Source organism: Callospermophilus lateralis, chromosome 16 (genome assembly GCF_048772815.1).
Source record: "Callospermophilus lateralis isolate mCalLat2 chromosome 16, mCalLat2.hap1, whole genome shotgun sequence".
Lineage (NCBI taxonomy): Eukaryota > Metazoa > Chordata > Mammalia > Rodentia > Sciuridae > Callospermophilus > Callospermophilus lateralis.
The window spans coordinates 10,607,633-10,751,811 of record NC_135320.1 but is presented as its reverse complement, the minus strand read 5'-3'; the positions used below and the strand labels follow the sequence as shown (position 1 = coordinate 10,751,811).

General features: G+C 45.8%; 1 protein-coding gene and 1 long non-coding RNA gene across 2 annotated transcripts; both read right to left on the bottom strand.

The window, feature by feature from the left end:
• Positions 1-41,795: 41,795 nt before the first annotated feature.
• On the bottom strand, positions 41,796-42,140 carry LOC143382217 (large ribosomal subunit protein P1-like). Its single transcript, XM_076836217.1, has 2 exons — positions 42,054-42,140; positions 41,796-41,993 (listed from the first exon to the last, which is right to left on the bottom strand). The coding sequence occupies exons 1-2, from the start codon at positions 42,138-42,140 to the stop codon at positions 41,796-41,798; spliced, it is 285 nt and encodes a 94-aa protein (XP_076692332.1).
• Positions 42,141-76,074: 33,934 nt separating this feature from the next.
• On the bottom strand, positions 76,075-138,242 carry LOC143638088 (uncharacterized). The gene is made up of 4 exons (XR_013154540.1): positions 138,040-138,242; positions 129,926-130,128; positions 84,520-84,728; positions 76,075-76,274 (listed from the first exon to the last, which is right to left on the bottom strand). It is a non-coding gene; the product is annotated as an uncharacterized LOC143638088 (long non-coding RNA).
• Positions 138,243-144,179: the final 5,937 nt, after the last annotated feature.

The window sequence follows — 144,179 nt, the reverse complement described above, 5'->3', positions numbered from 1 at the left end:
ACTTGTGATCATCCTGTCTAGGCTTCCTGAGTATCTGAGTTTGCGGGCATGTGCCACTGCCCAGCTGCAAATTACAGTTTCTTGAACTCATTCTCCTTCCTCTCTCTCTCTCCTTTCTCCTTTTCTTTCCCAACTTCTTTTAATTTCAGAAATAATTTTTATATTGATCACATATTAAAGGAATATGACTTTGGATATTTCATGTAATCATGTATTATTACAGTTAATATCACCTTCTTTATTACATGTTTAGCGTGGCTATTAGACAGTATAAAACCACATATGTAGCTTGTGTGTGTGTGTGGGTGTGGGTGTGGGTGTGTGTTTCTTTTTATGGGCTAGCACTGTTCCAGGGCCTCATGCTCTCTCCACAGCAATGTCTCTGTCTAGTTTTAAAGATCTCCAATCAATGAGCTAAGATAATCCTTTAGAAAAAGGCTCTAATTAAAATATCCCCTTAATAAAAGGGGTATTCTAACCAATATCAGATCTTCACAAGACCCATGGACAAATGGGAGTAGATGTTGGGCTTCAAGCTGAGTTGGTGATGTAGTGTGTTTCCAAAGAGACCTGCTGAGACTAATTCTAACCAATAAGTCAGTGGATTTCACTTCTTGGAAGTGTTTCTAAGCATAGGTGAACCTTGGGTTCCTGTCCCTCTGTCCCTCCTTTGAAAAATTTCATTCAGAAAATATAGTGGAAAAGGCTCACCCCATTCCAATCAACAGCATCATTATTACTTAATGGATAGAATTCCGAAGAAGTAGTTCATCTATATAGCATTTGATCTTTGCTAGGATAGCTCACTGAATTATTTTTAAGAATCTCATAAAATAAAGCCATATCCCAACTTTGTGTTGCTATAAAATTATCTTTAAATAATCTATCTTAAAGATTTTTTGTCTTGATATTAAAAACTACCATTTTAATACAACTCCTTGAATTTCAGTAAATTGCCATATCTAATTGAGCAATAACTCTAAAGTCTTTTTTTCCCCTTCTTCTTCAGTGCTAGGGATAGAATGCAGGGCTTTGTACATGCTAGGCAAGCACCCTATCACTGAGCTACAGCCCTAGCTCAGGAGAATGGTTTTTCATCAGTAAAGCAATCTGATCATTCTGTGCAAACTTTCCATAGCACAGTTACTGCCTTGCTAACCTAGTGTCTCATCTGTTTTTAAAGACCTTTTATACAAGTTTTTGTTTGCGCTTGTTTTTAATATTATTATTATTTTTAGTGGGGGTGGTGGGAACACCAGAGATTGAACCCAGGGGCACTTAACCACTGAGTTGCATCTCTGCCCCTTTTTATGTTTTTACTTTGAGACAGGGTCTTGCTAAGTTGCTTAGAGCCTCACCAAGTTGCTGAGGCTGGCTTTGAACTGGCAATCCTCCTGCCTCAGCCTCCCAAGTCATTGGGATTACAGGTGTGTGCAATGGCACACACCTGTTTTTGATTTTGAAGATATATATGTAATTGCTGGGTTGTGTGGTGATTTTATGTATAACTTACTAATGAATTACCAATAAATGGAGCATATTTAAAAACATCCTCTCTGAAGATGCTCTTGAACTATGCTTTCCTCTTCCATCCAAGTTTTCATTCCTTCTGTTACCACTGTTGCCAATTTAGACATCTCTCCTAGAACTTGAACTTGAGCTTGATAACTATATTACCTGAATCCTAGCAGTAGAATGTAAACTCTTAAAGAGCCAAACTCGGGCCTTATTTTTCTTTGTATAGTTTATCCTAACACCATAATAAATCTTTGTCGTTCAAAAATAAAATAAAATAAAAAATAGAAGACTGTTCTGGGTGCAGAAATGACTCAACTTCAAACAGAGAGACTTTTTATTTGGGGAACTAAGATCTTGAGATGCTATAAAGTGGTAATTGCTGTTTTTAGCTCTAATTGCTGAGGCTATGCTAGCATACCAAGGTTGCTATTGTATTTACTTAGACAAAGGAAGAGAAGGCATGTGTCTGTGTGTGGGGAAGGAGAGGCTGTATTTTGTATACTGCAGCTTTTTGACAGTAAGCTACATTTGCAGAATCTGTCTCAGCCAAACAACCTCTGCCAGGGTGGGGGAAAACTCAGAATTTCATCTTTGAGCAAGCCTGAGTTGCTGGGCTCCTTCCTGGCTGCTATGCTGAGATCTCAAAATGCTGCATTTGATAAACCATGGTTCTGCCTAGAGAGACTAGAATTTTTGGCAATCTTGCAAAATCACAAGAGTTTTAATTAAATTGCTTTCAACATAGCTTTACTTAATGAGTCGTAGGACAAAATGTTGAATTAACACAAAGAATTTCCTAATGGAGTGAAAACAAATGGGAGGTGGCTTCTCTTGTGAGCTTCCTGTAATTGGAACCACCAATCAGAGGTGTCGGCTGAGGGCTCCCTGTTGGAATTTTTTGTTATGGTTTCTGAGTCAGCATACAAGATCAAATACTGAAAAAGGGTTGACTTCCAAGTGCAAAATCGTTGAGGGTCAGGCAGAGATGTATAAGGTGCCACTTGCTTACTGAGAACTTGTAATCTAGCTGTGGAGGTGAGAAATGGACATGTAGAATCATGGTAAATATAGGTAAAATGTAAAAGAGGTAAAGGAAAAATATAGATAACTGGTGGCCCTAGGTGGAGTGGAGGGTGGGGTTGGGCTCACTGCAGGGCTTGGTGGGGAGGAAAGATGCTGCCAGAACGGATCCTTACAGTGGGGATAAGTATCCCAGCGGCTTGAAAGGCTGAGGCAGGAGGATCGTGAGTTCAAAGCCAGCCTCAGCAAAAGCAACGCACTAAGCCACTCAGTGAGACCCTGTTTCTAAATAAAATACAAAATAGGGCTGGGGATGTTGCTCAGTGGTCGAGTGCCCCTGAGTTCAATCCTTGGTACCCCCTCCCCCGCAAAAAAAGTACAGTAAGACAGACAGAACGGTCTTAAGAGTTCCAAGTGAAGAACGTGATGCCTGTCAAGGGCATGCAAAGGTTAAGGCCTGTCAAGTAAACTAGTCTGAATAGAGCAGGATATTTAAGGAAATATGTGGATGCGAGAATGGCATGGGTAAACTGGGAGTCGGATTTAAAAGCATGTAAAAAAATAAATATAAGCTTAGATTTTATCCAGTAGGGAGTGAGAAGCCATTTGGGTTTCTGAGCTGGAGAGTGACACATTGACAGTTATGTTTATGGAAAAGTAATCTAACAAGGCATTATAGGCAGGCTGAAAGGGAGAAGATAATGGGCAAGAGAAATAAGCAAAGAGACGGTTGAAATAGTTCAGCTGAGAACACAGAACCTGGACTTGCCCAGAGGCAATGGGGATATAAAGAAAGGTACCATCGGGAGGTGGATTCAATAAACAAATCTGAGCTTTGTTTAGTTTTAGATAAATATTTTTAGATGTTGATTTTTAAGTTTTTAATTAGTGTACTTCCACTTCATATCCTCCAGATACCATTCTGTCACCCATCAGAACCTTTTCAGCTGACCATTCCACAGCGATCTCAAGTAGCTGAGGGATATAATCACATGTCCACTCTCAGTCATGCCTGATGTCTGATCTCAAGTGGATCCTGAGTGTCGTTTGGCAACCTGAGCACATTTCTCTTCTCTAGTGAGGTCACTGGAGGGTGAGGTCTGAGGGTAAGGATGTCTGTTCTGCTCCCTGGCCTATCCCACGTGCCTAAATATTCCTTGGCACACAGTATGGTCAGTGGACAAATAATTCCCACTTACTTCCCTTTCCTCAGACACCTCAAATCTTCTCATCACATTTCACGTTTAATTGTTGACCTTGCTGCATTTTTTTTCCCTATGAAAATATAATTGATCTGAAGAGAGCACCCATTTACCACCCACAACTCAGTCAACCAGCCCAGTTGTGCCTTTACCCATATTGGCTCCTTCTCACTTATCACAAAGGACAGCTTGTCTTAGCTTCTATCAAAGTCGAACCCTCTGAATTGTCAAATCCAGTTCTTAGGTCTTTCGAACACCATTTGACTAGTGAATCATTCCTCTCTCCTTTCCCTGACCGGTGGCTCCATCTCAGCTGTATTTGTGGTTTCTTACTTAGCTGTGAGTTGTGATCTTCCAGTTTCTGCCCTCAGACATCTGTTTTCTGTAACTTTGACTTCAACACTTCATGCCCTATCTATATGCTGATGACTCTCAAATTATATCCAGGCCCTGAATTTAATACTCATGTACCCAACATCTCCTCTTGGATTTTTGAGTAGATATTTCTTTCTCTCTCTCTTTCTCCTGTTAAACTTCAGTGCCGCAGTCTCTGGCTGGGCACAAATCACGAGCCACCACACAGCTTGTAGATTCAAACAGCAATTTTTTATTCCCGAACTCACACCGGCCGTCTACAAACACGTTCTGGGGAAATCCACATTCTCTGCCCCAAATCCACACTCCACTGGGCTTCTGTCTCCCAAAATATACTGTATGACCCTAAGAACTCAAGAGGAACTCAGGCAGCAGGATACACCCTATTCTAAAGGGGGAACACCCTAATCTCCTATTATGCTAAACCGGGGACACCCTAAACACGGATCCGCCCTGGTCCTTGAGCAAGGTCACCTTTCAGGAGTCCTTCCACTAGACAGCATGGGAGTACGCTGGCAAGGAAATTGTCATACCTACTTGGCTGATGGCTCCCAGCACTTCAGGTGCAAGAATTGGGGGTGTAACTCAGTGATAAAACATTGCCCTACTATGTGTGAGGCCCTGGCTTTGATTTCCCGCACTAAAAAACCAAATTCAGGTGCATAGAATCGTAACATGGAGTTGATGACACAGTTGTTTTTTCGGTCAATGTTTGGCCCTCTTTTGATTAACTGATTTACTTATTTTTCAAATAATATAAAAATTACTAATGAACCCATTTTCCATTACAGAAAATAAAACCTTGACCCAACACCCTACATGATCTGACCTTCAGGGTCCTCATCTATTCCCATCCTCCTCCTTGTTTCTTTGATCTGAAATCTTTGAAGTTGCTCTTCCCATCTCTGGGTATCTCTCATTCTGTTGAAGTGGATGCTCATCAGGGACCCCTCCTTAGCCAATGGCACAAGCCATCGTGGAAACAGTGCCAGGTGGGTGGTTTGTCTGGGGTGGTCCACCTGCCAAACAGTAATGCAGGTGTCCTAAGCCAGCTCAGGAGGGCAGAAACCTCCTGTGGTGCAGAAGGGCAAAAGCTCACTAAGTCCTGATTTTTCAGGATGAATACAGGCGGTGAAAGCAGAGCCTCATGATCCTTCTGACCTTCTGGGCTTTCAGCAGGAGATGTTAGAGAAGTTCCACAGGGATAAGTGGCTATGGCAGCCAAGCCTTCATAGAGCTGTCACTGTTTGACCTAGCCGTCTGCTCTTCCTTTCGATGTGCAGCAGAATTTGCCAACCACTGGATTGTGTGTCTAGTGACAGGGAATGTGAACTGGGTTTAGACCATCGTGAGACAGGACTTTCTTTGGCTCTCTCTTCATTTGACAATAACATAATCCTTGCATACATTATGAGATTGGAGAGTTTTAGTGTTATTTCCCAAGATGATTATAAAATCAAAGGCAATTCACTTTTTCCAAGGTAGTGGTTACACAAACGGTACATCTGTCCTGATGCAGAGCTCTCAGCCCTATTGGACACATAAAGGAAAAAAGGAAAATAAAATGAACCCTCAGTACTTTCCCCTTCAAGTCCAGTGACTGGCTACTTAAACTCACATCTTGTATAAAATGAGAAACAAAAAAACATTTTCAAAAAGAAAAATAAAAGATATCATTCTTTTCCAATTCCAACCTCTCTTTTTCTCTCTGTAACCCCTCATATCTGACTATGTGTGCATCTGTGTACAGCCTGTCCCCTGTACTCAATCTCCGGGAGATTGAGTGCTCCATGGGGACAGAGACCTGTGCTTGTTCATCATTCTAACTCCATGACCTAGGACAGAACTTAGCACATAGTAGGTGCTTGTTGCAGTTTGGGTTCTCTGGGAAGCAGACTACATGATGGAGTTTGGCGTGCGTGACTTCTTCTGGTGAGCACCCTTGGGATTAGCAGCAATAAAAAGGAAGAGAAGGAGAGAGAGGAACAGGGAGAGGAGCTCTCTGGTTAGGTAATTGGGCAGTGGGCTGACCACCCAGGTCTTCCTTCCAGCAGCACTCCCAGGAGCTGAGGAGAACGTTGCTTCATTTCTGAGGGCAGGGATGTGCGTCGCTCCTCACAGGGCCAAACAAAGCATCCAATAAGGTGGTCAAACAAAGGAACTTACCATGATCCAAAAACAGGATAGATGGGGTAAATCCTCATGATATGTGAGAGAGAAAGCAAGGCGGAGTCAGTTGAGTGAACCCCCATGCCCAAAGTCCTCTGTTTGCTCATTCATCCATTGCTTACTATAAACCAAGCCCTGTGCTGGATGCCATGAGCCGGTGACACTACAGACAGGTGCCCTGACCTCATGAAAAACAAGGAAACATAGCACAGACATCCAGGGGAGAAAGCAGTGTGTTATGACTTACACATGTAGAAACTGAGCTTACAGGGAAGAGAGAGGAGGGACATCTCTCAGCTGGGGGAACACAGGGGAAGGGCTGAGGAAGACAGTATGAGGAGGCTTTTAAAGCTTTTAAAGAGGAATAAGACTTTGTTGGTCAAAGGAGGAGGCAGTTGGCAGGAAAAGTGTTGTAGATGAAAGGTTCATATGTAGGAAATCCCAAGCCAGGTGGCCAAGAGTCTTCTCCGTGCTCTGGTATTGAAGGTTGGAGACTTCACTGCACATGAATCCCTCAAAGGCCACCCGACCTGTGTCTTCAAGCCAATTTCTGAAAGAGCCTTTCCTCTTTGCTTGCTAACCCTACCGGCCTCGGGAGACAATTTTCGGCCGTTCTCTGTGACGTGTTCCACTTTGAAAACTGTAATGAGCCAGTAAATCCAACCATCCGAACTATAAAATAAGTCCATTGTGTTTGGGAAACAGAATGTAATAGATACAGAAAAGATCATACCTTTCTGATGAGAAACTGAAGGAGTGGTGGCTGAATCTGGCTAAAAGAAAGTTCAAAATCAAATAAATAGGCACAAAGCTCTTCATTGGCATAACCCTACAGATGGAGGAACCAGGCAGACAAAGGTGAAGAGATTTCTTCAAGGTCACACAGCAGATCCATGTCAGAGGCGGAACTCAGTGAGGAACACACAGCCTCTGCGTCCTGTCAGTGACCCCCGAGTCTTTTGCCAGAGCTCCCAAAAAGATGCTGCTGCCCTCTTTTTTGATCAATAGCAACAAGAGCCACTGGCCAACACATTTGCTGGGTCAAGTGGCAGCCCTTATCTAATCATGGCCACTGTAAAGAGGCATGACAGCACTGAGCTGGTTTAGAGTCCCTTTTCCTGTGGCTCATGAATGGCAAGCAGAGCAATAAACTATGGGCTTCATTGTTGGGGTAAGAGAATGATTTACAAGGCCCTGGCAGGGGTCACCGGCCTTGGCTCTGACCAAAAAAGAAAAGACTCTAAGGCTGTGATTTCAGAGAGTGACAAACAGTTGTCACGTGAAACCATGGTTTCAGCTTGAAGTTCCAACTGGGCTTCGTGTTTTCCCACCAGTTATTTTCTGTTTGCCTAACCAGATCAAACTGAATAACCGCTTCCTGATAGGCTTCTAATACAGTGTTTCCCCGATCACACACACTGCTAGAAATGAACCCATCATTTCTTAAAGACCTAGATTACTCTGATTGTTCAACTGCAACCTCAGACATCGGCTTGGAATGTGTGGGTCCTCTTGTGACCAAAAGACCAAGATGAGAACTGAGTGCCAACAACCAAGTGTTTGACCAGCCTACAATCAGAACCATGATGCGAAATGACACTGTTAAAATTAGGCCTGAAAGATACAAAAGACTCATAGATAAAATTATACCAAATATGATCTCAGGCCTCCAAAAATTTAGAAACAGGTAAGATGTTTATCATTTACTCCAGATTAATGACTCTTAAGTAGTGAACAAAGGTTCAACTTAGTGGTAGGTTACATGACCTACATCCCCCGGTATGAGCCATTCGAATCTTTTACTCAAATTATGAGATTTCACATGGTTTATGTTTGGCTTCAAACGCAGGCAGGAATCAAGTGACGCTTTTCTTTGATAATTATTATTCTGTTTGTCAAGATCTTCCATAATGTCCAGTTTCAAGATGAAATATGGGTGAACTGAGACTTTAGAGAATTACACCGAGTTTCAAATCTCATCACCAATAGATAAGCCCAGCTAGTATTAGACCAAGCGGAAGAGTGACACAACTATTGTGGCTGTGCAGTGGACCTGAAGAGTCCCTGCGGCCTACGACTAGGTCATCAGATAACTAGTAGATATGTTTTTGTTTTCCCTGAAATCTGTGACAGCTGATCCCTATGGGTCACACTTTGGAGTTTAATGTCATTCATCAGTGCCATCCTCCCTGTCATCCATTTCTCCAGGCCCAACTTTGTCAAATGGTCTTTTTCAAAGGAAGGTTAACAAGGCCAGTAACTTGTACCTTCTTCGTGTACCAGTCACCTGTTCTTGTCATTCTTCACCTGGCTACAAGCCTTATCAACTCATTCACTTCTTAGTATCAAGATTCAGCCAAGATGTGTCACGTTGGTGATGGTGGTGGATGGGGTGTGCCACCGTGGGTGACATATATGGTCTTGCTTCATCCTAAAAGCAACGGTATGCACTTGTATTTTACAGGTGAGGAAATGAGAAGAAGAAGCAGTGAATGACTTGGTGGGCAGGGACCAGATGAATATGGACGCCCATAAGCCATGAGGGATCCCATACGCCAGCTGCAGTCAGAAACCACTGGAGGGTTTTCAGCAGGGACACGATGTGATGTGCTTTACTGCTGTCAGTCACGGTGGCTGCTATGGTGTCAGGTGCAAGAGTGGCATCGGGGAGCCAGAGAGGTACTTCAGGAGAGAGTTCTTAGCCTGCTGTTGCCCACAGCTAATCAATGATCCCCTCTCTTCCTGCATCTGAGAGTAAACAGAGAAAGCGTTGGTGTTGTCTGATAGCAAGATGCCAGTTTTTCTCTGACATCCCCTCCACCCATTTCTGCTTGGGCACCCTCTGGGTACAGTACTTGAAAGCAGATTGACAGGGCCAGATGCTATCAATCTCCTGCCCTTCTAGAAGCCCCCAGGCCAGAATACCTCTAGAGGTCCAGATGCTAGATAGCCTGCCTTTTGGGAGGGGAGTGGGAGTGGGGAAAACAGGAATTATGAGATGTGGTGGTACGGGGGCAGGTGGCATATGGAAACCAAAACGGGGCGAGAGTTAGCTGTCCTGACCATTGGAAGAGAGGGGAGAAGACGAAAGAAAGGCCCAGAGAGTGCCTAATTTTACCAAAGATTTTTTATGAGGCCACCAATCTAGGAACTGTGGAAATAATGAAAGAGGCTTTGGGGTTTAGTCCTACTTTTGCAATCCTTCATAAATGCTTTAGGGGGGCAGATTCTGCTTCATGAAGAAGGCTACATTTCTCTCTGCTCTCTCTTTCCCTCAATCTCCCTAGCACCCCTCTCTTCTCTCTCTCTCTCTCTCTCTCTCTCTCTCTCCCTCCCTCTCTCCCTCTCTCTCTCTCCCTGCCTCTCTCCCTCCCTCCCTCTCTAGCTGAACAACTTTTGTTCTGCAGTGCAGCATATTTCAGGATGATTTTCTGTTTACATGTTTAAGTCACTTCCTCCACCAAAATGAAGCCTCTTGAGAGCAGAAGATTGGATTTTATTTATAGTTGTACCCCTTGGGGTGCTTGGTGCACCAGTCACAGACTGATGACCGAGTCACAGACCAACTGATGCCAAGGTCTCCCCTCTATTAGATGGAATGTTCATTCTGCCTTCAAGGTTTGTTGGGAGGATTAGATTAGATGGGTGTGATGCTTCCTTCAGTGAGTTTGTGAATTTGAATTCATAGGGTTTGTTCCACTGTCATTGGGTCATTTCTGCCACCAGTTATTTGGGTTGGGTAGAAGTGGCTTCAAGTCATCTGTGTCTAAAACTGTTCTTTGGGAGGGTGGGTACCTTGCTTGTTTGGGGAGGCCATAGCAAAATGGGGCAACCAGATTTTCTGGTGGGGCTGTCAGCTCTGGGATTGATTACATTGGGCCAGCAATTCTGAATCTAATTGCTAGCCTCTTACCTGGATGTTGGCCTCCCCATAGTAAGTCTTTCCTATTAGGTGTCCACAGTCCCCGAGGACAGCCATATTTTCAATCAGCCATCATTTGTTGAATGAGCACCAGGGCATAAAGCATTAAGTGAGGGACTGTGAGGGAGACCCAAAGAATCCCCCTGTCTTGAGTATTTTCTACATACCTAACTCTGAGCTAGACTTTTTACACACTTTATTCTTTCCAAACATGACCAGAGCAGTTTCTGACCATAAGGAAAAAAAAAAACACTATTATTTGTGGAAACAAGATACATCCACACAAAAGGACAATGAGTTATTCCAAGTGTATGGCAACTGAAAATCAGGACAGTAACAGCAGTGAGAACTTAGAAGAAGGGGTCACTAGTAAGACGTGTGGTCACAGAAGTCTTCAAAGGGAAGAATGTGTTCTAACATGGACCTTGAAGGATGGACGGAGGAAAGAAAAGGAGTTGGTCTCTTAGGAGTATTACTGAGCAAATCTAAAAATAAGAATGAATCCTAGTTGTGCCCAGTGGACAGTGCGGATCCTACATAGAAACAGATTCAAATGTCTAGTTGTGTACTTTTAAAATTTGCTTCATTTTGTAACACATTTTGAATAGTTTTTCTTATCAGTACATATCAGCTTCCCTGTTCTTTTTTGAAGCTTCATAGTATTCTATTATATAGATTACTATACTTATTCATTAGACTCTAGTGGTTGGACATTAAAGTTGTTGCCAGTCATTTGCTATTAAAAAAATACTACAGTAAATAACCATGTCCATGTGCCATTTTTTTGGGGGGGGGGCGGGGAATACATTCATTGGATAAATCTTCAAAAGTATAATTACTGGGTTAAATAATTTGTGCATTTGTAATTTCTTTAACTATTTCTAAATTGTCCTCTGTCAGGTTAGTCCCTCCAATGATATATGAAAGTGCCTGTTCCCCCATTGCTTTGCAAAATAAGAGTGTTCACAAACCTGATGCATTAAAATGGTGTCTCAATTTAGTTTTAATCTGAATTTATCTTATTATAAATGAGATTGAGCTTGTTTTCATATATTTTTAAAAGGCAATTGTACTTTCTTTATGGTGCTCATATCCTTTACCCATTTTTTTATTGGGCCATTGGTCTTTTTTATATTTCATAATAAGGAAATTTGTATAAAGAATTTTTTATTTTAGAAACCTAATCCTTTGTGGTCTGAACTACAAACACTCCATTTGCCATTTTTCTTCTGATTTTGCTCATTGCGTGAGTTATTTATTTATTTCTTCCGTATAACCCGCCATCCCAAAAGTTATTGACTTGGAACAATAACCATTTATTTGCTCATGATGTTATGGTCTGGCCTGGGCTCAGCTGAGACAGTTCATCTCTGTTCCACGAGGTGTCAGCTGGCCTGCCTTAAGCATTTAAAGTCAGCCAGTGTTGCTGACCTCACCCATCTGGTGGCTGACTGCCAGTAGAGTAAGGACAGTAACTAGTCATATGTCACTCATCATCCAGCAAGATAATCTAGAAACCTTCTCAGGGTGGTCACAGACAGGTTCAAAAAAAAATAGCAAGAGGGCCTGTCCAAGCGTCACCAAGGAACACGGTTAAGGCTGAGGTCAGGGAGTACATGAAGGGAAGAGATTTGTGGTCATTTTTGCAATCTACTGCACATATGGGGTTTGTTTTAGTGTAACTTTTGCTTTTTATTTTCTCTTATTTTTCAGTGCTGGGGATTGAACCCAGGGGTTGCATATGCTAGGCAAGTGCTCTACCCTACAATATCCCCAGTCCGAGTTCTTTTTCTTGTTCAGTTTTCTAGGCAGGTTTTTATTTTTATATAATTTGTTCATCTCTACTTCCATGCATTCTTCATTTGGAGTCATTTTTTTAACTTAGAGCATTATAGTTATACATAGTAGTTGGGTTCATTTTGACAAATCACGCTTGCAGGGAATTTGATTTCAATCCCCATTCCTATCTCCCTCTCCTTCTTCTCCTCTCCTGGCCTTCCCTTCATTCCTTTATTTATTTTTGATTGGTACTTTCTACACATACATCAAGGTGAAATTCCTTTTGGTACTTTGATATATGCATAGAACACGACTCTGTTAAATTTAGTCCGTATTCCCCCCGCCCCCCGCTTTCCCCTCCTCTCTCCCTTCTTCCCATCCTCGACTCCATTGATCTTCCCTATATATTTCCCATATCTCACCCCCACAACACTGCCTTCTGTCCCTTATTTTGCTCTAGCTTTCCCATAGGGGAGAAAGCATCTGACCCTTGAGTTTCAAGACTGGCTTATTTGATTCTTCTCCATTTCCACGCATTTACTGGCAAATGCCACTATTTCATTCTTCTTTATGGCTGAGCAAAACCCCACTGGGGGTATATATATATATATATATATACCACATTTCCTTGACCCATTCATTTATTGATGGGTATCTGAGCTGATTCCATAATTCGGTTGAGTCATATATTTAGGAAGCCCTTCCCCACTCTAAAGTTACAAAGCTAATTAGTATTTCACCAAGTGCCTTTACGGTTTCAATTTTTACATTTAAACATTGATGTACTTGGGATTTGTCTGGTATTCACTCACATTTTCATACTTATATTTCTAAAACCTTTTTTTAGTGTTGGAGATTGAATTCAGGTCTTGTGTATGCTAAGAAATGCTCTACTCAACTGTACTGAGTGACATTCCCAGCCCTAGATTCATATTCTATTTTATTTTTTTGGTGTTTCGTAAAGGGAAATCTTTTATTTTTTTATTTGTTCTTTTTAGTTATACATGACAAAAAAAGCATATTTCCACATACCTATTATACACACATGAAATATATCTTATTCTAATTGGGATCCCAGTCTTGTGGTTGGTGTGGAGATTCATTGTGGTGTATTCATATATAAGCATAAGAAAGTTATGTCAGATTTATTCCACCATCTTTCCTATTCCTATCCCCCTCTCTCCCTTTGTCTAATCCACTGAACTTCTATTCTTCCCTCCCCTGACCCCTAGTTGAGTGTTAGCATCCAGATATCAGAGAGAACATTTGATCTTTTGTTTTGGGGGATTGGCCTACTTCATTTAGCAAGATAGTCTCCAGATCCAACCACTTACCAGCAAATATCATAAAGTTGTTTTTTTTAAGGATGAATAATACTCCATTGTGTATATATACACCAAATTTTCTCTATTCATTCATCTGTTGAAGGGCACCGTGGTTGGTTCCATAGCTTAGCTGTTGTGAATTGAGCTCTATACATGTTGATGTGGCTGCATCAGGCAGTATGCTTATTTGAATTCCTTTGGATATATACCTAGGAGTGGTATAACCAGGTCAAATGGTTCCATTCCTAGGTTTCTGAGGAATCTCCATACTGCTTTCCAGAGTGGTGGCACCAATTTGCAATCCCACCAGCAACCTATATTTATGCTCTTAACTAAACCATTATTCCCTATTGGGCAAGTTTTTTTTGTATCAGTCAGGATAAGGAAAGTTGTGCCCACTAACAAACACCCCTACATCTCAGTAGCTTTTAACAAGAAAGGTTTTTCCAAGCTCATCCTATGGCCCATTGTGGTACTAAACTCCACTCCATGTCAACTTCCTCCAGGATCTAGGCTACTGAGCCTTCCTCAATCTAGAACTTGGAGTCTTCCACAGAAGGAGAGAGGTCATGACCAAATGCATATACATCTCACAACTTCCTCTCAGAAGGAACACGTGTCCCTCCTACACACATTTCCTTGGCTCAAGGGAGTCACATGACCAATCCTGTCTTTAGTGGGACATGGAAGCGTAATCCTCCCCTGAAAGGGGGCAGAAAATATCTGAGAACATTTCAGTCCTCCATCATTGTCCTCCGTGATGATGTGCAGCTGAGGAAGGTCACCATGGAGCCTGAAGCAGGCTGGGGATCCCATCTCCCCGGTGAAGCCAGCACCCCCCCAGCAAGGCCTGCAGCTGTGTGTGTCAGAGCCGTGCTACCCACACCAGCCTCCCTCCCTTGTCCTGCGGCCTGCTCAGACCAGAGGGCATGGAGTCGTGTGGGGCAGCGCAGTGAAAAACGGGAGAAAGACCTGGCCTCACCCAGGGGACTGTTAGGGCTTGACTTCTGTCCCACCGTCTTACTTCAGGTGGACACCACATAATACCACAGACATCAAGTGCTTATGTCTCATAGTTCTAGAGTCTGGGAGTCCAGCCCTGGGGTAGGAGCACTGTCAGGTCCTGCTGGGGGCCCACTTCTGAGAAGCAGACTGCTCACTCACTGTTTCCTCAGGTGGCAGAGAAAGGTCAGTGAGCCCATCGAAGCCCCCTTTACAGAGGCACCGATCCCAGTCTAATCGGCTCCCAAAGACCACACACTCCCGTGCCATCACATCAAAGGGTAAGATTTTAAGATACAGGGGCTGGGGCTATAGCTCCGTGATAGGACACTTGCCTCACACGCACACGGTTCTAGGTTCAATTCCCAGCATCACAGAGAAAGACATATGGATGGGGGACCACAAATGTTCAGTCCATTGTACCCACCAGAAAGAAATATGGAAGTCTTAACCACCCCTTCTGGGAACCTCAGAGTGAGGCCTTCTTTGGAGACGGTGTCTGGGCTAACTAGAGGTAATCAGGTTACAATGAGGTCATTTGGATGGATCCTCATTTTATATAAAAAGAGATCTTCTATAAAAAGGGAAAATTTGGAAACAGAGACAAATAGAGAGAGAAGATGATATAGGAGAAGGTGAACATCTAGAAACCAAAGAGAGAAGCCTTGAATGGATTCTTTCCCCACAGCCTTCAGAAGGAGCAAAACGTACCTTGATTTTGGACATCTAGTCTCAGGGACTGTGCCCTAATAAATGCCTGCTGGTGAAGCCAGCCATTTGGTAGTACTTTGTTAAGCAGCCCCAGGAAGTTAACACAGGGCCCGACTCCAGTTGCTTGGTAGGGGATGCCTGGCGGCTAACTTAGCAGGATTTCTGGAGCCACACTCAGACTAACCCAGGACCAGTCAGTAATGCTGTGCATGAATATGGGGTGGGGTAGTAAGGCTCTGGGAGTCAGTGGGCAAGGGATCACACCCAGGCTTCAGCACAGTGGTGACACTAAGGCTTACACAAACTTGTGAACTGGTGAAGGCCTGGGTGGGGCTGCCAGGAATCTATGCCTGAGGGCTTTGTGCTGAAGGATGAAGGACTGGGGGTGGGGGTGGATGGAGAGGAGGCAAGGCGTCCAGCTCCTATGCTGGTACCCCTCCTGGCCAATGATGAAGCAACAGCCCTTCCCTAAAGAGAAAGCACCCATAACCAACAGAAGAAAGTCAAAGCCTCAGATAAAATGATAGCTCTATATGTGGACTAGAGGTCAGCACCCCTTTCTATTAGCTTTTTTGAAGTTTGCTGAACTACAAGTTCTGTTCTTCTCAAATCTTCTAAGTATGATAAGATTTCTTCTTTAAATGTGTTTGTGTGGTTGACAACAATTAATTGAAGTTTTCAAGCTATCTAATAGAAAAAAAAATATCTAGTAGAGGACTGGGGATGTGGTTCAGTGATAGAAAATGTGCCCAGCATGCATGAGACCCTGGGTTCGATCCAGCACTACAGAAAAACAATAAAACACAACAAACAAGCGAACAACTCAAAATATCTAGTAGAGAAGATTTTGAATATTCCCAACACAGTGGAATGAAAAATGTCTAAGGTGATAGATTCAACAGTTACCCCAATATGATCATTACATACTGCATGTATGTGTTAAAATATTATACCACAACCTATAAATACAGGCAACTACTGTTAGAGTCTGTAAACAAGTCTGGATGGCGCCTGGCCAAATGCCAGAGGGAGTGGTTTGTGAAGTAACAAAAGCGAGCCATTAAGTGTGGAGATTCCTGATTGGTTGACTGCTGTATCTAGTTTATGCTAATTAAGATAAGCTGTGCAAAATGTATAAATACCTCTGTTATCCTACAATGAACAGCTCCTATTCCTGCTGCATCAACATACACAAGTTATTCGTCACCCCCCGGATATTTTGCTGCAGCCGACCTGCGGCAAACTACTATGTGTCAATTAAAAATAAAAATATATTTTTTAAAAACTTTTCTTCTTTAGTAGAGTATTGTAAGATTGCAAAACCTTGCTAACCACAGGTAATATTTAGAGAGGGTCTCATATTATACTCATGTATTAAAGAGAGCCTGGAATATTTATGAAAAGGTACAGAGCATGATATCTTTCTTCTAATAGGTGATTACCCCTTTTTATTACTTTTCTATAGGCAGATTTAGTAACAAACTTTTGTTTTAGTTCTGTGGCATTGATGAGTGGGCCTGCTTGTGTGCATAGGTGTGTGACATGCATTAGCATATTGGGTGCTATATGGAACACCATTATCAGTTTGGAAGCAAGATAGCTCTATGGTGTAGATATTAGATAGAATTCTAAGGCCAGGCAATAGATATTAAGATGACATCAGAAGTGACTCAGAAGAAATGACCATGAGAGAGAAACAGAACAGAATAAGGTGGAAGAAGAGTGTATCAGTCATCTATTGCTTATGTAACATGTCAACCCAAAATGTAGTGGCTTGAAACAACCACCATGATTATTTGAGTCAGTGATAATGTCCAGGCTTGAGTGGGTGATTCTCCTGACCTACAGTCATTCATGTGGTTGCAGTCAGCCGACAGGTCAGCTGGGGGCTGATATTTATAGGGATCTCAGTGGCAAGGGCTCATCTTTGTTCCATTCTTTTACATGGTAGCAGTAGAGTCCTCAGTGGCTGGAGAGGTCCAGCCTCTGCTTTCCCTGGCATCCCCTTTGATAAAGTTCCAGTGGCCAAGCCCCAGGTCCCTGTGGGCAGCGGCTATCCAAAGGCACTGGTACAAGAAGGAGGGATTCCTAGGGTGCCCTTAGTGGAAGAATCCTCCATAGTTTACTCTTCTGAAAACTTTTGTGTCATATCTTGAGAATGCTAGACATACAGCTTGTAGATGAGCCAGAGATTTTGCCTTAGAAAGTAGGTTCAAGAGCTAGGGAAATCTCTGTTGTTTTCATTACTATGACCCCATTTATACCCACAGGCAAGTAAGTCTTGAGAAAAATGGAATAAATTTGACCTTGAATAAATCCCTTAATCTGTGAGACTTAGATTACCACTTTTAAAACCCTCCACAGGGCGATGGTGAGGATCCCAAGAGCTCGGGGTCTTTTGCAAAATGCATAATAAGCCACACTTGTGGCTGCTGTTCCTATCACAGCCAGAATATTCTGTCATTCTGGGGAATTTTATTTTATTTTATTTTATTTTTTTTTTTAAAGAGAGAGTGGGAGAGAGAGAGAGTGGGAGAGGGAGAAAGAGAGAGAATTTTTTAATATTTATTTTTTAGTTCTCGGCAGACACAACATCTTTGTTTGTATGTGGTGCTGAGGATCAAACCCGGGCCGCACGCATGCCAGGCGAGCGCCCTACCGCTTGAGCCACATCCCCAGCCCTCTGGGGAATTTTAAACCTGGTTGGTACACAGGAAAATGTCCAGATTCACAAGGAGAAAATGAAGAGCTCCAAATGACTGGGCTATTGAAATATAAAAACAAAAAAAAAATTCATGAGAGGACATTTTGATTCTAGCTATATTAAATGTGTGTGTGTGTGTGTGTGTGCGCGCGTGCGCGCGCGTGTGTGTGTGTGTGTGTGTGGGAGAGAGAGAGAGAGAGAGAGAGAGAGAGAGAGAGAGAGAGAGACCCTCTTTTCCTGAGATCAAAAGGGATTTATATTTGTTTCAGACATCTTCTTTACCTTTCATCCTAATCCTAAATCGCTCCTCTATTTTAAATGCAGCTTGTTCTCTCCTGCCTCTAATAGTGTCACTCCAGCTCGCAGGATATCTCCTCCAGAAGTGTTTGATTGATCACACCCCAAGTTGATCTCTGCTCACACATCCATCAAGTGTTCCCGAGTCCTTTTTATGTCTGGATTGGTGCTAGGACTTGGTGACAAAAAAAGATGAATGAGACAGAGTTTTTATCCTCCAGGAACTCACAGACTAGCAATGAGATAGATGCATGAGCAGGAAATTGTACTATTATTATGTGCTCTGAAAGAAGATTTGCATTTATTCTACAAACGTTTAATGATGGCTTCCTCTGTACCTGCCTTATCATGGTGGAAGATACAAAGACGAAGAAGACACGTTTTCTAATTTAAGGTCTACCTTGGGAAGGAGACAGACCCACAGCCACAGGTCAGGAACACAGAGGCCATTACCAGGTTAACATGGGAACCCAGAGTGGGGGCACCTGCCAGATAGAACTGGTTGGGAAAGTTCCCCATAGATCTTACACAAAACAAGAAAAAGACCAGGATGGATTCCGGGTGGAGAGAGGAACCTGTATAAAAGGTAGAGTGGCCTGGAGAGCACGACATTTTGGAGACACCCAAAGTAGCTCAGCATTAGCTGATCACAGAATGAGAAAGGGGGACACTAGAGAAATCCAGAGAGGCAGGCAGAGGCCAGACCACGTACGGGAAAGCAGTCATCAAATTTGCATTTTAGGAAGACCACTTTAGCCGAAGTGGGTAGACTGGCACTAAACAGGGGCAGGCCAGGGGTGGGACAATGAGGTCGATAAATTAAATAATTTTAATAAATTAAATTGAATAACTGAATTCAATTTGGAAATGATAAGTGTTGAATTTAGGCATTGCTTTGGAGAGAGAAGGGATGGATTTAGAGGCATAAGAAAGTGTTATGGGCTGAAATATCTCTCAAAAACTCACATTCAAGTCCTAACCCTGAGGACCTCAGAATGTGAGTGTGTGTGTAGGGGGGCCTTCAGAGAGGTGACGACGTTGTTAAGGCCATTAGGTGGGTCCTCGCCCAACTCGGCTGGTCCAATATGTTTTTCTAGGAAGGGGACATTAGGACCTACACAAGCACAGAGAGAAGAGCCTGTGAGCAAAGACACCGGAAAAAGACAGCCCTCTACACACCAAGGAGAGGCCCCGGGAGAGGCCAAGCCTGCCAACGCCTTTCTGTCACCTAATCGTCATCCTTTGTCACGGTGGCAGAACAAAAAAGCCAAGGAGCAAGAACCAGGGGATGTGGTGATCCCAGAGATGTGGGAGCAAGGAGAGAGGGAATAAAGGGCAACTTTGAGGCTTCTGACTTGTACAATGAAGTGCTGGGGCCCAAAGAATGACACCCCAAAATATTACATTTGGCTGCGCTAAGGACTTGACCTAAGGGGGAGCTCGTCCTACTTCTGCCTATCCAGGCCTAAGAAGAGACTCTGGAATCCCTTATCTTCATTAGGAACAGCAACCCAACTGCCGTCCCACCCTGAAGCCCCATTATCTAACTCCCATTATCTAAAAGAAGAGGAGGAATGTGACCCACCAGGACAGGCTTCCCCTGGGAGATACAGTCTTTCCCTCAGGCACATTCAAATTCCTTAGAGACTGTCTTGGGGACCATTAATTTCTCTAATCATCACTCAACAGCATTCAAAACTGTCTACACTTCCCTCCATAGAGAAAGGGGTCAATGGAGTTTTTGAATGACGTTAAGTGGGTAGTCGATCACACTCCCGAGGTTTTCCCTGATGCTATAGTTTTCCCCTTTTGCACATTAATGAATGTGTATTCCTTTTCTCCTATTTAATTTTTTGTCAGTTTATTCCAGTGACCCTTCAGTGGAGAAGTGTCCCTTTACCTCTCTGTAACAGGGGTTCGCTTGATGCTTGGACTCTGTCCCTTGTGGCTTTGAAACTTAACATGTTTTTTCTTTTTCCCAATCTCCTCCTCCCTGAGCTTCTTTTCCTTGAGCTTCTCCTTCGTGACCTCTCCTACCTAATCTCATTTTCTGTGAGTCACCTCTTAAAAAGCCCCCTGCTCCTGCTGATGGGGAGAATAACAGCCTTTGGGACGGCAGTCCCCTGTGTCTCTCCTTTGCTAGCGAAGCAATAAACTGTCTTTTTTCCTTTTTCTTAAAACCGTGTCCTCGTTATTGGATTGGCATGGGGATAAGGACGGAGGTTTGGCAACATCTACACGAGCGAGCATGTGATGCTTCTGTGTTCCAAGGGGTGTGACCAGGAGGAACGGCAGGGTTGGAGATGGTGATGCTTTCCCAGAAGGACAGCCAAGTGGAGATGTCCACTGTACAGGCCCAGTCAGGAGGCATGAGCTGGGGATACGGACGTTGGCATCTCCAGATACAGGGGTGGCTTTAGCAGATCAGCTTTTGAGGTTACCCAAGGGATATATATGCTAAGACAAGAAAGGGCAGGAGATAGAACTGTGGAGAAGCCCATCACTTATGAGAGCAAAGGAAGGTAATCTGAGCACAAGAAAAAAGGGGAGGCTTTGATGGAGGTTCTCAGAGAGGAATAATGTCAAGAGTATCCATAGAATCTCACCAGTGCTGGAAAAATGATGCTTTTGAGTTCTCCACCCCCCCTTGCTCTCTCTCTACACACACACACACACACACACACACACACACACACACACAGGTTTGCTTTGCACCACTTTACCCATTATTTTATGTGCACTACTGTTCAAGTTTTGGAGTTGGGTCCAGAGTTACATCTATTTCTCCAGAGGAGGCAGAATGTTTTTCTCTGCCAAGTAATGCCCACCCTCATGACTGGTGGGCTCCTTCAGTCATCTTTCTAACAGAAGCTGCCCCTTGGCTCTGTCCTCTCCCACTTGGGGAACTCTGAGCTGGTTCATCTTGGCTTTTCCTCCAGGCTTTCCTTGGACCTTCCTCTAGTGATGACAGATGGCTGGAGAAGTTGTTTGTGGTGGGTCTGCAGAGGAGAGTTCCTATGCCTTTGGCCAGAATGAATAGTAACTACAGAAACCATTGCTCCCAAGACCCCCAGCTTGCCCAAACCTGGAAGGATCCAGTCTGCTTTACAGTTTTCAGGGTACGGTTCTTTACTTATTCTGTGGGAAATGAAAGGCAAATGGATCCCCCTCTCAAACCAACCAGCCTGGGAAGAAATGTGCCAAGAGAGGTACAGTGATTTTCCTGAAGCCACGTGAGATTCAGGCCTGACTCTGTTTGACTGTAAAGATCTTTCCACTATGCAACCACTCTCTTCTCTGAGGTCCTCCCACTGCTCAGTCCTCCTCTCCTCCCCAGCTTTACTCTATGGCTGCTCCGAGAGCCCAACGCTGGAATGATTATACGGAAGGCCTGGAGCACCTTCGCTTGACACAAATTCTTTTTCTTATTTTGGCGAGTGCTGGGGATTGAATGCAGGGTCTCCTACATACTAGGCAAGGGCTCTACTACTGAGCCATCTTCCCACCCCTGGAGGACCTTTACTCTAAACAGTCACAAAGAGTCATGAGCATTTCCCATCCAAATATGGAGGAAAAATATGAAGAGAGCAAGCTTTATGCCTACATCCTGTGCAGGTGGAAACCTGAATGCTGGGTGAAATGTCAGAGATCATTTTTGCAAACTCATCTTTAACAGCAACAGTCCCATGTATATTTGGTGTCCTTTGGAATTTTAAAAAGAAAAAGAAAGAAAGATTTTTTTTTTTTTTTTTTAAGAGGCCCTTCTACCTTCTCACTGAAATAAAACCGGAAGAGATTTGTCCACCCTGAGCAGTCTCTGGGACCCAAGGTGAGCTCAGTCTGGAGTGACAAATTTCGTACCCTTGTCACTTGAACTTGTGATATTTCTGAGGTCCTGCAGTATGAATCACTTCCATGAGAGACCCTTTCAGCAGTGACCCAATCTCTGTCTCAGTGCCAGCTACCTGGCAGGGATGGGGGACTTCCAGCTTCCTGGTACAGCCTGACAATGGGCTGTTTCAGGTCTTTCTAATTTTGAGGTTATGTCTCCTTCTCTAGAGCTCCCTTTTACAGTGAAGAGGAGAAGACCTGTGTAAAATACAAGCCCTGAAGCAGGGGCCTGGGAAACGTTTTCTTCTCACCCTCTCACCAGGTCAGGCCTTGGAAAGGCAGCTCTGGCCCTTGGCTTCCCTGGCTGGCTGCGAGCAGGCGGCCACAGGCAATTCTGTGCAGCAGAGCTGTTTCCTCATACCTGAGTGCAACCCTCCCGGCTTGCACTATTTAAGGCCAGCACACTGGAACTGGCTGAGTCACGGCACCCAGGAGGGCAGCTGCAGCTCCATTCATCCCCAGCCCCAATCGGGGGAGGAATCTTCCCTTGGCCATGGCTTCCCTGGGGCAGATCATCTTCTGGAGGTAGGGTACTCGTCTCTCTATCCTTACAGGTTAAGAATAGGAGTGAGGTCTTTGGGGGGTGCTGAGAACTGTGGGGTTGTTCCATAGGGTCCCATCTTATCTTTTTCTGATCCAGTATTAGGCTTGTGGGAGCCTTTCTGGACAAGAGCCTAACTGGACTAAAAAGCTACTGAGGGCATCTGTTCTAGGTCAGGGAGGTTTCTCTAGACTGAGGAGAGTGTGTACCTGGCTGGGGGCTCCACTGAGACATTAGGGTCTGAGCACTTTGGAGGCACTGAGCAGGGCTGCACGGAGCTGCTTGGTGGGCTGGAAGGGAATCCATGACCGGTGATGGGTGGGACACAGGAGACCCTCTAAACAGCCCTGAGGATGAAGGTGAGCGTGATTTGACTCTTCCCTGTGGATGTAATTTCTCTGAGCAATTCACACCAACGTCCCTACATCACCCCAGCTTAAGGATGAGGTTCCAGGTTTTCCTGGGAGAAAGTTTCCTTGGAGGGGAGACACAGGCAGCAATAGCAGCTGCTAACTCCTCAGAAGTGAAGAAAGAAGCAAGTTCCTCCCCTCCCCTTGATTCCAGAAGTTGTTTGAAGAAGCCTCCAATTTCTGTTTTATTTTTCTAATGAAAAAATATTTTTTTTCCTATTTTTTGTTAGAAAAAAATAAAGCAGACTGAAGTTGGGCCCCCTCCCCCTAAAATGGAGAGCGAATTCCTCATGCTGAGAGTCAGTGCAAGGAAGAAAAGAAGGAAGGGATGGAGGGAAGGAAGAATAAAAGGGAGTCCAGATCAACCGTGGAAAGTTTGTGAAGGGACTGAGAGGACAGCATGGCTTCCCAGAGGAGCCTAGAAAAATGTCTTTTCTTTGAAGCAGGATGCCTGCTCCATCACTCCTGTTCACCTGAAACCACCAGCCCTGCTGCAGGGGTGGCAGAGACTCGGTAGCATCCTCCGAACCTGGCAGCACTCTGCTCCAGCAGACCCTAGAGAAGCAGCAGGTAGTGATGGTGGGCTTCCATCCAGAATGTCCACAAGATGCACCTGCATCAGAAGAGCTAGTGTTGTGGGAGCTTATAGTAGGTGCCTCACAGAAGTGTCTACTTTGAGCCTCACTATCCCATTGTGAAAAGTTGAGTCCTTTGCTCAAGCCCTAGTGGCTATGTGTAAGGGCTTTAAACCCGATTGCACCCTAAAACCCTGTCCTAGGCTCGCCTCTGATCCCACTGCCCCTGCTGCTCTGGCTCTCCCCTCCTCCATTCCTCCAGTTTTGGTCCCATGGATGGGAAACATGCAAGTGGCTTTGTTGTTTCAGGGACCTTCGTGTGGGCTTTCTAATAATACACTGCAACCAGTCCGACTGGTTTTGCTGGAGGATTAGCAAGAGGTGGGTGTTCAAAATGCAGATCCCCCACCCTTTAGAGACCCATTGGAATCCACAGAGGCTCCTCTTGTTGGCCCCAGTTGTCTCCTTAGCTATTTGTGCTCTCGGTGGTTGCAAAAGCAGGGACAAGCCACAAGGGTGGCAAATTCTTTGTGCAAAGGAGTCACTGGGAAAGGAACAATGAACAACTTCAGTGGGACGCAGGATCTAGGAAGCCTGTCCTAGGGATGCAGATGGAGTGTGCGTGGGGGGAGAACCCAGTGTTCTCTCTCAGCCATAACAAGCCCTCTCTCATTGCCATAATTTCATGAATCAATAACATTATCTCTCATGGAGGGATCCTGGAACCTTCAAATGGAGACGTTCCGTGGGCAACAGAAGGCATGAGGCTGAAATTACTAGAAGAAGTCAGGACTGGGGATAGAGGTCTGAGCTCACAGGCAGGGAATGGTCATATGGAGTGTCTTCTAAGGAGAGCACAGAGAGGAAGAGAAGCTGCGGTGGGGAAGTGAAGAACACCAACATTTAAGGGTGAGTGGAGGAAACTGGGGCTAAATGGGGAGAGGGGTAGGAAGAGATCAGAATAGAGAAGTCAGAAGTCATGGGTGTCAGTAGAGCAGCGTTGCATGGAGCACCTGGGACTGATTCTTCATGAAACTTCCTGGTTTCATTGGAAATCATCTGTGACAAGGGGATTGATAAATCAAAAGAAGGAAGCTACTAGGTCGGAAAAAAGAAGGTTATCTTTGTGCCAGACCAAAAGTGGGTAAAATAGAGTGGGAGGGAGACTTGAACAAAGGAGGCTCACAGAGCTGTGCTCTGGGATCTTGTTCTCTCATTTTTTCCACATTTTTCAAGCTAGCACCTGGCTCAGACATCTCAGATCTTGAGGGCCAGAGAAAGTAGTGGCAACACCGTGCAAATTGTCTGGGCCTGGGGAGAGCTCAACACAAGTCATGTAAATGGGGCCCAACTTTCAACCTCTCTGAGCCTACAAAACCTGAGCCTTCGGGGCCTTCAGTCCATTTCTTAAACATGACGGCAACTTGGAAAATGGAATAAATTGTGCATTGGAATGAATTCCTAAATAGGTGGCACCTTGTTTCTGCCCCTTTGAGGGTATGTTATCTTCTGAGCGTGATGCTCTTCCCTGTCCCTACCTGTCGCAGGCCTCTCATCTCAACATTCAGCTCAAATGCCATTTCGGCTTTGCAGTCTACCTGGATATTTCTAGTTGACATTAATTGCCCCTTTTATGTTCACAGTCATGAATATCTGTTCCTGGTGCCCATCAGTTTCTCTCACTAGGGTTAGCTTCTTCAGGGTCTGTACTCTGTCTTGCTCACCCTTGTAGGGAGGTGGTGTTGCCTTAGGGCTACACATCTGAGGTCTGGGATTAGGCTATCTGGTTTCATATCTCTATGAGATTCAATTTCCTATCTGTAAAATGGGACCGATTATAGTGCCTAACTGCTAGGGTTGTGAGAATGACATGCGGAAATTAGGTGCCTGGTACATCCTGAAAGCTCTGTTAACTATTGCTCTCCTCATTATTTGAAAATCTCTCTACAGTTCTCAGTACTCTCCAGAAAAATTTAACAATTCCATGACCCCACTGGTTTCTCCGCCCTAGTGAGGGCACACCATAAATTAACTGCCACGGGAGTCTCTCAGAGCAATTAGTACCTGCAAAATGCTGGAGAACATTCACAGAATTCTCCAGATTCTAATTTTGAAAAAAAAAAATAAAATCCATGCTCCCTCTCAGTCTAAGACTCTGAGGCTCAATAATTCTCTAAATCCGAGGATGCCAGGGCTGAGACTCTATTAAATGTCTGGCTCTGCCCGCATCGAGCATTAAAAAGTGGTGGTGAAGACTGTCAAGATAGGTAAGGTAGCCTGGGAGGTCATTTTATGCATATCTTATCATCTAGATCCTCTGATGAAGTGCTGTCTGTCAAGACCTAGAGCAACAGCCTTTGGGGTGCAGTTGGAGCTATGGAACTATGACCAAGCACTCAATCGTGGTTCATTAGCTAAACTGCTTCACACTCTTAATTATCTCCATTTCGTAGATGCAAATGTTGAGGCAAGATCATTTTCTCAGTGTTTTCCCAGCAAGACAATGGTGGGAAAAACACGTTCCTACCTCTTCCTCTATACTGACTTTTATCAGAAAACTATCTTTCTGATCAGTTAGCTCTGCTTCATCTTCTGCCACTTAAAGCAGAACCCAATTCATCACGGGCAAATTCTCACTTCCTCCGAGTCGAGTGACTGCCACAGCAGAAAGGTTTTTCGCTGGCTGATGAGAGAGTCATCCCCAGAATAGGCCGGAGGCTGTGGACTGTTGGTCTGTGTTGTTTCTGTGGCTAATCTAGATCAGTGAATGCAGCAGCAAGAAAAGATTAAATGCAGTAAGAATTATACACTTTTAGAGTCTGAAAATTCAGAAAATCGGTACATGCCCTCATTTTGTCAATGAAACACTCAAACGAAAGTATGCAGTTTGCCCAAGGGTCATGCAGTTAAAGAATGATAGAAAAGGGATTTTTCAATGATCCTTTAAACTGTGTTGGACCCCTGCAGACCAAATTTTACCCAAGCATCAAGTAACCTCAAATCTGAGATATCAAAGATTTCATCCATATTTACCTTTGACCCATGAAGAAGTAGAAATATGTTGATTCTAGAGTTAGTTAGATATGTGCATATAGTCTATTTCTCCATTAACTGGCTGTGGGACCTCAAGTACGTTACTTTTCTGTCTTTCCTCATCAATAGATTGCATGTTATTAATAGTACCTAGTCCTTAGGGTTGTTATGAAGACTAACTGCATTAATACATGGAAAGAGCTCAGAGCAGCCTCTGACACATAGGTAGCCCTTTCTGTGTTGATCACTCTTATTGAATTATTCCCTTCAGATGTTTTTAGAGCATAACAAAGTAACTTGGAGGGAGGGAGAGGAATGACAAGTCCAACAAGAACCTTTGTGTCTGGAATGTTCTGGGGTTTCAGTAGATTTGAGATATCTTCTTTCCAGCCCTTGTCCTATGAGATATGGGCAAATCCTCTGCCCTCTGAGGTCGTGACCTAGATAAACCCAAAGGTCACCACCTGTCCCAACACTCACCTCAACATTCAATGTGGTCTTGGGACCATTGGGTCATCTGGGAACTGTTCGAAGTGCAAATACTCCGGGTGCAGATCTTCAGGCCTCTGGAGATAGGCCCAGTAATCTGTGGTTAGGACCCTCCAGGTGACTGATGCCCACTCAAGTTCAAGAAGCATTAAATTAGCAGTTTTTCTGGGCCCGCTTGATACCCAAGCAAAAAGTGCAAAGATTGCATCCAGAGAGAGATAAATTTCACTTAGGATCATTTATCACTCCACATTCTTCTTTAAGAAATGTTTAAAGAGGCAATGGGTGGGTCTTGAGGAAGACAAAGGGGGGTGTGGGGGACGAGAAGTTTCCACAGGTAAGAAACCCAGGTTATATTTCTCTTTCCATTAACTTTCCGCAATCCCAAACCATCTGCCTGGGATACTTCAGATTTACTATCACATCACTCACAAATGTATTCCCACTACTCCCCGCACGGCAGTAATGGGAGAAAGGGCAGACCATTTTCCTTCTTTCTTTTTCTGCAGATTTAAAATGAAAAATTTCATGGAATAAAAACCATGAAAGATTTGAGAGGCAGAGAGAGCATCCATAATATTTAGGGGTATTGAATTGTCTCTTTTAACCACCTATCTTGCTTCTTTATTGTGTTTTCTTCACACTCCCCACACCCAGAATAGCCGTTTCACATCTCTCTTCTCTCTTCCATCCTCTTACTAACCCCCATCCTTTCTCCCTCTCCCAGTCCCAGATGATGATCTTGCTTCATCCTTCACTGAGAAAAATAGAAGCCAGCAGACAGATACTCCTTCATCTTTTCATTTCGTACCTGCTACACTTATTGGTGCCCTTTTTCTCTGACTCCCATTCTGGGTCTAAAGGATTTACCCAGCTCCTATTAAAGGTCAGCGTCTCTGCACCTTGGGCCCGGGGAGAGCCCTGTTCATGAACACTTTCCCAATCTTGTATCATCAATCTCTCCTCCTCACTACTATTATCCCAGGCCACATGCAATCCATGTGTCTGAATTTTCTATTTTAAAAAGAAAAACCACCTCTCAGTCCTGCCATTGCTCCAGCTACCCTCCCTATCTCTTTTTACCCCTTTCTCAGAAAACTTGTTGCAAAGCTGGTCTGGAATGATGGATCTTACTGGTTTTCGGGCTTTGCAGAGCAAGTGTTGATTTGCTGATTTCTGACACAGTGTGGAGCCAGGCTCCCTGGATCCATTCTTTTCCAGCTCTGCCACTTTCTGGCTGTGTGACCTTTCTGTGCTAAGGTTCTTCATATGTGAAATAGGGAAACTATTAGAATCTATATCTTAGGATCTACATCTTACTTAGGATCTTAGTGTCTACATTTTACTCTAGTAAGATTTTGTATTGTGTCCCCACTATACCAAAATATTACGCCTGTCAATGCCTCTGCAATGTTTACTTCTCTGTTTGTGTCTTGTCTTTACAATAGCATTCAACACAGATGTCCCTAGTACCTCTTTCTTGAAACACCTTCTTCTCTTGATTTGCATTTCACTACATTCTCCTGATTGCCTCACTCAGGACAGAGGTCCCAGCTCTTGGAGTTGGCTGCTGCTTCTCTGCCCCTGGTCTGGTGGTAGCAACTTTCCTCCTGAGTCCCACACAATTCCAAAATATCACACTCTGCAGCCAGCGAACCTGCCTCTGGTACCAGGACATATCCTTTAATTTTTTTCCTGTATTTGATAGTGGGCGCTTTCCGTGGCCAAAAGGCCTCAGGGTTCAGGAACAGACTGTAACGGCACAGAGATAATCATCCTGCAAAGCGGCTGGCATAAGCTTCCTAAAGTCCTACCAGGCATGACACTCGTAAAAATAGCAAATGCTGGGTGGGAGGTGGCTTTTTCTAGACCCCAGGGAGCCCTAGACACATGCCCTTAAAGCGGGGGTGAGTTTTCAGACAGGCCCTGATTGAAAGCCCGATAGCAGGATGGAGCCAGAAAAGGATTACTCCAGCCCAGAAGGTGATCCTTGATTTCGTCTTCTACCCATCCAGGAAAACTGCTTCCTATCCTCCTCTCTCTTCTTTGAAGAGAGGTCAGATCTTGGTGATTCCCTTTGGAGTTGATAGAAAAGTCATGGTGTCCTTGTGGTGACTTTAGCTCAGGGGATCTTTCTCTAATAACTTGAATGTAGGGGACTGGCATTTTAGCAAAAGCCAGCCAAGTTTTCTAGCCTCCTGCTGCAGTCACCTTTGTCTTGGGGTCAGCTCTGTGGCACTTTGCTGTAGAGGAGCTCTGCCTTTTGGGTCCTTAATTCATGCCAGCTCCTGCAGAAGGACCTTAAACAAGGAACATTGGTCATGGATTGCAAATCGCTGCTGGTCCAGTGTCTGCCAACAAGGCTGCATTTGGGAGTGAGACAGGGGTGGGAGAGGCAGGAGATAGGACTCTAGCATATTCCTCACACAAGGGGATTCTCCACTGAGGCTTGGGAGGAACAGGTGCTCCCAGCTACCCCACCTTTGCAAGAAGGTTTGGCCAGAGGAATTCACTTGGGCGATGATAACCTCACCCTCTACCGACAGGCTGCTGAGGGGCTGCTGGGGTGGTAGCCTAAAGCAAAACCAGGAAAACATTTCCCAGGGAGACATCTTAATAAACGGGAGCTAGATCCCCCAAGGAGCTCACAAGTCTATGTACTCCATGTGGTTGTGCATTTCTGTTAGTAATGTTGGTCATGTTTCCCACTATTTCCCTTATAAGTGTGCAGTATTTCTGAAACATTGAGATTTAATAGCTTTTTGAGGCCCTGCTGAGGAAGCTGGCCATCATTAATACCGTTGTCATAGGATCCAGTACAAAAAACTTCAAATAACAAACCTACTGCAAGCTTCAGAAGGGAGCCATTGGGTGCTGGGGATCCCTGTAGGTTTTGGAATCTATGAAGATGGGCTTCTTCTGGTTGAGGAGAGACAGGGACTGTTCAAGATGTCACATTTTATCCTGAGAGGAGGCCAGTGGGACATAATTTATCAGTCTTGGCAGGAGGTCATCTTCTCCTTGATACTACTCTCCCATCTAGAAGGAACTGGAGCAGGGACATTGGTATTTTCTCAGAAGACATTCTGGTGTGGAGCTCAAACACTGAGTAACTGGTATGATTTTTATACAGCAGAATGGGATAATAACAACATTTAAGGAATTTCGAAGAAAAAACCTAAAGTCATCCATGGTTCTATCATTGTAAATTACCATTTTCTTTTTGGCTCTTTCTCTTTTTCAAACCCAAGTGCAAATATTTTTTATATAATTCTTCTTATTATAGAGAGTTCCTTGTCTTCTTTTCCCATTAGAACTTTGTATGCGAAAACTAAAATTTAAAGCACTTTATCAGTTAAAAATCCATGCATGGTGCTGCAACAGTTGTAATTTTACTCAGTAATGTGTATTTCTGTACTTCTATTGGATTGGGAAATGCCATATTGGGCCACCCTTCCTGGAAACGCAGTCCAAAGACCTGGTGGGATCGCCCCATCTGCCTTTTAGAAGTGCTCCCATTCTGCTCAACCCAGTATCCCGTTGAAGAGGAGCATCGTTGGGGTCCAAGCAACATGCAAGACTCAATCAATTAATAGCCTTTATGTAACTACCTAAGACAGTGTTTCCTCAAGAGAGTTCCGAAGACAATGATATCACACCAGATCTTTCCCAGAAGAGATCTATAGTGCAAGTTTGGAAGTTCTGAACAGTATTAGGTCTGACCATAGGAAATTATCAATGTTCGATTGTTTTTGACCTGTAAAAAAGGTCATTTTGAATGGTTCAATCTAATGTGCATGACTCTGAGACATTCACCATGCACACTTGCATATTAAAAGCTTTGAAAATTTCTAGGTAGTTGAAGAAATTTGATTGTAATTGACCCAATACAATTTGTTTATAAAATTAATATTTATTAATATATACCAGGACTCCTTCGTTAACTGGATTCTGGGATAATTAAAAATAATAGAAGCCTCGAGGGGAGGAAGCACATGAATGCAGTAGTGTCGAGAGCCTGTCCCCACTGTCCAAATGACACAGGTTCTGACTGAGGAGGTGCCCAGCTGGTAAAGGTCAGGCTGGTATTTAACTTCCCGGGAATGCCTGCTTATCTTTCATATTCAAAGTCATCATATTTTTTAGATCGTCCCCTTCTGCAGTAATTCTTTCTTGATTACCCTTGCCCTGAACTGACTTCTTGGTAACTAACCTATGTCTTTTCCTCTCTCATAAAACTGGAAGGAGAATTCATTAGGTGACATTAATGGTTCATCCATTTTTTCCTTAACTGACAGCTACTAAAGAAACACAGGTGTTATTGTGATTGCCCTCTCATTATTATAACTAGCAATTAGTTCCTCTTTTCAGGATATTGTTATTATCCCAGTTTATAATGGTTCATCTCATTTGCCTACAACCACAAAGTGAGTTAAGTTGTTCTGGATGCAAGGAGGAGACACAGCACTGGTTACCTGAGCCTCTGCAAAGGATGAAGACACACAGCCAGAATTCAAGTTGTTTTTCTGTAGCCAAGTGTCCAAGACATGGAATGGAAATGTTGGATGGGGGTAGATTCAGAATACAGTGACACAGTGGCTTGTTTAGGACTAAATCAGTGCTTCCATTCTCTCCCTCTTCCCCTGGCATTTCTTTATCCCACTGTCTGGAATTCTTTGCCTGTGCAGACATGGTCATCTGTCATTTACACAGTACCAAATGGTCACCAGTATGACCTACTCCTGCAGGATGACAATGGATTTGGATATCCTTTGGCACATCTGGTATCCTAGCAGTTGTTAGAGGTGGGTAGGAATTATCATGTATTCCAGGGAAGTGAGAGAAGAGAGTTTAAAGATAAGATGTTACTTCCTTAGGAGAGTGCCGCAGTCTCTGGCTGGGCACAAATCACGAGTCTCCACACAGCTTGTAGATTCAAACAGCAATTCTTTATTCCCGAACTCACACTGGTCGTCTACAAACACGTTCTGGGGGAATCCACGTTCTCTGCCCAAATCCACACTCTGCCCAAATCCACTACTCTGCCCAAATCCACTACTCTGCCCAAATCCACTACTCTGCCCAAATCCACTCCGCATGGGCTTCTGTCTCCCAAAATATACTGTCTGACCCTAAGAACTCAAGAGGAACTCAGCAGCAGGATATGCCCTATTCTAAAGGGGGAACACCCTAATCTCCTATTATGCTAAACTGCCCTATTCTAAAGGGGGAACACCCTAATCTCCTATTATGCTAAACCGCCCTGGTCCTTGAGCAAAGTCACCTTTCAGATGTCCTTCCACTAGACAGCATGGAAGTAAGCTGACAAGGAGATTGTCATACCTACTTGGCTGATGGCTCCCAGCATCAGAGCACAGATTTAATTTAATTAAAGTGGTTAATTACACCTGGGTGAGGTGTAAATGACGTTAAATGGGGCCCTGACAGTTTGGGGCCCTGTAGTGGAAGGCGCTGCCCAGAGTGATCCAGCCTGTGAAAGACATTCACTGACCCTCGGGGGCATTGCTAGGAACACTCAATTAGCAGGAAGAATAAGAATAAGCCATTACCATGCACTGCAATATGTATATAGGGTAAAAATGGGAGTTCATAATCCGCTTGAATCCAATGTATGAAATATGATATGTCCAAGAGCTTTGTAATGTTTTGAACAACTAAAAAAATAATAATAATAAGCCATTTGGATTTCTCATGAGGTAAGTGGAAATAAAGCCCTTGACTTAGGCTCACTGAGAGAGCAAACCCTGGTAAACCTTGAACAAGCCCTGTCATGTTCAGACCCTCGCACCTCATTTGTTCTCTAGGTGTAGAAGTCAAATAATAAAGTATAGGGAGTACTCTGGGAGTGATGGGAAGGGGAGGGGTACAGGCCTGCTGCATGGGAGAGGGAAAAACATGGGACTTGGAATCAGAGAGGCCTAATTTGGTGTCCCTTTCCAAGTTTATTGTGTGTGATCTGATGATAGTCCATTTCTCCAAGCTTCAGTTTTTCATTTGTTAGGTAAGTACAATAAATGGACCTCCCAAAACTGCCTGGAAGATCGCAGGTATCAGGTGCCAAAGATGATTATGGCAACGACATTGATGGTAGCACACAGCTCTCTCGCATTATCAGTACATCTACGTCTTTCAATAAGAAGCTGCTTTGCCCACTGGAAAAAGAGAATTACCATTATTATTTATGGTTACTGGGAATTGAAAGCAGGGCCTCTCATATGCCGGGCAAGCACTAGCCTATCATTGAGTTATATCCCTAGCCCTTTTTGAGACAGGGTCTTGCTAAGTTGTTAAGGCTGGCCTTGAACTTGTGATTCTCATGCCTCAGCCTCCCCAGTGGCTGGGATTACAGATGTGCACCACTGCCTCTGGCTAAAATAAGCAGAAGTCTTGAAAGCAATGATCACTCCTGCCCCACTTTCATTTCCTTTTGTGTTCCCCTTCCCGAGAGTCCATTTATGACAGGGATGTTGCCTGACCTTTCAGATCTCTCGGTCAATAGTTTATGTCACTTCTGGAGATGGCCTTCTTATGGGACTGCCTCACCGTCCCACCTCATGATCACAACCTCTAACATTAAGCTCCTCCTATGTACCAGAACTCTCCTAGGAGTGCTGCTGCATTGTCCATTTGTTTAACAGGTATTTATTGAATATCTTTCCGGAGTTGTGCATATATTATATATTTCTTTAACAAATATTCAGTGACCATGTATTTGTACTAGCACCACAGGTCGTAGGGCGACAATCATGAATGAGGTATGAGGCCCACCATCATTTAGAGGACATACTAGACAGGGAGACACATGGATACACAATTACAATGCAGTACGCTAAGTGTCACCACAGGCCAATTTTAGAATGTCTTGGAATCGTTTCTTACCCCATCTTGGTGGTGTTGATCATGTTGGGTGGACACAGAGAATTTTTGGAGGAGGTGGCTTCTAATCTGAAGGAATTAGCCAGGAAAGGAGAGGTATGAAGAACATCCAGAACTCGGGAAAGGAATGGGAGGAGGAAGAGGAAGGCAGTGCAGGGATCAGAGGTGGTAGTTGGAGAGATCAGCATGAGACAGATTCAGACTTCTCAACAAAAGTAAGGTGGGATACTATCTTCCCCGTCGCACAGCTGAATAAGGTAAGACTTGAAATGATATGAGAAAGTGTTGGGGGACTTGGGGAGAAGGATTAGAAGATGTGCAAAACCAGCCCATATCAAATCTTTTTTGAGTGATTTTCAAATGAGCCAAGAGTTGATGAGGTCACGAGGCCAATGGTCACGGCAGGACTCTGCTGGGCCCATGAGGCCCTTCATTGACCATCTTCTCCCAGGAATCAGCAATTTCATTGCTCTACATTATCAAAACTATTTAATGCACTATAAGCAGAGGGAACAGGAAATAGAGTCTACAGCTTTCTGTCTCCAAATTCTACGTTCTTTTGTTGTTTAGAAAAAAACATTTTATTTTATTTTTTAAATAATAAGATTGCTTGGAGCAGCTGGGAAGCCCATGCTTGGGCTGAAGCAAGATGGATCGCATGGGGAGAGCTGTCTTCCGCCCATGGGCATGGTAGCCACACTTTGTCACGAGCTCAGGAGCTTCCGTGGCAAAATCCAAAATGCCAGGTTCCACTGCCTTTCTCTAAAGTACTTGAAAAGCAAAAGTCTGAAGTGTTAACAAGAGTGATGTCAGTATGAGAAAGAAGATGTTTTGATATTCAGAGTTGTCAAGATCTTGGCTCTTTAGAGGAGCCAGAAGGCCATCTTCCTTAGAGTTCTCCTAAAATACCTGCTTAACTTATAGGATAAGACTGAGATTTTGAACAAAATATAAATCTGGCTATGTTTTCTCATGTTTCTAGGTTAATATTTCCTAATTGACTACTTAATAGACCAAGGTAACGGTTGCTTTTAAAAGACTTAGCAAACAGACTATACCCAACTCTAATATACTTTTTTTTCCCTTCCAGTTCTAGGGATCAAACCCACGACTTTGTACATGACAGGCAAACACTCTACCACCAAGTGACATCAAACACTCTACCACCAAGTGACATCCCCCAGCCCTCTACTTGTCTTAATCAATGTTATCTGAATAATGCTAATTTTCTGAGGCAGAAATATGGCACCTACATTTAATATGGGCAGCATATCCTGTTAGCTTCACAGTTTTCCACCCTTAAGGCAAATCCACCATTGTAAGATGGTGGCTTTCAATAGCAAGCCCAAAAGGTGTCAAACTGTGAAGGAAGTGTTCAGCTCATGAAAAATCCCAGGGCTTCTAATGCTGCCCACCTGGGCTCTGGGACTGAGGCTGTTCTTTCATCGTTGCCTGGGCTGCTTGTGAACAACATATGGAGTTACGAAGAGCATGTTTACTCGCTCAAATGAAGGAAGACATGTTATGTATAATTTCTAGCACACACTCACCTGGGTACTGGCTCTTATTCTGAGAGCTCTATTGAAGGTACAAACCATTGACCCAGAAAACTGTTTAACATCTTCAAGGGCGCATCCGATTGAGAGATTCCTATTTGTCTACCATCCAGGAAAAAGGAAAACCTAAATAAAAGACCCCCTGGGATGTAGCTCAGTGGTAGAGGGCCTTCCTAGCATGTGTGAGGCCCTGGGATCATCCCCAGCACTGCAAAAAGAAACAAACAAAAAACAACAAAGCAGTGTTTGCTCTTTAAATTTTATTTTTCTTTGTTTTACCAGAGGGATACTTGATTAGTTTGGACAATAAGAAAAGCAAAAAGGAAAAAAAAAAAAAAAACAGAAATTTTTTTTTATCAAACCTAGCTAGCCCAGAGGTAATTACCATCAGTAGGTCTTTCCAGTCTTTTTTTCTCTGTATGTAATAAATAGTATCATAAAGTAGATTAGAAACTACTTTCTACTTGCTGGTTTTATGAACATTTCTTATGTAAGTAAATATTCTGTGATATGATATTTTACAAGTGCTTGGTATTGTCACTAAGGATGAACCTTAATTGAATCACTCAATTTCCTATTATTAGAACTAAATATTGGCTACAATCCATTACATTAATTTAAACTAACACTACAGCTAACAACCTGGGAGATGCAACCTATTGGTTCTTTCGTGGATTCATAGAGGTGGAATTACAGAATCAAAGTTGGCTGTGTATTGTAAACCTTCTGACAGATGTGAACAAAAGTGTCCCCTCCCTCTACCCTGAATTTTATACCAAATCACACTCCTACCAGTATTTTAGACTCCCCAGAGTAATAATTTCTACTTAAGCCTTCTTCAAAGACCAACAGTTTCCCCTGCCAACAATTTGAAAAAAGAAAACAGCAAAATTTTTCATCTAATTTCCCCACCTTTTCCAATATTTAAGATTTTTCTTCTTTTTTCTTAGCCTTCTTCTACTTCCATCCCTGGCTTTATCGAGTATTGGGTTTCTAGATTCCTGTTGGCGTAGAAGAGGTTCCAGAGAAGCCAGTGTTGTTTAGGTGCTGGGTGCTCTGCCCAGCACCTCCTGAGTTCACTAATCACCATTTAATTACGGCAGCCCTCTTGGATAGCTATTAATTTGTTCTCTTGCTTTTTCATGTTGTTTGTGTGTTTACCCATCTAACAGTATAGATCTGAGGCAGTAGAGTTTCTACCCTGTGGACTTAGAGTGTCCCTGAAGGTTTCTACTACTTCACTGTTTAGGGGGAAACAAATAAGAAGAAGATAGAAATAAAAAATTAAAGGAAGAGTGAAAGAGAGAACAATAGCAATTGGTTGTGAGTGGAAGAAAAGAGAGAAAGAGAATCAAGGGAAACAGGCAAGTGAAAAATAAACATAAAGGGAAAATTTTTAAAATAAAAATAAAAATTCAAAACGAAATGAAAATATATTAATCAAACATCCTAGTCCTCAAAAAAAAAAAAAAAAAACCAACTGATCCATTAAAAATAACTGGCTTCAAAAATGCTATAAATGAGAAAAAAAATATGAGTATCTATAAATGTCCATGTACCATTAAGGTCACAAACAGAGAAAAGGGGTGGGGGAAGGAAAAAAGAAAAAAGTAAAAACAAACAAACAAACAAAAAACAAAACAAAAGCAAAAAAACAAGAGAGAGAGAGAAATCTCAATAAGCCAAAGAACTGTTTCCATTGGAGTTCAAAAGATTCTCAGTTTCTCATCTGGAGTGTGATACTCCACCCTCTGGATTGCTGGAGTGAGAGAGGTAATCCTGTAGGTGGAATTCCTGGAGGTGGGGTTTAGCCTTAGGTGGGCTCCAGGGTCTTTACTGAATGCCAGTTGGTCTGCAGATTTTAAATTAGCACACCTCCAGGGCCCAGTTATTATTGGTCCATGTTGGAAGACTGTTTTCCAGGGATCTCCCCTGGGTTCCATTTATGTGGTGGAGGAGCCAGTTCTTAGTCCCCTCTGGTACCTGTGCCTCCCCAACCCCACCCATGTTTCCTGGTCTTAGGTTTAGTCTCCAAACTCAATCTCTCTCACCCCAATCCTTCTGAATTAAATTCCCAGCAGATGTATCTCTCCCAGCCAGTCCTGCAACCAGCAGGTTGGAGGGGGAGGTGTAGAGACCCGTGGGTTTCCATGACAAGCTGTCCCTGTGTAAACCTCTCTCCATGTTTGATTTTCTCCTGGTCACTGAAGCACACTCCATGTCATGTAGTATGTGTTTACTGGGTCTGTGTTTTGGGGTAAACTCAGGTTTTCCAGGGATTGGCTTCCTCAGTTACCTGCCCTGTGGCTGCAAAATGGTTCCTTCTTTTGTCTTCTGGACTCCACCTGGAAAGATGGCGGCTTCTTTCTGGCACAAGGGTATTGTGCAATGTGCCTTCCCAGTTTGTTGGGCAATTTCCTTGATCTCTAAATTGTCTGGACCCAGACATGCCTCAGGCCAGCTAAAAATGTGGGTTCCTTTAATTTCTTTATCCTTCCACTTTGCTCCCAGAGGGACCACTTTGGCTGGTGCTCCTGGCCTGCTTCAGCAGCAGCTTCTGTGCTGGGGATTTCTCTCTTATTATATCCAACCTCCTGTGTCCTAATCTGCTTCAAATGTCCAGTTTTAAATTCCAGTAAAGTCCTCCCCCACTTTTTTTTTTCCTTTTGTTCACCCACCTTCTGAGAAACGGCATGTCTGCTTTCTTGGTTTTAGCCCATGAAACAGTCTGGAAAGCCTGCAGTTTTTGTTTCTACAGCTCTGCGGTATAATTTGAAATCAGGTATTGTGATATCTTCAGCATTGCTCCTTTAGCTTAGAATTGCTATTCTGTTTTGTTTTTGATTGTTAATTCTTCCAAATGCATTTTTAAGACTTTTTTTCCCTAGTTTCGTGAAGAATGTCTTTGGTATTTTAATGGGAATTGCATTGAATCTTTATATTGCTTTTGATAGTATGGCCATTTTAACAATAATGCCTATCCATGAACATGGGAGGTCTTTCCATCTCGCTTGTATTCTTCAATTTCTTTCTTCAAAGTTCTATAGATTTCATTTAGAGGTGTTTCACCTTGGTTAGATTTATTTCTAGGTTTTCTTCCCCCATGGGGGAGACTATTGTGAATGGGGTTGTTTTCCTGGTTTATTTCCCTGCAGATTCATTACTGGTGTGTAGGAAAGCTATTAATTTTTTATGTTGATTTTGTAGCCTGCTACTTTGTTGAATTTTTTTTTATTAGCTCTAGCAGGCACCTGGTGGAGTTTCTTGTGTCTTCAAAGTATAGGATCATATTATCTGCAAATAGTGATAATTTGACTTCTTCCCATCCTATTTTTATGGCTTTTATTTCCTTCTCTTGCCTAATTGCTCTGCTAGAAATTCGAGTATTATATTAAATAGGAGTGATGAGAGTGAACATTTCCATCTGTTTGTATCTGATTTTAAAGGAAAATCTTTCAGCTTTCCCCATTCACTATGATGCTGGCTTTGGGATTTGAGGTAGGTTTATTCTATTCCTGTTTTCTCCCGTGTTTTTTTTTTTTTTTAAATCATGAATGGGTGATTAATTTTGTCAAGGGCTAACTCTGCATCTATTCAAATGACTTTGTGATTTTTGTCCTTAAGTCTATTTATGTGGTAATTACATTTATTGATTTGCATATGTTTAACTGTCCTTGCATCCCTAGGATAAAGCCTACTTGGTCATGATGTAGAATCTTCTTAATATGTTGTTGAATACAATTTGCTAGCATTTTGTTAAAAATTTTTGCATCTACATTCATCAGGGATATTGGTCTTTCCTTGATATCTGGTTTTGGTATGATGGTGTTACTGACTTCATAGAATGCATTTGGGAGTGTTCAATCCCTTTTTATTTCATGGAATAATTCAAAGAGCATTGGCATTAGTTCCTCTTTAAATGCCTGATAGAAGTCAGGTGAGAATCCATCTGGTCCTGGGCTTTCCTTTGTTGAAAAGCTTTTTATTGCTACTTCTATTTTCATTGCTAGTTATTAGTCTATTTAGGTTTTCTATGTCTTCTTGATTCAATTTTGGCAGACATATGTGTCTAAAAACAAAGCCATTTATTCTAGATTTTCCAATTTACTAGAGTGTAAGTTTTCAAATTAGTCCCTAATTATCCTGTGGATTTCTTTGATGTCTGGTTATTCTCCATTTTTCACCTCTAATTTTATTAATTTGTATTTGGCTGAGAGTTTATCAATCTTGTTTATCTTTTCAAAGAAGCAACTCTTCATTCCATTGATCCTGTATATTTTTTTATTTTAAATTCCATTGATTTTGGCTTTGCATCTTAATTATTTCCTTTCTTCTACTGGTTTTGGAATTGGTTTGTTCTTGCTTTTCAGGTGCCTAGAGATATATTCTTGGTTGTTTTTTGGAGGTCTGGTTTTCTTATGCAGGCACTTGTAACTACAAACTTTCCTCTTAGATCTACCTTCTAGTGTCCCAGAGGTTCTGGTATGACATATCACTATTCTCATTTGATTCTAAGATTTTTAAAAATTTCTCCCTGTTTTTCTTCTATCATCCATTCATCATTCAAAATGTATTATTTAATCTCCATGGGTTTACATAGTTTCTTTAGGTTTATTGGTGTCAATATGTAAGTTTATTTCATTATGATTAGATAGGGTGGAAAGGATTACGTTAAATTTTTGTATTTTCTCAGATTCCCATTGTGACCCAAAATATGGTCTATTTTTGAGAAGGTTTCATGAGTAACTTGATCAGCTGTTGTTGGATCAAATTCTGTAGCTGTCTGTTAAGTCCATCTGATTTCTAATAATTTTTAGATCCAAAGAGTACTTCCTGAGTTTATGTCTGGGTGGCCTATCTATTGGTGAAGGGAATATGTTGAAATCACCCAATATTACTGTACTGGAGTTTATCTGAGATTTTAATTCAAGCATTGTCTCTTTTATGTAACTATGTTCGACAACATTTGGGGCATACATATTTACTTACATTATGTCTTCTTCTTGGATTGTTCCCTTTACCAGTATGAAGTGAACTTATTTGTCTCCTATTAATTTTGGCTTTCAGACTGCTTTGTTGAATATGAGAGCACTCCTGCTTGTTTTAGGACTCCACTTGCAGGGTATATCCATTTCCATTCTTTCACTGTCAGCCTGTGGCTCTTTCCCTGTAAGGTGAGTCTCTTTCAAACAACATATAGTGGGATCTTGTGTTTTAACCCATTCTGTCAGTCTGTGTCTTTTAATTGGAGAGTTGTGACCACTTATATTCAATGTTATTACAAAGAGATATTTATTAATTCCTGCCATTTAGATTTATTTCTAATGTTCAATATGGTCCTGTTCCTCATTTGTTTAGCTACTCCTTAAATAATATTTGTCCATTTGTGTGCTTTGGGGTTCGTTTTTGATGTCTTCTTTGCCAAGTACTTATTTTCTGTGGTGTCAGCTTAGTAGTCATGAATTAATTTGTTTTCTGCTTATCGCAGAAGACTTTTATTTCTTATTTGATTCTGAAGGACAGCTTTGCTGGATATAGCAATCTTGGTTGACAGTTATTTTCTTTCACAGCTTGGAACATATCATTCTAAGCCCTCCTGAATTTTAGATTTTGTGCTGAGAAATCAGAAGTAACTGACTGGTTTGCCTCTAAATGTGACCCAAGTTTTTTCCCTTGAGGCTTTCAATATTCTACCATTGTTCTGTATGTTGGGCATTTTAATTATAATGTGTTCTTTTTTGAGGTTCCTGTCTTTTTGGAGTTCTGAATGAACCCTGTATCTGGATGTCCATTTGATTTGCAAGGTTTGGAAAAATTGTGTATTATTATTGCACTGAAAAGAGCCATGCCATTACGACATATTACATAGTCTTCTTCAATCCCAGTGGTTCTTAACCATGGTCTCTTAATGTTGTCCCAGAGTTCTTATATTCTCTGGCCATGGTTACTTCTTTTCTTTTCTTCAGATTGTCTGAATGTTCAAGGCCAACCACTTTGTCTTCCAGTTCTGAGATGTTGTCTTCAGTATGCCTACTCTATTAAATAAAGATTCTCAACTTAACTATTTACTTATTTATATCTCTATCTTCTTATTGAATTTCTTATTCATATCCTGAACTGGACTCCTTAATTTATTTAGCTATTTTTCGGTGTTCTCTTGGAACTTACTGATCATTTTTATAATCATTCTTCTGAATTCTTTATCTGATATTCCATTCACTTTAATATCTTCAGACTTCAGTTGTTGCTGGTGAATTACAAATTTTAGGAGGTATCACGTTACCTTTTTTCCCCCATATTTTTTGTATTCCTGTGATTTCCTCCTCCCCAAAAAAACTATCAGCAAAATTCAGCTTTTTATTGAACATGTTATAAGAGTTTAGTCAAAAAGACCAAATCCCATGTAATCATTGGAATCCTCAGATTCTTCCTTCTTTGCTTCCACTTTCTTCTTCTCAGCTGAGGAAGCTGTGGTGGTGGGGACAGGACCTCCTGCTGTTGCCACACCAGCTGCTGGAGCAGGCCCACTGGCACCTGTGTTGCAAATGAGGCTCCCAGTATTAACATTGGCCAGGGCCTTTGCAAGCAAATCAAGCTAAAAAGGTTCATCATTTACACCAGGTTTTAAAATGAGGGCATTGATTTTATCCTCCATGATAGTCACCTTGTTGTCATGCTGTATGAGGACAGAGTATAAACAGGCCAGGCCAGATACAGAGGCCATGTCATGGACTGCTTTGCTGGATGAAGTGAGGGCCTCACCCCAACATGGCCTTAGCTTCCTCCGAAGGACCATGTACTTTGGTGGCAGCAGAGGAAGGAAGACTCTGTTGGGCTTTATGATCTGTTGGGATGGATTTCTCACCCACTCTTATATGTAGGACTTTTTAGGGGACTGACTTCTCTTGCCAAAGTGACCTGGAATGACCTAGATTGAGACTCCTCAGAGGTGTGATGTTCATAGACTTTGTGCTAATTCTCTGTTGAATTTTGCTGTTGAAGTGAATGTCCATGAATGGGATCTGAGAGACCCCCTAATCATTCCTACTTGGACCTGGTCATTTTTTTCTTTTTCTTTTTTTTTTTTTTTTGAGGTGGGGTATTTGGGATTTAACAGAGGGGTGCTTCACCACTGAGCTATATCCCCAGCCCTTTTTGAAATTTTTAATTTTGAGGCACGATGTCACTAAATTGCTTAGGACCTCATCAATTTGCTGAGGCTGGCCTCAAACTTGCAATCCTCCTGCCACAGCCTCCCAAGTCACTGGGATTACAGGCATGCACCACTGTACCTTGCTTAATTTGAGGGATTTCTTCTGTTCTTTGTATTAAAGAATCACTGAAGTTTGAGTGTGATTTATCTGTGTGAATCAGATAAGTATTCTCTTGGCTGGATTTAGGTCAGCAGCAGAGTCTCTACCCTGTGAACTTGTGTTCCTGTAGACTCTGAGCACTGCTCAGAAAAGGGGAAACACAATAATAACAATTGGAGCAAACAATACGCAGCATTAAAATAAATATCCAGTGCCTCCTATGATATCTACAACACTAGTTACCACAAAAACAGGAAAAGCGAGGCCAACAATTGCTAATAGAAATGAAAACCATGAGTTAAAGTAAACAGGTAGGTGTCAACTGTGCCATCCACAGTACTTATTAAAGTGCAACAACATGAATGATGGGGGCAGGAGCTATGAAAAGCAAATCTAAAAGATGGTGAAAATACAGTTCATTAAGAGAAAGGAAAATGTGATAAGAAAGTAAAAGAAAGTTTAGAATGTTTACAATGTGAACCAGAAAAAATGCAGAACAGATACAGCAAGTGATGATTATAAAGAAGGAGGAGGAGAAAAAATAGAAAAGACAAAGTAAATGAGGCGAGAGAGCGAGAGCAAGAAAGTTTGACTGTCAACAGGAGAAGACAGGATAAATAGAGAGAAACAAGAGAAAATAAACTAAAATCCCAACCCTCAAAATCAAGGAAAAATAATCATTGTAAAAATTGCCAAAAATGAAAAAATAGACAAATATGTATATGTGTGTGTGTGTGTGTATAAATCAACAACACAATATGAACAAAAAAAGTAAAAAAGATCCTTCATGAAATAATTTTATCTAGTGAGGTGGTCAAAACCAGGGTTAAGGATGAATGGTCACTGCCTTCTTTCCATTTCTTCTTGGGTTAGAGAGAGAGGAGAGAACGTAAGAGAGCATGCTGGAGCTTGTTAACCTCTTCCTCTTCTTGTGTTGCTTACCAAGGTACCAGCTGGAGTGGCCAAAACAAACTGGTTGAAATAGCTCAGATTTTCTTCTTACCTGTATAAGGTAAGATGAAATGGAAAATACTGTCAATTGGAGTTTTGTCCCCACAGACCAGACTGAGGTACTCCCAGGGTGGGGCTACTACAGAGTTCCAAAAGGGAAGTTCCCGCATAGCTGTGGCTTAGACCTTATCAGCCTCCAGGGACTTTGTTGGGTGGTATCTGTTCTGAATAGATTAGATCAACACACCCAGATAGATGTTGACCTGTGCTAGGGTCCAGATAGATGTTGACCTGTGCTAGGGTCCAGATAGATGTTGACCTGTGCTAGGAGTCTCTATCTCAGGAGGCTCCCAAGAATTCTGCTCATGGGGGAAGGGAACCACCCCTCCATAGGTCTCACACACTCTGCTGACCAAGAATGTGGCCTTCTCAAGAGTAGTCCCCAAGTGCATTCACACCTGCCTATTCAGTTTCCTGATCCTCTTCATCTGGTCAGGTGGACGGCCAGACTCAAAGAAGTTGCACACCCCTCCATATTTCTGACTTGAACCCCCACTGGGTACACTCTTCTCTGTGCCTGTTTCACTCACATTCTGCTAGGCAAATCCTAGGCCACACAACAGGCACTTTCGGGGACAGGATGGCTATGTTTGCTATAATCTTCCAGCTCCCACAGCAGCAAGTTCCTCAAGATGGCCTACGCACCCGCTCTCTGCCTGCCGATTCAGAAATAGCATTTTTCAAACACTAGTTTACTGTGCAGTTTCTGGATCAACTAAGTTTCAGGTTGCTTTTCTAATCTATAGGTTTTTCTGTGCTAGATTTATCCATTGTGTTTCTCTCTGTCGATATTATCCCTCCCCTCTGCCGTGAACCAGTGCCACTCCCACTGCCACAATCGACTTAGCTCCAATGTGTTCTTTCTTGTTCTTTGTTCAATGAACCCAACTTTCTGAATCTCTAAGAGATTCTGACTCTCTGATATTGAATATAAGTGAATTCCCTCTTTTACCAACCTCACTGAGAAGCAGTACTCTGGCAGCTTGGATCCAATTCATGGAACAACTAGAAACACAGGCTTCCTCTATTCTACCATCTTCCCAAATCATCCATTTCAAGTCAATTTTTGCACATGCTGCAAGAAAAGTATCCCGTTTCATTCTTTTACATAGCTTTCCCACTATGGTTTATTGAAGATATCCTTTTGCCATTGATATTCCCGGTGGGTGCACTTGTCAAAGTTTAGTCGGTTGTGTATGAATGGGTTTATTTCTGGGCTCCTAACTGATTCTGTCCCATGGGTCTGTATGTCTTCCAATTACTATAATTTGTAATTAAAAAAAAAAGTAAGAGTGCATAATGCTTTCAGTTTTGTTCTTGCTCAAGATGGGCTTGGCTATTCAGAGTCCCTTGTGATCCCGTATGTATTTTAGGGTTATTTTTTTACATTTCTGTGAAAGCATGACATTGGGATTTTGATATGGATTGCATTGAATCTGTAAACCACGGTGGGAACTATAGAAATGTTAGCAACATAATTCTCCCAATCCATGGACACAGAATATCTTTCTATTACTTGTGTCTTCTCCCATCTCATTAATCAAAACTTTGCAAAATATATAGTGTTTAGTGTGTAACTCTTTCACCTCCTTGGTTAATTCATTCTAAGACTTTTATTATTTTTTTGATGCTATTGTAAACTGGATTGTTTTCTTAATTTCTTTTTTTCAGAAATTAATTCATTAATAATTTATTTCATATTAATTCATTAATAATTATTGATCTGTTCAAATTTTCTATTTCTTTCTGATTTAATCTTGTTTATTACAACTTGTTTTTTATAATTTATCCATTTTGTCTAGGTTATTCAACTCGGTGTTTAATCATACACAGGAGTCTTTTATGATCCTTTGTATTTCTATGGTATCAGTTATAACAAATTCTTGTTCATTTATAATTTATTTAAGTCCCCCCCTCTTATTATTGTGTAGTCTAACTAAAGTGTTGTTAATTTCATTCAAAAACCAACTCAGTTTCATTGATGTTTTCTAGTTTCTCTGTAGACTTTATTATTCTTACTCTAATATTTATTATTTCCTTTCTTTTGCTAACTTCTGACTTACTTTGTGCTTATTTTCCAGTTCCTTAAGGTTTAAACTTAGATTTTGTTTGAGATTTTTTTATTCATGTAGATGTTTACTGCTATAAACTTTGTCTATAAAAACTGCTTTTGCAGAATCCTGAGAGTAAGTTCTGGTTTGCTATATTTTGTGAGAAACATGCTCACCTGTCCAAACCCAAAGAATGGACTTAGAATCATGAAGTATAGCAAAAGTGGAGCTTTTTATTGATGGTCTCGCAAGACTGGGTGTTTGGGTGAACGGACACCCAGAGCTGTTACAATCAGCATTTTATTCCCTAGTACACACAGTCCTTCCCTTGGTTTCTCATTGACTGAGTACCATGGGGTATATTGCCTAGGTTTTACTATGTCCTATTGGCTTATTTAAAGAAATGTACCTACAGTTCCTCCCACCTCCCTTATGCTGGGAAGGCCTTCTTGGGTTGAGTGCATTTGGGCATACACTGTATTTTATCCTTGTTGGTTAAGTTGGTTCCTTCCCTCTTCCCTTCTATTCTCAAGGGGCTGTGAATTTTTCACATTCTGGTGTTACCTGCTTGTAACTTTCCACTCTGTTCTCCCCTTCTGCTGCTTTTCTTGAGTGTCAAGGAATTTTACATTTAAGGCGACATACTATACATTGAAAATGGACCAACAGACTTTCTGTTTTTCACATGTTTCTATTTTGATTTATCTCAAAATACATTTTTTGGGGGGCAGAGTACTAGGGATTGAACTAAGCTGCAATCCCAGCCCTCAAGATACATTTTATTTTGCCTTTCTACGTCTTCTTCTTTGGCCCATTTGTTGTTCAGAATTGTGTTCCTTAACTTCCACATATTTGTGAATTTTCTAATTTTCCTCCTGTTTTCAAGATTCTCATTGTCTCACGTTTACAATTTGATTATAATATGTCTTCTGGTAATATTCTTTGTGTCAGCCTTACTTGGGGGCTTTTGGGTTTCACTAATCTAGATATCCCTCCCAAGGTTTGGAGAGTTTGAGGCTATCACTTCTAGCTTTCTTCCCCTTTCCTTCTCTATTCTTCTAAGACTCAACTAAGGCAGGTTTGTATACTTGATAGTATTCCATAGACACCATAGACTTTCTTCACTTTTCCTCATTCTTTTGTTCTTTTTGTCCTTCAAATTTCAAATAACCTATTTTCAAGTTCACTGCTTCTTTCTTCTACTTTTTTAAAAATTATTTATTTATTTATTTTTTATTGTTGGTTGTTCAAAACATTATATAGTTCTTGACATATCATATTTCACACTTTGATTCAAGTGGGTTATGAACTCCCATTTTTACCCCGTATACAGATTGCAGCATCACATCGTATACACATCCACTGATTTACATACTGCCATACTAGTGTCTGTTGTATTCTGCTGCCTTTCCTATCCTCTACTTGATCTTACTTGCTGTTGAAGGTCTCCATTAAATGTTCACTTCTGTCATTGTCTTCTTCAGTGAAAGGATGTGTTTGGTTCTTTTCTATTTCTTTATTAAACTTCTCATTTTTTTTGCGGGGGGGCAGGGTACTAGGGATTGAACTCAGGGGCACTTAACCACTGAGCCACATCCCCAACTCTATTTTGTATTTTATTTAGAGACAGGGCCTCACTGAATAGCTTAGTGCCTTGCCATTGCTGAGGCTGGCTTTGAACTCACAGTCCTCCTGTTTCAGCCTCCCGAGTTGCAGGGATTACAAGGCGTACACCACCACACCTGGCAAAACTCTCATTTTATTCCTGATTTTTCCATGATAGTTTTTTAGTCTATGTTTCTTGCATCTCATTGAGCTTCTTTAAGATTATTATTTTGAATATGTAGTCAAGCAATTAAGAGAATTTCACTCCTCTGGATTTGGTTGCTGAAGCTTTATCAGTTTCTTTCAGTGGAGTTATGTTTGCCTGATTGTCATCATGCATGCAGCCTTTGCATTGGTGTCTGTGCATTTGAAGAAAGACACACCCGCTTCAAATCTTTTCCTGTCAGGTCCTTGGGTTGATGGATTGCTTTTAGTATCACATTCCATCTGGGTTGGAGCCAGTTCACGTAGTTGCTTCTGGGTCTGCTGCAGGGTCCAGTGGTTGGGTATGTATGGATCCTGTCTGATCCCTGGCTGCACTTGACTTTTAGCAGACCTTGGTCAATAGGTGGGACTTGGACAAATGTCTGCATCAGTGTCTACAGTTGGGCCAAAAGGTGGTAGAACTATTGCCATGTATGCATATAGCTATGGCCCATGCCAGGTCCCTTGGAGGGTTCCTTCCAGGTCATTAAGCAGGCAAACCTGGGCTCCAGTCTTGGGATGAAAGGAGCTGGAACCAAGTCACAAGTCTTCTTCTGGATCCACAATAGAGATTAAAGTTTGTGGGCCTGCCTGCCTTACAGGGCACAGATGGATATGTCTCTCTTCAGGTTCCTTAATGGGCAGGAACCTGAAGGAATGGGCAGGTCACAGGCTGATTTAAGATACACAGCAGGGACCAAGGTCAGTGAGCCTGAGGCACCAGGGCATGACTCCTCCTAGACTTCTCAGATACATACTACCACTGACTTTCCTCAAAAATTCACCAAAGGGCATGTTGTACACTAAAAAATAAGAGGCTGTGAAGCTTACAAGTGAGCTGAAACATATGATATATTACTGGGGACATCACAGCACCAGATGATGCTGGTGGCAAGACCAAGTTCATGCAGGGTGAACCCACAAAGATGGAACTGTTTCTAGATCTGAAACTGGGACCATGGTTAGTGAGCCTGCCTCCTGGGAGTGAGCCTGTCATTTCAAAATGACCTTCTTCAGTCTTGTCCTTTACTATGGTTTTGCAGCATCCTACTTGGATCCCAAAACTTCCACAAAGTCACTTTTATCCATCAGTGGTCGCCAAATGGAGAATATGAGTGGGGGAGCTTCCTATTCCGCCATCTTGGTGATGTTATTCCCTTCAGTCTCCTCTTCCTAATTTATCATCCAACCCTACTCTCGTTGAGATAATTCTCATTCATTCAGGTATCCATGGTTAATGGGATTAAATATTATACTAAGTACTTTAAGAACAAGATCAAAGGAATAAATTTCTTCTGATAGAGTTTTGCTTTATTATCAATTTAAGGATGAAAGTTATTGCAAGATGGAGAAAGTGAAATAGAGGCCATCGGCTTCTCTTACTCCCAATGCTGCCCTTTGCCAAGTCTCCCTTTTGAGGAGTGACAGTGGAAAACAATTAAATATTCATAGCCTCTTCTGACTTCTCAGGAAACTCCTGGCATGTTCAGCTATCCAACACACAGTTATGACAAAACCCTGAAATTAAAATATAGACCTTCACTGAGTTGGGCTAGCTCATGAGCATAGTTTGGTACAGTGGTAGAAGAATATGTACCCAAATCAGGTCATCTCAATTCAGCATTATCAAATCCCTAGGATGAGTCAGGCCCCATGTCTGACACTTGGAGAAATAAATGTGACGGATACAATGATACAGCGTGACAAGTAGTCATAATCAAAGAAAAAAATTATTTTTTTCTCCTGACCTTTTAAAGTGCATTCAGTAGGGAAATACATGATGAAAATTCTGAAGCCTCTCATGAAAATTTGGTTCTCCTTCAGCAACCTTATGTCACCTCAGACTCTGGTTTACTGAAGAGTCCACTTCACACAAGATTCTCTGTTCAAATCCCCTCTCAGGTGTTCCCACTGGTAAGGACTCAACATGGGAAATACATACTCCTGGCCTCATGAAAGAGCAGTGACCACTCAAATGCATCTCTCTCTCTCTCTCTCTCTCTCTCTCTCTCTCTCATCTGTTCTGTTCTAGACCATGTTGAATTTCTCAAGTATGATGTAGATTCTAATTATCCGTATCCCCCCAGCTCATTTCAGGAGGGAGCATATAATAAGCTCTTCAAGTTAAGCTTTGTATTTGTGTGTTGGAGAGGGAAAGGAGGAGGTTCGCACAGCACAGAAAAGTTTTTGTCTCCAAAGAAATATCTTCACAAATCTCCCTTCCCTACTCTAAGCTCTTTTTATATCCTTCGTCTGAGTGAGGTGGCTAAGAATTATGGAAATGATTGTCAAGATTCCCTTTTTAAATTCTGCATAATGATGCAGTCCCTCACTTTGGCATCTATTGTATCTTGGAACCTCAGCTGAAACTTTAGATTTAACATCTTATTACACAAAAATAAAAGACAGTCCTTGCTCTTGAGAAACTCAGAGGCGACTAAAGGAGACGCAAATTTGTAAACAGATCATTTCAATATAATGTGACAAGTGTCATAACAACAAACTAGGCGCAGCGTACTGGGTATAATGAGGACACAGAGACAGTTTCTGACACACATTGCCGCTGGTTTCTCTCAAAAAATTAGCTGGGGGAAAGATCACATGCTAGAGAATGAGGAGTCTGTAGCTTACAAGTAAGCAGAAAGGAATGCAGTACGTTATTAAGAATCTCATGCTCCAGAATAAGCGCTACTGATGTGTCTCCTGGTTGTTTAAGTACCTTGAAAGAACAACTGAATTATAGGTTTTGGTAATACTGTTTAATTGGTTAAAATGAATAGGAAAAAAAAACTCCTTTCTTAAGAGTTTGAAAAGAGGCCCAGAAATCTTAGCAGCCAAATGTAAAAATAGTAATCCTCTCTGAATCTGCCTAAGGAATTCTAGAACAGGAACAGTTCTGAGACCTGGATAATTAAGATATGCCTTGCCAAAGTGCCCTTGGCTTCAAGGGTACCAGTTGAATGGACAGAGGACATCTGGACGTGAGGTAAAGAGACCCCATCCACTGCACTGACGAATTTATTTTGTGTCTTTTATCACCTATTTAATTCTCTCTCTCTCTCTCTCTCTCTCTCTCTCTCTCTCTCTCTGTCTTTGAATAAATAGTTAATTTACTTTCCCAAACCCCAATCCCAACATGAAGCAGAGCATTATAAAACTGCAAAGAAAAAGTTAAAAAAAGTTCAACAATGAGCTCACTTCTCTAATACTAGGGAAGAAAGAAGCTTTAGGGCCTTGATTGAAGTTCATGCTTCTGAAGATCCTCAGACTCCTAGAGATGTTTCATTCCGATATTCAAAGAGGTACAATCTACTTTATGTGCTCAGAGAAAAATGCCTCCTTGAGGTTCCAACCATATCGTGGCTATGTACCTCACATCTAATAAGCTTGTTCTAATTTTAGTTGTTTTACCCATTGTCTCCTTTGAGTCACTGAAATTCTTAGAAATTCAAATAGGTATGAACTCTAGCCATGCCCTGCAGACCTCTCACACCTGGAAGAAACACGACCACTGTTGAACCACAATTTTTGGAAAAAAAAAATGGTTCCTATACCCAGAGACCACATTTCAGAACCATGAAGCAGGATTTCATGCAAGAAATGCTACTTTATTCCCTTTCTAGCTAGATTGTGATTCTGATGGACGCCATGGACGCTTCTCTGGGAGGCTGTGATTGGCTTCCATGGGGTAGCAAGAAAACTGCCCCTTATGGAGAAGGACAAATATCCCCTCCTGCCACTTTCCTTCCAGGTCCTGGTCTTTCCTGCCTTTTTTCTCTTCCTTGGCTCCAGAGACTATCAGAACTGTGGTATTTTACAGAAATAAGAAAAAAAAATATTTCTGATCCTGAAGAATGGGAACTAACATTTTTAGGACATTTGCTTCATGCCAGGCACTATCTGACTGACACTACATACATCCCGAGGACAGGCACCAATGAAGAAGATGGTTCCCTTCTAGGGTCTTAAGTATTTCTCCCTCAAGTTCAGAAATAATGCCCTAGGCATTAAAAAGATGAATTGCCCAATGTGCAATTCATAACGGATTCTGAACTATAAAATAAATAATGTATACTAGCCTAAAATTTTAAAACTTCTGGTTTTCCTGACTTTAAATTCCTAAATAACACTGCTGTCATATATAAATTTTTTTAAAAAATCAATAATTTTTAAATTTCAAAAATTATTTCTACATAAGTTCATGGAACCTTTGTTTTTGTCTCTGGCCTTGATCTGTGAGTGTTTGCTCAAAGGTGAAGGGAAGGTGCTACCACCCCTGCTTGGCTGCTGGTGGTAGGACAAACTTTGGTGTCCTGGTGGCCGCTCAGAGCTGCCTAGGCATCAGGTACCCTGTGCTAGTCAAGAAATGCTTTCTTTGGTCGGTCTCTTGAAGTTTTTTGGTAACATGGATTTCTGGACAATAAAAGCTTTGAAACTTGTATCTCCCACTTATTCCATATGCCTGAAGAAGATTCTTGGGTGACCATTAAGGCTGTTTCTATCCTTTGGTGAAGGAATCAATCTTACCTCTAAGCTTTTATAGCAGCATCCTGGAGTCTTTCTAATGGACATAAAGCCTTAATGGTGGGTAGTATATTCTGTCTTTATCATATTAGTGTCCATAATACCTGCTAGATATTATAGATACACTCTCAGCACTTTAAAGATAGATACCATCGTGTTTCTTGGCTTCCTTTGTTCCCTTGTCATGTAAGCTTTCAGTCTAGTTCCTGTTTCTTTCTAGATTATTTGTCTACTTTCTTACTGTTTTCGATGTCCTTTTGGTCTTCATTTTTTTTTGATTTCACTGTCAAATATCTTCTTCTGTTCTCGTCCTCTCTCTCTCTCTTTCTCTTTCTTTTCTCCCCTACTTTAGATTCATTGAGCTTCTTGAAAATGAAGATTTGATTCTTTCATAGATACTAGAAACAATCTGGTATTTCTCTCTCTGAAAGTTGCTTCTCTTTCCTTGTCTAGTCTCTTTTTCTGGACCTCGGATTAGATACAAATTCAAACTCATTTGGTCTTCATGTATCTCCCTTTGTATTTTTAATCTCCTGTCTCTCTGTACTGCATCCTGTGTGATTTCTTCAATATTTACTTCCGCTTAACTAATCCTTTTTTTCCGGATGTATCCAATCTACTTAACCTGTCCAGTGAGTTTCAAATTTCAATTATTTATTTTAATGTCCTGCTTGACTCTTTTCCAAATTCAGCTGTTTTTTTTTTCCTTTTGTTCATTATTTGGGCTCTCCATTTCCTTATTTATTTTAACACATTAAAAACACTTATTTCATATTTTGTATCTGATGGCTTCAAGAGCTGACGTCTTCTCATTTCTATATCTGCCCTTGCTTACATCCATTCCCGCTGTTGGTAACTTCTTCCTTGTGTATTTTAAGTGATTTTTTAATTATGAACTCTTATTTGGGGGGATTTTATCTGACATTTGTTGAGATTTGGGCTAAAAAAAAAAGGTACATTTCTTCAGAGAATATTTGCTTTTACTTCTAGTAGGCATTGGAACTTCACCAGTGAGGGGTCTTTAAAACTAGTTCCTGACTCAAAGTCTTTTGGAACTGGAGGCATTGTAGATACAAACCTCAAACTTGCATGATGACTATCTTGTACAGACATAATTTCTGAGAATATTTTTTCCTTTCACCCAGAACGAAGACCAAATAGGGTTGTTGTCTTTTGTGGGAAGGAGTTGTAGCTTATGTGGGTCTCCAATTAGTCCTCCCTTGTGTGAACCCTTATTTTTGACTCTAGTATTTTGCCTGGCAGAAGATTTGGTTTGTGGAACATGTAGATAGCCACTGTGTTCAGCAACTCCCACCAGTCTAGATTCATGTTTTTGCTTCATTTTTAGCCACTGCAAGACTTTGTTATTTTTCTTGCCAGAAAAACCAAGTATTCAAAAATGTGTTTGTGTGGTTTGCTTTGGTTTTACTCAGCATTTAAAGTATTTATAGTAAGGTCTTTGTTTTTTTTAAAGGATATTTAGTATGCATTATTGCTAGAAACTTAACTCTTCATTCCCTACAAAGTCCCTATTTTGTTTAGAGAGAGAACTCTGTTTTGTTCCTTATGCATGGAGAGAAATGACCAACAGGACTCAAGTTTAACTGATCATCAAACAGAACTGTTATCAATTAATTTCTTTTCTTAGCCACAGCCATCCAGGTTTCCCCTAATTTCCAACCCTCCAAATTATTTTGTTATAATCCATAGCATCAGCAAGATTTCACATGCCATAATTTTTTAAAGTCTGTTTTCCTTTAGAGAGGAAGAGAAGTGGTAATTTTTCCCATAAGTGGCTTTTTAAACTTAAGAATGTGTTAGTTCCCCTTAGGAGCACAGTATGGATATTTATTAATTCCATGTACTTCAGATGCTACGTGCAGGCACTGAGAGGAACAGTCTTTAAGGTGGAGCATTTCTTTGACAAACATTATTAAGTCTCTGTCCTGTTCCAAGAGCCTGAAAAACTCAAGAACAAAGGCATAGAGGCAAGAAACAGCCTGGCATATTTAGGGACCCAAAGTAAAAGTCTAGAATGGATGGGGCATAGAGGTAGGGAGCCAGAAGTGGAGAAAGAGATGGAACAAAATATTCACAAATTTATGTAAACTCTTCCTGAGCTTCTATGGATTCAACTTTTATAAAAATTTAAGATTAATGTGTCTTTTTCACTTTCTATGTTCAAATCAATATTTATTTTTATACTTAAACCATCCTTTTTCTAAAAACATATCTGGATGTGCAGAGATCTTCATCAGAAAATAAAAGAGACATTTTGAATTTCATCATAGCTCTGTAGCCTACCCCTGGATCAGTGCCAGGTTCCAGGCTGGAAGGCCAAGGAAACTTTCTTTGTGTCTGTTACAGATAGACAGGTCCACAGAAGACTTCACTCAGGGATGACTGTTGATTTTTAGGACAGGGACTGTCTCCCCTGCTTTGGGTTTTAGTAGCATCCTAGGTATGGCCAGGCAAGGGTTGTCTTAGGTGCATGTAGCCCCAGGATGTGGTCTGCTTCCGGCGACTGTGGTCCCAGGAGGCCAGGCCTTGAAGGGATAGGTGTGACAGTCTGATTTCACATTGCAGTTCTCAGACCTTACACAGCCACACCTACAGCACTGTGCCTGAGTCCAACATGTGAGAACAGGGTCCCCACAGGTAAGGACGTGCAACGGACCCCCTGGCAGGACTGTTGAAAGACTGAACAATATGCTCCCTCTTGATTTCCAGTATGCAGTTGTCTATTTTCAATGGGAAGACTTTCTAGCATTACTGAAATAAAATGAGTGAATGATAGAAGCCTTAGAGCATACAAATATGACGCCCCATTTCATAACACAGAGGAATGACACCACCTAAGATAGGTGTCAGAGAAGAGCTCTGAGGGTGACGGATGAGCTTGTTTATAGCTTTATTAATGAATAAACAGCAAACTGATCCCAGGGCTAGGCTTTCTGAGATGCAGCCGGCCCAAGTACTTCTCTAAGTCTCCTCAGTGACAGGGTTGGGTTTCCTGAAGGCAAGAAAAAGAATGAAAAGTCAAAAGAGTCATTGTGGCTTTAGGGTGTTGCAAAGGTAATCTAGATTATAGATCACTGGCTCTGTTAGGCCATCCATCTTCCTGAGACCCAGATCACAGGGACTTACAGCCACAGGGACTGATGATGAGGATGGGCTAAATGGAGCCACATTCTTCCCAGAGGGAGCTTGTCCTGTCCACCTCCTCCCTCCCATTTCCAGCTCCAATCCCTAGTGTTGGCCCTTGCCCTCCTCCCTTCTCACAGGCTCAACCTTCTGAGGCCCACCTTCTGCCCTGCTCCCTTAAATACCTGAATGAAGCAAAGAGATGGGAGAGAAGCTCTGGGCTGGCCTTCAGGGGAAGGCATCTGATGCTAGTGATAAGCTAGGCCAGGGATTGAGTGGTCCCACTTTTGATAACCCAAGAGGAGGCAGAAGGGTGTTCTAGGCAGAGAGCAATAAAAGACAACGAACAAATCAGTTTGGTGAGAACACAGGTTTCCAGAAGAGGACAAAGATTAGGAGAACAGCTTGTGGCGCTTTAAGATGGTCTGAAACTCTAGTTCAGTTTGAACTTTTTAAAACTATCGGGAGTCATTTAAACTGGAAGGCAGGGAGAAGGGATAAAAATAAGAATTAACTTTATGATTTAAAAGTAACAACTAATATTTAAACTTTAGAAAGCATAGTCTGTTGCTTTGGAGGCTCACAGCAGCCCTGTGTTGAGTGTGGACTCAGGTTTAGAATATTTGCAGCACAGCCCAAATGCCCAAGTTCCCTGCCCCCATCAAACAGCCATTAGGAAAAGGGTGTCGGGCTCTCTGAGGAGCTAGCTGATCTGGGAGAGGAACAGCGGCATCTTCTCCTCGTTCCATCCATTCCAGAAATGGCCAGGCCGCCTCTGAGCAGTGGTCTTGCTCTCGTCTATGGCTGACCAGAGGAATGAGAGGTGAGGAGAGAAAGTGATGCCAGATGAGACAGAGGGGGGTTGTGAGCCAACAGAACAGCAACAGCACAACTACAGTCAACCATGAAAGGAAAATGTTTGTTAGCAGCCAAACCTCACCCAGTTGCAGTAGCCCCACTTGGACATCTTTCCTAAGCTCCAGTTTGGAAAACCTACAAGTAGGAGGCTGTTTCAGTTTGAACCACACAGACAGGAATACCTGCCTTTTCCAACGGTACAAGCACTTCATAGGAGGGTCATGAAAGGTCTGAAGTGTGCTTGTTATTAAACACAATGGGACCGGTTATACTGCTGAGGGAATCTTCTGGAGATGTTTTCTTTTCTTTTTTCTTTTTTCTTTCTCGGCAGTGAGAATAAGGAGGAACAGGAAATACAGGTCTGATTAGGAAAAGGACTAGTAATCAACCTTGTATTGACTTTTGTCTGGCTCTGCTAGTGCCGGTGGAAAACGGTGTGCACAGGATGATGAAATGCTAATGCCTGCATCATGGCAATCAGGGGACAGTTATAAATAGAGCAGGCTGACTAATAAAAAAGAATGACATTGCTCCCAACTCAAATATTGTTTTTGGGAAAGGTATCTGTTTATGAATATTCTGGAATCTTCCACCTGACACTCCCCTTCCAGTTTTCCTTTCAGAGTCTCAGATAAAAGACACCTCTTAGGGGAGATGAATTTTTTCAGTCTGTGTTAAACTGTGCATGCTGTCCTTCTATTGGTTACAACTGTTTAAAACACAAGCCTCACAACAGATTTTAACCCTGAGATTTATAAATGTGGGATATGTAAATACAGTAAAATAACTAAGACCGATGATGAGGGCAACTCAGATCTTAAATTAATCCTGCTCTGATTTCCCCAGGATGAGTCCTCAGGGAGTTACTAGCCATTAGGCCTCAGCTTCCTCATCTAGAAAACTAAGATAATAGAATCTATTTCATGGAATTATGGGGATTAAATAAGATCAATGAGGCAACACACTCGGTAAATATCAGCTATCATTGTTTTATTATTCACAAAATTTTCAGGAGGCATATTTAGAATATGCAATGATAGCAATGGCAAGGCCAGAGAAAATACCAGGAAATGTCAGACTACAGTCATCCAACTATTTGAAAGGAGGCTTCAAAATTGTCCCAATCTTTTATCTGGTGGCAGACACTCCTTGCTACCCTAAGCAAGAGAGGGTTAAGAGGTTCCCAGCTCTTGTTTGTACATGTGTATGCAATGATGGGGAACTCTGCAATCTCAGACCAGCACCAAGAGTTGTGTTGGGAAATTCCACTGTATATTGAATCTAAATCTAACCTCCTAGAACTTTCCACTCAGTGGCTTTGTTTCTTCCTGAGCTCTGGAGAACAGGCCCATATGGCACCTTTCAAATATTGAAATGAGCCTTGCTATATTTAGTCTCCTTTAAATTAAATCGCCCCAGTTCCTTCAACTGTTCTTCAAAAGACATGTCTTCTAATCACATCACCACCTTGTTCTTACTTCTTCTAGATCAGTGGTTTTCAACTAGGGCCACATGTCTAGAAAAACTTCTTGGCTGTCACAGCAGGGGCAGGGGTGAGACCAGCATCTAGAAGGTAGAGAGGCCAGGGAAGTTGTAACAACCCTACAATGCACAGGATAGCCCCCAACAACAAAGAATTATTCAGCCTGAATAGTCCACAGTGCCAAAGTTGGGAAGCCCTGTCCTAACTATGCATCAGTGTTCTTAATGTGTGGGATAAAAATGTGCACAGAGAAGCATCAGCTAGTACTGCCATTACACGGTCATTACATTTCTGCTAAATTAGCCTAAGATTCAGGCAGAGTTTTAGTTTAGAATCAGTTGAAACCCCCTTTCACGTGCTGTTGCTGACCCAGAGATGATATACATGGGGCCCATATGCCCATTTAGAAAACATTAATCAGTGCTGGCACTCTTCCCTGCTTGCCCAGAGGCCACGTTGCAATCTCTTCCAGAACAATATTCTAGGCCACCACTCCTAATCACTCAAATGGTAGTGAGCATGCCAGATGAAATCTATTCACTGACCATTTCTCCCGGGTTTTGTGATCCTGGGACCCAGGTCATGATGTGATCCTGGGACCTGTGCTTTGGGGACTCTACAAGACGGTGTCACAATTCTTGGAGCAGCTGGAAAGAATAGAGGATGCTTTGATTTGATATTCAACAACAGGCACTTCTTTTTAAATAAGCTATTCCCCCAAATCCTTTTCCCAAACCTAACTAAACAAGCTCTATACCCTGCATTATTCAGGAGAATTAAAAAAAAAATTAAAACTTGAGTAAACAGCAATCTAAGCGTCTCAGAAGCCTGAAACCAATATTAATCAATATCTAGAAAATGGTTAATTTTACTTTGAAGCCTGATGCTTTATTCCATGTAGTGTTTTAAAATATATTGTTCCTCAGTATCTGAGGACAGCTTCCAAAAAAACCCTCCCACACCTCAGATATCAAAATCTGCAGGAGCTCGTCTCTTCTATAAAATGTGCAGTGTTTGCATATAACCTGCGCACATCCTCCTACATACTTTATAGCATCTCCAGATCACTTATCTACCTAACACAATATAAGTACTATGTAAATAGTTGTCATACTGTGTGGAGAGGAAATGATGACAAACAAATAAGTCAGCACATGTTCAGTACAGATGCAGTTTTTTTTCCTGAGTATTTTCTATCTTCAGTTGTTTAAATTCAAGGCTGTAGAACCCATGGGGATGGAGGGCTGTCTATAATTCCTTTTTCCCCTCAGTGGGGGAAGGAGAAAAAAGACACTTTTGGATACCCTGAAATAGCTGTCTTCAACTTCAGCATTCTTTATAACCCTAGTCACTTCATTAGTTATGAGCAAAGTAATATGTTTGCTATAGCCTGATTTACTCAAATACTTGGTATAGTAATTTAAAAGTGGATTTATTCAGATTAATTATGTTTGCTAACTTAATCTGGTTTTCAGAGTTTTAAACACTTATCAATTGTGCAAGTAGAGTTAAACCAATGACCTATAAAGGACATAGTATCTGTCAGTACTTGAGAAGAAAACAGAAACTCGAGAGCATAGAAACTGTTAAAATTTGAATAAAACAAGAAACATTTTGTGTTTTCCAGATTGAGGGCTTTATATGTTATGTAGCAGATCCCCAAAGCCCTTGTTTTCAGGAATGCAGGTAAAGGAGATATGCAGGGGTGGAGATAAAGGGAGCCTTCCAAACATGTGGCTGCCTGCCACCTGGGACTTTTTCTAGACTCATCGCACATAGCTAAAGTGCAAGCTCTTATGCCAGACTCTCTGGGCTTGAAATCTAACTCAACCATAGCTGTGAGAGCTTCATCTATTACTTATCATAAGCCTCAGTTTCCTCGCACATAAAACCCAAATTATATTGTTATATTGTATGCATACACAACACATAATAACATATTCCAGTATTATGTTTATTTATAATGCACCAATAAAGAAGGAACAACAGAAATAAATAAATAATAAAGGTAATGGTAGTAGTACTTACCTACTAGGTTTTTTGAAAAGATTAAACAAGACACCGTACACAGAGCATTGGTATGCAGAACATACCCAGGAAGAGTTGGCTTTTGTCTGGACCTCTGAAATTCAGTCCTTACAGAGATAGGATTCTAGTTTATTCCTTGATGCCTGCTGTAATATGTGTTCATAAAGCACCAATTAGCTCATTTGTAATTGCAAGATAGGGGAACAATGACAGTGTAACATGGAAATTGTGCTGGTTCACATGTGTTTTCTTTCCAAGGCAAGGAGAGCTAAAATAGCGGAGATGAGTAACAACTTCAGTGGGAAAGGCTCAGCATGGCTTCCAGTTTGATTTTTTTTCCCTTTAATTTTAAATAAATGTCTGCACTTGGGGCTCCCTCCTCAGAGAAGCACATCCCAGCCTTGCATGTCCCAGGTTGCACTTACCTATGCCCATCTTCACAGCAACCCCACTGGCTCCCAGCAGCCAAAGTCTGAGTGTCCATCTTATTATTTTTGTGCATTTTTAATATTCTCTGAAGCAGCTTCTGGTCCTACTGAGCTGCCTGCCTTGGTTTCCAAGATACCAATTACTGTTTGTGTTGGTAGGCCAATTAAAAAGTCACACGGGTGTTGAGTGGTCATCCTTAACCCTATTCTTTTATCCATAAACCCTCATACCTTAATTATGTGATTTTCCAGCCTGGGAGCTTCCAAGAATGTATATGATGTGCATTTAACACATGACCAATGGCTTTCAAGTGCTGCAGAGGCAGCACCAGGTGAATCAAAGACATGTAAAGGCGCTGAACAAGGCCACACCTGGGCAGCATGGATGTGTTGGGCAGAATTCCAGGCTGCAAAGATGGCCCTTCACCTGGGAGACTCTGAATTCTGCAGCCTCTGAAAGAACTTTCAAGCCCAGGGCATCAGAGTGTGCCTGTTAGGTCCTGACCCTGCTGATGAGGTAGAGGCACCACCTTTTCTTTGTGTTTCTGTCTCTGACAGAGAGTGTAGAGTAGCATGCATTAGCAGAATGTATTTCTGAATAAACTCTTTCTCTTCACCTTTTGTTTGTTCAAAATGCATTTTTTTTTCAGGGAAATACATTTGATTCTCCCTGTTTTCCCCAGGTTTGGGTAGTTCCTACCTCCCTCTAATTCCTGTGGCAATTTGATCCTCTCTAAACTGAAGACCTGCTTACATTTTCCTCTTATCATTAAAAAGGTGTGTGTGTGTGTGTGTGTGTGTGTGTGTGACCTCAACTTAATCAGAAGTTCCTTGAAGGCAGGGACTTTGTTTACTTCATCTCTATAGTTCCTCCACATTGCCCAGCACCCTGTCTTTCACACTGTAAGTGCTTAATAAATGTTTACCAAGTGAGCAAGTCCTCCCAAGAAACCATTGGTTTTTATTTGTGCCCTTCTCTAAGTACCTGACCACAGTGCACTGTGGATTCCAGGGCAGTGGTTAGAAGCCAGAGTTCTGCCTTAAAAATGTCCTGAATAAGGAAAACTATTCTGGGAAGGTAAGGACCAAACACCAATGTCAGAACACCTCGTGTGAAATATTTTATTCATATTTTTAAAAAATTAATAAGCAACAGACAGGAATTATTTCATTTGGCTGCTCTGATAGTTCCTGCTGCTCTTTCTGAGTCTCTGGAGGTTAAACTGTTTCCCAAGGGAATAACCTCAAGGTTATTCTTGCTCAGATAGAAAGCTGACTGACTGATGGCAGGGTTCTGGGTTGACAGCAGGGACACGTGGCCTGAGGGCGGCGGGGATGGGCCAGCTGCTTGGACTGAGACTCTTGAGCTCCATTGTCCTCCTTCTCTTGGTGAGCATCCAGATAGATCTGTTCAGTGTCCACTGTCTAGCCCCTTCCTTCAAATTTTAATAATGAATAAAACATAATTTTAATACTAAACTTAATTGAAGTAGCTACAGGTAAAAATATTTATAGTATAAAGTAATACATGAAGAGCCCCTTATGGATTATATAATTTTCAATGTTTCATCTGCTCTCAAAGCAACCCTTTTAGTTTTAGTTTGTTAGGGATGTTATAATGAAGCACCACAAACTGTGTGGCTTACACAGAAGGAAGGTATTGTCTCTCAGTTCTGGTGGCTGGATGTTCAAAATTAACATCTCTGCAGGGTTAGCTCCCTCTGGGATCAGTAAAAAATAATCTGGTCCATCTTTGGTGTTCCTTGGCTTATACATCTCTGCTTTCAACTTCACATGTTTTTCTTCCTTGGTGCATATGTATCTGTGTTCGAATTTCTCCTTTTTAATTTTAAAGTTTATTTATTTTTGAGATGGGGTCTGACTATGTGGCCCAGGCTGGCCTTGAACCCCTGAGAAAAAGAGATCCTCCTGCTTCAGACTCCTCAGTAGCTGGGACTATAGGCCCACACCATGATGCCCAGCTAAATTTTCCCATTTTATAAGGACACCAGTCATATTGTATTATAAGGACACCGCACCATGATGCCCAGCTAAATTTTCCCATTTTATAAGGACACCAGTAGGCCTACTCTACTCCTGGTTTACTTCATCTTAATTGTATCTGCAATGACCACTTTTATTTATATATATAAAAGTGGTTTTATATATATATATATATATATATATATATATATATATATATATATATATATATATAACTGTAGTCATATTCTGTGGCTCTAGAGGTTAGGACTTCAACATATGAATTTGGAGGGGATCCGTGTAAACCATAACACTTTATAGGACGTAAAGCAGGAATTTCTTCCATCTTCATTTTACAGATGAAACAGTCCCAGGGAGATGAAGTAATTCACCAAAGTAAGTGAAAACCCTATGTCACAAATGCAAAGCTGCTGTCGGCTCAGGTGTCAGGGAGAACCATACATATTGCCTCTTGCTATGAGTTTGTCCAGCTGTTCTCACACCTGGAGCCGTGTGAGACTGAGGCTGCACTGAGGCAGAGGGAGGGGAAGTGGTCCCATGTGGTCTCCTTTTGGAAGCAGTTTAGCAGATGTCCTATTAGTAAGAGCTCTACTTGCTGCCTGTATGGGTGCACCTCTTGAGGGCTTGGCCTCCAGGGAAACTGTTTACTCAAGCTGTTTCTTTTAAGTCTCTGGTTTCTTCCTGGTGGGCCCACTCTGGAGCCAAGGGGAGCTGGGTACAATGAGCTTATTCAGGGAAGAAAGTAAAATGCCCCGTGCTTCCTTTCTCTATGGCATCATTCTTTGCCACCCTGTGTCTTTCTTTTGTCCTGTCTATTGAGTAAGCCCAGTGTGGGTGTGGGGAGTGTGTGAATCGCCAGCAGTGTGACTGGGGACAGACGCTTGAGGAAGCACACATCAGGGTAGGCAGCAATGGGCGGACTTCTCAGAAATGGCTTTGCCAACACACCCACTTTGACCTTTTGCTCCGCCTGAGTCACTCTCACCAGCTAAAACTGGACCCTCCTGGAACATGGGTTCCCTTAGGCAGAAAGGAGTGGCACCCCTCATCTGTGAGCCCCACCTTTCGGGAACTGTGTAGGAAGTAGCTGAGTGCAGATTTGGGAGACACTCTAATCTGAGCTCTGCCAGTTGCTAAGTGTGTGGCTTTAGGGAGGATGCTTAATCTCCCCATGTCACTTCCTCATCTATAAAATGGAGATGATAAATTTGTTTACCTCGTAAGGTTGTTGAATGGATAAATGATAGAAGCTAAAAATGGTGCTTGGAACCACACATCTTCCATGTGATTCTAGCACACTGTGGATGTAAGCAGTACTTCCTCACTGGTTTATTTTATTTCCCAAGTGTCATTTGCTAACCTGTAAATTAAAAACTTTCAGGTATATATCAAAAAGTTAACAGTGGTTGGTTGTGTCTGGATGATGGAATTTCGGGTGATTTCATTGTCCTATTTTTGATTATTTATAAGCTTTTGATTATTTATAAGCTTTTGATTATTTAAAGCTTTCTAAGGTTTCTGTTGTAAATATGTATTACTTTTTTTAATAAGAGAGAGCAAATACCACTGAGGACCTAAAGGGTGCAGTGAACTAGATGTGAGTGGGTTCAAAGTGGAGAAGACTTGTCCTTAGTAGAGTTTAAAGTCTACAGAAAGAAACAAGACACACAAAAGACAGGAAGAAGTGGACAGGGAGGCTAAGGCAGGCTTACTGGCTTATTATTTAAATTCTTTACATATTATGATTTCAGATTGACTATATGCAACCAGTATGAGACCAATTCCTACCAGGTGGCACTAGATATCACAGGGAGGTTACTGTCAGTCGTACTCCAACAGTCTTAGAAGTCTGAAATAGGAAAGTAAGATGACCCTGTCAAATACAAAGAGAACTTCTTTAATTTATCCCATGGAGCCGGGGGATGGGGATGGAGTTGCTAAGATTCCTTTCTAAGGTACCTATCTCTGGGAAGGGGCTTACGAGGACTAAAACCTTGGGATACCTTATGTAGCACATTCTTGCTCATGACAAATGTGTATCAGATCACAAAGCAGCTTGTCAAATGGAATGAAGAAGTAATTTCCTGCTTCTCTTTCTTTCCATAGCATTATTAGCATCATCATTATTCTGGCTGGAGCAATTGCACTCATCATTGGCTTTGGTATTTCAGGTATGTGATTTCTTGCATTACTATGATCCATTCACCCTCACTATTAAACTAATCGCTCAGTGTGATAGTGTGGAAAGAACACAGGGCTTAGACACAGAAACTTGGGAGCAGAGCACTTGTTCTTCTCTTATTGTGGTTCTCTTCACCTTACTTAATTAAATCCTCGTGCCTTAGTTTCCTCATTGTTAGAATGGAGAAATAATGCCCAGTCAGTGTTTAGATGAGAGAATCAAACAATAAGGTTATCAGTAGTCCTCCTACCAGTCAGTGCTGAAATGTCATTCTGGGATCATGGGAAAAGTGCTGCATCTGAGCCAGTCTATCAATGGTGGACCTGGGTAGATGATTTCCTGGCAATGCAGCTTTGGCTGCAGTGTTATAGAAGACCAAGTCTTTGTATAGAGGAGTCTTAGATAAAAAGAAAACTGGTCACAAGTACTGTACCATGCAGGAAGTAGATGTCACGGTGGCATGGATGGTTAGTTCCCAAAAGCAGTTAAAGGGTGTCCATTGCAGGAAGATTCCTCTTTTCTCCTCTGTGCAGGCCGTCTCACTGAAACTCGGAGGGGATTAGGCCAGCAGCTGTCTTCTCTGAGGCAACTTATTTGCTCTATTTCCCATAAACCACTTGACCTTAGCCAACACATTTATTGCAACTTTATGACCAAAGATGTCCCTTCACAACTAGTTTATATAGTTCTAGTGCATTTCCCCTCTGTTACTCTCCTTCAGAGATGTGTGGCCTCTAAATAGTGGTCAAAAGGCCTAAACTAAGAAAACTTGCTGTATGTGTGTTTTCCCAGAAAAGATATTAGGACCCTTCTCCAATTTCTTTATCATCAAAGAATTTTATTTTGTCTTTTTTTCACTTTAATTGAATATCACTCTTTGTTGATTTGTAGACATTCTTTATGTATTCTGATTGCAAATTGACTACATGTATACCAAATCTTTTCTAATCTGACTTGCTGTCTCACTCTCTGAATAATCTTTCAACAGAAAAAAAGTTCACAATTTTAACTCAATATAATTTATCAGTCTTTTCCTTTTTCAAACTTAAGAGTTTTTGGTCATCTGTTTAAGATTTTTTTTGCTTATCCCAGGCTATCACTTTAGATTGTTATACTGACAAGAGAAGTGAGAAAGCTGCAGAAGAAGTTTGAAGGTGCCAGAGTGTGGCCCATTATGTTTTTGGCAACAGGCCCCTCTCCATAAAATGAAAGTGCAAGGCAAAGAAACAAGTGCTGATGTATTAGCTCTTGCAAGTCATCTAGAAGGTCTTGCTAAGCTATTCGATGAAGATGTGTGGTGCTTTAGGTAGTAGGTGTCCCCAGAAGCTCATGGGTGAGCCAATACAAGGATTATCAGTGAAATGATTCAGTTCTGAGAGCTGTAACCCAATCAATGGTTTATTCCACCGACAGATATGAACAGGCAGCAGGCATGGAAGGGCATGTGCTGGACCCCTCCCAAGCCTGGAGGTATAGGTGGCACCTGCAAAGGCATCTAGTGGCTGTGAAAGAAGTCTGGTTTCTGGGACTGAAGCATATAGAAGCCAATCTCAGCGTTCCACAGCAGGGTTTCACATTGGAGGTTCCCAGTGACCAGGAGCAGTGTCAGCATCCATCTGTGGGGAGAATGTCAAAGAGCGAGCCAAGGTGTCTTAAGGCAGTTTGAGGAGCCCAGATGTATCAGTGGCAGGATGGAGAATTGGCCTCAGGCTTGGAGGACAGCCATGGGCAGGAGCCTGGACAGTGAAGCCTTGGCGTTTGGAATCTGTGGAGGTATTGGTGTCTGAAGTTCAGTTATGGCAGCGGTGGCAAAGGCAACCAAGGAGTCTGTAGGTGGCAACGTCAAGCCAGGCATCCAGAGAGGAGCATTCTCATCCTCTGGCAGTGGCAGCAGTCTGGTCCCAGTGCACTGATGGTGGCTGCGGCATCACTGGTGGCCCTGTGGGGACTCCAGTGGCCGCAGTGTGGAGCTCTGTTAGCGGTGATGGTGAAAGCTTGGGACAGCAGGCCTCAGAGTCAGAGGACGACTAGAGGCTGTGATGGCCTCTGCAGTGGCCCCTCCAGGCAACTGGTATTGCTCCTGGTAGGGCCTGCCTGCTCATGAAGCAGGGCGCAGGAGCTGGTGGTACCCAGACACCTGCTGAGGACCTTATGCTGCCCATTCCAGCAATGCCTGGCATTGGCCTTGAGTCCACCAGGCTGCTCAACTAATCCTTGAGTTCACCCTGCCCCTCCCTGAGTTGCAGCCTCTGAGGGATGAGTAGGCCTGCTGCCAGCTGGGGCAACCTTGGGAGAAGACACACACCCTCCCCAGCTACATTTCCCCTGGGCTGTGGTCGCAGAGTGCAGAGGTAGGAGGTGGGGGGGCCTAGAAAATCCTCACCCTCCAAGTGCATCCCTGGGGCAGGACAAGGGTGGAGGGCACAGGAGGCTGTGGGAGTCTAAGGGCAACAAGTTCTCTGTCTTGGTCTTCTGCCACCCCCAGCCACAGAAATGCACTTTGGGGGTGACGATGCCCTAGGACCTCTGCTTTCTGCACCCACAGTTCATGCAGGATGTGGCTGGGGATGGTGAGGTTCTCTCCTAAGACCGCCCCAACCTAGCTGACAGCCTAGTTCCTCAGTAGAGAGGCTATATCAGATGATGGGGTGAGCAGACATCTAGTGGGCACATGGCCAGAGCAGGACATGGCAGCTGTGGGCAGCATAAGGTCCTGGGCAGCTGCCTGGGTACCACCGCCTCCCGCGTGCTTCTTCCTGAGCAGGCCAGTCGACCAGGAGCAAGACCGGGGCCTGGAGCCTCCACCACAGAGGACATCCCAGCTACTGGTTACCTTCTCACTCTGACACCCACTATCCCATGCCCTTGCTGCCATGCCAGCCTGGAGCTCTTTGCTGCAGCCAACCAGACTCCCCACATGGCCACTGGATGCCACCTTCACTGCCCTGCAGCCGGACCCCAGTTACTTCTGCAGGATGAAGATGCTTACTGCTGGACACTGCCTGTTGTTGCTGCCCCTGCTTCTGAACTCTTATGGTGCCACCACCATTGTGCAGCACTCAAACTTCCAAACTCCAGATGGACTCCAACACTGCCCACCCCACACCTGGTGCCCAACCCCTATAATGAGGCTGGACCCCTGATGCAGCTGCATGTTGCTCCTGCCCCTGCCAGACTCTGGAGCTCCACCCTGCTGCCACCAGACTTTAACATGGATACTAGACAGTGACACTCGGTACTGGGGCCAACTTCATTGCAACTGCAGGCAGACCCTTGTCACTATGGCAGATGAAAACACTCATGGCTGGATGCATCTGTTGTTACAACCACTGTTTCTGGATTCTTCCACTGTCACCGCCACCATGAGTAGGAAGCAAGGAACTCTCAAATCACAGCTGCATGCTGACACCACCACAGTCACCCCCACCCCACGCCAATACTCAACTCCTGACTTTGGACACCTGATGCCTTATGCCCCAAACAGCTGGATGCTGCTCTTGCCACCATATGCCACCATTTTATGATGGAGCCATTGCAGTGAATTGACCCCAAGGACGCTTCTCTGCTCAAGATGTATAGGAGCTGGGAAACTGATCATTCTCCATTACAGTCACCTCACCAAATTCCACTGCATGCTGCCTGCCTTTTGTCACCCCAGGACCAGCCACCAGTTTTCAGGACCCTTGAGGAGTTGTGGCTCTAACTCAGGGAACTCTGATCCAAATAAACAAGTGAGCACTTTAAATAAATAAAGGCTGCAGTCCTCACAGCAGGCAGTGGGTGGGGCTAGGTGAGTCCAGCTCACTGGTGAGAGGGTGGGGTTAGAGCCTGGGAGCTGCTGGCCAGCTCTAGACCTGATCCTGTAGGGCAAGATAGGGAGGGATCTCTGGCTGCTCTTGGAGTCTAGCCCTGGAAGAACCTTCTGGTCCTTTTTGTTGAACTTTCCATGGTGTCTCCTTCCCCTACTCCTCCACTCTTCCCTGAGGAGACTCTGTGTCTTCGACAAAGGGTCGTCAGGGCATAGGGTCTCTGGGCAGTGGTGTGAGGCCCCAGTACATTGCAGCAGGCTGGGGACAGCCAGACTGGCCATACCTGGACTTGTAGGAAAAATAGCCTATTGGAAAATACCCTCCTAGACCTACCAAATTGAGCCTAACACTGGCTTCTTCCAAGAGATTATCAAGAAAGGAAAAATATAAGTAAGCAAGTTTGTCTGGCTAAGGGGTAGTGTGAGAAGTAAAGACTTCAGATTGGGTAGAGCTGGATTTAAATCCCTCTTAACTGGGTGACCTTGACCAGGTTGCAGAACTAGGTACAACCTTGGGTTTGCATCTGGTAAAGTAAAGTTGGTGAGGAGGATAAGCCAGGGGTAAAATTAAGCTGTTGAGCAGTACCTAAACTTTGGGAGCCAGGAAGGCATTTGACATGATTTCCATGCAGAAATATATTCTGAGATTAAAGTCAACCCACTTAGATGTGCACCTTTGGAAGGCAACTGACCTGTGAGCAGGTGGTTGAATTTACTTCATTTTTATATGAAATAATAATATATGGAAGATCATAAGCCAATGTTGGGTTAGGCTTGTGAAATTATATGCTGTTTTCAAATTTGTTTAAAGTTACATTGAGTTAAATTTACATAATTCAAGCCTCCTGGGATATCCTTCACCTCTTGTCACACCCCCACATAGAGCACTATCTACAATCCCTTACTCTTTTTAGAGTGTCACCAAATATGTCAATACATGTATGTACACATGCAGAGATATACATTATGTAATACTTTGTTCCTTTTAGCCTGCTTTGGAACCTCCTGAAAATAAAATCTCTTATTCTTACGTACATTCTTTTGCAGCTTTCCCTCCTTAATTTGTACCCCTTAAGCTGAGCATCAGGAAGAAGGAAAGACCAGAGAAACTCAAAGATCCATAGGACACCAACCCTGCTCAAGTCACTCTGGAAGCTGACTAGCCTGAATGTGCCCAAAGCTTGAGGAAACTTCAGCCCTGATCAGTCACTCTGGGTTGGATGTACAAGGTGAAAGATATACTAAGCAAAAGGAAAATGGACTGTTTCACTCCTTAAGACAGCTCTTATACTGTCATTGCCACCCCTTACTTCTGTCATATACAGAGTCCCTTGTTTTGTCTTGACTCTAGGACTGATAACAATCAAACACATAGTTAATAATATCAGAAAAAATACCACACACACATGTATCAGTTCAATCCTGAAAGGGCTTTGCCGTTGAATTCCAAGCTCACTATTTGGAGGATGGTTTCCTTTTCTTGGTGGGTTCAAAATCTTAATTGATATAGAATGGATTATGCTATGAACTTGTTTATTGCTTTCATGTTTGTTTCCTCTTTACATTAAAACTAATGGTTCTACAATTGAAGCAGGTTTTTTTTTTTAAAAGAGAAACAACAACTATGATATTACATTATATAAAGCTTTAAGTCAAGAAGAAATAATGCCGTTTGACTTAGAGGAATAAATAATGAGCCTCAAAGAGGGTAATGCTGTAGTTCCCAAAAGACTCCCACCTTAATTGTAACACACAACTCTCTCTTAATCAAGAAGAGATTATTTTAAGAAGTCAGCAAAATTTCCAGAGCACTCATTGTGTTTGAGCTCCTTTTTGTTGTAAAGGCCAGGTTTCTCTTTCTTGTAAGAGTTAGGCCTGCAGGGCTGGGGTTGTGGCTCAGTGATAGAGCACTTGCCTAGCACATGTGAGGCCTGGTGTTCAATTCTCAGCACCACATAAAAATAAAGGTATTGTGCTCATCTACAACCTAAAAAAAATCTCCAATCAAGTTTGTTGATGTGCAAAAATTTCTGTTTTCTGTGTAAAAAATTGTGAAACATCTGTCCAACCTATGAATGTGGAACAAAATTAAGTTATATCAAACATTGTGCTGTGTAACCACCCATTGAAATCTTAGAGAATTTCCAGACCTGGGGTTCAGAGCTTGTTTGGTGTTAGCCCCTCTGGATTGCTGCAGCTTAAATATATCTGCTTCCTCCAAATTCCTCAGGTGTCCAGACTCATCTTTCTTACATCAATGCCTGCTTGAAATGCTAGAATGTCCTAATTCTTGAAGGGCCTGAAGAGACAGTCTCTCAGACTCTTGTCACAGTATGAATTCTAGGAAAAGTAATTCATCACAATGAAACTAAATTCAGGTTTCATTATAGGGACTTCCTTGATGTATTTTCAAAGTTGCATGATGAAACTTGTATACATCTATTGAGTTGCCATAATATACCTCCTAAAGATATATAAATGATATATTTGAAAAAAAATTAAATCTGGGGGAAAATGTTTTGTGAGAAATCTAAAGCCATGCTTGCATTTTGTGTTGTTTTAAATTCGATGCTGTAATAATATTAGATTTTATTATTACATTTTTAAATCTGAAAAAGGCATCAGAATTTTGTACCATAATATTGTCATAAAGGGAAAATTTTATTGATTAGAACATATGCTTTCCTGCTTTTAGAACTAACAGTTGAATTAAAGGTTTGCACCAGACACCAACTCCATCAGAACCTCAGTCTGGTGAAACCACATCTTGGTGCCTTCCCAGGCCAGTGCCCATGTGTGCCTGGCTCTTTGCCACCCAATAGATATGAGCCCTGAATGAGGGTGGTGGGACCTGAATTCCAACCCCCTTAGTGCTTATGTTTGGGCCACTTGGACAGCTGTGCTCTGCTTTAATTTCTTCTCTGTGAGGACTTGTGTCCAATCTGCCCATGGGACTGTTGAAAATCAGTGAAGAAATTCACCAAGTTTTAGGATGCCTGGTTGCTGTACAGTGTGAGGAGGGACATCCTGACAAAGGTACCTCTGTGACTGACCCCTACCCTCTACCTGCTTTCCTTCACAGTCTATGTGAAAGGCAGGGGGATTTTGTTCATCTGCCATGTGGCCTGCCAGCTGGTCTCTGATCCAGCTTGAGATACCCACTCCCCACCCCGCATAGCCAGAGCACCACTGCTTTACTTTTGGGAGATCAAAACTGAGACAAAGTATATCTGTATATTAAAAAAACTCTATTAGACATTTACTAGAAATGTGAGTTTGAACTCTCTTCATAATTATGCAATGTGAAGAATCAGCAGATCCTTCTGAGTAATTGAAAAGTATTTCAGTGTATAGATTCTTTCTCATGATCTCAGATCAGAGAAGTAAATGCTAAAAAAAAATTGAATTGATTTATGGAGACAAGAGAAGGAAAATCAAGGATGTGAAATAAAATTCTTGGGTTAGAACTTATCTCTTTTTTGGTGAAGATAAATAGAAACTCATGAGGTTGAAGCAGAAAATAACAAGACAACTCAATAATACGTACTCTGAGGACTGGGAAAGCCATGAATTAAACTCACTATAAAAACAGATGGGAGCTTAAAATGATTTACTTGAAACAAGTTTTTTTTTTTTAATTTAAAAATTAATGAATATTCAAGAGACACCAAATTAAAGGGATAAATCTATTACAAAGAAGAGCTGGGGACAGTGCTCAATTGGTAGAGTGCTTGCCTGTCATGCACAAGGTCCTGGGTTCAATCCCCAGCACCTTCCAGAAAAAACAAAACAGTTTTACAAAGAAAATTTCCCTTTGCAAACCTAGAGAGAATAATCCTCTGAGCTCTTGAGTGTAGATACGTAATTCAAAGCTACCAAAGAACCTAACATACAATTTGGTTATATTGATTCTTCATCACAGTCACAGAAGCCCACTCACACACTAGTGCTGTATCTGAGGAACAGAAAGGCACTTACATGGGCGGGATGCATGGGGAGTCAGGGGACCTGAGCAGATCCTGCACCCTTTTTATTCAAAGGATGTCTTTAACTCACTCTCTGTGGTGATTTAATTTTAGCTTCTGCAAGAAGGTGACAAGATCCCACTGGAGATCACAGAAACATGGCTTCCCCCAGTGGAACATGTCACCTGACTCTTACTTTAGTCTCTGATGTACAGTAGCAACTTGGGGGCAGTTGACCTCAAAAGTTTTCTTTTAACTCCCTGGAAACACCTGCGTGAGGCTCTGAAGGCTCCCAATCATGCAGACCACACCCATTTTCTCCTTTTTTCTAACCTATGTTCAAATTAGTGCAAACACACTTCATATATTGCAATGCTTCTACTCTGGGGACAGTGGTTACTGGCACCTCCCGTGGGTTTCCCAGGACTCTGAGGGTCCTATCCCTAAAATGTGAGACCATTGTCCCTGGTCCACTCTCACTGTGACCACGTGGTTTGGGGTATTGTGTCTCCTAGGATTTGCAAACCGGTCTTCAGGTTTGTATTTCTGTTTCAACTTAAGAAACACACTCAAGTGTCCATGTTGGCCGTGGTCAAAGGAAGCAAAACAACATTCTTAATAAAGTCAATTTATTTTCATTCTCCAGTAATAGCTAGTGTCACTAAATGCATTTCAAGGTACAGCCACTCCGGTTGGATGACCACGGGTTCCTGAGAGGGGACACACATCTCCTCTAAGAATCAGAAATCTTCTCATTCTGTGAATGCGGAAGGAGACTCTCCATCCAGGGCAAGAATAAAGAGAAATTAACCTTCATGGGCCACTCATATGGGACCAGGGGGCTCCCTGGACATACTGTGAAAGCAGTGACATGAGACAGGATGAACAACTCTCGATAATCTCTACATGAATTAGGAATGAACTGTAAAGTGACACATAGTTCTGTCTATTCAAAGAAGCTTTTAAAAAGGAAAATTACATGCTCAAGACAATTTAAATATCTAGTGAAACTAAATACAGAACATTGAGTTTATGGCCTTAACGAAGAATGCCATCCAGAACCCAGGTGTCCACACAGTGGGGCTCACCCAGGCCGTGACATAGTGGGTCTCCCACCCAGGGCTTTCCTTACATTCTTTAATCAGGGATGTGGCACATTTTTTTGTGTGGTTGCTAAAAGACAGACTGAGCAACAAACAGGAAGACACATTCAGTGGTACCCACAAAAAAATAAATCCGGAATCTTTTATCCATGACAAGACCCCAGAGGCAAATCTGTCCAACACTGCAGCCAGCTAATGGTGGTTTTTCCTCAACCAACCATGGGATACAAAGGTTTAAATGTCACCAAATTATGTCAGCAAAATGCAGGTTTAGGACCTGCCAGGTGTTTTCAGGAGAAACACTGCAAGTCTTGAGCAGCAGGGGCCAGCGATGGACTCTGTGGCCCAGCACATGCCTAGCATGCAGGAAGACCCAGGGTGCTCCAGGTGCTGCATAAAAATAAGAAGAAATCGACCCAAGGAAAAGTTGGTACTTTGAAAAATATATAAGGTTGATAGGAGAACAAGATTGCAGATTCGAGTGAGGCAGACTATCCCTGAGCTCAGTAACCCAGAACTGGAGCAGTGGGATACAGCTTCTCCCCAAGGTGTAGAGAGAAATCTCATGAGTTGGTGGTCAGTTTTCCCTGGAGAATCAAAGACTCATCGACTCAATAAAAGGTTCTAAAAAGACGTCACCTGAGTTTATCAATCACCCATGGTCAGCCAACCTAAGAGCCATATTGAGACTGACTGTGGAGGAACCAATGGGCCTGGAAACCCAGTCCTGTGACTTCAGAGCAAGGTCCACATGAGCCTATGTGAGCCTAGCAAAGGCTTAAATAGCCTTCCAAACCATGGAAATCAGAAACGGAGAGCATTTTGTCCAGAAGGACACAAGTTGGAAATGCTAGAGAGATCCCCAACTCTACTTAACCCTGTGAGTTCTGTGGCTCACAAAGAATAACAAGGCCAGCTATAGCAGTCAGACCAGTGGGCCCCAGAGACTGCCAGTCCAGCACCATCTGAGTTCCTGGGGCCCACTCAGGCCGGTCCCTGCTGGGTCCCAGCACCAGCCCAGTCCCCAGAGCCATCCAAGCTCCCTGGGTCTGTAGAACCCACCAGGTCCAACAGCTGCCCGGTTTCTGATACCCAACAGGTCGCTAGCACTTGCCTGTCCCACCTGGTCCATCACCCACCAGTTTCCCAGGTCCATGGTGAACACCAGATCTAGCATCAGTCCAGCATACAACCAAGCCCCTTGGCCACCCATATTCAATTCCCCTAACATCCAGGGCCCCTACCTAGACCACTGATCTTCTTACTAGGCCTGGAGATTTGCCACCAGCCCATCACCCAGGCTGCCTGCCTACCACTTTGCTGCCTGGCCTGCCCAGCCCTGCTTCATCAGTGGCCAGCAAGGCCCATCGACCAGCCCTGATCCACAAGCTCAGGCCAGCCAGGCCCACTGGACATAGCCAGCTGTGTCACCACCCAGCCACAGCCCCCAGCCCACCCATGCCCATCACCCAAGAAGGGACAATCCCATGCTCACTGATTATCTTATCCACCATGGTGGAAAGGACTCCTTAATTCATTAACATTTCACCAAGTTTTCTCACCTTTTTTTTTTTGCTTTTGTTGTTTTGTTTTGATTTTTTATTTTGCTTTTCTTTTTTTGTATATTATTTGTGTACTAAGTGACTCAAGAAGTCCTATACATATACACCCTTGTTTATTTCTCCTCATTTTAAGTTTTTGCCACAGTCTGGCTGGGCACAAATCACGAGCCACTCACAGCTTTGTAGATTTAAGCAGCAATTCTTTATTCCCGATCTCACACCAGCCGTCTACAAACACGTTCTGGGGAAAGCCACATTTTCTGCCCAAATCCACACTCCACTGGGCTTCTGTCTCCCAAATATATTCTGAATCCTGTGAGAACTCAAGGGGAACTCAGGCAGCAGGATACGCCCTATTCCCAGCAGGAATAACCTTAAACCGGGAACACCCTAAACTCGGATTATCCTAAACCAGGAACACCCTAAACACGGATCCGCCCTGGTCCTTGAGCAAGGTCACCTTCCACTAAGCAACATGGGGATACGCTGGCAAGGAAATTGTCATACCTACTTGGCTAATGGATCCCAGCATCTCCCCCCTTCTGATTAATTAAACAACAAGTAATGTGGCTTAAGGACCGTTCCAATTCAACATAAGGTACTTACCCGTCATCGGAAAACTGACCTTTAGGCATCAGCCTCCTGTCTTAGGTTGTGTGGAAAGGAACTTGGACAACACCTAAGAGCTGAGATTGGTCTGCAGCTGACAGAGAGCAAAGCATTGGAACCTCTGTGCTACTTCCATAAGGAAATGGCTTCTGCCACACCCAGAAGAGCCTGGAAGAGAATCACAAGCCTCTAGAAGAGATTGTGGCTTGCCTGACATCTTCATTTCTATTTCATGATGTCCTGAGAGCCCTGGTAACAACTGTGTCACACAAAGAACTACACAAAAGTAGGAGTTGTCAGCTGCTACTTTTGCACTCTGTTAGAAAAGAAAAAAAAAACACACAGCAATAACAAAAACAAACATGGACCCAATCATTCCTGCAAAATATTTTTGAAGTAGAGAGTATAACTTTGCCAGAAATTTGGGGCAGTTCATGTCTAAGAACTACTTGAATGAACCCCCAACAAATATGAGTCAGGTACACCTCTTCTGTTTGGTACCCAAGCAGCTGACAACTAAATGTCTGCCAAGGCTTACTTACTTGGTTAATCCCTCATCCATGCTTGCCACAAATCCTGCTATTGACTTCCACTGATTTACAATATCACAGAAACAATCAATACCAATGAACGTTGTTTTTCCAACTTTTTTTTCAGAAAAAAAGTAAATTCAGAACAGAAATATGAACAAAACTTAATTATTAGATTAAAAAGTAGACTTTTAAACTTCACTATGCACAAATAGAAGAGAAGTTAATGAAATTCCTACATACCTGTCTCCACCTTCAAGAAAGCTCCTCCCATCTTGCAAATCATCTGCTAGGAAACCTTTGTGGCCACAGTCAGTAATGACCAGGTTCTGTCCATGGGATGTAGTACCACACACTGGATTCGATTCAGGCATTGAACACATAAGTATATATTTTTTAATTTCATCACACCTGTTTTTCCCACCTTTGGACAGTATACAAACCACCTGGAAAGTAAGCAGACATCAATATCTTTAAGACAGAGTAACGATAAGAGAACTGAAAACCATCTCAAGGTGGAACACTGAGAAACTAGTGTCTATTAAGTGACTATTGGATTCTAAGAAAGCAGACGGTATAGAATCACATTCCATCCCATAACTATGAGGAGAGATGAGCACTGCCACAACCTCACCCAGTGGCCTTCACTGATTACTGTAGGCCCAGCGGACTCAGAAAAGGCCACGGGCAATGGAAGGGGCCCAAGGAGCACCCACTTGGGACAACAGTCCCAGGTGAGGCTCCCTCCAACCTCACTCCTCCAGGTCCCCACTCACTGACATTTTGCCCAGTTCAGAAGCAAGCCCAGAATTCCACCAGTGAGGAGGAGGGACAGTTCTTAATAGCTGAGCATGGAGGAGCATGCAGGGCTACTTAGTGGGTTATGGGAAGCTTGAGCTTGAAACCTCACAGCTAACTCTGGCAGGGTGCCCTTCCATCCAGGAAAAGCCAAGACCCATGACAACTGGAACCTCCCAAGAGTGAATGCTGAGTGGATCTCTGGGTCTGTAGGTGTCTGTGTTGGATTGGACTGGTGAAAGGTAGCATATCTTACACTGTAGGAACAGTAGGAGGCCTAGTATTGTCCCCAGAACAGCTAAGCAATGAAGACAGTCAAACAATTGGAGAGCTGGGGTTGTGGCTCAGTTGCAGAGTGCTTGCCTAGCACGTGGGAGGCACTGGGTTCAATTCTCAGCACTGCACAGAAATGAATCAAGGCCTGTGGACAACTAAAAAAAAAAAAAAATTGGAGAATCTTGATAACTAAAGTTCAAAGAAAGCAACCCAAATATGAATAAAACTCGATTTTGTGAGTACACAGCTGGGTTTTTCTGGTTTCCACACAAAGAGAAAGGACTGTGCACAGAGGGTAGCATTCCCTCCCAGCCTGCCCTGCTGAACCCCTCAGCCAGACTCTGGGGGATGCCTTAAATGCATTCTCAGCAGCTGTTCCCTCCACTGTTCCCAGAGAAAGTGCAGGGAGACAAACAGGCCATGATTCCAAAGCTGCCACCACCTGAAAATGCTGCTCAGCCAAGAAACTTGCCCCCCAGCAGTTCCCCTTCTGACTGTCCAGGCCCAGGCAGGACAGCAGACAGAACTCTGACAGCTCAGGGGCGGGGCATGAGCTGAGGGATTCTTGCCATTGCAAGAGCTCCTGGCTGTCAAACTAAGCCCCGCCCACTCTCAGCAGAGCAAGGCTAGATACAAACACTAGCTCACACCTTCAACGGAGGACAAGGTGTCCTTGCCGGCCCTAGCAAGCGAGATCCTGGAGATGCCACCAACACTTGCTCACCTGCTGGTGCACCGCCTATCTAATGACATTGCTTTTCCCTTCAGAGGCCCAGGGAGGCTACCCCCTGCTCCAAGCTTGGAGGTATGGGGAGCGCTTATATTGGGGCCATGCCACTTCCCGCCTTTTCCGAGAAGAGCACTCCTGAAGAGGCACCGACCTGTCCCTGTACCGGAGGTGCAGGTACTGCCAGCCAAACACCCGCTCATCACCCTAGTCCGCACGTGCTCCACGCCCCAAGAGCTACCCTCAACCTGCAGCAAGAGCCTTCTCAGCCCTCTGACTGCCCCCACGTCCATCGGAGTACAGCCCATCTGTGCTGCCACCCTGGCTGCCTGTGGGCAGGGGCAGGGTCGTTGCACCAGTCTGAGGGGAGAGATCCCTGGCCTTGCCATAGCTGCCATCCCTCAAACCCAGCATCTACAACCCTTCCGAGATGATCCCGAAACGTCACTGGGTCAGGAGGTGGGTGGACCAGCGGGATCTGAATCACATCCCAGTGTCAGCACTCAACAGTCCCCCCAGGACCCACGCACGCACCAGGCACGCAGTTCCCTTGCCTATTTCTCCCGCATCTGGTGCAAGCACGTGGACTTTGCACGTGCATGCAGACTTTGCACATGCACGCGGAATTTGCACGCGCGTGTCCGTTCCTGGCGCAAGCCTGCCTCTTGCCCAGTATTGACGGTTTTCCTCACGTGCTCGCCTGTTCTTCATTCATTCCTTCCTCAGCTGCGCCGGGCAACAGGTCTGACAGCCATTTCGCCTGAAGCTGCGTGAGCAGCGGAAGAAGGCCTTCTGCCATGGACGCTAGACCATCTAGCGCCCACTAGCGACTTCGCTAAGACTGCCATGGAGACGTCCCACAGCAAGTGTTGTCGCTCACCCCTGCCCCCGGCGCTGAGGGGCAGAGACCTGCCAGAAGGGTCCCACAAGAAGCCCGGTCATGGGCCGCGCAGACTTCCCTATACTGGTTGGCCACTAAGGGCTTCCTGGGCTGGTGGCACCACTCGCAGGTCATCTTGCCGCCATCCTGCAACTGCTCCCCAGCGGTTGGGAAAAGTACCTGCTCGGTGCTTTTCCAGGGTCCTGCGGACCCTTCGATCTTTTCTCGGAGACTTGGATATTGCCTCCTCCCTCCGCATGCCAGGTCTCCTGAAGAGGACGCTGCTGTCAACTGCAGCTTTCATGAATTCCTGCATCCCAGGCCGCAGACTCAGACAGCCGCCTTGTAGGGTGCAGGGGCAGGAAGTGGCTCCTTGCCAGCTTCCAGCACCCCAAGAACCCTGCCCAGGGAGGACTGTGATCACAGCCCCTGGAGACAGTGGCCAAGTGGTGGCTGAGCAAGCAGAGCACCCTGTAGCTAGAGAACATCAGAGGGGGCGCCCTCAGGTCACTGCAAGAGCATCTGCTTTTAGGCCCCTGGGGGCCCATAGCTGTGTGCCTGCCTTTGTGCCCAGGCCTGGGCCTCTGTGCAGAAACCTCTGCCCCCAGAGCTCCCAAGACAGAGCTGAGAGCTCCCGGGCCATCTGCATGAGCTCCTGCCGCAAAAGAAACCCCATCAGCAGCTCCTACAGCTCCACGCGAGGTCTCCGAGCCCTGAAGAGGAGGGCTCCAGACCCATCCAACGGGGAGCCGCCCCTGGGATGTTCTTCATCCCCAGGGATTCCCCCAAAGAAGAGTGAGAAGGTGGCAGAAGGCAGGGCGGGACACCCATTGCCCAAGAGGAAGATCTCACCCACGGGAGACACCAGCAGGCCACGGAAACGCAAGTTTCCTCTCCTGCAATGCCGCCGACGGGAACCTCTGAAGCTGCCACCGCCTCTGTTACTGGCCTGTGCAGTGACTGCTGAGGACCTAGACAGGGAGAAGAAGAAAGCTCTGCAGCGCATCAACCGTCTTCTGATGGGTGAGACCCAGGCCATTGGGAACAGCTGTGCCATGGCCCCACAAGCCCATGGGGGGGTCCCCGCTCCACTGGGAGGGGCCAGGCCTCTGGCATCAGTGGGCCTCAGCCAGAGCTTTCCCCATCCCCCCAGCAGCACAACCATGGTGGCCCACACCCCAGTGTGGGTCAGCTCTGCTGTCTCTTCCCAGAGCCATCCTCCCATCACCAATCTTACAGGACCGCTCTCCCCCAGCCTGCCAATTGCTGCTTTGGCCCTTCCTCCCAGGCCCTCTCTCAGCACATTGGCAGGCTTGGCTGCACAGCCAGTGGCCCCCTTTGGGGTCACACCCTTGAACACCACTATGCCTTCACAGCCCCCACACCAGGGGCCTCCCTCCACCTTGGGTAGGAGCTTCCAGTGCTCTCACCAGGACCCAAAGCCCTACTGTACTCACAGGCCCTCACCTGTAGCAAGCTCCAGCTCTCCAGCTCAAAGGGTACAAGGACACATTCCGCAGGGTAAGCAGCCTCTCACCCCTGGAGCCACCGTCCCACCCAGTTCTGGGGTTCCTGGTGGGATGAAGCCTGGAGCCCCTAGCTTTGCCAGCTTTCATCAGCTTGGACAGGTGGGAGCTCCAGGTCCAGGTGCAGCTCCGATGCCACCCTTGACTGTGGGCCCAACAACCTTGGGCAGCCTAAACTACTCAGCCCTTGGGTCTGACAAACACAGAAACTCCACCGTGGGTCCTCGTGGCAGCACCCAGACACATTCAGTGACCTCAAAGGCAGCTGGGAGGAGAGATTTGTCCTTGGGTCAGACATCACACAAGCAAATATCCAGCTCAGAAAGTAGAGAAACCCCCAAAACTAGAGAGCACTGTGGGGCAAGTTCGGGAAATGACACCTACACTGCCCCTAGCCAGAGCACCACCATGGCACCCAGAAAACACACAGACAAGGGTAAAAAAGGGCAAGGAAAGAGTGGAGTTCCCACCCCGAGTGCCATTCCTCAAAGCCTGCCCATCCAGAAACACCAAAGCTCACCTCAAAGGACAAGTACTACAAAGGGTATCTCTAGTTGCCCTTCAGTCCCTGGGACATCAAGGAGATCAGAGAGCCCAGACTTGCTCCCTGAAATGATGTCAGCCTTTGGGGCCTGGTGTAGCTCCTCCCAAAGAGGAGAAACCCCAAGCAACAGGCAGCAAGAAGGAGCAATGTTGGGACAGAACACCTCCAGTGCCCCTAGCCAGAGCACCACCATGGCACCCAGAAAACACACAGACAAGGGTAAAAAAGGGCAAGGAAAGAGTGGAGTTCCTACCCCGAGTGCCATTCCTCAAAGCCTGCCCACCCAGAAACATCAAAGTTTACCTCAGGGGACAAGCACTAACATTGAAAAGGGTATCTCTAGTCTCCCTATGGCCCCTGTGACATCAAGGAGATCAGAGAGCCCAGACTTGCTCCCTGAAATGATGTCAGCCTTTGGGGCCTGGTGTAGCTCCTCCCAAAGAGGAGAAACCCCAAGCAACAGGCAGCAAGAAGGAGCAATGTTGGGACAGAACACCTCCAGTGCCCCTAGCCAGAGCACCACCATGGCACCCAGAAAACACACAGACAAGGGTAAAAAAGGGCAAGGAAAGAGTGGAGTTCCTACCCCGAGTGCCATCCCTCAAAGCCTGCCCACCCAGAAACATCAAAGTTTACCTCAGGGGACAAGCACTAACACTGAAAAGGGTATCTCTAGTCTCCCTATGGCCCCTGTGACATCAAGGAGATCAGAGAGCCCAGACTTGCTCCCTGAAATGATGTCAGCCTTTGGGGCCTGGTGTAGCTCCTCCCAAAGAGGAGAAACCCCAAGCAACAGGCAGCAAGAAGGAGCAATGTTGGGACAGAACACCTCCAGTGCCCCTAGCCAGAGCACCACCATGGCACCCAGAAAACACACAGACAAGGGTAAAAAAGGGCAAGGAAAGAGTGGAGTTCCTACCCCGAGTGCCATCCCTCAAAGCCTGCCCACCCAGAAACATCAAAGTTTACCTCAGGGGACAAGCACTGACACTGAAAAGGGTATCTCTAGTCTCCCTATGGCCCCTGTGACATCAAGGAGATCAGAGAGCCCAGACTTGCTCCCTGAAATGATGGCAGCCTTTGGGGCCTGGTGTAGCTCCTCCCCAACAGGAGAATCCCCAAGCAACAGGCAGCAACATGGGGCAAGGTTGGAACGGAAAACCTCCAGTGCCCCTAGCCAGAGTACCACCATGGCACCCAGGGAAAACACAAAAGAGGGTAAAAAGGGGCAAGAAAACAGTAGAATTTCTACCCTGAGTGCCATCCCTCAAAGCCTGCTCACCCAGGAACACCACAACTCACCTCAGGAGACAAGCACTACAAAGGGTGTCTCTAGTTTCTCTTTGGTCCCATTGACATCAAGAGGATCAGGGAGCCAAGACTGGCTCCCTGAACTCATTACAGCTTTTGGAGCCTTGTGTATCTCCTCCCAAAGAGGAGGTACCCCAAGCAACAGGCAGCAACATGGGGCACAGAAGACCTCCAGTGCCCCTAGCCAGAGTACCAGCGTGGCACTGGGGAAACACACAGAAAAGGGAACAAAGGGACAAGGAAACACTCGTGTTCCTACCCTGACTGCCATCCCTCAAAGCCTGCCCACCCAGAAACACCCAAGCTCACCTTGCGGGACAAGCAGTGCAGCCAGTAAGGATAACTCTAGTTACCCTTTGGTCCCAATGACATCGAGAGGATCTGGGAGCCATGACATGCTCCCTGAACTCATTATAGCTTTTGAGGCCTTGTGTATCTCCTCCAAAAGAGGAGGTACCCCAAGCAACAGGCAGCAACATGGGGCACAGTTAGAACAGAACACCTCCAGTGCCCCTAGCCAGAGCACCACCATGGGGACCAAGGGACAGAAAGCAAGGCACACCCCAGGGAAAGCAACCTCTGGTGTGGCCACAGTTACTGCCATCCCCCAAAGCCTGCCCACACAGAAAGGCTTAAGCTCTCCTGGGGGAACCAACACCACATCCTCAAAATCAACCTCTACTTGGACCTCCACCCATAGTCCATCTATGAGCCCTGGGAGCCCAGACTGGCTCCCAGATCTGATCTCTGCTTTTGGAGCCATGGTCATCAGCCCACGTGGAGAAACAAGAAGCGCAAAAAAGCGCTAAGAACACACTTGGGCTTTAACACCTTCAGCCCCCCTACCCAGATAGGATGATGCTAACTTCTCTAAGGACTGACACTGCCTAGATCCCAACAGTCCTCCACTGCCCTCAGCTGGGCCTCAGCTGGCCCTGCCTCCACTCCATGGGGCCACTGGGCATCCTATCACTTCCACCATAGGATGGTGAGTCTGGCATGCTGTAGGCCTTGAAGACTTGTGAGGGCACTCAATTTGGCCAGGGCATCCACCCAGTGAAGCAGGGCCATACCTGCAAAGACAACAGCCCATGGGAGCAATCCCAAGGTCAGCTACTAAAATACAGTATTACAACTTGTTTGTCTTATAAGTAATCACCTTATTATTATAAATTACCTTCAGTTGTTACATTAAAATTTGTACTTGCATAAGGCTTTACGAGATAATAGTTTTAAAACTTGTAAGGATAATACAATATAAAACGAATAAGAGTAAAAGATTTAATTTTATAATAGTTATAAATTAAGGAATATATTTTTTCATAATTTGAAGCATTTACTTATTTATATATAGTGTTTTTGTTTACTTTAGGAATATAGTAATCTTTATAACAGAAGCCTATCTTCTGAATTTAATTTTAAATAAACTTGAATAATTGTCTAGATTGATATGGGAAATGATATTACCTACTGCCCAGCTCCACATCCTGTCTGTCCCCAGAGTGAGGCTGCAGTTGAACCCTTATGAGGTCATTCAGACCTCACTAAGAAGAATGCATTCTCCATTTTGAAAATATGAAGACAGCACTCAATATTCTTCACAGCTGCTGAAACTAATTCTGACCTCCATGCAGGAATTTCCTTCTTCTAGGACAACACCCACTCCTCAGGACCCTTCTCATACATTCTAGGCAGGAGACTCAATCCTACTTAAGACATAGAAAAGCCAGAGATCAGAAGTGCAACTCATGGATAAGTGGACAGGCCCTCATGAATTTCTCCTAACCACGCACTCACACATTTCTAACCCTCATTCACCACATCTGAAGAGGAAGGACACCACCAGAAGATGATTGTCCTGCTCATCCTGGGAATCCACAGTCCCTGGTTAGCTGACAACCCCTCTACAAATCTCACATGTCTGTTCAGGAGACAAGCCCCAGATGGAACATACCAAGCTTTCATGTGTTCAATTACTGTTCCACTTGACCTTCTCTATCCCTCCCTCAATCCAGGTCAGATTCCTTTCCACCTGCTTACAGATTGGGCTCTCAGTTTCTGATCTCTACCATCAGGTAGATGGCTGGGACTTCAGAGAGCTCCCTCTGCTGGACACTGACTAACTTGGAAAATTCAGGCAGCGATTCAAAGTACCTGGCAGCAGTTTCCTAACTGGCTCAGATCAGGGGGGAATGCTGCCATGCTCAACCGAAAATGCCTCCTTCCTCCTTCTAACCAGGAGAATCCTGAGATGTTAAAAATCAAGGCTGAGAAGAGAAAATATGTCTCTTCTAGAAAGAGAAGTATTCGACACCACTCCAGACAAAGGCAATGGAGTAGGTAATGGAGCCAGATGGCTACTGGCAGGAGAAGCTGAATGGGTGAGAGATCCACCTCATGTATTGGTACACTACATGACTTTTGTGGGACTCTCCACCGAGTAGATTGGGCTCCCCAAAGATGTGGAATGCAACCATCACTCCAAAGGAGACCATGTGCCTTGGCCTATAGATGCATTCTTGCAAAATAAAGCATCCCCCTTTCTGGCCTATTCAAAATATTTCTTGAGTTGAAGGGATGCTGGCCCCTGATCTAGTGCCCCAACTATAAGTGTAAAGGGAAGACTCACACTTGCTGTACGAGCTGCCACCTGTCACCCACTTCCTTGGTCTTGAAGGGTCTGCATCATCTGTCACATCCACTAGGGGCCCCACTGTCCACACTTTGCCCTTTCTGAGGTGGCCTCTTCTTTTTCATCTTTTGTGCAGTTTGTGAGTCTTGGGCCAATCACCATCACGAACATCTTCCACAGAGAGTGCAGGCCTGGCATCAGAACACCTGGGCCAGGAAGAACAAGAAAAGAAAACTCACTTTTTTTTGAACCTAGGGAAAAATTACTTCAAGGGTGTAACATATTCTTGAGGCATTGGTGTCATTCTGCTTTGACAGAGAAAGAGTGCCCCCTGAGTACATCTTCCCACTTTCTGGAATTGGGATGATAGTAGAGTGTTTTCTGTGTGAACAAAAAACTTAATCGCAGTAGAATACACTAAGATGGTTATTCTGCACCTATTTTATAAATTTCATGAGGGAAAATGAAACGGTCATAACTACTACCAAAAGTGGGAGTGGGGGAATGTAGTATCCAGGAGCAGCTCTTGGTTGGGTCATCACCTCTAGGATTCCAGCTCTCATTTAGCTTGATTTGGATCACTTCACATTTCTACCAGGACACTTAATTTACTGAGAGCCATGTTGCCTGCCTCAGAAGGCTGACACCTGTGAAGACTTGTGTTGGTGTTCCTTTTTGGGCTTCCTCCGATGTCATCAAACAAATATCTTGTGGCATTTTTTCTATACTAAAGGGTAGGCTAATTGACAAGTCCCCTCTCTCCCAACCCCCCAGAACAAGCAAACCGTGGTTTTATGTGAAATGTGATACCTCTCAGTTTTTGAGAGCTGTTCCATTCTCTTAATGACTGGTTGTCTCAGTTGTTGGCGTTAGTATCAAGATTTCCTAGAAATCTTTATCATTTTCCCCATATTTTTACTGATGCAGTATGGCTCAGCTCCCCTACCCCTACCCCTTGGTCCCTTTTCTCTACTCATCTTTCCCACATTTCTTTTCCTTTTTGTTCTTTATATTTTGCATATCAGAGAAAACGTACATCCAATATTTGTGCATCTAAGTTCTTTGGGGATGTTGATGTGTAGGTTTTTTTCCTTCATGTGTCCTTATCTGGTTTGGGTATGTGTGTGATGCTGGCTTTATAAATTTGGAATGTGTTCCATCCCTTTGTATTTCATGGAGTAATTTGAGGAGTTTTGGCATCACTTCTTCTTCAAAGATTTTTGGTAGACCTCAGCTGGGAGTCCATCCAGCCCTGAGTTTTTCTTTGTTAGAGACAGTAACGAAAAGCCTTCCATCTCATTACAAGTCATTGGTATGTTTGGGTTTTCTTTTGCTCTGGATTCAGTTTTGGTAGATCCTATTTATCTAGAAATGTATTCATTTCTTCTAGGTTTTCCAATGTATTGGAGTACAAGTTTTCAAACTAGTCTCTAATGATCCGCTGGATTTCTGTGATATCTATGATGATTTCACCTTTTTAATCTCTAATTTTATACACTTGCTTTTCTCTCCTTTTCTCTTGGTTATTTTAGCATGGGGGCTTATCAATCTTGTTTACCCTTTTAAAGAAACAACTGTTTCATTGGTCCTTAGTGTTGTTATGTTTGTTGTCAAGTTCCTTAATATTGGCTCCCATTTTATTTCCCTCCTTCCTTCAGTGTTTGCTCCTCCACCATAGCCTGGCTTTTACACCATTTCCCATGTACACAGTGCATGATGTCGGCTTCCTCAGTAGAGGGCGCTGAAGTGACACTGCAGGAAGCAGAGGCCTCTTTTTGGTTAAGCTACTGCACCATTGCTCTGTGATGCTGGTATGAGTCCGTGTGAGGGCAGTGTGGATCAGGCGAGGAGATCCTCAGATCCTGAGGAAGGCTTTGGTCTCCAGGAAAATTTCCCAACACTTTCCAAGCTGAACTTAGGTGATGGTGCCCTCCTAGTGAATGGTCCAACTGTAGTGGGAGGCACCTGGCTCTGAGTTCAGAACTTGGTAATTCCTGGCTCTACCCATGCCCACCTGAGTTGTAGCACACCAAACACACTGCCCTTAGCAGGCACATATTCCCAAGGGTCCCCCATCCCTTTCTGTTCAGAGGATGCTGTGAGAGCCATGGCTGCTGCTCCCTCAGGTAAGGAAGGTCCAGGTGGGCTGGGGAGTGGACAGCCGTGGATGTTCCTACCATGTGGTCACCCATGCCCACCAGCTTGTTCCCTAGAGATGAAGACCTGGCATAAGGCAGAAGCTGCTGCAGAGTATTGAAGCTGCTGCTGACCTTGAGGAAGAAGGTAGGTGCAGGACGCACATCTGGGAAGGCACAGCCAACTTGGGTGGGGGGCAATGGTTCCTGGAGGGGTGCTCCCTTGTGACAGGAGCTGCCACATTGTAGGCAGGCTCACCCAGGATGAGCATCTACCTCTGGAGGGCTGAAGGGGTGACCCATATGTTTAGGGTTCTGGGGCTGGAGGTATGGGGTACCTGTGGTGTCTTTAAGCTGTGTGCAGGGGTGGATGCAGTGTGAAGATCCTCCAGGTTGGGGGCATAGCTTGAGGTGTCTGGTTGGGACCCCCTGTTGTGCAGGAACAGTTGTGTGGGTCTCAGTGAGGGGGCCTTAAAGGAGAGACAAGCTTCTGGGGACAGGTAGGCCTGTTTGGGGAGGTCCATGTTGAGTGGGCCTGCCAAAGAGGGCCCAGTGTTCAGCAAAGGAGAGGTTCAGTTTGGGGACAAAAAGACTCCCTCCTGCACCCACACATTTGCAGTCCCCAGAGCCACCACCACCAGGAGACAGAGGCCACTTCTTGGGGGTCTCAGTTCTGTGAACTGCTCCTTTGGCAGGCAGGGAGCCTGCCAAAGGAGAATGACAAACAGACTTCTGCTGCCCTGCTGCCCATTTACTGTCCCTTAGGCCATGGTGGAGATTAGTCCAGTCTCTGGATTTATAGCTAGTCACCTCTGAGGTCCCTGTAGAGGTGCGGAACATGTATACTGGCGGGGCTAAGGATGGCATCTGCAGGTCTGGACTGAGTGTGCATGGGTGCACACATGGCTGTGTGTGTGTGTGTTTGTGTGTGTGTGTGTGTGTGTGGTGTGTATATGTGTGGAGTTTGGGCTGCAGCGTGTGAGTATGAGAATGTATGTGCATCTGTCTGCAGATGTCCAAGTGCATTTCCAGACATTGCATGTGAATCGGCGTGAACTGTTTTTGTGAGTCTGTTTTGTGTAATGCATGAGTATATATGAATAAATAAGACTATGATTTGTGTGTGTGTGTGTGTGTGTGTGTATGTGTGTGTGAGATTTGCCCTTGTCTTGTCACCCCCCACCATTGCTCAGCCTGGCACCCCTTTGCAGCCATGTTTGCATCTTGTGAGCTGTCAGCTCGAGATCTTGCATGGTGTAGACATTTTGGCCCAGCCTGGTCTGTGTGTGTGTGTGTGTGTGTTAAGGGTGGCATCATGTGGTGGACAAACTGAGCACCACTGAGGCTCCCCTCCCCATGCAGATGCAGATTGAGCACTTACTCACATGCTTTCATTGAGAGTACAATCCAGCCTGAGGACAGGTAGATAAATAATAAGTTCCATGGCAGAAATAAAGGTCAGAAAGACAGGGAAAGGGCTCACCAGAGGTGGTGGTCAGCTTGGCCTCGCTGAGGGGATAATGTTTGAGCAGAGCATTGAAGGAAGGGAGGACATACACTTCTTCAGGAAGGGTGTTCCTGGCAGAATTATCAACACCTGCAAGAACTTGAGCTGGGAAGACAGAGTAGCAAGGTGGCCAATGAAACCAGAGCAGAGTGAAGGAGAGTGATGATGAGGTCAGAGAAAGAACAGGGTCCACCTTGCAGAATCTCGTGGCTGCTGAGGTCTTTGGCCCTTACTCTGGGTAAGATGGGTGCCCTGGGGGAGTTTGGACCAGAGGAGGAACATGGAAGTATCAGGGACCAGTAGTAAGGAAGCACAGTCACTAGGGTGTCAGGCCAAAGAAGAAACTTCGGCCTATTCTTTTCAGAATTTTGCCTCTGGGCTGGGAACCCCAGGCTCAGCCTCTACTTTTCAGCATTCAGAGTAGGGGTTGCAGAATCCTTGTTCATTGAATGGGCACAGAACTTCCAAGAAGGACATTTATGGGTCCCCTGAGTCCTGTAGGATTGACTCAGTTGAGCCTGTGTGTAGGCTCATGGGGGCAGAACTTCTCATGAATAATGCAGTCCCACCCACATGATGTGTTTTGAGGCTGTTTCAGGACTCTGACAGCACAGCTCCTGGGAGCTTTGGATAGTGTTGGGTGTCTGGTAGCCTTGATCTCCCTGGTTATCTGTAGTGAGAGTGACAAGAGGGGCCTGGCTTTCTTGTTTGCTTGTGTCTCCTGTGCCATGCTGTTGGGTCTCCCTGCAGAAGCCTCATGAGGTGCTGTAGTAGCTTTTGGGAGCATTTTGTCATGGGCTAACAAGTAGGAAAGGGCACTTTTGTCACCCCCATGGGCCTGCAAAATTGCTAAGGCTTCAGGCACCTGATGCAACAGGACATGGCCTGAGTCCTTTTCCCCAGGCCTCTATGCCTAACAACCATGTGATTCCTAAAGAGTCCTGGATCACATCCCCCTGTTCCTGCTTTCTAAGCACAGGAGGTTCTAGAGCTGACCACCACCTCTGGGAGCCCTAGGGTCTAGCCACCAGCTGTCACCATGCTCTGTGACCGGGCCCTCCCTGGAATTTGCCAAGGCTGTACTTAAGATATAATAAAACAACAGCTAATAAGGTTTGCTCCCCTCCAGGAAGCCTAGAATTCAATTAAAGACATCCTGAATAAATAAAGGCATAAAAACAAACAAAACAAAAAATTACCATATGATACCTAGCTGTTCAATAGCCAATCTCATTTAACCACACCCATGCTCTGTGGAGTGAACAACACACCTTCCACTGGTGCATTAGAAAACTGGGACAAGGACATGGCAGGATTCTTGCCTAAGGTCACAGAGATAGTGAGTGGTTTACCCAGGGATCTGGCTGCAAACCGTGCTTTACAATGCTCTGCAGCTGCAACCAACAGCCCATAGGTAGTTATGACCTATGCTGGGAGTTGAGTTGGAGTTGGCAAAGGGCCAGACTTTGGAATCAGACAGTCCTGGGTTCAAATTGTGGTCCTGCCTGTTTAGTAGCACCTGAACCTCTGGAATGACAGTCTCTTTTCCCTTGTGCAGCAGTGTTGCTGACCTGTTCTCGTGGTGCCATCTGTATGCAGAAAGGACTGCTTCGCTCACTCCAGTGGGAGCAAGATGGACTCAGCTGCAGGGGGTCAGTTTCTGCCCTGTGCTCACAGATGACTTTGCAGATGCTCTCAGAGCATGAGCTTGATCACCTGGATAAGCCCTGGGTAGGGGTGCTGCAGGCCCCAGAGCTGTGCTATATGTTGAATGCAAGGGGTATTTCTTGATGTCCAAAGGGACAAGCTCTTTGGGGGGAGCCTCCTGATCCTGCCATGGAGTAAAGATTAAGGTAAGCTCATCCTGAGCCCTTGGGTGAGGGGTTTCAGAGTTCTAAATTCAGATGGGTCACTGTGATTTTCTTTTAGTGATATGAGAAGATGGAAGATCCATATTTTTATGCTTTTTCTGTGCCTGATGTTTTAGGAGCTCAGATTGAGGGTGTTCTTAGGAATGTGACAGTTGCTGCCATACCGAGGCCACATTGAAAAATCAGATAGCTGAGGCCCTAGGAGTCAGACACTCAGTGACACTTGGGTCTTTGAAAGCATTCCCTGCAGCTATTCTTCAGTCAATTATGCTTAATTAGTAGACTAGAATTATAGAATCTCCAGTTCATCAAACATCAATCCTAAGTGCTTTGCCTTGTCTCATGTAATCTACAAGGCTGACTTCCTCTTGTGTAGGTGAAAGTAGCAACTCCTCTTTATTAGCAAGGAAGTTGAAGCTTTGAGGGTTTAAGGACTTGAGCCAAGGCCACACAGCTATGAAGCAGCAAAGTGGTCCACCTTTCAAATTGGATAAACCCTAACAATGTTAGCTAGATCAATAAGTAAACAAGCATAACTTTACAGGAGAAAGAAAGGCTGACAAGTGGATTGCTTTGGTTCACATGTTTGGGAATTGTGGGCTGAACAGATTCAGGCACAGCTTTATCCAGAGGTTGCAGTGTCATCATCAGGACACTGCCTCTCTCCATCTCCCTGCAATGCCTTCTTTGCCCACCCTGTCTCTGGGGGTGGTGGCATGTTGCCAAGCATCTTTAGAGACACAATCTTCTAGTTTGGCATTGGAGGAAAAGACAGTGTCCTAATGATGATAGTGAAAGTCATGGGCCAGCCTGGGTCACTGCGTCTTTCTGCCCATCATGGTGGGATGGATTGATCTCAGTGGTCAAGCCTGGAGGGGCTGAATCATTGTGTGAGAGAAAGAAAGAGTCACCAAAAATATTCAAGGGTAAATGATGAGACAGGGAGATGAAAGCCAAGCAGGCAAGCCACAGATGTCCCCACTGAAGGGGTGAGAGCAGCTGCATTTAGAACACAGCCCCTTGCCGTAGAGGTGGCTGATTTTGCCCCTGTGCCTGTCTTTGGTCCTAAGTGCTGCCTGCAGGCTTACTATTTGCCAGGTGTCCACTGGATCAGGTGAGAAGACCCTGCTATTGTACAAACAGACACCAACTTGCTGCATGGAGAGAGCATGCTCAGCTTTCCTGGGTACCTCCAAGTGTCCAGAGTGCATTACCCAAGCCTGGCTCAGATTGCCCAGGTCTGAATCAGTGGAGGCAGTTGTAACTACTACCATCAACTGTGTGGCTTTGAAACATCAGAAAATGATTTCTCACAGATCTGAAGGCTGGCAGGCCAAGATCAGGGGGCCAGGATGGCAGGATATGGTGAGGGCCCTCCCTCAGGTTGCAGCTGACCCACTTCTCATTATATCCTCACCTATGACTTTTCCACAGCTTCCAAGCCCTGCTTTCCAATCCTGGGGGAGCTGGGGAGACCACAGTGAGCACAAGGAAGGCCTATACCCTCTTGGAACCCACAGTCTAGAAGGAGAGACCGAGCGAGGACAAGTCAACTGATGAAGAAATAGGATGAATTCAGAAATGGTTGAGGAAACAGAGGAGAGGGAGGGTCAGGGTGTTCCTAGGTGGCAGTCAGAATGGGCTTCTCAGAGGAAGTGTCATGAGAGCTGAGAGCTTATTGATGGACAGGAGCTGCTGGGCCCAGAAGTGGGAAGGACAGCTTAAAGGTGCTCAGGCAGCAAGCAGCTGGCAGACTCTGAGGGAGCAGGGGTGGAATGGAGATAAGTAGGGACAGTCCAGGGACAGAGAGAAAGAGGTGGGCCACCCTAAATCTGAGTCTTCCCTCAAGGCCTTCTGAGGAGGTGTCAGGCAGGGCTTCTGAGCTGTCACCATCAGACAGCTTCTCTATAAAGACCCCAAAGCCCCTCGAAGACCATGCTGTGCTGAGCTTGGAGAGAGGCAGGTTGGGAAGGAGGTGCTCGGTCTGTTTGCCCCAGCCTCTGGTTGCCTGCCCTCAGCCTCTCCCAGTGCAGAGTGACAAAGCACACTTCTTCCTCCTCTTGTTTTTTACTTGATAACATTTTAGAGCATTTTTAAGCTCAAAATTGAGGGGAAGAACAGAGATTTCCCAAATGCTCCCATCCCTGCCCAGCCTCTGCCTTTGTCACCATCACTACCCACCAGAGAGGCACATTTGTTCCAGTTTAGAAACCCACATCATTGTCACCTAGAGTCTGGAGCTTACCTTAATCTTTAGTCTTGCTGATGCACATTCTGTGGGAATGGACAGTTGTAGAATGACATCAACCCACCTTTGGCCATGACCATGATGTTTACTGGGTGTGATCTGAGGAAGCAGGTGCGTTGGCCACCAGGACAGAGCAACCTGAATCCATGTGGAGCTTCACTGATGCAAAGTGCGGTCTCCTCACAGGCCTGATGGGCCTTGCCTTCCTAGGTCAGCAGCCTCATTGGAAACTTGGGAATGGTAAAAGTGACACCTACATTGCATGGGTGCTATGATCTTTGGGCTTACGCAGGAAGCACTCACATCTAGGAGGCACCCATAGGGGTTTGTTGAATGAGTGAATAACGGTACTCTCTTCCAGACTTGGTGTGGGACAGCCTGGGTTTGAATTCCCACCCTGGCACATGTAGCTGAGTATTCTGTGGCAAGTCATTTCATCTGACCATGACTCAGTTTCCTCATCTATAGAGGGGGGATATATCCATCACATTGAGTTACCATGAGGAGTTGAAGAAACCATATCCATAAGCATGGGCCAGAAACACAGTGGTAGGTGGTGCTACTAAAACAAATGTATGCACACTTACTATGCAGCAGCTACTGTCTTCAATTCTTGAAAGCTACTTTATTCCTCCCCAAATTTGGACATTCCTCAGAAGGTGCTGGAGCTGCTGTGTAAAAGATGTGTATTGCTTCCAAGCCCTGGCACATGGCCATCTCCTGCTTGGTGCTGGGAATTCTGGGAACTCAGTCAGCTCTGGGGAAAGTAGTGTTTTCAGAGAAGCAGCCTGCCTGGATGTTTAGAAAACTGAGTAGGATGAGCCCAAAGAGTGTCTGCCTCAGGCCTGGTTCTGTGTAACTCTAGGCAGCCTATAGCTCTGGCCTTACCGTGTGGGCATATCCCCTCCCTGTGAGAAAGTTCTCTGCCTCAGGCCTCACTACTCTGAGGCTTCAGGAAAAACAATTTCCACATTTAGGAAGCAGTCTGTGGATTGCATCTGGGAGCATTTCAACCTGCATGTAGCCAGAATAGAAACACTTGGGGAGAAACAAATAGAGTCCTGGCCCTGAATAGCTAGGCAGTAGGTGGTTTGGCTCAGTCATCACTCAAATGTATGTGTAGCACCACCATGGGCCATCATTTGGCCTATTATATAGGAATCAATGCAGACAAACCTTCTAGTCCTCCTGGAGTTCCAATATTGTCAGGAAGTTAGTCAAGCCCACCAGCCATCTTGGCAGATGAGGGGCACAGGATGTTAGAGGTGTCAGCCTCCTCGCCATCTCTAGGTATAGAAACCTGGAGCCAGATGTTTGTGAGGAGTAGCTTCAAGGAAAGAAGGGAGTGGTCTTTGGGCCAGTCAGGAGGGCTCCTGTTTCATGGGGAGCTGTTATAAATGATGGCTGGGCAAACCCCAATTTCCACCCTGTGTGATTTCCATCAGAGGACTCAACTCTGGGTTTACCGTGTAGAAAGAACATATTGTGGGGCAATTGATTCTGGGCACCAAAGGAACAGAGCAGTGGTTGGGGCCTCAGAGCCAAGCCCTGTGTGGATCCTTTCCAACACAGCCAATCCAAACCCAAGTTGCCCATACTTTTTTGTGCAGAGACCGGAGAGCAAGTCTGGGGAGCCCCTTACCCACCCATGTGCCTCACAGGTTGCCCTTTTGATCTGGTGCATGGACCTGCCTGGCTACTCTTTGGGAACCCATGATGCAGGGACCGTGGGAGGTTCCAGTTAAAAGAGAGGCCCTGTCCATCATGACTCCCTGTTTCACTCCACATTCCATAGCACCCCCTGCTCCATCATCAATACCTCTATCCAGAAGATTTTTGAGGTCCCAAGACTTGGACAACCTGAAGCTTTCCAGAACCTTCCTGTTTGTCATTATGCCAGAATCAGAGGGGAACTTTCTTGTCCTTCCACAGCTGAAGAACACAGATCCTGTAAGTCTGAGCTCTCTGATGATGGGGTCTGGGGCGGATGACTGAAGGTGTGTGCAGAGGAATCTCAGCTGGTGCCCCTGGGGTCTGTCATATGTTCCCAAGACACACAACGCTAACATCCTTCAGCTGGTGGAACCTAGTCTGGGAAGATGGCCAATTGTGGAGGAGGGCCAGGACTATTCTCAGAGGCAGGGTTCTAGTGTGAGTTGGGAAATACCCAAGGAAATTCAGTCATGTTGGTGTTTTCTCCTGCAGCTCTAGCACCATATCAAGTGATATAATTGCCTCCAGCAGCTGTGGCCCAATTTACTTGCTTACATTTGGGGGAGCATATTATCACATTCCCTGTGAAGGAGGAGAAATAGCCCTCAAAATCAGAGGTTGGTCCTACACCAGCAATGACCACACAGGAAGATATGGAGCCACCAGTGGCCGCTGAGCCTTCAAGAAGAGGAGGAAGCTTAGCTGCCAATAAGCAAGTCAGTGGATATTGAACATTATCCTCCACTTGGTGTATATATATGGTACATATGGTGCTCCAAGCTGCCATCCCATCCTTTGAAAGAGAGCCACCTTTCCTGGCAGCAATATAAATTCAGGGTCCAAAACAATAGAGGCAGGAGGTCAAGAAACTATTAGGCCACAGCCCTCCACATCTACTAGAATGTATCTTCACTTCCCTAGTTCTAAACTTTTCAATGGCATCTCCCACATGTGAGCTCCTGAGCATTACCTAGTACCAGAACCCCCAGCACAGCTATCCTTCCCCTCCCCTCTGAGATTATCTATTTAATTTTTTGTGATGCTAATTCTTATGGCATTGTAAGTATTTTTAGTGGCATTCTTTTATGTTGACCTAAAAGTGCTTAATCCATTCACCAGGCTGTGCCACCACCAGTGCTGCGTAGCTGCTGATGGAGCCCATGTAGAACTCATAGGTGCTGTGAGAGAGGATGCAAACAGGCCATCCAGGAGGAGGTGAGATAGATGCCCCTGTTATGGAGCAGAAGGGAATGCCTAATGAATGTTGAAGAATTTAGGCCATTATAACTCATACTATGATCTATTTTAACTGTCATGTGGCACTACAAATCCCACTCATATAAGATAAAAACCTTAATATGTACATTCTTATTGCTCCACAGATCATGGCTCACCATCCACTTATTCTTCAAGACACAAAATTGAAGTTAGAACCGTTAATGACTCAGCAATGGTCTGTACTGTTTAAATGAAAAGAAGAGTCTTACGTTTTGCACTTCAAATAAAAAGCTGTGCATCTTACACTACTTTGTCACACTGAGAATGCAAAGGAAAAGTTCAAGAAGGAAATTAAAGTGCTGCTCCAGGGCATATGTAAATGACTAGAAAGCAAAAACAGCCTTATTGCTGATCTGGAAAGACTTTTTATATTCTGAAGAAAAGAAGAAACAACCCACGTTCTATGAAGATGAAGCCAAATCCAGATAAGGCCATCACTTTAGATTGTTATACTGACAAGAGAAGTGAGATGGCTGCAGAAGAAGTTTGAAGGTGCCAGAGTGTGGCCCATTATGTTTTTGGCAACAGGCCCCTCTCCATAAAATGAAAGTGCAAGGCAAAGAAACAAGTGCTGATGTATTAGCTCTTGCAAGTCATCTAGAAGGTCTTGCTAAGCTATTCGATGAAGATGTGTGGTGCTTTAGGTAGTAGGTGTCCCCAGAAGCTCATGGGTGAGCCAATACAAGGATTATCAGTGAAATGATTCAGTTCTGAGAGCTGTAACCCAATCAATGGTTTATTCCACCGACAGATATGAACAGGCAGCAGGCATGGAAGGGCATGTGCTGGACCCTTCCCAAGCCTGGAGGTATAGGTGGCACCTGCAAAGGCATCTAGTGGCTGTGAAAGAAGTCTGGTTTCTGGGACTGAAGCATATAGAAGCCAATCTCAGCGTTCCACAGCAGGGTTTCACATTGGAGGTTCCCAGTGACCAGGAGCAGTGTCAGCATCCATCTGTGGGGAGAATGTCAAACAGCGAGCCAAGGTGTCTTAAGGCAGTTTCAGGAGCCCAGATGTATCAGTGGCAGGATGGAGAATTGGCCTCAGGCTTGGAGGACAGCCATGGGCAGGAGCCTGGACAGTGAAGCCTTGGCGTTTGGAATCTGTGGAGGTATTGGTGTCTGAAGTTCAGTTATGGCAGCGGTGGCAAAGGCAACCAAGGAGTCTGTAGGTGGCAACGTCAAGCCAGGCATCCAGAGAGGAGCATTCTCATCCTCTGGCAGTGGCAGCAGTCTGGTCCCAGTGCACTGATGGTGGCTGCGGCATCACTGGTGGCCCTGTGGGGACTCCAGTGGCCGCAGTGTGGAGCTCTGTTAGCGGTGATGGTGAAAGCTTGGGACAGCAGGCCTCAGAGTCAGAGGACGACTAGAGGCTGTGATGGCCTCTGCAGTGGCTCCTCCAGGCAAGTGGTATTGCTCCTGGTAGGGCCTGCCTGCTCATGAAGCAGGGCGCAGGAGCTGGTGGTACCCAGACACCTGCTGAGGACCTTATGCTGCCCATTCCAGCATTGCCTGGCATTGGCCTTGAGTCCACCAGGCTGCTCACCTAATCCTTGAGTTCACCCTGCCCCTCCCTGAGTTGCAGACTCTGAGGGATGAGTAGGCCTGCTGCCAGCTGGGGCAACCTTGGGAGAAGATACCCACCCTCCCCAGCTACATCTCCCCTGGGCTGTGGTAGCAGATGCAGAGGTGGGAGGTGGGAGGGCCTAGAAAATCCTCACCCTCCAAGTGCATCCCTGGGGCAGGACAAGGGTGGAGGGCACAGGAGGCAGTGGGAGTCTAAGGGCAACAAGTTCTCTGTCTTGGTCTTCTGCCACCCCCAGCCACAGAAATGCACTTTGGGGGTGACGATGCCCTAGGACCTCTGCTTTCTGCACCCACAGTCCATGCAGGATGTGGCTGGGGATGGTGAGGTTCTCTCCTAGGACCGCCCCAACCTAGCAGACAGCCTAGTTCCTCAGTAGAGAGGCTATATCAGGTGATGGGGTGAGCAGACATCCAGTGGGCACATGGCCAGAGCAAGACATGGCAGCTGTGGGCAGCATAAGGTCCTGGGCAGCTGCCTGGGTACCACCGCCTCCCGCGTGCTTCTTCCTGAGCAGGCCAGTCGACCAGGAGCAAGACCAGGGCCTGGAGCCTCCACCACAGAGGACATCCCAGCTACTGGTTACCTTCTCACTCTGACACCCACTATCCCATGCCCTTGCTGCCATGCCAGCCTGGAGCTCTTTGCTGCAGCCAACCAGACTCCCCACATGGCCACTGGATGCCACCTTCACTGCCCTGCAGCCGGACCCCAGTTACTTCTGCAGGATGAAGATGCTTACTGCTGGACACTGCCTGTTGTTGCTGCCCCTGCTTCTGAACTCTTATGGTGCCACCACCATTGTGCAGCACTCAAACTTCCAAACTCCAGATGGACTCCAACACTGCCCACCCCACACCTGGTGCCCAACCCCTATACTGAAGCTGGACCCCTGATGCAGCTGCATGTTGCTCCTGCCCCTGCCAGACTCTGGAGCTCCACCCTGCTGCCACCAGACTTTAACATGGATACTAGACAGTGACACTCGGTACTGGGGCCAACTTCATTGCAACTGCAGGAAGACCCTTGTCACTATGGCAGATGAAAACACTCATGGCTGGATGCATCTGTTGTTACAACCACTGTTTCTGGATTCTTCCACTGTCACCGCCACCATGAGTAGGAAGCAAGGAACTCTCAAATCACAGCTGCATGCTGACACCACCACAGTCACCCCCACCCCACGCCAGTACTCAACTCCTGACTTTGGACGCCTGATGCCTTATGCCCCAAACAGCTGGATGCTGCTCTTGCCACCATATGCCACCATTTCATGATGGTGCCATTGCAGTGAATTGACCCCAAGGATGCTTCTCTGCTCAAGATGTATAGGAGGTGGGAAACTGATCATTCTCCATTACAGTCACCTCACCAAATTCCACTGCATGCTGCCTGCCTTTTGTCACCCCAGGACCAGCCACCAGTTTTCAGGACCCTTGAGGAGTTGTGGCTCTAACTCAGGGAACTCATCCAAATAAACAAGTGAGCACTTTAAATAAATAAAGGCTGCAGTCCTCACAGCAGGCAGTGGGTGGGGCTAGGTGGGTCCAGCTCACTGGTGAGAGGGTGGAGTTAGAGCCTGGGAGCTGCTGGCCAGCTCTAGACCTGATCCTGTAGGGCAAGATAGGGAGGGATCTCTGGCTGCTCTTGGAGTCTAGCCCTGGAAGAACCTTCTGGTCCTTTTTGTTGAACTTTCCATGGTGTCTCCTTCCCCTACTCCTCCACTCTTGTGCAGCGACCGGAGAGCAAGTCTGGGGAGCCCCTTACCCACCCATGTGCCTCACAGGTTGCCCCTTTGATCTGGTGCATGGACCTGCCTGGCTACTCTTTGGGAACCCATGATGCAGGGACCGTGGGAGGTTCCAGTTAAAAGAGAGGCCCTGTCCATCATGACTCCCTGTTTCACTCCACATTCCTCAGCACCCTCTGCTCCATCATCAATACCTCTATCCAGAAGATTTTTGAGGTCCCAAGACTTGGACAACCTGAAGCTTTTCAGGACCTTCCTGTTTCTCATTATGCCGGAATCAGAGGGGAACTTTCATGTCCTTCCACAGCTGAGGAACACAGATCCTGTAAGTCTGAGCTCTCTGATGATGGGGTCTGGGGCGGATGACTGAAGGTGTGTGCAGAGGAATCTCAGCTGGTGCCCCTGGGGTCTGTCATATGTTCCCAAGACACACAACGCTAACATCCTTCAGCTGGTGGAACCTAGTCTGGGAAGATGGCCAATTGTGGAGGAGGGCCAGGACTATTCTCAGAGGCAGGGTTCTAGTGTGAGTTGGGAAATACCCAAGGAAATTCAGTCATGTTGGTGTTTTCTCCTGCAGCTCTAGCACCATATCAAGTGATATAATTGCCTCCAGCAGCTGTGGCCCAATTTACTTGCTTACATTTGGGGGAGCATATTATCACATTCCCTGTGAAGGAGGAGAAATAGCCCTCAAAATCAGAGGTTGGTCCTACACCAGCAATGACCACACAGGAAGATATGGAGCCACCAGTGGCCGCTGAGCCTTCAAGAAGAGGAGGAAGCTTAGCTGCCAATAAGCAAGTCAGTGGATATTGAACATTATCCTCCACTTGGTGTATATATATGGTACATATGGTGCTCCAAGCTGCCATCCCATCCTTTGAAAGAGAGCCACCTTTCCTGGCAGCAATATAAATTCAGGGTCCAAAACAATAGAGGCAGGAGGTCAAGAAACTATTAGGCCACAGCCCTCCACATCTACTAGAATGTATCTTCACTTCCCTAGTTCTAAACTTTTCAATGGCATCTCCCACATGTGAGCTCCTGAGCATTACCTAGTACCAGAACCCCCAGCACAGCTATCCTTCCCCTCCCCTCTGAGATTATCTATTTAATTTTTTGTGATGCTAATTCTTATGGCATTGTAAGTATTTTTAGTGGCATTCTTTTATGTTGACCTAAAAGTGCTTAATCCATTCACCAGGCTGTGCCACCACCAGTGCTGCGTAGCTGCTGATGGAGCCCATGTAGAACTCATAGGTGCTGTGAGAGAGGATGCAAACAGGCCATCCAGGAGGAGGTGAGATAGATGCCCCTGTTATGGAGCAGAAGGGAATGCCTAATGAATGTTGAAGAATTTAGGCCATTATAACTCATACTATGATCTATTTTAACTGTCATGTGGCACTACAAATCCCACTCATATAAGATAAAAACCTTAATATGTACATTCTTATTGCTCCACAGATCATGGCTCACCATCCACTTATTCTTCAAGACACAAAATTGAAGTTAGAACCGTTAATGACTCAGCAATGGTCTGTACTGTTTAAATGAAAAGAAGAGTCTTACGTTTTGCACTTCAAATAAAAAGCTGTGCATCTTACACTACTTTGTCACACTGAGAATGCAAAGGAAAAGTTCAAGAAGGAAATTAAAGTGCTGCTCCAGGGCATATGTAAATGACTAGAAAGCAAAAACAGCCTTATTGCTGATCTGGAAAGACTTTTTATATTCTGAAGAAAAGAAGAAACAACCCACGTTCTATGAAGATGAAGCCAAATCCAGATAAGGCCATCACTTTAGATTGTTATACTGACAAGAGAAGTGAGAAAGCTGCAGAAGAAGTTTGAAGGTGCCAGAGTGTGGCCCATTATGTTTTTGGCAACAGGCCCCTCTCCATAAAATGAAAGTGCAAGGCAAAGAAACAAGTGCTGATGTATTAGCTCTTGCAAGTCATCTAGAAGGTCTTGCTAAGCTATTCGATGAAGATGTGTGGTGCTTTAGGTAGTAGGTGTCCCCAGAAGCTCATGGGTGAGCCAATACAAGGATTATCAGTGAAATGATTCAGTTCTGAGAGCTGTAACCCAATCAATGGTTTATTCCACCGACAGATATGAACAGGCAGCAGGCATGGAAGGGCATGTGCTGGACCCTTCCCAAGCCTGGAGGTATAGGTGGCACCTGCAAAGGCATCTAGTGGCTGTGAAAGAAGTCTGGTTTCTGGGACTGAAGCATATAGAAGCCAATCTCAGCGTTCCACAGCAGGGTTTCACATTGGAGGTTCCCAGTGACCAGGAGCAGTGTCAGCATCCATCTGTGGGGAGAATGTCAAACAGCGAGCCAAGGTGTCTTAAGGCAGTTTCAGGAGCCCAGATGTATCAGTGGCAGGATGGAGAATTGGCCTCAGGCTTGGAGGACAGCCATGGGCAGGAGCCTGGACAGTGAAGCCTTGGCGTTTGGAATCTGTGGAGGTATTGGTGTCTGAAGTTCAGTTATGGCAGCGGTGGCAAAGGCAACCAAGGAGTCTGTAGGTGGCAACGTCAAGCCAGGCATCCAGAGAGGAGCATTCTCATCCTCTGGCAGTGGCAGCAGTCTGGTCCCAGTGCACTGATGGTGGCTGCGGCATCACTGGTGGCCCTGTGGGGACTCCAGTGGCCGCAGTGTGGAGCTCTGTTAGCGGTGATGGTGAAAGCTTGGGACAGCAGGCCTCAGAGTCAGAGGACGACTAGAGGCTGTGATGGCCTCTGCAGTGGCTCCTCCAGGCAAGTGGTATTGCTCCTGGTAGGGCCTGCCTGCTCATGAAGCAGGGCGCAGGAGCTGGTGGTACCCAGACACCTGCTGAGGACCTTATGCTGCCCATTCCAGCATTGCCTGGCATTGGCCTTGAGTCCACCAGGCTGCTCACCTAATCCTTGAGTTCACCCTGCCCCTCCCTGAGTTGCAGCCTCTGAGGGATGAGTAGGCCTGCTGCCAGCTGGGGCAACCTTGGGAGAAGATACCCACCCTCCCCAGCTACATCTCCCCTGGGCTGTGGTAGCAGATGCAGAGGTGGGAGGTGGGAGGGCCTAGAAAATCCTCACCCTCCAAGTGCATCCCTGGGGCAGGACAAGGGTGGAGGGCACAGGAGGCAGTGGGAGTCTAAGGGCAACAAGTTCTCTGTCTTGGTCTTCTGCCACCCCCAGCCACAGAAATGCACTTTGGGGGTGACGATGCCCTAGGACCTCTGCTTTCTGCACCCACAGTCCATGCAGGATGTGGCTGGGGATGGTGAGGTTCTCTCCTAGGACCGCCCCAACCTAGCAGACAGCCTAGTTCCTCAGTAGAGAGGCTATATCAGGTGATGGGGTGAGCAGACATCCAGTGGGCACATGGCCAGAGCAAGACATGGCAGCTGTGGGCAGCATAAGGTCCTGGGCAGCTGCCTGGGTACCACCGCCTCCCGCGTGCTTCTTCCTGAGCAGGCCAGTCGACCAGGAGCAAGACCAGGGCCTGGAGCCTCCACCACAGAGGACATCCCAGCTACTGGTTACCTTCTCACTCTGACACCCACTATCCCATGCCCTTGCTGCCATGCCAGCCTGGAGCTCTTTGCTGCAGCCAACCAGACTCCCCACATGGCCACTGGATGCCACCTTCACTGCCCTGCAGCCGGACCCCAGTTACTTCTGCAGGATGAAGATGCTTACTGCTGGACACTGCCTGTTGTTGCTGCCCCTGCTTCTGAACTCTTATGGTGCCACCACCATTGTGCAGCACTCAAACTTCCAAACTCCAGATGGACTCCAACACTGCCCACCCCACACCTGGTGCCCAACCCCTATACTGAAGCTGGACCCCTGATGCAGCTGCATGTTGCTCCTGCCCCTGCCAGACTCTGGAGCTCCACCCTGCTGCCACCAGACTTTAACATGGATACTAGACAGTGACACTCGGTACTGGGGCCAACTTCATTGCAACTGCAGGAAGACCCTTGTCACTATGGCAGATGAAAACACTCATGGCTGGATGCATCTGTTGTTACAACCACTGTTTCTGGATTCTTCCACTGTCACCGCCACCATGAGTAGGAAGCAAGGAACTCTCAAATCACAGCTGCATGCTGACACCACCACAGTCACCCCCACCCCACGCCAGTACTCAACTCCTGACTTTGGACGCCTGATGCCTTATGCCCCAAACAGCTGGATGCTGCTCTTGCCACCATATGCCACCATTTCATGATGGTGCCATTGCAGTGAATTGACCCCAAGGATGCTTCTCTGCTCAAGATGTATAGGAGGTGGGAAACTGATCATTCTCCATTACAGTCACCTCACCAAATTCCACTGCATGCTGCCTGCCTTTTGTCACCCCAGGACCAGCCACCAGTTTTCAGGACCCTTGAGGAGTTGTGGCTCTAACTCAGGGAACTCATCCAAATAAACAAGTGAGCACTTTAAATAAATAAAGGCTGCAGTCCTCACAGCAGGCAGTGGGTGGGGCTAGGTGGGTCCAGCTCACTGGTGAGAGGGTGGAGTTAGAGCCTGGGAGCTGCTGGCCAGCTCTAGACCTGATCCTGTAGGGCAAGATAGGGAGGGATCTCTGGCTGCTCTTGGAGTCTAGCCCTGGAAGAACCTTCTGGTCCTTTTTGTTGAACTTTCCATGGTGTCTCCTTCCCCTACTCCTCCACTCTTGTGCAGCGACCGGAGAGCAAGTCTGGGGAGCCCCTTACCCACCCATGTGCCTCACAGGTTGCCCCTTTGATCTGGTGCATGGACCTGCCTGGCTACTCTTTGGGAACCCATGATGCAGGGACCGTGGGAGGTTCCAGTTAAAAGAGAGGCCCTGTCCATCATGACTCCCTGTTTCACTCCACATTCCTCAGCACCCTCTGCTCCATCATCAATACCTCTATCCAGAAGATTTTTGAGGTCCCAAGACTTGGACAACCTGAAGCTTTTCAGGACCTTCCTGTTTCTCATTATGCCGGAATCAGAGGGGAACTTTCATGTCCTTCCACAGCTGAGGAACACAGATCCTGTAAGTCTGAGCTCTCTGATGATGGGGTCTGGGGCGGATGACTGAAGGTGTGTGCAGAGGAATCTCAGCTGGTGCCCCTGGGGTCTGTCATATGTTCCCAAGACACACAACGCTAACATCCTTCAGCTGGTGGAACCTAGTCTGGGAAGATGGCCAATTGTGGAGGAGGGCCAGGACTATTCTCAGAGGCAGGGTTCTAGTGTGAGTTGGGAAATACCCAAGGAAATTCAGTCATGTTGGTGTTTTCTCCTGCAGCTCTAGCACCATATCAAGTGATATAATTGCCTCCAGCAGCTGTGGCCCAATTTACTTGCTTACATTTGGGGGAGCATATTATCACATTCCCTGTGAAGGAGGAGAAATAGCCCTCAAAATCAGAGGTTGGTCCTACACCAGCAATGACCACACAGGAAGATATGGAGCCACCAGTGGCCGCTGAGCCTTCAAGAAGAGGAGGAAGCTTAGCTGCCAATAAGCAAGTCAGTGGATATTGAACATTATCCTCCACTTGGTGTATATATATGGTACATATGGTGCTCCAAGCTGCCATCCCATCCTTTGAAAGAGAGCCACCTTTCCTGGCAGCAATATAAATTCAGGGTCCAAAACAATAGAGGCAGGAGGTCAAGAAACTATTAGGCCACAGCCCTCCACATCTACTAGAATGTATCTTCACTTCCCTAGTTCTAAACTTTTCAATGGCATCTCCCACATGTGAGCTCCTGAGCATTACCTAGTACCAGAACCCGCAGCACAGCTATCCTTCCCCTCCCCTCTGAGATTATCTATTTAATTTTTTGTGATGCTAATTCTTATGGCATTGTAAGTATTTTTAGTGGCATTCTTTTATGTTGACCTAAAAGTGCTTAATCCATTCACCAGGCTGTGCCACCACCAGTACTGCGTAGCTGCTGATGGAGCCCATGTAGAACTCATAGGTGCTGTGAGAGAGGATGCAAACAGGCCATCCAGGAGGAGGTGAGATAGATGCCCCTGTTATGGAGCAGAAGGGAATGCCTAATGAATGTTGAAGAATTTAGGCCATTATAACTCATACTATGATCTATTTTAACTGTCATGTGGCACTACAAATCCCACTCATATAAGATAAAAACCTTAATATGTACATTCTTATTGCTCCACAGATCATGGCTCACCATCCACTTATTCTTCAAGACACAAAATTGAAGTTAGAACCGTTAATGACTCAGCAATGGTCTGTACTGTTTAAATGAAAAGAAGAGTCTTACGTTTTGCACTTCAAATAAAAAGCTGTGCATCTTACACTACTTTGTCACACTGAGAATGCAAAGGAAAAGTTCAAGAAGGAAATTAAAGTGCTGCTCCAGGGCATATGTAAATGACTAGAAAGCAAAAACAGCCTTATTGCTGATCTGGAAAGACTTTTTATATTCTGAAGAAAAGAAGAAACAACCCACGTTCTATGAAGATGAAGCCAAATCCAGATAAGGCCATCACTTTAGATTGTTATACTGACAAGAGAAGTGAGAAAGCTGCAGAAGAAGTTTGAAGGTGCCAGAGTGTGGCCCATTATGTTTTTGGCAACAGGCCCCTCTCCATAAAATGAAAGTGCAAGGCAAAGAAACAAGTGCTGATGTATTAGCTCTTGCAAGTCATCAGGAAGGTCTTGCTAAGCTATTCGATGAAGATGTGTGGTGCTTTAGGTAGTAGGTGTCCCCAGAAGCTCATGGGTGAGCCAATACAAGGATTATCAGTGAAATGATTCAGTTCTGAGAGCTGTAACCCAATCAATGGTTTATTCCACCGACAGATATGAACAGGCAGCAGGCATGGAAGGGCATGTGCTGGACCCTTCCCAAGCCTGGAGGTATAGGTGGCACCTGCAAAGGCATCTAGTGGCTGTGAAAGAAGTCTGGTTTCTGGGACTGAAGCATATAGAAGCCAATCTCAGCGTTCCACAGCAGGGTTTCACATTGGAGGTTCCCAGTGACCAGGAGCAGTGTCAGCATCCATCTGTGGGGAGAATGTCAAACAGCGAGCCAAGGTGTCTTAAGGCAGTTTCAGGAGCCCAGATGTATCAGTGGCAGGATGGAGAATTGGCCTCAGGCTTGGAGGACAGCCATGGGCAGGAGCCTGGACAGTGAAGCCTTGGCGTTTGGAATCTGTGGAGGTATTGGTGTCTGAAGTTCAGTTATGGCAGCGGTGGCAAAGGCAACCAAGGAGTCTGTAGGTGGCAACGTCAAGCCAGGCATCCAGAGAGGAGCATTCTCATCCTCTGGCAGTGGCAGCAGTCTGGTCCCAGTGCACTGATGGTGGCTGCGGCATCACTGGTGGCCCTGTGGGGACTCCAGTGGCCGCAGTGTGGAGCTCTGTTAGCGGTGATGGTGAAAGCTTGGGACAGCAGGCCTCAGAGTCAGAGGACGACTAGAGGCTGTGATGGCCTCTGCAGTGGCTCCTCCAGGCAAGTGGTATTGCTCCTGGTAGGGCCTGCCTGCTCATGAAGCAGGGCGCAGGAGCTGGTGGTACCCAGACACCTGCTGAGGACCTTATGCTGCCCATTCCAGCATTGCCTGGCATTGGCCTTGAGTCCACCAGGCTGCTCACCTAATCCTTGAGTTCACCCTGCCCCTCCCTGAGTTGCAGACTCTGAGGGATGAGTAGGCCTGCTGCCAGCTGGGGCAACCTTGGGAGAAGATACCCACCCTCCCCAGCTACATCTCCCCTGGGCTGTGGTAGCAGATGCAGAGGTGGGAGGTGGGAGGGCCTAGAAAATCCTCACCCTCCAAGTGCATCCCTGGGGCAGGACAAGGGTGGAGGGCACAGGAGGCAGTGGGAGTCTAAGGGCAACAAGTTCTCTGTCTTGGTCTTCTGCCACCCCCAGCCACAGAAATGCACTTTGGGGGTGACGATGCCCTAGGACCTCTGCTTTCTGCACCCACAGTCCATGCAGGATGTGGCTGGGGATGGTGAGGTTCTCTCCTAGGACCGCCCCAACCTAGCAGACAGCCTAGTTCCTCAGTAGAGAGGCTATATCAGGTGATGGGGTGAGCAGACATCCAGTGGGCACATGGCCAGAGCAAGACATGGCAGCTGTGGGCAGCATAAGGTCCTGGGCAGCTGCCTGGGTACCACCGCCTCCCGCGTGCTTCTTCCTGAGCAGGCCAGTCGACCAGGAGCAAGACCAGGGCCTGGAGCCTCCACCACAGAGGACATCCCAGCTACTGGTTACCTTCTCACTCTGACACCCACTATCCCATGCCCTTGCTGCCATGCCAGCCTGGAGCTCTTTGCTGCAGCCAACCAGACTCCCCACATGGCCACTGGATGCCACCTTCACTGCCCTGCAGCCGGACCCCAGTTACTTCTGCAGGATGAAGATGCTTACTGCTGGACACTGCCTGTTGTTGCTGCCCCTGCTTCTGAACTCTTATGGTGCCACCACCATTGTGCAGCACTCAAACTTCCAAACTCCAGATGGACTCCAACACTGCCCACCCCACACCTGGTGCCCAACCCCTATACTGAAGCTGGACCCCTGATGCAGCTGCATGTTGCTCCTGCCCCTGCCAGACTCTGGAGCTCCACCCTGCTGCCACCAGACTTTAACATGGATACTAGACAGTGACACTCGGTACTGGGGCCAACTTCATTGCAACTGCAGGAAGACCCTTGTCACTATGGCAGATGAAAACACTCATGGCTGGATGCATCTGTTGTTACAACCACTGTTTCTGGATTCTTCCACTGTCACCGCCACCATGAGTAGGAAGCAAGGAACTCTCAAATCACAGCTGCATGCTGACACCACCACAGTCACCCCCACCCCACGCCAGTACTCAACTCCTGACTTTGGACGCCTGATGCCTTATGCCCCAAACAGCTGGATGCTGCTCTTGCCACCATATGCCACCATTTCATGATGGTGCCATTGCAGTGAATTGACCCCAAGGATGCTTCTCTGCTCAAGATGTATAGGAGGTGGGAAACTGATCATTCTCCATTACAGTCACCTCACCAAATTCCACTGCATGCTGCCTGCCTTTTGTCACCCCAGGACCAGCCACCAGTTTTCAGGACCCTTGAGGAGTTGTGGCTCTAACTCAGGGAACTCATCCAAATAAACAAGTGAGCACTTTAAATAAATAAAGGCTGCAGTCCTCACAGCAGGCAGTGGGTGGGGCTAGGTGGGTCCAGCTCACTGGTGAGAGGGTGGAGTTAGAGCCTGGGAGCTGCTGGCCAGCTCTAGACCTGATCCTGTAGGGCAAGATAGGGAGGGATCTCTGGCTGCTCTTGGAGTCTAGCCCTGGAAGAACCTTCTGGTCCTTTTTGTTGAACTTTCCATGGTGTCTCCTTCCCCTACTCCTCCACTCTTGTGCAGCGACCGGAGAGCAAGTCTGGGGAGCCCCTTACCCACCCATGTGCCTCACAGGTTGCCCCTTTGATCTGGTGCATGGACCTGCCTGGCTACTCTTTGGGAACCCATGATGCAGGGACCGTGGGAGGTTCCAGTTAAAAGAGAGGCCCTGTCCATCATGACTCCCTGTTTCACTCCACATTCCTCAGCACCCTCTGCTCCATCATCAATACCTCTATCCAGAAGATTTTTGAGGTCCCAAGACTTGGACAACCTGAAGCTTTTCAGGACCTTCCTGTTTCTCATTATGCCGGAATCAGAGGGGAACTTTCATGTCCTTCCACAGCTGAGGAACACAGATCCTGTAAGTCTGAGCTCTCTGATGATGGGGTCTGGGGCGGATGACTGAAGGTGTGTGCAGAGGAATCTCAGCTGGTGCCCCTGGGGTCTGTCATATGTTCCCAAGACACACAACGCTAACATCCTTCAGCTGGTGGAACCTAGTCTGGGAAGATGGCCAATTGTGGAGGAGGGCCAGGACTATTCTCAGAGGCAGGGTTCTAGTGTGAGTTGGGAAATACCCAAGGAAATTCAGTCATGTTGGTGTTTTCTCCTGCAGCTCTAGCACCATATCAAGTGATATAATTGCCTCCAGCAGCTGTGGCCCAATTTACTTGCTTACATTTGGGGGAGCATATTATCACATTCCCTGTGAAGGAGGAGAAATAGCCCTCAAAATCAGAGGTTGGTCCTACACCAGCAATGACCACACAGGAAGATATGGAGCCACCAGTGGCCGCTGAGCCTTCAAGAAGAGGAGGAAGCTTAGCTGCCAATAAGCAAGTCAGTGGATATTGAACATTATCCTCCACTTGGTGTATATATATGGTACATATGGTGCTCCAAGCTGCCATCCCATCCTTTGAAAGAGAGCCACCTTTCCTGGCAGCAATATAAATTCAGGGTCCAAAACAATAGAGGCAGGAGGTCAAGAAACTATTAGGCCACAGCCCTCCACATCTACTAGAATGTATCTTCACTTCCCTAGTTCTAAACTTTTCAATGGCATCTCCCACATGTGAGCTCCTGAGCATTACCTAGTACCAGAACCCCCAGCACAGCTATCCTTCCCCTCCCCTCTGAGATTATCTATTTAATTTTTTGTGATGCTAATTCTTATGGCATTGTAAGTATTTTTAGTGGCATTCTTTTATGTTGACCTAAAAGTGCTTAATCCATTCACCAGGCTGTGCCACCACCAGTACTGCGTAGCTGCTGATGGAGCCCATGTAGAACTCATAGGTGCTGTGAGAGAGGATGCAAACAGGCCATCCAGGAGGAGGTGAGATAGATGCCCCTGTTATGGAGCAGAAGGGAATGCCTAATGAATGTTGAAGAATTTAGGCCATTATAACTCATACTATGATCTATTTTAACTGTCATGTGGCACTACAAATCCCACTCATATAAGATAAAAACCTTAATATGTACATTCTTATTGCTCCACAGATCATGGCTCACCATCCACTTATTCTTCAAGACACAAAATTGAAGTTAGAACCGTTAATGACTCAGCAATGGTCTGTACTGTTTAAATGAAAAGAAGAGTCTTACGTTTTGCACTTCAAATAAAAAGCTGTGCATCTTACACTACTTTGTCACACTGAGAATGCAAAGGAAAAGTTCAAGAAGGAAATTAAAGTGCTGCTCCAGGGCATATGTAAATGACTAGAAAGCAAAAACAGCCTTATTGCTGATCTGGAAAGACTTTTTATATTCTGAAGAAAAGAAGAAACAACCCACGTTCTATGAAGATGAAGCCAAATCCAGATAAGGCCATCACTTTAGATTGTTATACTGACAAGAGAAGTGAGAAAGCTGCAGAAGAAGTTTGAAGGTGCCAGAGTGTGGCCCATTATGTTTTTGGCAACAGGCCCCTCTCCATAAAATGAAAGTGCAAGGCAAAGAAACAAGTGCTGATGTATTAGCTCTTGCAAGTCATCAGGAAGGTCTTGCTAAGCTATTCGATGAAGATGTGTGGTGCTTTAGGTAGTAGGTGTCCCCAGAAGCTCATGGGTGAGCCAATACAAGGATTATCAGTGAAATGATTCAGTTCTGAGAGCTGTAACCCAATCAATGGTTTATTCCACCGACAGATATGAACAGGCAGCAGGCATGGAAGGGCATGTGCTGGACCCTTCCCAAGCCTGGAGGTATAGGTGGCACCTGCAAAGGCATCTAGTGGCTGTGAAAGAAGTCTGGTTTCTGGGACTGAAGCATATAGAAGCCAATCTCAGCGTTCCACAGCAGGGTTTCACATTGGAGGTTCCCAGTGACCAGGAGCAGTGTCAGCATCCATCTGTGGGGAGAATGTCAAACAGCGAGCCAAGGTGTCTTAAGGCAGTTTCAGGAGCCCAGATGTATCAGTGGCAGGATGGAGAATTGGCCTCAGGCTTGGAGGACAGCCATGGGCAGGAGCCTGGACAGTGAAGCCTTGGCGTTTGGAATCTGTGGAGGTATTGGTGTCTGAAGTTCAGTTATGGCAGCGGTGGCAAAGGCAACCAAGGAGTCTGTAGGTGGCAACGTCAAGCCAGGCATCCAGAGAGGAGCATTCTCATCCTCTGGCAGTGGCAGCAGTCTGGTCCCAGTGCACTGATGGTGGCTGCGGCATCACTGGTGGCCCTGTGGGGACTCCAGTGGCCGCAGTGTGGAGCTCTGTTAGCGGTGATGGTGAAAGCTTGGGACAGCAGGCCTCAGAGTCAGAGGACGACTAGAGGCTGTGATGGCCTCTGCAGTGGCTCCTCCAGGCAAGTGGTATTGCTCCTGGTAGGGCCTGCCTGCTCATGAAGCAGGGCGCAGGAGCTGGTGGTACCCAGACACCTGCTGAGGACCTTATGCTGCCCATTCCAGCATTGCCTGGCATTGGCCTTGAGTCCACCAGGCTGCTCACCTAATCCTTGAGTTCACCCTGCCCCTCCCTGAGTTGCAGCCTCTGAGGGATGAGTAGGCCTGCTGCCAGCTGGGGCAACCTTGGGAGAAGATACCCACCCTCCCCAGCTACATCTCCCCTGGGCTGTGGTAGCAGATGCAGAGGTGGGAGGTGGGAGGGCCTAGAAAATCCTCACCCTCCAAGTGCATCCCTGGGGCAGGACAAGGGTGGAGGGCACAGGAGGCAGTGGGAGTCTAAGGGCAACAAGTTCTCTGTCTTGGTCTTCTGCCACCCCCAGCCACAGAAATGCACTTTGGGGGTGACGATGCCCTAGGACCTCTGCTTTCTGCACCCACAGTCCATGCAGGATGTGGCTGGGGATGGTGAGGTTCTCTCCTAGGACCGCCCCAACCTAGCAGACAGCCTAGTTCCTCAGTAGAGAGGCTATATCAGGTGATGGGGTGAGCAGACATCCAGTGGGCACATGGCCAGAGCAAGACATGGCAGCTGTGGGCAGCATAAGGTCCTGGGCAGCTGCCTGGGTACCACCGCCTCCCGCGTGCTTCTTCCTGAGCAGGCCAGTCGACCAGGAGCAAGACCAGGGCCTGGAGCCTCCACCACAGAGGACATCCCAGCTACTGGTTACCTTCTCACTCTGACACCCACTATCCCATGCCCTTGCTGCCATGCCAGCCTGGAGCTCTTTGCTGCAGCCAACCAGACTCCCCACATGGCCACTGGATGCCACCTTCACTGCCCTGCAGCCGGACCCCAGTTACTTCTGCAGGATGAAGATGCTTACTGCTGGACACTGCCTGTTGTTGCTGCCCCTGCTTCTGAACTCTTATGGTGCCACCACCATTGTGCAGCACTCAAACTTCCAAACTCCAGATGGACTCCAACACTGCCCACCCCACACCTGGTGCCCAACCCCTATACTGAGGCTGGACCCCTGATGCAGCTGCATGTTGCTCCTGCCCCTGCCAGACTCTGGAGCTCCACCCTGCTGCCACCAGACTTTAACATGGATACTAGACAGTGACACTCGGTACTGGGGCCAACTTCATTGCAACTGCAGGAAGACCCTTGTCACTATGGCAGATGAAAACACTCATGGCTGGATGCATCTGTTGTTACAACCACTGTTTCTGGATTCTTCCACTGTCACCGCCACCATGAGTAGGAAGCAAGGAACTCTCAAATCACAGCTGCATGCTGACACCACCACAGTCACCCCCACCCCACGCCAGTACTCAACTCCTGACTTTGGACGCCTGATGCCTTATGCCCCAAACAGCTGGATGCTGCTCTTGCCACCATATGCCACCATTTCATGATGGTGCCATTGCAGTGAATTGACCCCAAGGATGCTTCTCTGCTCAAGATGTATAGGAGGTGGGAAACTGATCATTCTCCATTACAGTCACCTCACCAAATTCCACTGCATGCTGCCTGCCTTTTGTCACCCCAGGACCAGCCACCAGTTTTCAGGACCCTTGAGGAGTTGTGGCTCTAACTCAGGGAACTCATCCAAATAAACAAGTGAGCACTTTAAATAAATAAAGGCTGCAGTCCTCACAGCAGGCAGTGGGTGGGGCTAGGTGGGTCCAGCTCACTGGTGAGAGGGTGGAGTTAGAGCCTGGGAGCTGCTGGCCAGCTCTAGACCTGATCCTGTAGGGCAAGATAGGGAGGGATCTCTGGCTGCTCTTGGAGTCTAGCCCTGGAAGAACCTTCTGGTCCTTTTTGTTGAACTTTCCATGGTGTCTCCTTCCCCTACTCCTCCACTCTTGTGCAGCGACCGGAGAGCAAGTCTGGGGAGCCCCTTACCCACCCATGTGCCTCACAGGTTGCCCCTTTGATCTGGTGCATGGACCTGCCTGGCTACTCTTTGGGAACCCATGATGCAGGGACCGTGGGAGGTTCCAGTTAAAAGAGAGGCCCTGTCCATCATGACTCCCTGTTTCACTCCACATTCCTCAGCACCCTCTGCTCCATCATCAATACCTCTATCCAGAAGATTTTTGAGGTCCCAAGACTTGGACAACCTGAAGCTTTTCAGGACCTTCCTGTTTCTCATTATGCCGGAATCAGAGGGGAACTTTCATGTCCTTCCACAGCTGAGGAACACAGATCCTGTAAGTCTGAGCTCTCTGATGATGGGGTCTGGGGCGGATGACTGAAGGTGTGTGCAGAGGAATCTCAGCTGGTGCCCCTGGGGTCTGTCATATGTTCCCAAGACACACAACGCTAACATCCTTCAGCTGGTGGAACCTAGTCTGGGAAGATGGCCAATTGTGGAGGAGGGCCAGGACTATTCTCAGAGGCAGGGTTCTAGTGTGAGTTGGGAAATACCCAAGGAAATTCAGTCATGTTGGTGTTTTCTCCTGCAGCTCTAGCACCATATCAAGTGATATAATTGCCTCCAGCAGCTGTGGCCCAATTTACTTGCTTACATTTGGGGGAGCATATTATCACATTCCCTGTGAAGGAGGAGAAATAGCCCTCAAAATCAGAGGTTGGTCCTACACCAGCAATGACCACACAGGAAGATATGGAGCCACCAGTGGCCGCTGAGCCTTCAAGAAGAGGAGGAAGCTTAGCTGCCAATAAGCAAGTCAGTGGATATTGAACATTATCCTCCACTTGGTGTATATATATGGTACATATGGTGCTCCAAGCTGCCATCCCATCCTTTGAAAGAGAGCCACCTTTCCTGGCAGCAATATAAATTCAGGGTCCAAAACAATAGAGGCAGGAGGTCAAGAAACTATTAGGCCACAGCCCTCCACATCTACTAGAATGTATCTTCACTTCCCTAGTTCTAAACTTTTCAATGGCATCTCCCACATGTGAGCTCCTGAGCATTACCTAGTACCAGAACCCCCAGCACAGCTATCCTTCCCCTCCCCTCTGAGATTATCTATTTAATTTTTTGTGATGCTAATTCTTATGGCATTGTAAGTATTTTTAGTGGCATTCTTTTATGTTGACCTAAAAGTGCTTAATCCATTCACCAGGCTGTGCCACCACCAGTACTGCGTAGCTGCTGATGGAGCCCATGTAGAACTCATAGGTGCTGTGAGAGAGGATGCAAACAGGCCATCCAGGAGGAGGTGAGATAGATGCCCCTGTTATGGAGCAGAAGGGAATGCCTAATGAATGTTGAAGAATTTAGGCCATTATAACTCATACTATGATCTATTTTAACTGTCATGTGGCACTACAAATCCCACTCATATAAGATAAAAACCTTAATATGTACATTCTTATTGCTCCACAGATCATGGCTCACCATCCACTTATTCTTCAAGACACAAAATTGAAGTTAGAACCGTTAATGACTCAGCAATGGTCTGTACTGTTTAAATGAAAAGAAGAGTCTTACGTTTTGCACTTCAAATAAAAAGCTGTGCATCTTACACTACTTTGTCACACTGAGAATGCAAAGGAAAAGTTCAAGAAGGAAATTAAAGTGCTGCTCCAGGGCATATGTAAATGACTAGAAAGCAAAAACAGCCTTATTGCTGATCTGGAAAGACTTTTTATATTCTGAAGAAAAGAAGAAACAACCCACGTTCTATGAAGATGAAGCCAAATCCAGATAAGGCCATCACTTTAGATTGTTATACTGACAAGAGAAGTGAGAAAGCTGCAGAAGAAGTTTGAAGGTGCCAGAGTGTGGCCCATTATGTTTTTGGCAACAGGCCCCTCTCCATAAAATGAAAGTGCAAGGCAAAGAAACAAGTGCTGATGTATTAGCTCTTGCAAGTCATCAGGAAGGTCTTGCTAAGCTATTCGATGAAGATGTGTGGTGCTTTAGGTAGTAGGTGTCCCCAGAAGCTCATGGGTGAGCCAATACAAGGATTATCAGTGAAATGATTCAGTTCTGAGAGCTGTAACCCAATCAATGGTTTATTCCACCGACAGATATGAACAGGCAGCAGGCATGGAAGGGCATGTGCTGGACCCTTCCCAAGCCTGGAGGTATAGGTGGCACCTGCAAAGGCATCTAGTGGCTGTGAAAGAAGTCTGGTTTCTGGGACTGAAGCATATAGAAGCCAATCTCAGCGTTCCACAGCAGGGTTTCACATTGGAGGTTCCCAGTGACCAGGAGCAGTGTCAGCATCCATCTGTGGGGAGAATGTCAAACAGCGAGCCAAGGTGTCTTAAGGCAGTTTCAGGAGCCCAGATGTATCAGTGGCAGGATGGAGAATTGGCCTCAGGCTTGGAGGACAGCCATGGGCAGGAGCCTGGACAGTGAAGCCTTGGCGTTTGGAATCTGTGGAGGTATTGGTGTCTGAAGTTCAGTTATGGCAGCGGTGGCAAAGGCAACCAAGGAGTCTGTAGGTGGCAACGTCAAGCCAGGCATCCAGAGAGGAGCATTCTCATCCTCTGGCAGTGGCAGCAGTCTGGTCCCAGTGCACTGATGGTGGCTGCGGCATCACTGGTGGCCCTGTGGGGACTCCAGTGGCCGCAGTGTGGAGCTCTGTTAGCGGTGATGGTGAAAGCTTGGGACAGCAGGCCTCAGAGTCAGAGGACGACTAGAGGCTGTGATGGCCTCTGCAGTGGCTCCTCCAGGCAAGTGGTATTGCTCCTGGTAGGGCCTGCCTGCTCATGAAGCAGGGCGCAGGAGCTGGTGGTACCCAGACACCTGCTGAGGACCTTATGCTGCCCATTCCAGCATTGCCTGGCATTGGCCTTGAGTCCACCAGGCTGCTCACCTAATCCTTGAGTTCACCCTGCCCCTCCCTGAGTTGCAGCCTCTGAGGGATGAGTAGGCCTGCTGCCAGCTGGGGCAACCTTGGGAGAAGATACCCACCCTCCCCAGCTACATCTCCCCTGGGCTGTGGTAGCAGATGCAGAGGTGGGAGGTGGGAGGGCCTAGAAAATCCTCACCCTCCAAGTGCATCCCTGGGGCAGGACAAGGGTGGAGGGCACAGGAGGCAGTGGGAGTCTAAGGGCAACAAGTTCTCTGTCTTGGTCTTCTGCCACCCCCAGCCACAGAAATGCACTTTGGGGGTGACGATGCCCTAGGACCTCTGCTTTCTGCACCCACAGTCCATGCAGGATGTGGCTGGGGATGGTGAGGTTCTCTCCTAGGACCGCCCCAACCTAGCAGACAGCCTAGTTCCTCAGTAGAGAGGCTATATCAGGTGATGGGGTGAGCAGACATCCAGTGGGCACATGGCCAGAGCAAGACATGGCAGCTGTGGGCAGCATAAGGTCCTGGGCAGCTGCCTGGGTACCACCGCCTCCCGCGTGCTTCTTCCTGAGCAGGCCAGTCGACCAGGAGCAAGACCAGGGCCTGGAGCCTCCACCACAGAGGACATCCCAGCTACTGGTTACCTTCTCACTCTGACACCCACTATCCCATGCCCTTGCTGCCATGCCAGCCTGGAGCTCTTTGCTGCAGCCAACCAGACTCCCCACATGGCCACTGGATGCCACCTTCACTGCCCTGCAGCCGGACCCCAGTTACTTCTGCAGGATGAAGATGCTTACTGCTGGACACTGCCTGTTGTTGCTGCCCCTGCTTCTGAACTCTTATGGTGCCACCACCATTGTGCAGCACTCAAACTTCCAAACTCCAGATGGACTCCAACACTGCCCACCCCACACCTGGTGCCCAACCCCTATACTGAGGCTGGACCCCTGATGCAGCTGCATGTTGCTCCTGCCCCTGCCAGACTCTGGAGCTCCACCCTGCTGCCACCAGACTTTAACATGGATACTAGACAGTGACACTCGGTACTGGGGCCAACTTCATTGCAACTGCAGGAAGACCCTTGTCACTATGGCAGATGAAAACACTCATGGCTGGATGCATCTGTTGTTACAACCACTGTTTCTGGATTCTTCCACTGTCACCGCCACCATGAGTAGGAAGCAAGGAACTCTCAAATCACAGCTGCATGCTGACACCACCACAGTCACCCCCACCCCACGCCAGTACTCAACTCCTGACTTTGGACGCCTGATGCCTTATGCCCCAAACAGCTGGATGCTGCTCTTGCCACCATATGCCACCATTTCATGATGGTGCCATTGCAGTGAATTGACCCCAAGGATGCTTCTCTGCTCAAGATGTATAGGAGGTGGGAAACTGATCATTCTCCATTACAGTCACCTCACCAAATTCCACTGCATGCTGCCTGCCTTTTGTCACCCCAGGACCAGCCACCAGTTTTCAGGACCCTTGAGGAGTTGTGGCTCTAACTCAGGGAACTCATCCAAATAAACAAGTGAGCACTTTAAATAAATAAAGGCTGCAGTCCTCACAGCAGGCAGTGGGTGGGGCTAGGTGGGTCCAGCTCACTGGTGAGAGGGTGGAGTTAGAGCCTGGGAGCTGCTGGCCAGCTCTAGACCTGATCCTGTAGGGCAAGATAGGGAGGGATCTCTGGCTGCTCTTGGAGTCTAGCCCTGGAAGAACCTTCTGGTCCTTTTTGTTGAACTTTCCATGGTGTCTCCTTCCCCTACTCCTCCACTCTTGTGCAGCGACCGGAGAGCAAGTCTGGGGAGCCCCTTACCCACCCATGTGCCTCACAGGTTGCCCCTTTGATCTGGTGCATGGACCTGCCTGGCTACTCTTTGGGAACCCATGATGCAGGGACCGTGGGAGGTTCCAGTTAAAAGAGAGGCCCTGTCCATCATGACTCCCTGTTTCACTCCACATTCCTCAGCACCCTCTGCTCCATCATCAATACCTCTATCCAGAAGATTTTTGAGGTCCCAAGACTTGGACAACCTGAAGCTTTTCAGGACCTTCCTGTTTCTCATTATGCCGGAATCAGAGGGGAACTTTCATGTCCTTCCACAGCTGAGGAACACAGATCCTGTAAGTCTGAGCTCTCTGATGATGGGGTCTGGGGCGGATGACTGAAGGTGTGTGCAGAGGAATCTCAGCTGGTGCCCCTGGGGTCTGTCATATGTTCCCAAGACACACAACGCTAACATCCTTCAGCTGGTGGAACCTAGTCTGGGAAGATGGCCAATTGTGGAGGAGGGCCAGGACTATTCTCAGAGGCAGGGTTCTAGTGTGAGTTGGGAAATACCCAAGGAAATTCAGTCATGTTGGTGTTTTCTCCTGCAGCTCTAGCACCATATCAAGTGATATAATTGCCTCCAGCAGCTGTGGCCCAATTTACTTGCTTACATTTGGGGGAGCATATTATCACATTCCCTGTGAAGGAGGAGAAATAGCCCTCAAAATCAGAGGTTGGTCCTACACCAGCAATGACCACACAGGAAGATATGGAGCCACCAGTGGCCGCTGAGCCTTCAAGAAGAGGAGGAAGCTTAGCTGCCAATAAGCAAGTCAGTGGATATTGAACATTATCCTCCACTTGGTGTATATATATGGTACATATGGTGCTCCAAGCTGCCATCCCATCCTTTGAAAGAGAGCCACCTTTCCTGGCAGCAATATAAATTCAGGGTCCAAAACAATAGAGGCAGGAGGTCAAGAAACTATTAGGCCACAGCCCTCCACATCTACTAGAATGTATCTTCACTTCCCTAGTTCTAAACTTTTCAATGGCATCTCCCACATGTGAGCTCCTGAGCATTACCTAGTACCAGAACCCCCAGCACAGCTATCCTTCCCCTCCCCTCTGAGATTATCTATTTAATTTTTTGTGATGCTAATTCTTATGGCATTGTAAGTATTTTTAGTGGCATTCTTTTATGTTGACCTAAAAGTGCTTAATCCATTCACCAGGCTGTGCCACCACCAGTACTGCGTAGCTGCTGATGGAGCCCATGTAGAACTCATAGGTGCTGTGAGAGAGGATGCAAACAGGCCATCCAGGAGGAGGTGAGATAGATGCCCCTGTTATGGAGCAGAAGGGAATGCCTAATGAATGTTGAAGAATTTAGGCCATTATAACTCATACTATGATCTATTTTAACTGTCATGTGGCACTACAAATCCCACTCATATAAGATAAAAACCTTAATATGTACATTCTTATTGCTCCACAGATCATGGCTCACCATCCACTTATTCTTCAAGACACAAAATTGAAGTTAGAACCGTTAATGACTCAGCAATGGTCTGTACTGTTTAAATGAAAAGAAGAGTCTTACGTTTTGCACTTCAAATAAAAAGCTGTGCATCTTACACTACTTTGTCACACTGAGAATGCAAAGGAAAAGTTCAAGAAGGAAATTAAAGTGCTGCTCCAGGGCATATGTAAATGACTAGAAAGCAAAAACAGCCTTATTGCTGATCTGGAAAGACTTTTTATATTCTGAAGAAAAGAAGAAACAACCCACGTTCTATGAAGATGAAGCCAAATCCAGATAAGGCCATCACTTTAGATTGTTATACTGACAAGAGAAGTGAGAAAGCTGCAGAAGAAGTTTGAAGGTGCCAGAGTGTGGCCCATTATGTTTTTGGCAACAGGCCCCTCTCCATAAAATGAAAGTGCAAGGCAAAGAAACAAGTGCTGATGTATTAGCTCTTGCAAGTCATCAGGAAGGTCTTGCTAAGCTATTCGATGAAGATGTGTGGTGCTTTAGGTAGTAGGTGTCCCCAGAAGCTCATGGGTGAGCCAATACAAGGATTATCAGTGAAATGATTCAGTTCTGAGAGCTGTAACCCAATCAATGGTTTATTCCACCGACAGATATGAACAGGCAGCAGGCATGGAAGGGCATGTGCTGGACCCTTCCCAAGCCTGGAGGTATAGGTGGCACCTGCAAAGGCATCTAGTGGCTGTGAAAGAAGTCTGGTTTCTGGGACTGAAGCATATAGAAGCCAATCTCAGCGTTCCACAGCAGGGTTTCACATTGGAGGTTCCCAGTGACCAGGAGCAGTGTCAGCATCCATCTGTGGGGAGAATGTCAAACAGCGAGCCAAGGTGTCTTAAGGCAGTTTCAGGAGCCCAGATGTATCAGTGGCAGGATGGAGAATTGGCCTCAGGCTTGGAGGACAGCCATGGGCAGGAGCCTGGACAGTGAAGCCTTGGCGTTTGGAATCTGTGGAGGTATTGGTGTCTGAAGTTCAGTTATGGCAGCGGTGGCAAAGGCAACCAAGGAGTCTGTAGGTGGCAACGTCAAGCCAGGCATCCAGAGAGGAGCATTCTCATCCTCTGGCAGTGGCAGCAGTCTGGTCCCAGTGCACTGATGGTGGCTGCGGCATCACTGGTGGCCCTGTGGGGACTCCAGTGGCCGCAGTGTGGAGCTCTGTTAGCGGTGATGGTGAAAGCTTGGGACAGCAGGCCTCAGAGTCAGAGGATGACTCTGTGATGGCCTCTGCAGTGGCTCCTCCAGGCAACTGGTATTGCTCCTGGTAGGGCCTGCCTGCTCATGAAGCAGGGCGCAGGAGCTGGTGGTACCCAGACACCTGCTGAGGACCTTATGCTACCCATTCCAGCAATGCCTGGCATTGGCCTTGAGTCCACCAGGCTGCTCACCTAATCCTTGAGTTCACCCTGCCCCTCCCTGAGTTGCAGCCTCTGAGGGATGAGTAGGCCTGCTGCCAGCTGGGGCAACCTTGGGAGAAGATACCCACCCTCCCCAGCTACATCTCCCCTGGGCTGTGGTAGCAGAGTGCAGAGGTGGGAGGTGGGGGGGCCTAGAAAATCCTCACCCTCCAAGTGCATCCCTGGGGCAGGACAAGGGTGGAGGGCACAGGAGGCAGTGGGAGTCTAAGGGCAACAGGTTCTCTGTCTTGGTCTTCTGCCACCCCCAGCCACAGAAATGCACTTTGGGGGTGATGATGCCTAGGACCTCTGCTTTCTGCACCCACAGTCCATGCAGGATGTGGCTGGGGATGGTGAGGTTCTCTCCTAAGACCGCCCCAACCTAGCAGACAGCCTAGTTCCTCAGTAGAGAGGCTATATCAGGTGATGGGGTGAGCAGACATCCAGTGGGCACATGGCCAGAGCAAGACATGGCAGCTGTGGGCAGCGTAAGGTCCTGGGCAGCTGCCTGGGTACCACCGCCTCCCGCGTGCTTCTTCCTGAGCAGGCCAGTCGACCAGGAGCAAGACCAGGGCCTGGAGCCTCCACCACAGAGGACATCCCAGCTACTGGTTACCTTCTCACTCTGACACACACTATCCCATGCCCTTGCTGCCATGCCAGCCTGGAGCTCTTTGCTGCAGCCAACCAGACTCCCCACATGGCTACTGGATGCCACCTTCACTGCCCTGCTGCCGGACCCCAGTTACTTCTGCAGGATGAAGATGCTTACTGCTGGACACTGCCTGTTGTTGCTGCCCCTGCTTCTGAACTCTTATGGTGCCACCACCTTTGTGCAGCACTCAAACTTCCAAACTCCAGATGGACTCCAACACTGCCCACCCCACACCTGGTGCCCAACCCCTATACTGAGGCTGGACCCCTGATGCAGCTGCATGTTGCTCCTGCCCCTGCCAGACTCTGGAGCTCCACCCTGCTGCCACCAGACTTTAACATGGATACTAGACAGTGACACTCGGTACTGGGGCCAACTTCATTGCAACTGCAGGAAGACCCTTGTCACTATGGCAGATGAAAACACTCATGGCTGGATGCATCTGTTGTTACAACCACTGTTTCTGGATTCTTCCACTGTCACCGCCACCATGAGTAGGAAGCAAGGAACTCTCAAATCACAGCTGCATCCTGACACCACCACAGTCTCCCCCACCCCACGCCAATACTCAACTCCTGACTTTGGACGCCTGATGCCTTATGCCCCAAACAGCTGGATGCTGCTCTTGCCACCATATGCCACCATTTCATGATGGTGCCATTGCAGTGAATTGACCCCAAGGATGCTTCTCTGCTCAAGATGTATAGGAGCTGGGAAACTGATCATTCTCCATTACAGTCACCTCACCAAATTCCACTGCATGCTGCCTGCCTTTTGTCACCCCAGGACCAGCCACCAGTTTTCAGAACCCTTGAGGAGTTGTGGCTCTAACTCAGGGAACTCTTCCAAATAAACAAGTGAGCACTTTAAATAAATAAAGGCTGCAGTCCTCACAGCAGGCAGTGGGTGGGGCTAGGTGGGTCCAGCTCACTGGTGAGAGGGTGGAGTTAGAGCCTGGGAGCTGCTGGCCAGCTCTAGACCTGATCCTGTAGGGCAAGATAGGGAGGGATCTCTGGCTGCTCTTGGAGTCTAGCCCTGGAAGAACCTTCTGGTCCTTTTTGTTGAACTTTCCATGGTGTCTCCTTCCCCTACTCCTCCACTCTTCCCTGAGGAGACTCTGTGTCTTGGACAAAGTGTCATCAGGGCATAGGGTCTCTGGGCAGTGGTGTGAGGCCCCAGTACATTGCAGCAGGCTGGGGACAGCCAGACTGGCCATACCTGGACTTGTAGGAAAAATAGCCTTTTGGGAAAATACCCTCCTAGACCTACCAAATTGAGCCGAACACTGGCTTCTTCCAAGAGATTATCAAGAAAGGAAAAATATAAGTAAGCAAGTTTGTCTGGCTAAGGGGTAGTGTGAGAAGTAAAGACTTCAGATTGGGTAGAGCTGGATTTAAATCCCTCTTAACTGGGTGACCTTGACCAGGTTGCAGAACTAGGTACAACCTTGGGTTTGCATCTGGTAAAGTAAAGTTGGTGAGGAGGATAAGCCAGGGGTAAAATTAAGCTGTTGAGCAGTACCTAAACTTTGGGAGCCAGGAAGGCATTTGATATGATTTCCATGCAGAAATATATTCTGAGATTAAAGTCAACCCACTTAGATGTGCACCTTTGGAAGGCAACTGACCTGTGAGCAGGTGGTTGAATTTACTTCATTTTTAGATGAAATAATAATATATGGAAGATCATAAGCCAATGTTGGGTTAGGCTTGTGAAATTATATGCTGTTTTCAAATTTGTTTAAAGTTACATTGAGTTAAATTTACATAATTCAAGTCTCCTGGGATATCCTTCACCTCTTGTCACACCCCCACATAGAGCACTATCTACAATCCCTTACTCTTTTTAGAGTGTCACCAAATATGTCAATACATGTATGTACAATTGCAGAGATATACATTATGTAATACTTTGTTCCTTTTAGCCTGATTTGGAACCTCCTGAAAATAAAATTTCTTATTCTTACGTACATTCTTTTGCAGCTTTCCCTCCTTAATTTGTACCCCTTAAGCTGAGCATCAGGAAGAAGGAAACACCAGAGAAACTCAAAGATCCAAAGGACACCAACCCTGCTCAAGTCACTCTGGAAGCTGACTAGCCTGAATGTGCCCAAAGCTTGAGGGAACTTCAGCCCTGCTTCAGTCACTCTGGGTTGGATGTACAAGGTGAAAGATATACTAAGCAAAAGGAAAATGGACTGTTTCACTCCTTAAGACAGCTCTTATACTGTCATTGCCACCCCTTACTTCTGTCATATACAGAGTCCTTTGTTTTGTCTTGACTCTAGGACTGATAACAATCAAACACATAGTTAATAATATCAGAAAAAATACCACACACACATGTATCAGTTCAATCCTGAAAGGGCTTTGCAGTTGAAATCCAAGCTCACTATTTGGAGGATGGTTTCCTTTTCTTGGTGGGTTCAAAATCTTAATTGATATAGAATGGATTATGCTATGAACTTGTTTATTGCTTTCATGTTTGTTTCCTCTTTACATTAAAACTAGTGGTTCTACAATTGAAGCAGGTTTTTTTTTTTTTTAAAGAGAAACAACAACTATGATATTACATTATATAAAGCTTTAAGTCAAGAAGAAATAATGCCGTTTGACTTAGAGGATTAAATAATGAGCCTCAAAGAGGGTAATGCTGTAGTTCCCAAAAGACTCCCACCTTAATTGTAACACACAACTCTCTCTTAATCAAGAAGAGATTATTTTAAGAAGTCAGCAAAATTTCCAGAGCACTCATTGTGTTTGAGCTCCTTTTTGTTGTAAAGGCCAGGTTTCTCTTTCTTGTAAGAGTTAGGCCTGCAGGGCTGGGGTTGTGGCTCAGTGATAGAGCACTTGCCTAGCACATGTGAGGCCTGGTGTTCAATTCTCAGCACCACATAAAAATAAAGGTATTGTGCTCATCTACAACCTAAAAAAAATCTCCAATCAAGTTTGTTGATGTGCAAAAATTTCTGTTTTCTGTGTAAAAAAATTGTGAAACATCTGTCCAACCTATGAATGTGGAACAAAATTAAGTTATATTAAACATTGTGCTGTGTAACCACCCATTGAAATCTTAGAGAATTTCCAGACCTGGGGTTCAGAGCTTGTTTGGTGTTAGCCCCTCTGGATTGCTGCAGCTTAAATATATCTGCTTCCTCCAAATTCCTCAGGTGTCCAGACTCATCTTTCTTACATCAATGCCTGCTTGAAATGCTAGAATGTCCTAATTCTTGAAGGGCCTGAAGAGACAGTCTCTCAGACTCTTGTCACAGTATGAATTCTAGGAAAAGTAATTCATCACAATGAAACTAAATTCAGGTTTCATTATAGGGACTTCCTGGATGTAATATCAAAGTTGCATGATAAAACTTGTATACATCTATTGAGTTGCCATAATATACCTCCTAAAGATATATAAATGATATATTTGAAAAAAAATTAAATCTGGGGGAAAATATGTTTTGTGAGAAATCTAAAGCCATGCTTGCATTTTGTGTTGTTTTAAATTCTATGCTGTAATAATATTAGATTTTATTATTACATTTTTAAATCTGAAAAAGACATCAGAATTTTGTAGCATAATATTGTCATAAAGGGAAAATTTTATTGATTAGAACATATGCTTTCCTGCTTTTAGAGCTAACAGTTGAATTAAAGGTTTGCACCAGACACCAACTCCATCAGAACCTCAGTCTGGTGAAACCACATCTTGGTGCCTGCCCAGGCCAGTGCCCATGTGTGCCTGGCTCTTTGCCACCCAATAGATATGAGCCCTGAATGAGGGTGGTGGGACCTGAATTCCAACCCCCTTAGTGCTTATGTTTGGGCCACTTGGACAGCTGTGCTCTGCTTTAATTTCTTCTCTGTGAGGACTTGTGTCCAATCTGCCCATGGGACTGTTGAAAATCAGTGAAGAAATTCACCAAGTTTTAGGATGCCTGGTTGCTGTACAGTGTGAGGAGGGACATCCTGACAAAGGTACCTCTGTGACTGACCCCTACCCTCTACCTGCTTTCCTTCACAGTCTATGTGAAAGGCAGGGGGATTTTGTTCATCTGCCATGCGGCCTGCCAGCTGGTCTCTGATCCAGCTTGAGATACCCACTCCCCACCCCGCATAGCCAGAGCACCACTGGTTTACTTTTGGGAGATCAAAACTGAGACAAAGTATATCTGTATATTAAAAAAACTCTATTAGACATTTACTAGAAATGTGAGTTTGAACTCTCTTCATAATTATGCAATGTGAAGAATCAGCAGATCCTTCTGAATAATTGAAAAGTATTTCAGTGTATAGATTCTTTCTCATGATCTCAGATCAGAGAAGTAAATGGTAAAAAAAAATTGAATTGATTTATGGAGACAAGAGAAGGAAAGTCAAGGATGTGAAATAAAATTCTTGGGTTAGAACTTATCTCTTTTTTGGTGAAGATAAGTAGAAACTCATGAAGTTGAAGCAGAAAATAACAAGACAACTCAATAATACGTACTCTGAGGACTGGGAAAGCCATGAATTAAACTCACTATAAAAACAGATGGGAGCTTAAAATGATTTACTTGAAACAAGTTTTTTTTTAATTTAAAAATTAATGAATGTTCAAGAGACACCAAATTAAAGGGATAAATCTATTACAAAGAAGAGCTGGGGACAGTGCTCAATTGGTAGAGTGCTTGCCTGTCATGCACAAGGTCCTGGGTTCAATCCCCAGCACCTTCCAGAAAAAACAAAACAGTTTTACAAAGAAAATTTCCCTTTGCAAACCTAGAGAGAATAATCCTCTGAGCTCTTGAGTGTAGATACGTGATTCAAAGCTACCAAAGAACCTAACATACAATTTGGTTATATTGATTCTTCATCACAGTCACAGAGGCCCACTCACACACTAGTGCTGTATCTGAGGAACAGAAAGGCACTTACATGGGCAGGATGCATGGGGAGTCAGGGGACCTGAGCAGATCCTGCACCCTTTTTATTCAAAGGATGTCTTTAACTCACCTCTCTGTGGTGATTTAATTTTAGCTTCTGCAAGAAGGTGACAAGATCCCACTGGAGATCACAGAAACATGGCTTCCCCCAGTGGAACATGTCACCTGACTCTTACTTTAGTCTCTGATGTACAGTAGCAACTTGGGGGCAGTTGACCTCAAAAGTTTTCTTTTAACTCCCTGGAAACACCTGCGTGAGGCTCTGAAGGCTCCCAATCATGCAGACCACACCCATTGTCTCCTTTTTTCTAACCTATGTTCAAATTAGTGCAAACACACTTCATATATTGCAATGCTTCTACTCTGGGGACAGTGGTTACTGGCACCTCCCGTGGGTTTCCCAGGACTCTGAGGGTCCTATCCCTAAAATGTGAGACCATTGTCCCTGGTCCACTCTCACTGTGACCACGTGGTTTGGGGTATTGTGTCTCCTAGGATTTGCAAACCGGTCTTCAGGTTTGTATTTCTGTTTCAACTTAAGAAACACACTCAAGTGTCCATGTTGGCCGTGGTCAAAGGAAGCAAAACAACATTCTTAATAAAGTCAATTTATTTTCATTCTCCAGTAATAGCTAGTGTCACTAAATGCATTTCAAGGTACAGCCACTTGAAATGTGTGTCCCCTCCTGAGAGGGGACACACATCTCCTCTAAGAATCAGAAATCTTCTCATTCTGTGAGTGCGGAAGGAGACTCTCCATCCAGGGCAAGAATAAAGAGAAATTAACCTTCTTGGGCCACTCATATGGGACCAGGGGGCTCCCTGGACATACTGTGAAAGCAGTGACATGAGACAGGATGAACAACTCTCGATAATCTCTACATGAATTAGGAATGAACTGTAAAGTGACACATAGTTCTGTCTATTCAAAGAAGCTTTTAAAAAGGAAAATTACATGCTCAAGACAATTTAAATATCTAGTGAAACTAAATACAGAACATTGAGTTTATGGCCTTAACGAAGAATGCCATCCAGAACCCAGGTGTCCACACAGTGGGGCTCACCCAGGCCGTGACATAGTGGGTCTCCCACCCAGGGCTTTCCTTACATTCTTTAATCAGGGATGTGGCACATTTTTTTTTTTGTGTGGTTGCTAAAAGACAGACTGAGCAACAAACAGGAAGACACATTCAGTGGTACCCACAAAAAAATAAATCCGGAATCTTTTATCCATGACAAGACCCCAGAGGCAAATCTGTCCAACACTGCAGCCAGCTAATGGTGGTTTTTCCTCAACCAACCAAGGGATACCAAGGTTTAAATGTCACCAAATTATGTCAGCAAAATGCAGGTTTAGGACCTGCCAGGTGTTTTCCCAGGAGAAACACTGCAAGTCTTGAGCAGCAGGGGCCAGCGATGGACTCTGTGGCCCAGCACATGCCTAGCATGCAGGAAGACCCAGGGTGCTCCAGGTGCTGCATAAAAATAAGAAGAAATCGACCCAAGGAAAAGTTGGTACTTTGAAAAATATATAAGGTTGATAGGAGAACAAGATTGCAGATTCGAGTGAGGCAGACTATCCCTGAGCTCAGTAACCCAGAACTGGAGCAGTGGGATACAGCTTCTCCCCAAGGTGTAGAGAGAAAACTCATGAGTTGGTGGTCAGTTTTCCCTGGAGAATCAAAGACTCATCGACTCAATAAAAGGTTCTAAAAAGACGTCACCTGAGTTTATCAATCACCCATGGTCAGCCAACCTAAGAGCCATATTGAGACTGACTGTGGAGGAACCAATGGGCCTGGAAACCCAGTCCTGTGACTTCAGAGCAAGGTCCACATGAGCCTATGTGAGCCTAGCAAAGGCTTAAATAGCCTTCCAAACCATGGAAATCAGAAACTGAGAGCATTTTGTCCAGAAGGACACAAGTTGGAAATGCTAGAGAGACCCCCAACTCTACTTAACCCTGTGAGTTCTGTGGCTCACAAAGAATAACAAGGCCAGCTATAGCAGTCAGACCAGTGGGCCCCAGAGACTGCCAGTCCAGCACCATCTGAGTTCCTGGGGCCCACTCAGGCCGGTCCCTGCTGGGTCCCAGCACCAGCCCAGTCCCCAGAGCCATCCAAGCTCCCTGGGTCTGTAGAACCCACCAGGTCCAACAGCTGCCCGGTTTCTGATACCCAACAGGTCGCTAGCACTTGCCTGTCCCACCTGGTCCATCACCCACCAGTTTCCCAGGTCCATGGTGAACACCAGATCTAGCATCAGTCCAGCATACAACCAAGCCCCTTGGCCACCCATATTCAATTCCCCTAACATCCAGGGCCCCTACCTAGACCACTGATCTTCTTACTAGGCCTGGAGATTTGCCACCAGCCCATCACCCAGGCTGCCTGGCTACCACTTTGCTGCCTGGCCTGCCCAGCCCTGCTTCATCAGTGGCCAGCAAGGCCCATCGACCAGTCCTGATCCACAAGCTCAGGCCAGCCAGGCCCACTGGACATAGCCCGCTGTGTCACCACCCAGCCACAGCCCCCAGCCCACCCATGCCCATCACCCAAGAAGGGACAATCCCATGCTCACTGATTATCTTATCCACCATGGTGGAAAGGACTCCTTAATTCATTAACATTTCACCAAGTTTTCTCACCTTTTTTTTGCTTTTGTTGTTTTGTTTTGATTTTTTATTTTGCTTTTCTTTTTTTGTATATTATTTGTGTACTAAGTGACTCAAGAAGTCCTATACATATACACCCTTGTTTATTTCTCCTCATTTTTAGTTTTTGCCGCAGTCTGGCTGGGCACAAATCACGAGCCACTCACAGCTTTGTAGATTCAAGCAGCAATTCTTTATTCCCGATCTCACACCAGCCGTCTACAAACACGTTCTGGGGAAAGCCACATTCTCTGCCCAAATCCACACTCCACTGGGCTTCTGTCTCCCAAATATATTCTGAATCCTGTGAGAACTCAAGGGGAACTCAGGCAGCAGGATACGCCCTATTCCCAGCAGGAATAACCTTAAACCGGGAACACCCTAAACTCGGATTATCCTAAACCAGGAACACCCTAAACACGGATCCGCCCTGGTCCTTGAGCAAGGTCACCTTCCACTAAGCAACATGGGGGTACGCTGGCAAGGAAATTGTCATACCTACTTGGCTACTTGATCCCAGCATCTCCCCCCTTCTGATTAATTAAACAACAAGTAATGTGGCTTAAGGACCGTTCCAATTCAACATATGGATCTTACCCGTCATCGGAAAACTGACATTTAGGCATCAGCCTCCTGTCTTAGGTTGTGTGGAAAGGAACTTGGACAACACCTAAGAGCTGAGATTGGTCTGCAGCTGACAGAGAGCAAAGCATTGGGACCTCTGTGCTACTTCCATAAGGAAATGGCTTCTGCCACACCCAGAAGAGCCTGGAAGAGAACCACAAGCCTCTAGAAGAGATTGTGGCTTGCCTGACATCTTCATTTCTATTTCATGATGTCCTGAGAGCCCTGGTAACAACTGTGTCACACAAAGAACTACACAAAAGTAGGAGTTGTCAGCTGCTACTTTTGCACTCTGTTAGAAAAGAAAAAAAACACACAGCAATAACAAAAACAAACATGGACCCAATCATTCCTGCAAAATATTTTTGAAGTAGAGAGTATAACTTTGCCAGAAATTTGGGACAGTTCATGTCTAAGAACTACTTGAATGAACCCCCAACAAATATGAGTCAGGTACACCTCTTCTGTTTGGTACCCAAGCAGCTGACAACTAAATGTCTGCCAAGGCTTACTTACTTGGTTAATCCCTCATCCATGCTTGCCACAAATCCTGCTATTGACTTCCACTGATTTACAATATCATAGAAACAATCAATACCAATGAACGTTGTTTTTCCAACTTTTTTTTCAGAAAAAAGTAAATTCAGAACAGAAATATGAACAAAACTTAATTATTAGATTAAAAAGTAGACTTTTAAACTTCACTATGCACAAATAGAAGAGAAGTTAATGAAATTCCTACATACCTGTCTCCACCTTCAAGAAAGCTCCTCCCATCTTGCAAATCATCTGCTAGGAAACCTTTGTGGCCACAGTCAGTAATGACCAGGTTCTGTCCATGGGATGTAGTACCACACACTGGATTCGATTCAGGCATTGAACACATAAGTATATATTTTTTAATTTCATCACACCTGTTTTTCCCACCTTTGGACAGTATACAAACCACCTGGAAAGTAAGCAGACATCAATATCTTTAAGACCGAGTAACGATAAGAGAACTGAAAACCATCTCAAGGTGGAACACTGAGAAACTAGTGTCTATTAAGTGACTATTGGATTCTAAGAAAGCAGACGGTATAGAATCACATTCCATCCCATAACTATGAGGAGAGATGAGCACTGCCACAACCTCACCCAGTGGCCTTCACTGATTACTGTAGGCCCAGCGGACTCAGAAAAGGCCACGGGCAATGGAAGGGGCCCAAGGAGCACCCACTTGGGACAACAGTCCCAGGTGAGGCTCCCTCCAACCTCACTCCTCCAGGTCCCCACTCACTGACATTTTGCCCAGTTCAGAAGCAAGCCCAGAATTCCACCAGTGAGGAGGAGGGACAGTTCTTAATAGCTGAGCATGGAGGAGCATGCAGGGCAGCTTAGTGGGTTAATGGGAAGCTTGAGCTTGAAACCTCACAGCTAACTCTGGCAGGGTGCCCTTCCATCCAGGAAAAGCCAAGACCCATGACAACTGGAACCTCCCAAGAGTGAATGCTGAGTGGATCTCTGGGTCTGTAGGTGTCTGTGTTGGATTGGACTGGTGAAAGGTAGCATATCTTACACTGTAGGAACAGTAGGAGGCCTAGTATTGTCCCCAGAACAGCTAAGCAATGAAGACAGTCAAACAATTGGAGAGCTGGGGTTGTGGCTCAGTTGCAGAGTGCTTGCCTAGCACGTGGGAGGCACTGGGTTCAATTCTCAGCACTGCACAGAAATGAATCAAGGCCTGTGGACAACTAAAAAAATAAAAATTGGAGAATCTTGATAACTAAAGTTCAAAGAAAGCAACCCAAATATGAATAAAACTCGATTTTGTGAGTACACAGCTGGGTTTTTCTGGTTTCCACACAAAGAGAAAGGACTGTGCACAGAGGGTAGCATTCCCTCCCAGCCTGCCCTGCTGAACCCCTCAGCCAGACTCTGGGGGATGCCTTAAATGCATTCTCAGCAGCTGTTCCCTCCACTGTTCCCAGAGAAAGTGCAGGAAGACAAACAGGCCATGATCCCAAAGCTGCCACCACCTGAAAATGCTGCTCAGCCAAGAAACTTGCCCCCCAGCAGTTCCCCTTCTGACTGTCCAGGCCCAGGCAGGACAGCAGACAGAACTCTGACAGCTCAGGGGCGGGGCATGAGCTGAGGGATTCTTGCCATTGCAAGAGCTCCTGGCTGTCAAACTAAGCCCCGCCCACTCTCAGCAGAGCAAGGCTAGATACAAACACTAGCTCACACCTTCAACGGAGGACAAGGTGTCCTTGCCGGCCCTAGCAAGCGAGATCCTGGAGATGCCACCAACACTTGCTCACCTGCTGGTGCACCGCCTATCTAATGACATTGCTTTCCCCTTCAGAGGCCCAGGGAGGCTACCCCCTGCTCCAAGCTTGGAGGTATGGGGAGCGCTTATATTGGGGCCATGCCACTTCCCGCCTTTTCCGAGAAGAGCACTCCTGAAGAGGCACCGACCTGTCCCTGTACCGGAGGTGCAGGTACTGCCAGCCAAACACCCGCTCATCACCCTAGTCCGCACGTGCTCCACGCCCCAAGAGCTACCCTCAACCTGCAGCAAGAGCCTTCTCAGCCCTCTGACTGCCCCCACGTCCATCGGAGTACAGCCCATCTGTGCTGCCATCCTGGCTGCCTATGGGCAGGGGCAGGGTCGTTGCACCAGTCTGAGGGGAGAGATCCCTGGCCTTGCCATAGCTGCCATCCCTCAAACCCAGCATCTACAACCCTTCCGAGATGATCCCGAAACGTCACTGGGTCAGGAGGTGGGTGGACCAGCGGGATCTGAATCACATCCCAGTGTCAGCACTCAACAGTCCCCCCAGGACCCACGCACGCACCAGGCACGCAGTTCCCTTGCCTATTTCTCCCGCATCTGGTGCAAGCACGTGGACTTTGCACGTGCATGCAGACTTTGCACATGCACGCGGAATTTGCACGCGCGTGTCCGTTCCTGGCGCAAGCCTGCCTCTTGCCCAGTATTGACGGTTTTCCTCACGTGCTCGCCTGTTCTTCATTCATTCCTTCCTCAGCTGCGCCGGGCAACAGGTCTGACAGCCATTTCGCCTGAAGCTGCGTGAGCAGCGGAAGAAGGCCTTCTGCCATGGACGCTAGACCACCTAGCGCCCACTAGCGACTTCGCTAAGACTGCCATGGAGACGTCCCACAGCAAGTGTTGTCGCTCACCCCTGCCCCCGGCGCTGAGGGGCAGAGACCTGCCAGAAGGGTCCCACAAGAAGCCCGGTCATGGGCCGCGCAGACTTCCCTATACTGGTTGGCCACTAAGGGCTTCCTGGGCTGGTGGCACCACTCGCAGGTCATCTTGCCGCCATCCTGCAACTGCTCCTCAGCGGTTGGGAAAAGTGCCTGCTCGGTGCTTTTCCAGGGTCCTGCGGACCCTTCGATCTTTTCTCGGAGACTTGGATATTGCCTCCTCCCTCCGCATGCCAGGTCTCCTGAAGAGGACGCTGCTGTCAACTGCAGCTTTCATGAATTCCTGCATCCCAGGCCGCAGACTCAGACAGCCGCCTTGTAGGGTGCAGGGGCAGGAAGTGGCTCCTTGCCAGCTTCCAGCACCCCAAGAACCCTGCCCAGGGAGGACTGTGATCACAGCCCCTGGAGACAGTGGCCAAGTGGTGGCTGAGCAAGCAGAGCAGCCTGTAGCTAGAGAACATCAGAGGGGGCGCCCTCAGGTCACTGCAAGAGCATCTGCTTTTAGGCCCCTGGGGGCCCATAGCTGTGTGCCTGCCTTTGTGCCCAGGCCTGGGCCTCTGTGCAGAAACCTCTGCACCCAGAGCTCCCAAGACAGAGCTGAGAGCTCCCGGGCCATCTGCATGAGCTCCTGCCGCAAAAGAAACCCCATCAGCAGCTCCTACAGCTCCACGCGAGGTCTCCGAGCCCTGAAGAGGAGGGCTCCAGATCCATCCAACGGGGAGCCGCCCCTGGGATGTTCTTCATCCCCAGGGATTCCCCCAAAGAAGAGTGAGAAGGTGGCAGAAGGCAGGGCGGGACACCCATTGCCCAAGAGGAAGATCTCACCCACGGGAGACACCAGCAGGCCACGGAAACGCAAGTTTCCTCTCCTGCAATGCCGCCGACGGGAACCTCTGAAGCTGCCACCGCCTCTGTTACTGGCCTGTGCAGTGACTGCTGAGGACCTAGACAGGGAGAAGAAGAAAGCTCTGCAGCGCATCAACCGTCTTCTGATGGGTGAGACCCAGGCCATTGGGAACAGCTGTGCCATGGCCCCACAAGCCCATGGGGGGGTCCCCGCTCCACTGGGAGGGGCCAGGCCTCTGGCATCAGTGGGCCTCAGCCAGAGCTTTCCCCATCCCCCCAGCAGCACAACCATGGTGGCCCACACCCCAGTGTGGGTCAGCTCTGCTGTCTCTTCCCAGAGCCATCCTCCCATCACCAATCTTACAGGACCGCTCTCCCCCAGCCTGCCAATTGCTGCTTTGGCCCTTCCTCCCAGGCCCTCTCTCAGCACATTGGCAGGCTTGGCTGCACAGCCAGTGGCCCCCTTTGGGGTCACACCCTTGAACACCACTATGCCTTCACAGCCCCCACACCAGGGGCCTCCCTCCACCTTGGGTAGGAGCTTCCAGTGCTCTCACCAGGACCCAAAGCCCTACTGTACTCACAGGCCCTCACCTGTAGCAAGCTCCAGCTCTCCAGCTCAAAGGGTACAAGGACACATTCCGCAGGGTAAGCAGCCTCTCACCCCTGGAGCCACCGTCCCACCCAGTTCTGGGGTTCCTGGTGGGATGAAGCCTGGAGCCCCTAGCTTTGCCAGCTTTCATCAGCTTGGACAGGTGGGAGCTCCAGGTCCAGGTGCAGCTCCGATGCCACCCTTGACTGTGGGCCCAACAACCTTGGGCAGCCTAAACTACTCAGCCCTTGGGTCTGACAAACACAGAAACTCCACCGTGGGTCCTCGTGGCAGCACCCAGACACATTCAGTGACCTCAAAGGCAGCTGGGAGGAGAGATTTGTCCTTGGGTCAGACATCACACAAGCAAATATCCAGCTCAGAAAGTAGAGAAACCCCCAAAACTAGAGAGCACTGTGGGGCAAGTTCGGGAAATGACACCTACACTGCCCCTAGCCAGAGCACCACCATGGCACCCAGAAAACACACAGACAAGGGTAAAAAAGGGCAAGGAAAGAGTGGAGTTCCCACCCCGAGTGCCATTCCTCAAAGCCTGCCCATCCAGAAACACCAAAGCTCACCTCAAAGGACAAGTACTACAAAGGGTATCTCTAGTTGCCCTTCAGTCCCTGGGACATCAAGGAGATCAGAGAGCCCAGACTTGCTCCCTGAAATGATGTCAGCCTTTGGGGCCTGGTGTAGCTCCTCCCAAAGAGGAGAAACCCCAAGCAACAGGCAGCAAGAAGGAGCAATGTTGGGACAGAACACCTCCAGTGCCCCTAGCCAGAGCACCACCATGGCACCCAGAAAACACACAGACAAGGGTAAAAAAGGGCAAGGAAAGAGTGGAGTTCCTACCCCGAGTGCCATTCCTCAAAGCCTGCCCACCCAGAAACATCAAAGTTTACCTCAGGGGACAAGCACTAACATTGAAAAGGGTATCTCTAGTCTCCCTATGGCCCCTGTGACATCAAGGAGATCAGAGAGCCCAGACTTGCTCCCTGAAATGATGTCAGCCTTTGGGGCCTGGTGTAGCTCCTCCCAAAGAGGAGAAACCCCAAGCAACAGGCAGCAAGAAGGAGCAATGTTGGGACAGAACACCTCCAGTGCCCCTAGCCAGAGCACCACCATGGCACCCAGAAAACACACAGACAAGGGTAAAAAAGGGCAAGGAAAGAGTGGAGTTCCTACCCCGAGTGCCATCCCTCAAAGCCTGCCCACCCAGAAACATCAAAGTTTACCTCAGGGGACAAGCACTAACACTGAAAAGGGTATCTCTAGTCTCCCTATGGCCCCTGTGACATCAAGGAGATCAGAGAGCCCAGAGTTGCTCCCTGAAATGATGGCAGCCTTTGGGGCCTGGTGTAGCTCCTCCCCAACAGGAGAATCCCCAAGCAACAGGCAGCAACATGGGGCAAGGTTGGAACGGAAAACCTCCAGTGCCCCTAGCCAGAGTACCACCATGGCACCCAGGGAAAACACAAAAGAGGGTAAAAAGGGGCAAGAAAACAGTAGAATTTCTACCCTGAGTGCCATCCCTCAAAGCCTGCTCACCCAGGAACACCACAACTCACCTCAGGAGACAAGCACTACAAAGGGTGTCTCTAGTTTCTCTTTGGTCCCATTGACATCAAGAGGATCAGGGAGCCAAGACTGGCTCCCTGAACTCATTACAGCTTTTGGAGCCTTGTGTATCTCCTCCCAAAGAGGAGGTACCCCAAGCAACAGGCAGCAACATGGGGCACAGAAGACCTCCAGTGCCCCTAGCCAGAGTACCAGCGTGGCACTGGGGAAACACACAGAAAAGGGAACAAAGGGACAAGGAAACACTCGTGTTCCTACCCTGACTGCCATCCCTCAAAGCCTGCCCACCCAGAAACACCCAAGCTCACCTTGCGGGACAAGCAGTGCAGCCAGTAAGGATAACTCTAGTTACCCTTTGGTCCCAATGACATCGAGAGGATCTGGGAGCCATGACATGCTCCCTGAACTCATTATAGCTTTTGAGGCCTTGTGTATCTCCTCCAAAAGAGGAGGTACCCCAAGCAACAGGCAGCAACATGGGGCACAGTTAGAACAGAACACCTCCAGTGCCCCTAGCCAGAGCACCACCATGGGGACCAAGGGACAGAAAGCAAGGCACACCCCAGGGAAAGCAACCTCTGGTGTGGCCACAGTTACTGCCATCCCCCAAAGCCTGCCCACACAGAAAGGCTTAAGCTCTCCTGGGGGAACCAACACCACATCCTCAAAATCAACCTCTACTTGGACCTCCACCCATAGTCCATCTATGAGCCCTGGGAGCCCAGACTGGCTCCCAGATCTGATCTCTGCTTTTGGAGCCATGGTCATCAGCCCACGTGGAGAAACAAGAAGCGCAAAAAAGCGCTAAGAACACACTTGGGCTTTAACACCTTCAGCCCCCCTACCCAGATAGGATGATGCTAACTTCTCTAAGGACTGACACTGCCTAGATCCCAACAGTCCTCCACTGCCCTCAGCTGGGCCTCAGCTGGCCCTGCCTCCACTCCATGGGGCCACTGGGCATCCTATCACTTCCACCATAGGATGGTGAGTCTGGCATGCTGTAGGCCTTGAAGACTTGTGAGGGCACTCAATTTGGCCAGGGCATCCACCCAGTGAAGCAGGGCCATACCTGCAAAGACAACAGCCCATGGGAGCAATCCCAAGGTCAGCTACTAAAATACAGTATTACAACTTGTTTGTCTTATAAGTAATCACCTTATTATTATAAATTACCTTCAGTTGTTACATTAAAATTTGTACTTGCATAAGGCTTTACGAGATAATAGTTTTAAAACTTGTAAGGATAATACAATATAAAACGAATAAGAGTAAAAGATTTAATTTTATAATAGTTATAAATTAAGGAATATATTTTTTCATAATTTGATGCATTTACTTATTTATATATAGTGTTTTTGTTTACTTTAGGAATATAGTAATCTTTATAACAGAAGCCTATCTTCTGAATTTAATTTTAAATAAACTTGAATAATTGTCTAGATTGATATGGGAAATGATATTACCTACTGCCCAGCTCCACATCCTGTCTGTCCCCAGAGTGAGGCTGCAGTTGAACCCTTATGAGGTCATTCAGACCTCACTAAGAAGAATGCATTCTCCATTTTGAAAATATGAAGACAGCACTCAATATTCTTCACAGCTGCTGAAACTAATTCTGACCTCCATGCAGGAATTTCCTTCTTCTAGGACAACACCCACTCCTCAGGACCCTTCTCATACATTCTAGGCAGGAGACTCAATCCTACTTAAGACATAGAAAAGCCAGAGATCAGAAGTGCAACTCATGGATAAGTGGACAGGCCCTCATGAATTTCTCCTAACCACGCACTCACACATTTCTAACCCTCATTCACCACATCTGAAGAGGAAGGACACCACCAGAAGATGATTGTCCTGCTCATCCTGGGAATCCACAGTCCCTGGTTAGCTGACAACCCCTCTACAAATCTCACATGTCTGTTCAGGAGACAAGCCCCAGATGGAACATACCAAGCTTTCATGTGTTCAATTACTGTTCCACTTGACCTTCTCTCTCCCTCCCTCAATCCAGGTCAGATTCCTTTCCACCTGCTTACAGATTGGGCTCTCAGTTTCTGATCTCTACCATCAGGTAGATGGCTGGGACTTCAGAGAGCTCCCTCTGCTGGACACTGACTAACTTGGAAAATTCAGGCAGCGATTCAAAGTACCTGGCAGCAGTTTCCTAACTGGCTCAGATCAGGGGGGAATGCTGCCATGCTCAACCGAAAATGCCTCCTTCCTCCTTCTAACCAGGAGAATCCTGAGATGTTAAAAATCAAGGCTGAGAAGAGAAAATATGTCTCTTCTAGAAAGAGAAGTATTCGACACCACTCCAGACAAAGGCAATGGAGTAGGTAATGGAGCCAGATGGCTACTGGCAGGAGAAGCTGAATGGGTGAGAGATCCACCTCATGTATTGGTACACTACATGACTTTTGTGGGACTCTCCACCGAGTAGATTGGGCTCCCCAAAGATGTGGAATGCAACCATCACTCCAAAGGAGACCATGTGCCTTGGCCTATAGATGCATTCTTGCAAAATAAAGCATCCCCCTTTCTGGCCTATTCAAAATATTTCTTGAGTTGAAGGGATGCTGGCCCCTGATCTAGTGCCCCAACTATAAGTGTAAAGGGAAGACTCACACTTGCTGTACGAGCTGCCACCTGTCACCCACTTCCTTGGTCTTGAAGGGTCTGCATCATCTGTCACATCCACTAGGGGCCCCACTGTCCACACTTTGCCCTTTCTGAGGTGGCCTCTTCTTTTTCATCTTTTGTGCAGTTTGTGAGTCTTGGGCCAATCACCATCACGAACATCTTCCACAGAGAGTGCAGGCCTGGCATCAGAACACCTGGGCCAGGAAGAACAAGAAAAGAAAACTCACTTTTTTTTGAACCTAGGGAAAAATTACTTCAAGGGTGTAACATATTCTTGAGGCATTGGTGTCATTCTGCTTTGACAGAGAAAGAGTGCCCCCTGAGTACATCTTCCCACTTTCTGGAATTGGGATGATAGTAGAGTGTTTTCTGTGTGAACAAAAAACTTAATCGCAGCAGAATACACTAAGATGGTTATTCTGCACCTATTTTATAAATTTCATGAGGGAAAATGAAACGGTCATAACTACTACCAAAAGTGGGAGTGGGGGAATGTAGTATCCAGGAGCAGCTCTTGGTTGGGTCATCACCTCTAGGATTCCAGCTCTCATTTAGCTTGATTTGGATCACTTCACATTTCTACCAGGACACTTAATTTACTGAGAGCCATGTTGCCTGCCTCAGAAGGCTGACACCTGTGAAGACTTGTGTTGGTGTTCCTTTTTGGGCTTCCTCCGATGTCATCAAACAAATATCTTGTGGCATTTTTTCTATACTAAAGGGTAGGCTAATTGACAAGTCCCCTCTCTCCCAACCCCCCAGAACAAGCAAACCGTGGTTTTATGTGAAATGTGATACCTCTCAGTTTTTGAGAGCTGTTCCATTCTCTTAATGACTGGTTGTCTCAGTTGTTGGCGTTAGTATCAAGATTTCCTAGAAATCTTTATCATTTTCCCCATATTTTTACTGATGCAGTATGGCTCAGCTCCCCTACCCCTACCCCTTGGTCCCTTTTCTCTACTCATCTTTCCCACATTTCTTTTCCTTTTTGTTCTTTATATTTTGCATATCAGAGAAAACGTACATCCAATATTTGTGCATCTAAGTTCTTTGGGGATGTTGATGTGTAGGTTTTTTTCCTTCATGTGTCCTTATCTGGTTTGGGTATGTGTGTGATGCTGGCTTTATAAATTTGGAATGTGTTCCATCCCTTTGTATTTCATGGAGTAATTTGAGGAGTTTTGGCATCACTTCTTCTTCAAAGATTTTTGGTAGACCTCAGCTGGGAGTCCATCCAGCCCTGAGTTTTTCTTTGTTAGAGACAGTAACGAAAAGCCTTCCATCTCATTACAAGTCATTGGTATGTTTGGGTTTTCTTTTGCTCTGGATTCAGTTTTGGTAGATCCTATTTATCTAGAAATGTATTCATTTCTTCTAGGTTTTCCAATGTATTGGAGTACAAGTTTTCAAACTAGTCTCTAATGATCCGCTGGATTTCTGTGATATCTATGATGATTTCACCTTTTTAATCTCTAATTTTATACACTTGGCTTTTCTCTCCTTTTCTCTTGGTTATTTTAGCATGGGGGCTTATCAATCTTGTTTACCCTTTTAAAGAAACAACTGTTTCATTGGTCCTTAGTGTTGTTATGTTTGTTGTCAAGTTCCTTAATATTGGCTCCCATTTTATTTCCCTCCTTCCTTCAGTGTTTGCTCCTCCACCATAGCCTGGCTTTTACACCATTTCCCATGTACACAGTGCATGATGTCGGCTTCCTCAGTAGAGGGCGCTGAAGTGACACTGCAGGAAGCAGAGGCCTCTTTTTGGTTAAGCTACTGCACCATTGCTCTGTGATGCTGGTATGAGTCCGTGTGAGGGCAGTGTGGATCAGGCGAGGAGATCCTCAGATCCTGAGGAAGGCTTTGGTCTCCAAAAAAATTTCCCAGCACTTTCCAAGCTGAACTTAGGTGATGGTGCCCTCCTAGTGAATGGTCCAACTGTAGTGGGAGGCACCTGGCTCTGAGTTCAGAACTTGGTAATTCCTGGCTCTACCCATGCCCACCTGAGTTGTAGCACACCAAACACACTGCCCTTAGCAGGCACATATTCCCAAGGGTCCCCCATCCCTTTCTGTTCAGAGGATGCTGTGAGAGCCATGGCTGCTGCTCCCTCAGGTAAGGAAGGTCCAGGTGGGCTGGGGAGTGGACAGCCGTGGATGTTCCTACCATGTGGTCACCCATGCTCACCAGCTTGTTCCCTAGAGATGAAGACCTGGCATAAGGCAGAAGCTGCTGCAGAGTATTGAAGCTGCTGCTGACCTTGAGGAAGAAGGTAGGTGCAGGACGCACATCTGGGAAGGCACAGCCAACTTGGGTGGGGGGCAATGGTTCCTGGAGGGGTGCTCCCTTGTGACAGGAGCTGCCACATTGTAGGCAGGCTCACCCAGGATGAGCATCTACCTCTGGAGGGCTGAAGGGGTGACCCATATGTTTAGGGTTCTGGGGCTGGAGGTATGGGGTACCTGTGGTGTCTTTAAGCTGTGTGCAGGGGTGGATGCAGTGTGAAGATCCTCCAGGTTGGGGGCATAGCTTGAGGTGTCTGGTTGGGACCCCCTGTTGTGCAGGAACAGTTGTGTGGATCTCAGTGAGGGGGCCTTAAAGGAGAGACAAGCTTCTGGGGACAGGTAGGCCTGTTTGGGGAGGTCCATGTTGAGTGGGCCTGCCAAAGAGGGCCCAGTGTTCAGCAAAGGAGAGGTTCAGTTTGGGGACAAAAAGACTCCCTCCTGCACCCACACATTTGCAGTCCCCAGAGCCACCACCACCAGGAGACAGAGGCCACTTCTTGGGGGTCTCAGTTCTGTGAACTGCTCCTTTGGCAGGCAGGGAGCCTGCCAAAGGAGAATGACAAACAGACTTCTGCTGCCCTGCTGCCCATTTACTGTCCCTTAGGCCATGGTGGAGATTAGTCCAGTCTCTGGATTTATAGCTAGTCACCTCTGAGGTCCCTGTAGAGGTGCGGAACATGTATACTGGCGGGGCTATGAATGGCATCTGCAGGTCTGGACTGAGTGTGCATGGGTGCACACATGGCTGTGTGTGTGTGTGTTTGTGTGTGTGTGTGTGTGTGTGTGTGTGTGTGTGGTGTGTATATGTGTGGAGTTTGGGCTGCAGCGTGTGAGTATGAGAATGTATGTGCATCTGTCTGCAGATGTCCAAGTGCATTTCCAGACATTGCATGTGAATCGGTGTGAACTGTTTTTGTGAGTCTGTTTTGTGTAATGCATGAGTATATATGAATAAATAAGACTATGATTTGTGTGTGTGTGTGTGTGTGTGTGTGTATGTGTGTGTGAGATTTCCCCTTGTCTTGTCACCCCCCACCATTGCTCAGCCTGGCACCCCTTTTCAGCCATGTTTGCATCTTGTGAGCTGTCAGCTCGAGATCTTGCATGGTGTAGACATTTTGGCCCAGCCTGGTCTGTGTGTGTGTGTGTGTGTGTGTGTGTGTGTGTGTGTGTGTGTTAAGGGTGGCATCATGTGGTGGACAAACTGAGCACCACTGAGGCTCCCCTCCCCATGCAGATGCAGATTGAGCACTTACTCACATGCTTTCATTGAGAGTACAATCCAGCCTGAGGACAGGTAGATAAATAATAAGTTCCATGGCAGAAATAAAGGTCAGAAAGACAGGGAAAGGGCTCACCAGAGGTGGTGGTCAGCTTGGCCTCGCTGAGGGGATAATGTTTGAGCAGAGCATTGAAGGAAGGGAGGACATACACTTCTTCAGGAAGGGTGTTCCTGGCAGAATTATCAACACCTGCAAGAACTTGAGCTGGGAAGACAGAGTAGCAAGGTGGCCAATGAAACCAGAGCAGAGTGAAGGAGAGTGATGATGAGGTCAGAGAAAGAACAGGGTCCACCTTCCAGAGTCTCGTGGCTGCTGAGGTCTTTGGCCCTTACTCTGGGTAAGATGGGTGCCCTGGGGGAGTTTGGACCAGAGGAGGAACATGGAAGTATCAGGGACCAGTAGTAAGGAAGCACGGTCACTAGGGTGTCAGGCCAAAGAAGAAACTTCGGCCTATTCTTTTCAGAATTTTGCCTCTGGGCTGGGAACCCCAGGCTCAGCCTCTACTTTTCAGCATTCAGAGTAGGGGTTGCAGAATCCTTGTTCATTGAATGGGCACAGAACTTCCAAGAAGGACATTTATGGGTCCCCTGAGTCCTGTAGGATTGACTCAGTTGAGCCTGTGTGTAGGCTCATGGGGGCAGAACTTCTCATGAATAATGCAGTCCCACCCACATGATGTGTTTTGAGGCTGTTTCAGGACTCTGACAGCACAGCTCCTGGGAGCTTTGGATAGTGTTGGGTGTCTGGTAGCCTTGATCTCCCTGGTTATCTGTAGTGAGAGTGACAAGAGGGGCCTGGCTTTCTTGTTTGCTTGTGTCTCCTGTGCCATGCTGTTGGGTCTCCCTGCAGAAGCCTCATGAGGTGCTGTAGTAGCTTTTGGGAGCATTTTGTCATGGGCTAACAAGTAGGAAAGGGCACTTTTGTCACCCCCATGGGCCTGCAAAATTGCTAAGGCTTCAGGCACCTGATGCAACAGGACATGGCCTGAGTCCTTTTCCCCAGGCCTCTATGCCTAACAACCATGTGATTCCTAAAGAGTCCTGGATCACATCCCCCTGTTCCTGCTTTCTAAGCACAGGAGGTTCTAGAGCTGACCACCACCTCTGGGAGCCCTAGGGTCTAGCCACCAGCTGTCACCATGCTCTGTGACCGGGCCCTCCCTGGAATTTGCCAAGGCTGTACTTAAGATATAATAAAACAACAGCTAATAAGGTTTGCTCCCCTCCAGGAAGCCTAGAATTCAATTAAAGACATCCTGAATAAATAAAGGCATAAAAACAAACAAAACAAAAAATTACCATATGATACCTAGCTGTTCAATAGCCAATCTCATTTAACCACACCCATGCTCTGTGGAGTGAACAACACACCTTCCACTGGTGCATTAGAAAACTGGGACAAGGACATGGCAGGATTCTTGCCTAAGGTCACAGAGATAGTGAGTGGTTTACCCAGGGATCTGGCTGCAAACCGTGCTTTACAATGCTCTGCAGCTGCAACCAACAGCCCATAGGTAGTTATGACCTATGCTGGGAGTTGAGTTGGAGTTGGCAAAGGGCCAGACTTTGGAATCAGACAGTCCTGGGTTCAAATTGTGGTCCTGCCTGTTTAGTAGCACCTGAACCTCTGGAATGACAGTCTCTTTTCCCTTGTGCAGCAGTGTTGCTGACCTGTTCTCGTGGTGCCATCTGTATGCAGAAAGGACTGCTTCGCTCACTCCAGTGGGAGCAAGATGGACTCAGCTGCAGGGGGTCAGTTTCTGCCCTGTGCTCACAGATGACTTTGCAGATGCTCTCAGAGCATGAGCTTGATCACCTGGATAAGCCCTGGGTAGGGGTGCTGCAGGCCCCAGAGCTGTGCTATATGTTGAATGCAAGGGGTATTTCTTGATGTCCAAAGGGACAAGCTCTTTGGGGGGAGCCTCCTGATCCTGCCATGGAGTAAAGATTAAGGTAAGCTCATCCTGAGCCCTTGGGTGAGGGGTTTCAGAGTTCTAAATTCAGATGGGTCACTGTGATTTTCTTTTAGTGATATGAGAAGATGGAAGATCCATATTTTTATGCTTTTTCTGTGCCTGATGTTTTAGGAGCTCAGATTGAGGGTGTTCTTAGGAATGTGACAGTTGCTGCCATACCGAGGCCACATTGAAAAATCAGATAGCTGAGGCCCTAGGAGTCAGACACTCAGTGACACTTGGGTCTTTGAAAGCATTCCCTGCAGCTATTCTTCAGTCAATTATGCTTAATTAGTAGACTAGAATTATAGAATCTCCAGTTCATCAAACATCAATCCTAAGTGCTTTGCCTTGTCTCATGTAATCTACAAGGCTGACTTCCTCTTGTGTAGGTGAAAGTAGCAACTCCTCTTTATTAGCAAGGAAGTTGAAGCTTTGAGGGTTTAAGGACTTGAGCCAAGGCCACACAGCTATGAAGCAGCAAAGTGGTCCACCTTTCAAATTGGATAAACCCTAACAATGTTAGCTAGATCAATAAGTAAACAAGCATAACTTTACAGGAGAAAGAAAGGCTGACAAGTGGATTGCTTTGGTTCACATGTT

What these genes read in the sequence shown, in the direction of transcription:
- LOC143382217 (XM_076836217.1), bottom strand. Translation starts at nt 42,140, where the DNA reads ATGGCCTCTGTATCTGGCCTGGCCTGTTTATACTCTGTCCTCATACAG. An exon ending in TCATGGAGGATAAAATCAAT is followed by an intron (nt 41,994 to 42,053) that starts GCCCTCATTTTA and finishes TTGCTTGCAAAG; the next exon opens with GCCCTGGCCAATGTTAATAC.